At 40.3% G+C, this 144,179-nt stretch overlaps 1 protein-coding gene and 1 pseudogene across 1 annotated transcript; one reads left to right on the plus strand and one right to left on the minus strand.

The window, feature by feature from the left end:
- Positions 1-27,009: 27,009 nt before the first annotated feature.
- Positions 27,010-84,832, minus strand: LOC132650866 (zinc finger protein 160-like; the record flags this gene model as incomplete). Its single annotated transcript, XM_060376198.1, has 3 exons — positions 27,010-27,120; positions 29,827-30,299; positions 83,710-84,832. Coding segments are annotated over 3 exons (1,707 nt in total), but the record flags the coding sequence as incomplete, so codon positions are not given.
- LOC110542811 (small ribosomal subunit protein uS2-like) lies at positions 58,203-59,071 on the plus strand (annotated as a pseudogene).
- Positions 84,833-144,179: the final 59,347 nt, after the last annotated feature.

The raw sequence follows: 144,179 nt of genomic DNA on the forward strand, positions 1-144,179 counted from the left end.
CTAAATGTTAGGAAACTGTGTGGGCTTGGAGGTTTAGGATGGAGTACCTATTGCCCAGCATTCTGTTCTAGGTTAACTCAAGAGATCCCTGTGTCTGTGTGGTGATTTGGTTGCACAGCTGTTTAAGATTAACAGCATGCATTACTAAAAGATAATTAATAGTAAATTTTAACAGCAACTTACAAGAAATGACACCCAACTAATCTAAGTATCCCAATTCTTTAAATCATACTTTATCATAACTTTGTGGGGGTAATAAGCTCCCAGTGATGAAACCCAAACTTAAAACCTAAAAACTCCCAGGTCAATTACTGTCTCTTTAAGAAAGACTCTTAAACCCGCCGAGGAGCACAAGATAGCAAAGGAACATATATATCTATACAGATAGATAGATAGATAGATAGATAGATAGATAGATAGATAGATATGTTCAAATACATATATATATATATATATGTATTTTAACAGGCTAGTGAAGGCACATGCCTTTCCTCCCAACACAAAGTAAAAAGAAAAAAGCAAGTCTCTGAGTTCTGGATCAAGCTAATTTACATAATAAAAGCCAAGATGGCAACTCCAGCTGTTTAGCCACTTGCAGGGATACTCTAAGATTCAAAATGACAAAATTTTCTTTTAGGTTGCTATATAAATTCTTTTTGTCTAAATAATAGATGTTATGTCCTTACTGCTCTAAAGGTTGGATTCACATATATTTTAGGTTTATGTAAAGAGAGATAATGTCACACTGCTCTAGAAACTGCCTTATCCTTTTAAATGTGAAACATTTTCACAGGGAAAATGCTGGCCATGCCTATGTAAAAAAGACACAGGAGGCTTAAACATGGCAAAATACATGCCATCTTAGTTTAGTCAGAAACACTCAAAAATTATATTCATATGTTGAAAAAACAAAACTGTCCATCCCATATCAAAATGGGCAAGCCAAAGAATAGCACAAACCAATGTCAAAACCCAGGTACAAGATGCTTGGGATATACTTAAATGCTAAGGGTAAGAGAGTTTATATGTTTAATGCTAAGAAAGTTTATATAAAGTGTGGCTCTAAAGGCTTAACTGTCCACTCTGTATAAAAAAGGGGCAAGCCAAAAAATAGCCATGATCAATGTAAAGCCCAGGTACAAGAAGCCTAGGGTATGCTTAAATGCTAAAGGTAAGAGGGAGGTTATATAAAGTTTGACTATAAAGGCATAACTACCCATTCCATAAAAAAAGGATAGGACACATAGCTAAATATAAAAAATGCTTTACATAGTTATATATAAAAATCTAGGGATAATCCTCTAAACAGGTACAAGATACTTACAGTATGCTTATATTCAAAATTAGAAAGGAGTTTATATAAAGTTTACTTAACCATGCATTTTCTATTGATCAAGACAACCAGCTTGTGTCTCTAATGGGAGGCTTTTCTAGGGAAATAGGTAGCAGCTTGGTTTAATACAACAGGCACGCAAGAGACCCAAAAGCTATTTTAACTTATCCAACCTTCTTTTGATTTCAACAGGATAATGACTCTATGTTCAATAATAATGGTAATTTATATTACTCTGATCCCTTTACACGGGAACAACTCTAAAACTAACTGAGAGATTAAAAAAATTGTCTCTACCCAGAACTTCAACAATACTTGGCCAATAAATCCTTGCCTAAAATGTCCTTAAAATATATTATGCTAATCTTTTAATTTGCATAGATAGAATTGGCTTACAGTTTAGTTGCATCCTACACATCTCATACATTTATAATTTTAGAACTCTATAATGCTTGTGAGAAATTATATGTTTGCAGAATAAAAGAACTGGACACCAGAGATGCTAGATCAAACCTAACAGAATCATTCTTCAGCATGCTGAGACATTGACACATCTGTTCCAGCATCTTGCATGTTCCAGCATTTTGTTTGTTCCTGGCTCAACTGCTTCAACTGCTGTATCTCATCAAAGCCTGCTCCCAAAAGAAAGTTGAAGAAAGCTACTAATCTTAATTGGTCCAGTATTTTAGACTGTTCCAAAGAGGACTTTTATTAAGCCTGAAATTTCTCAACATTCAAAGACTGGACCTCAAATGTTATTGTTTGCTTAATTAACCATTTTTTCCCAATTTTACTTGGGCTGCTTACAGGATTTCTACATGTCCAAAATGTCAGCTAGAAGAAATCCATGAGAACAACATCCAACTTTCCTTAAAGGGGTTGGGTATGTTTTTGGTTGTTTGCTATCGCTATGAAATTTTATTGTAATTGGGAGATGTTTATCATTATTAATGGTCATATTCAGAATGAAACAAGGTTATACTCAGGGATTTCTGTTTTTTTCCTTTTTCTATCTTTCTTTCTTATATAAGGAGAAAGGGGGTTAAAAAGAAAATAGTATACAGGGATATCATATAGTAGTAAGACCAAAGGTCGATTATTGAATCTACTCAACTTAGGGTTTTATTTGTTATTCTCAAGCAAGGTTAATTTAACTCTGGTATAGGAATTTGCATACTGATAGAAAAATAAGTATTTTTGATACATTGGTATAAGCTTTAGTATATTGATACAAATTCAAAGTAACTTCCAATACTTTTAAACTGCTATGAAAAACTGGTTAGGATACTGGGCAATGCAAGTTAATTGCTAGTTATTTAACTCATATTTTTTTTTATTTTTTATTTTTTTTTATCAGTTACATTTTATTAACTCTGTATCCCAGCCATGTCCCGATCCCTCATTCCCACCCAGTCCCTCCCTCCCTCCCTCATCTCCACCGTGCCCCTTTCCAAGTCCACTGATAGGGGGGACCTCCTCCCCATTCATCTGATCCTGTTTTATCAGGTATCTTCAGGACTGGCTGCAAAGCCCTCCTCTGTGGCCTAACAGGACTGCTCCTCCCTTCGGGGGTGGGGAGACCAAAGAGCCAGTCATTGAGTTCCTGTTAGAAATAGTCCCTGTTCCCCTCACTTTGGGAAACCAATTGGTTACTGAGCTACCACAGGCTACATCTGAGTGGAGGTTCTAGGTTATATCCATACATGGTCCTTGGTTGAATGTCAGTCTTAGAAAAGACCCTGTGCCCAGATATATTTGGTCCTTGTGGAGCTCCTATCTTTTCCCCATCAGACTAACTCCCCTTCTTTCTTATGATTCCCTGTACTCTGCCAAAGGTTTGGTCATGAGTCTTTGCTTTGAAAACACTGCTAGTTAGAGTCTTTCAGATGCGCTCAGTAGACTCCTGTCATACGTTCAATGCACATCCCATCTGTCTTTCTAAATGAGGATTGATCATCTTACCCCATGTCTGCTCAATTGATTATCTTTTTTAGGTGTATAGATTTCATTATGTTTATCATATCTTATAGGTCTATATAAGTGAGTATATCCCATGTTTGTCTTTCTCCTTCTGGGATATTTCACTCAGAATGATCTTTTCTAGATCCCACCATTTGCCTGCAAATTTCATGATTTCCTCCTTTTTGATTGCTGAGTAGTATTCCATTGTATAAAAATACCACAATTTCTGTACCCATTCCAGCGTTGATGGACATCTGGGTTGTTTCCAGGTTCTGGCTATTACAAATAGAGCTGCTATAAACATGATTGAGCAAGTGTCCTTTTTGTGTACTTGAAAAAACTTTGGGTATATACCTAGCAGTGGTATAGCTGGGTCTGGAGGAAGCACTATTCCTATTTGTCTTAGAAAGCGCCAGATAGCTTTCCAGAGTGGTTGTACCAGTTTACATTCCCACCAGCAGTGGAGGAGGGTTCCCCTTTCTCCACAACCTCTCCAGCATGTGTTATCGCTTGAGTTTTTCATCTTGGCCATTCTGATGGGTGTAAGGTGATATCTCAGGGTCGTTTTGATTTGCATTTCCCTGATGGCTAATGAGGATGAGCATTTCTTTAAGTGTTTTTCTGCCATTCGATATTCCTCTGTCGAGAATTCTCTGTTTAGCTCTGTTCCCCATTTTTTAATTGGATTACTTGGATTGCTGCTTTTCAGCTTCTTTAGTTCTTTGTATATACTGGATATTAGTCCTCTGTCAGATAAAGGGTCAGTGAAGATTCTTTCCCAATCTGTAGGCAGTCGTTTTGTTTTGATGATGGTATCCTTTGCTTTACAGAAACTTTTCAGTTTCATGAGGTCCCATTTATTGATTGTTGCTCTTAGAGCCTGTGCTGTTGGTGTTCTGTTCAGGAAGTTGTCTCCTGTGCCAATGAGTTCTAGGCTGTTCCCCACTTTTTTTTCCAATTGATTTAGGGTATCTGGTTTTATGTTGAGGTCATTGATCCACTTCGACTTTAGTTTTGTGCAGGGTGATAAATATGGATCTATTTTCATTTTTCTGCATGTAGACATCCAGTTGGTCCAGCACCATTTGTTGAAGATGCTGTCTTTTTTCCATTGAATGGAATTGGCTTCTTTGTCGAATAACGAGTATTCATAGGTGTGTGGATTTAGTTCTGGGTCTTCTATGCGGTTCCATTGATCCTCCTTTCTGTTTCTATGCCAATACCATGCAGTTTTTATTACTGTTGCCCTGTAGTACAGCTTGAGATCAGGAATGGAGATACCTCCAGACAATCTGTTGTTGTACAGGATCGTTTTGGAGATTCTGGGTTTTTTGTTTCTCCATATGAAGCTGAGAATCTTTTTTTCAAGGTCTGTAAAGAATTGAGTTGGTATTTTGATGGGAATTGCATTGAATCTGTAGATTGCTGTTGGCAGTATGGCCATTTTCACAATGTTAATCCTACCAATCCATGAGCACGGGAGATCTTTCCATCTTCTGATATCTTCTTCGATTTCTTTCTTCAGAGACTTGAAGTTTTTCTCAAACAGGTCTTTCACTTGCTTGGTTAGAGTCACACCAGGGTACTTTATGTTATCAGTGGCTATTGTGAAGGGTGTTGTTTCCCTAATTTCTTTCTCAGCCTTTTTGTCTTTGGTATATAGGAGGGCTTCTGATTTTTTTGAGTTGATTTTGTATCCTGCCACTTTGCTGAAGGTGTTTATCAGCTGAAGGAGTTCTCTGGTTGAATTTTTGGGGTCGCTCATGTATACTAGCATATCATCTGCAAATAGTGACACTTTGACCTCTTCCTTTCCGATTTGTATCCCCTTGATCTCCTTTAGTTGTCTTATTGCTCTGGCTAGGACTTCAAGTACTATGTTGAAGAGATATGGGGACAATGGACAGCCTTGTCTTGTCCCTGATTTCAGTGGGATTGATTTAAGTTTCTCTCCATTGAGTTTGATGTTAGCTATAGGCTTGCTATATATTGCCTTTACTATGTTTAGGTATGTGCCTTGTATCCCTGATCTGTCCAAGACTTTAAACATGAATGGGTGTTGGACTTTGTCAAATGCTTTTTCGGCGTCTAAGGAGATGATCATGTGGTTTTTCTCCTTCAGTTTGATTATGTAGTGTATTACATTGATGGATTTCCGTATGTTGAACCACCCTTGCATGCCTGGGATGAAGCCTACTTGGTCATGGTGGATGATATCTTTGATGTGTTCTTGGATTCGGTTTGCAAGTATTTTATTGAGTATTTTTGCGTCAATGTTCATAAGAGAGATAGGCCTAAAGTTCTCTTTTTTTTGTTGGGTCTTTGTGTGGTTTAGGTATTAAGGTGACTGTGGCTTCATAGAATGAGTTTGGTAGTGTTCCTTCTGTTTCTATTTTGTGGAATAGCTTGAGGAGAATTGGAGTTAGCACTTCTTTGAAGGTCTTGTAGAATTCTGCGCTGAAGCCATCTGGTCCAGGGCTTTTTTTGAAGGGGAGACTGTTAATGACTGCCTCGATTTCCTTGGGAGATATAGGGCTATTCAGTCTTTCTACCTGATCTTGACTTAGTTTTGGTAGATGGAATCTTTCAAGAAAATTATCCATTTCATTTAGATTCTCAAATTTTGTGTCATATAGGCTTTTGTAGTATGACCTAATAATTGTTTGGATTTCCTCAATGTCTGTGGTTATGTCCCCATTTTCATTTCTGATTTTGCTGATCTGGATAGTTTCTCTCTGCTTTTCAGTTAGTTTGGCTAAGGGTTTGTCTATTTTGTTGATTTTCTCAAAGAACCAGCTTTTTGTTTCATTGATTCTTTGGATAGTTTTATTTGTTTCTAGTTGATTGATTTCAGCCCTTAGTTTGATTATTTCCAGCCGTCTGCTCCTCTTGGGTGTATCTGCTTCTTTTTTTTCTAGGGTTTTCAGTTGGGCCATTAAGTTGTTTGTATGTGATGTTACGAATTTCTTCTTGCAGGCACTTAGTGCTATAAATTTTCCTCTGAGCACTGCTTTCAATGTGTCCCATACATTTGGGTATGTTGTGCCTTCCTTTTCATTGAATTCTAGGAAGTCTTTAATTTCCTTCTTTATTTCATCCTTAACCCAGCTGTCATTGAGTAGTAAGTTGTTCAGTTTCCATGTGCGTGTCGGCTTTTTGTTGTTTCTGTTGTTGTTGAGGTCGAGCTTTAGTCCATGGTGGTCAGATAGTATACAAGGGATTATTTCAATCCTTTTGTATCTGTTGAGGCTTGCTTTGTGGCCCACTATATGGTCTATTTTGGAAAAGGTTCTATGCGGTGCTGAAAAGAAGGTGTACTCTTTTGAGTTTGGGTGAAATGATCTGTAGATGTCTATTAGGTCCATTTGATTTAGGGATTCTGTGAGTGCTTTTATTTCCCTATTTGGTGTCTGTCTAGTTGATCTGTCCCTTGGTGAGAGTGGAGTGTTGAAGTCTCCCACTATTAAGGTATTAGGACCAATGTATGATTTAAGTTTTACTAATGTTTCATTTACGAATGTTGGTGCTCTTGTATTTGGGGCATAGATATTCAAGATTGTAATGTCCTCTTGGTGGATTTTTCCTTTGATGAGAATATAGTGGCCCTCCTTATCTTTTTTGATTAACTTGGGTTGAAAGTCTATTTTCTTAGATATTAGGATGGCTACTCCAGCTTGTTTTCTAGAACCGTTTGCTTGAAAAACTGTTTTCCAGCCCTTTACTCTGAGGTAGTGTTTGTCTTTGTTGCATAGGTGTGTTTCTTGGATGCAACAGAATGTTGGATCCTGTTTCCTTAACCAATCTGTTAGCCTGTGTCTTTTTATTGGTGAGTTGAGTCCATTGATATTGATAGATAATAGTGACCAATGCATGTTAGTTCCTTTTGTAATGGAGTCGATGATCTAACCCTGTTTCATTGCTTGTTTTCTTTTCATTTTTGTTGGGACATTATCTGTATGCCCTGTTTTCTTGGGTGAATTTGTTTTCATTGGATTGGAGTTTTCCTTCTAGTATCTTCTGTAGGGATGGTTTGCTGTGTAGATATTGTGTAAATTTAGTTTTGTCATGGAATATTTTGTTTTCTCCATCTATGTTGATTGAAAGCTTTGCAGGGTATAGTAGTCTGGGTTGACATTTGTGATCTCTTAGAGTCTCCATGATACTTGCCCAGACCCTTCTGGCTTTCATAGTTTCTGATGAGAAGTCCGGCATGATTCTGATAGGTCTACCTTCATATGTTACTTGGCCTTTTTCCCTTGCTGCTTTTAATATCTTTTCTTTGTTCTGTAAATTTAGTGTTTTGACTATGATGTGACGTGATGTGTTTCTTTTCTGGTCTAGTCTATTTGGAGTTCTGTAGGCCTCTTGTATATTTATGGTCATCTCTTTCTTTAAGTTGGGAAAATTTTCTTCTATGATTTTCTTGAAAATATTTTCTGGACCTTGGAGTCTGGAGTCTTCTTTTTCATGAATTTCTATTATTCTTAGATTTTGTCTTTTCATAGCATCCTTGATTTCTTGGATATTTTGTGATTGGAACTTTTCTGATTTTACTTTTTATTTGAGAGAAGTATCCATTTCTGCAAGTGTGTCTTCAGCTCCAGAGATTCTCTCTTCCATCTCTTGTATTCTGTTGGTGATGCTTACTTTTGTGGTTCCTGATCTTTTTTCCAAGTTCTCCAGCTCAAGGGTTTTCTCATTTTGTGTTTTCTTTATTGATTCTAATTCTGTTTTCATGCCTTGCACCATTTCTTTCATGTGTTTGAATTTGGATTCCTGTCTCTCTACGATGGCCTCTATTTCTTTTTTCATTTCCTTCTTATATGCCACTAATTTTTCCTCTACTTGTGTATCTATTTGTTTGGCTATGTTTGCCTGTGTTTCTTTAAGGATATTGTCTATTTCTTCTTTCTTTGCCTCCAATTGACTGGCCATCTCTTTGAAAGACTTGTTCATTTCCTCCTTATGAGCCTCAAATAATTGGGCAAGCATGGCTTTAAAATCATTTTCCTGTGCTTCTGCTGAATTGGTGTATCCATCGATTTTGGGGTTTGCTGGTGAAGTCATGATGTCCTGATTTATGTTGGAAGTGTTCTTTCGCCTAACTCTGGTCATTGGCTTATCTGAAACCTTCCCTGTTTGTTTTTGGATTCTGCAGATCAGACTGGTGCTGTCTCTCTCTGGTGTCTGGAGAGTTCTTCAGGAAGCTGAGCACTCACAGCATGTGCTGAGGACTAGCTGTACCTGTGGGAGGAAAGTACGCAGGCGCAAACGGGGCAAATGCAAGCGTGTGTGTGCGAGCGCGCGCGTGTGTGTCTGTGTGTGTAAGTGTGCGTGGATGAGTTTCTCGAGGGACAGAGTGATGGCTAATGTTGAACCCTTGAGTGTGTGGGAGGGGCTCTGCACTGTATATGTCGCAGGCGCTAATGATGATCACAGCGCAATTTCTGGCATTAACTGTCTTAGCTCCTCAATCAGGCCCACAGGGCAGGAACTTCAATGTCCCTAGTACCCCTCTGTTTCCCAAAGTGGGTATGTGGGTGGGAGGGGGGTTCGATGCCTGGCTTCTGATTTAGAAGGACCCAGGATCTGGGGAACTGCAGATTCTCAAGGGTGCACTCACAGGCAGGTCTCTTGGCCGAGATCGTGGTATCCGGGGCTCTCTGCTCTCTGGTTTGGCCCTGCTTCTTTGATGTGTTCCGCCAGTTCTGTGCTGCTGTCACTGCCAGGTTCTGAGGTCTTGCTGCAGCTGGAGATTTCAGGGTGGTCACTTCAGCAGGGATGGGGTAACCCTGTTCTCTGGTTTGGCCCTGGTTAGTCTTAAACTGGAGGGCTGTGGTGCCCCGCCAGTTCAGTACTGCTCTGCTGCCACGTCCCGCTGTAACTGGAGACTGGCTTGCTAGTCCCAATGCTTTCTGGGAAGTCCTGGGATCTCTTCGTTGTGCTCTCCAAGCTTGGGAGGCCCAGTGCCTGGTGTGTCCAGGTTGTATGACGTTTCTGCCTGGTTTTTCGGTGAGTATATAGCGTATTCTCTGTCACTGTGGGATTGGGCAGGCCGTACCGTCAGTGATGGTGATCCTGCGGAGCTAGTATGGTGTCTAGCAGATTTGCGCCCTGGGAGGATGGTGCAGCCGCTGCGCGAATCTGGGACTCTGGGGCACTTACTGCTGGCTTTTGTCTGCCGCTAAAGTGCTTGGGGCTCCGTCTCAGTGGTTGTATACCCCAGGCAGTTAGGTCTGCACTGAGAAAGATGAGTCCGCTGTGCCTCTGTGCCGAGGAGGAAGGAGGTCTGGGGGAAGGGAGTGCAGCAAGAACAAAGGATCTTTTCTCTCCTTCCCCAAGCAAGTCTCCGGGTGACCGGAGGCCAAAGTTCTCACCTCCTGCGATGTTCTCTGGTGTTCAGAAAGCCTCGCTGTGGTTTTCCTGGGTTGGGGGTCCTTCCATTCTCCAAGTCAGAAGATCAGGTATCCCACAGCTCAGAAACTGTGTGTGCTAGTCGCCATCTTGGCTCCGCCCTCTCCCTGCTGGTCTCTGTTGTACACTGACTGGATAAACTAACATTTGTTTTCTAACCACCTTTGTTTGGTTTTCTTTACTATTATATTTCATATCTGCCTGAGTATTTTCTTTACTTGGTGTTCTAAACTCTTCTTTTAAGGTCTGTACACATATTTCACACCTATCTCTCTGTTGTTTGTTTTATTCAATAATCTCTTGAATGTCTTGTTTTTATGCTTTGTTTCTAACTTTTATTTTTTTCTTTATATTGTTCTAGTTGTTCTTTGTGTTTTCCAGTATCTTTTATAAAACCTCTGCCCTCTTTTCCTATTGTTTATCATGTTCTGTAAATTTTTATATCTCTTGTTTTATGTCCTGTTTCCAACCATCCTTTTTTTTCTTCATATTGTTCTACTTGATCTTTGTGTTGTTCCAGTATCTTTTCTAAAGGCTTTGCCTTTGAGAAGACATAAAAGGCTAAATCAATTTTTAAAGTTAAATTGAGGAATATGAATGTAACCATAGTCATAATTTCTAAACTTTCCTTTATTTCTGTCTTAAAACCGTAGAAGAAGTTATCAGCAAAGCTCAATGAAGTCTGTTTTAATGTTTCTCTCATCCTGTTAGATTATAGTGGCAACCAATTTTGTTCAGTCTCAGGTCTGCTCACAGTAGGCTGTCTTTTGCTTTGAGGCTTATTTGAGAGTCTCTTTTAAAGAGCCAGTAATTTTTCTGGGAGTTTTTAGGTTTAAAGTTTGGGTTGTATTGCTGGGAGTTTATTCCTCTCCCCCACCAAATTATATTAAAGTAGGATTTAAATGGTGTGGATACTTAGATTAGATGGGTGCCATTTGTTGTCAGCTATTAATATTCACTATTGATAAATCTTTTAGTTAAGCAGTGGTTATTCCTAAACAGCTGTATAACCCAATCACTACACAGAGAATAGGATTTATTTAATTAACCTAGAGCACAATGCTGGCCAACAGTTACTCCATCCTAAACCTCCAAGCCCACAGAGTTTCCTACCATTCAGATTCACCCATCATACTTGCTTTTTGTGATATTTTAGTTCCAGTTAATTTCTGCATGTGGTTCCAAGACCTCTCCTGCAGATTCTCCTCCTCTCCTCTCCTGCCTCCTACCTCTTCCTCCCACTCTGGACCAGGATGTCTCACCCTGTCCTCTCCATTGCTCAGTATTGGGGCTGGTTGTTTTAATTGACAATATAGAGAACAAATGGTGGCATGTTTATGCAAACTTGAGACAGGTGATGGTTAGAAAAAGCATTACAATGCAATACCTGGATTGAAACCAGATAGTGGAGGAGAACATTTGAATGAACAAAGGTAAATTGTATACATTCCAAAAAAGAACATTATACCAATATAATCCCTTGTATCATATTAGAACAACATGGTATAAAACTAGACCTCAATAGTAAGAAAAAATAGCAAACATCCTGCGTATGCATGGAAACTGAACTCTACTCAATGACAGCTGGATTATGGAAGAAATAAACTAATTAGACTTTCTAGAATTTAACAAAAACGAAGGCACAACTTCCCCAAACTAATGAGACATAATGAAAGTAATTCTAAGAGGAAAGTTCATAGAACTAAGTGCCTTCATAAAGAAATCTGAGGCATCTCAAATCAACATAACAACACATGTGAAAGACTTAGTCAAAAGGAAGCAGACATACACAAGAAGAGTACATGGCTAGAAATAATCAAACTTTAGCAGAAATCAATAAATTAGAAACAAAGAAAACAACTCAAAGAATAAACAAAAGCAAGAACTACTTCTTGGAGAAAATGACAAAGATAGACAAACCTTTAGCCTAACTAACTAAAACACATGGGAGACACTATACAAATCAGCAAAATCAGAAAATAAAAGGGGGTATAATTACAGACATAGAGGAAATTCAAAGAATCATTACGTTTTACCTTAAAAGTCTATATGCCACAAAATTTGAAAATCTAAATGAAATGGAATATTTTCTTAATAGGTTCCACTTATGAAAGTTGAATCAGGTAACTAATTAATAGATCTATATGCCCTAATGAAATAGAAGCATTCATCAAAATTCTCCCTGCCAAACAAAGCCCAGAGCCTGATGGTTTCAGTGCAGATTTTACCAGACCTTCAAATAAGAGGTAATGCCAATACTCTTCAAACTATTTCACAAAAAAAAAAAAGATGCAACATTACCAAACTCATTCTATAAGGCCACATTCACCTTGATACCTAAACCTAACAAAAGCTAACTACAAGGCAGGGATACACTAAGAAAGATAATTTCAGAACATTCCCTCTTATGAATATTGAAACAAAAATACTCAATAAAATACTCACAAAATGAATCTAAGGAAACATCAAAGATCTCATCTACCATGACCAAGTGGCTTCATCCTAGGCATGCAGGGGAGATACAATATATAGAAAACCATCAGTGTAATCCACCACATAAACAAACTGAAAAAGAAAAAAACACATGATCATCTCAATAGATGCTGAAAAGTATTTAATAAATTCCAAGCCCAATTAATGTTAAAGTCTTGGAGATATCAGACATAAAAGGCACATGCCTAAAGACAGCAAAGATAATATACAACAAGCCTATAGCAAACATCAATCTAAATGGAAAGCAATTTAAATCAATCCCACTGAAATCAGACACAAGTCAAATTTGGTCACTCTCTCCTTTCTCTTCAATATAGTACTGGAAATTCCAGCTAGAGCAGTAAAACAACTAAAGGAAATCAAGGGTATACAAAGCAGAAAGGAAGAAGTCAAAGTATCACTATTCACAGATGATATGATAGTATACTTGAGTCACCCTAAAAATTCTACCGGAGAACTACTACAGCTGATAAACACCTTCAGCAAAATGGCTAGATACAAAGTTACTAAAAAATATCTGAAGCCCTCTTGTATACAAAAGACAAAAGGGCTGAGAAAGAAATTAGGAAAAAAAACCAACCGTGCAATAGCCACAAATAACAGAAAGTGCACTGGTGTGACTAACCAAGCAAGTGAAAAATCTGTATAAAAGACTTCAAGTCTTTGAATAAAGAAATTGAAGAAGATATCATAAGATGGAACGATCTCCCATACTCATGGATCAGTAGGAATAACTGCAAAATGACCACTCTAACAAAAGAAATGTAGAGATTCAATGCAATTCCCATCAAAATACCAACACAATTCTTTAAAGACCTTGAAAGAACAATTCTCAACATCACATAAAAACACAAAAAAGCCAGAATAGTTAAAATAATCCAGTGGTCAGGCCACCCTCAAGGCCATTCCTGTAAGAACTGCCCTGAAGTGCAGCTGTGGTTCACGATGGCCCTCTACATCAAAATGTCACTGGCACCGCAGAAGAACCAAATTTTCATTTAAATACATATTTCAGTCCAGTTACTGAGGAAAACTGTAAAGTGTAGCTGTAAAGGCTTGGGTGGATGGATCTACTTTTTCAGATATGGCTGTTGTGAACTCTCAACACAAAGAGAAATATTTTAAATCCAAATTTGGCATCCAAATAAACACAGTCAGTGTCAAATACATAATTTAAAATATCTTCTGAATAATGTCTTTATATATTGACCATACATTGGATTATATTTTGGTAATATCGAGATATTGAGTTAAATAAAATGTACCCGAATCTTCTCTAAAAAAAAAAAAAAAAAAAAAAAAAAAAAAAAAAAAAAAAAACTTCTGGAGGTATCTCCATCCTGGATCTCAAGCTGTACTACAGAGAAACAGTAAAAAAGGTGTGGTATTGGCATAGAAACATACTGGTGGATCAGTGGAATTGAATCAAAGACCCAGAAATAAACCCACACAACTACAAAACCTGATTTTTGACAATGAAGCCAAAACCATTCAATGGAAAAAAGAACATCTTCAACCAGTGGTGCTGGTCTAACTGGATGTCCACACATAGAAAGATACAAATAGATCCATACTTATCACCCTGCACCAAAGTAAATTCCTTGTGGATCAAATACCTCAACATAAAACTAACATTCTTAATCTGTTATTTAAAAAAATGAGGAAGAGGCTTGAACACATTTGCACAGGAGACAACTTCCTGAACAGAACACCAGCAGCACAGGCTCTAAGATCAACAATCAATAAATGGGATCTCATGAAACTGAAAATCTTCCGTAAAGAAAAGGACACTGACAGCAGAACAAAAGGATGGCTTACAGACTGGGAAAGGGTCTTCTCCAACTCTACATCTGACAGAAGGCTAATATCCAGAATATATAAAGAACCCAACAAATCAAATAATCCAATTTAAAATAGGGTTTAAGGCTAAACAGAAATTCTCAACAGAGGAATATTGAATGGTGTAGAAACACTTAAAAATGCTCAACATCCTGAAAAATCTGAGAAATGAAAATCAAAACGACTTTGAGACTCCACCTCACACCCATCAGAATGGCTAAGATCAAAAACTCAAGGGACAACACATGCTGGAGAAGATGTGCAGAAAGGAGAACCCTCCTCCATTGCTGGTGAGAATCTAAACTTGTACAGCTGCTTTGGAAATCAGTCTGGTGCTTTCTCAGAAAACTGGGAATACTGCTATCCCAAGACTCAGCTAAACAACTCTTAGGAATATATCAGAAAGTTGCTCAACCATACAAGGACATTTGCTCAAATATGACAATAACAGTTTTATTCATAATAGCCAGAATCTGGAATCAAACTAGATGTCACTCAGTGGGGGAATGGATACAGAAATTGTGGTAGATTTACACAAGGAAATATTACTGAGCTATTAAAAACAAGAAAATCATGAAATTTGCAGTCAAATGGATGGAACTAAAAAACATCACCCTGTGTTATGTATTCCAGAAGCAGAAATACATCTTTGGTATATATTCACTTATAAGTGGACATTACCCATACAATATAGATTGGACATACTAAAGTCTAAAGACTTTTTAAAGCTAAAGTACAAGGAGGAACATAGGGAAGATGCTTAATTCTCATTCAGGAAAAAAAACAGGATAGATGCCAGAACACATAGAAGAGAGAGAACAGGATAGGAGCCTTCCACGGATGTACACTAAGTGACTCCACTCAACAGGTGATTGAAGCAGATGCAGAGACCCACAGCAAAATTTTGTATAGAGCACAAAAAGCCTTATTAAAGAAGTGGGAGATAGAAGGACCTAAAGGGGACAGGAGTCACACAAGGAGACCAACAAATCCAAAAATTCTGGGTCCTGGGGCCCTCCAGAGACTGATGCATCAACCAAAGGGCATGAGAGGACTTAGAATCCCTGCTAAGATATAGCCCATAGACAGCTCCGTCTCCATATGGGATCCCTAGTAAGGGGAGAAGAGACAGTCTCTGAACACGGCTGCCTGCTTCTTGATAACTTCTCCCTGGTGGGACCACCTAGTCAACCCACAGATGAATAGAATACAGGGAGTCTTAAAGAAACCTGACAGGATATGGTCTGATAGGACCTTCCCTATCAGAGGACTACAGGAGAAGGAGAGGAGAGGAGGAGAGAGGGATGGTGGGACCTAGAGGAGATGAGGGAGGGGGGCTACAATTGGGATACAGAGTGAATAAATTGTAAAAATTAATGATAAACAAGGGTGACAAAATAAAGCATAAATAAGACACAATTGACTGAGGAACACACTAAAAAATACTCACCATCTTTAAAAATAGATCTAGCTAGAAAAAAATAACTTAGGCAACCAATACCTCAAATGACAAATAATGTAGGTTTAGTGTCCTTCTTGGCACTATAGTAAAAGAGAATGTGATAGGATGCACACATTATCATTGGAAATCTTTCTTCATGGACTGAACATGGAATGACTTGTAGGAGTTGAGATGTTAATTTACTTTCTCCCCACAGATCAGCAGGAATGTATCCCTTGCTGAATTCAAGAGTACCCAAACCTTGAGAGAAACCAGTGCCTGCCCATGGCAGTGACCTTCCTGTCCTTTGAGGATCCTCTCAGCTTGATCCTGGCCTGCATGTCTCTGTGCTTATCTGTCAGCACAGCTGTCGTTTTGGGGATCTTTCTCAAGCATCATTACTCACCTATCATTAAGTCCAATAACTGTACTATAATAAAATACATTAGTGTCTTCAAATGAAATTATTTACTTCTACTTTATTAAGTTTATATAAAATGTATATCTAACCATAAATATAAGAGCCCTTCATTTAAGCAATGTTATATAAATACACTCTAATTTAGAATAGAAACTACTTCTGAAAACATATTTTAGTAAGTTATGCATGTTACTTTTTAATTTGTGGACAATATAAATATTCAAATTTTAATTACATAATAGTAATTGTGATAAATAATACAGGTACTATATATTTTCCCTTAGTATTTTATTTTTCTCGAGGAAACAGGAATTAAGTTGACAGCTGACATCTGTTGGACAGGCAAAAATATGCATCTCTGGCAAAGGGTGCTTGCAAAATTCTACATCCACAGTGGAAATCAGTGTGCAGAATTCTCAAAATGATAAAACTAAATGTACCATATAAGCCACTAATAACTTTCCTTGAAATACAAACAATGGACTTAACCTACTCCATCAAAAATATTTTTTCAACCATGCTTGTTGCTATTCTACTCAAAATAAGTACAAATTGGGAACACATAAATATTCTTCAACTGATAGATAACTGAAATGGTATGTACATAAATAAGTAGAAATATAAACGATGATATTGTTTTAGGTAACTCAGATCCAGAAAACAGAAATCACATGCCCTGTCTACTCTAAACCATGTAGCTCTAGATCTTTAGTTGTGAATATTCAACAAACCATGAAAGAAAAGAGAGAGTGTGGTGAAAGACTGGGGACCATCCCCAGCAGTTGATAGTTTCCAGAGAGGAGGGAAGGATGAGGTGGGGCAGAAATGAATCAGGCATGGTTGTCCAAAGAAACTTAGAGTCTTGACTGACTGGCATTCAGAGTACTTCCTTATTTAGACAGATTTCAATAATAAAAGATAGATTCACATTGTTCTAAAGCATAGATGATATCCTTTTTGTTCCCAGACAGGAGTTTTAACTGTCTCTTGGTCATAAATTTAGTCATCATTGATAAACCTTATCTTTTTACTATCATTATTCTTCATCAATCCCATAACCTGACATTTTTTAGAATCTGGAGGCATATTTGCCACAGCCTTAAAGCCCAATCTCAGGTTGGACACATTCTCAGATTCAATGGCAAAGAAAGAAAATCTTCAAGCCAGCCTTTGCATATTGCTTTGTCCCAAGAAGTATATTATCAAATTTTAATGGACAGCCTTAAGAAAAACCATTTACACCAAAGCAGCAACAGTTATTATTAAATTCCTGGCATAATGCATTGTCTATACCTCATGTCTTTGTAGAATTTACTTATGTGCTAAATCTAAGTATTCTATGATTATTTTGGTCATACTACACCACAGTGATACTGTGAAAGCTGATATTTGTAGGAAAAGGAGGTCCTAATACCTCACTTTAAAAATTATTTTTATAAAACATTCTTTGTCCATCATTATAGACCCTAGTGTAAGGTGAAGATGTCTCCAGCAATTCATTTACATCTTTATCTAATCATTGAGGGCATACCATATGTAACTCCTAATCTTATATGCCAAGTAATCATCTGAGGATACAGCAGTACAAGGTATTTAATCTCAAACACTATCAACTCTCCTAGCTCTAGAAACTTTGTTTGCCTTTTTAAGAGTATGTTGTTCTGGTTATTTTCTTCTTGAGGAAGCACAGGGGTAGATTTTGCAAGACTCTCTTGGAGCTGAAGTCTCATAAGGATTTTTCTGCCATTTTTATGTGAGTTACAACTTCCCTGAGGAATACATTCATGTAGAGCCAGATAATTGATATTTCCCCTAAAAATGAGAGAAGCAGTATGTTCAGGATTTTTCTGGGGAAGCTTAGAAGCAGTACTCCAGCGTGAAGGCATAAATGATTCATTAAAAAAATTCCCATTGCTCCAATGGCCCCAGGTTGTACATGTATTGAAAGCCCTCTAAGCATGTAGCAAGTGGAGATTAAGAGCACACCTGAAAGATAACATGAAGGCTATTTTAACATGCAGCTCAGCTATGCTTGATCTTTGTCAAATAGCTGTGCTGACTTCAAGACTTTAACTGTATATAAACTTTGGTGCGGTTTTAATCCATTTGGAGGTGACTTTTGAGTGAAAATAAGCATCTATTTCCATGTTTCTACATATAGGCATCTAGTTTGGTCAGCATCATTGGTGAAGATTTTATGTTTTTCCAGTGTGTATTTCTATTTTTGTTATAGTACTAGTGTATTTACATAATCAAATATTACTCAGACATTTAAATAATCAAATCATGAAACCTGAAGGTAAATGCACATTTGCAGGTAACTGAGAGTAAGAGAGCCTAGACCCCAAAAGAGAAATAGGGTATGTATTTGTTTTACATATATATTAGTTGCAAGATATATGATATGCAAGCAACTGAACATAATACTGCAGGGGATACATACAGATTAAGAACTGGAGGTTAGGGGAGCCAGAGATTTCTCCATAGGAATGAGAAATAAAATACTTGGTACAAATGGAAGGTGGGCTAAAAAGATAGAATTGAAGGGGATTGGGAAAGGCAGAGGGCAATGAAAAGGTAACATGAAAAAAGACGGGTAAAATTAAGGGTCATTTATTTGGTACAGTGGAAACCTAATGCAATAGAAACTTTGAAGCCAATATAAATGAAATCACCACACAAGGAGAAAGTCCCAACTGGAAATCTCTTGGCACTAAATTAAGCATCCAGTACTGGTAATAGTTTATATTTAACTGAGGTATTGGCCAAAGTAGTGTGATTGTAATGCCAAAACAATACAGGCTTTTGCCAAGACTATAGGCTGCTCTCCATAAATTGACTGAAATGCAGTATTTCTGGAGACAACACTTACACCTACATGGAACATAGATAAATACAGATTGTGCCTACATAGAACCTTCACACTTACATTCTAGCAACTTTGATATGGGAAGTACACTGCAGCTACAAGAGGAGAAATATAAACACTAACCCAGCTACCAAACTTTTGAACTTTAACAATGTTCTACCTGTAAGACATATTAGTGTGAGTTGTAGGAGTAAATACCAATCTATAGTTTGACTTAAGGCCCACTTCATATGATGCAATCCACACCTGACACCGGATTAATGATCAAGAAAAATAAATTACATACCCCAAGGTTCTAGGAAAAAAGCAAATACTACATTCTACTAAAAGTAATAAAATGACCATTGACACCATTCTGCTATACTCATAGACCAGTATCTTGTTCAGCCATCAAAAAAATGTCATCCTGCATCTGATGGAGACAAATTCAGAGACCCATAGAGAAAATAGACAGTAAGTGAGAGACCTCAGAATATGCCCTCCAGGCTCGTCAGTAATTCAGCCAGAAGAGTGTAAGAGCCAGAAAGGAAAGAGGATATCGAAGAACAAAGCACTATAAATTAAGAGGACTGAGGAATAGATAAACTGTGAGAGACTGAGGCAGCTTGCACTAGGCCTTTAGTGTTCTGTCCCTAGCCCTATCTCTAATTGATAAGTGCTTGCAAATGAAAATGTAGTTTTCTCCAAGGGACACTCATTTTATCCAAGGGACTACTCTTAATTGTATTTTTAAGAGTACATTCCAATAGGTAGATGGCCAAAAATTTCCCTCACTGGCAAGTTTGGATTATCATGTCCTAGAATTCTGGCATGCATTTAAAATTTTTTTTTTATCATAGTTCTCATTTTAATTTGCTGAAGATTTTTTTTCTGTTTTTAAAGCTACATGTCCTCTGTGTGTATTCAAGTCTTGTGTGGTGATTTCATTTATATTGGCTTCTTATATATATATTTTAGAAAGTTTCTATTGCATTAGGTTTCCACTATAACAAACAAATAACCCTTAATTTTACCTGTCTTTCCTCATGTTACCTTTTCATTGCCCTCTTCCTTTCTTTCCCAATCCCGTTCAATTCTATCTTTTTAGCCCACCTTCTATTGTTTCAAGTTTAATATTTTATGAGATTCCTGCATATATGAACAAGTCTGCATCATTTCCCAACTTGGGCTCTTTTTCTTTTTTTTTTCCTACTCAGATGTGTTTGCTTTTGTCTTTTTGCTATTTTATTTTCTTATTATACATTATACCCCTCCTTTTTTAATATGAGGGTGATTTTAGACATGATAGAATGGGAGATGGGAAAGAGTTGTCAAGATTAGAGGAAGGGAAAACTTTAATCCGGATGAATATATGAGTAAAGTGACTATTTTTTAAAAAAAAAGGAGAAAGGGAGGATGAAAAGAAAGAAAAAGAAGAAGGAGGAGTTAGAGAAAGAAGAGAAGCAGGAGGAGTAGAAGGATGAGAAGATGAAGAAGAAGAAGAAGAAGAAGAAGAACAACAACAACAACAACAACAATTGTGTCCAAAGAAATGTTAAATAGCCATGCACAAAAGATCCAGAAAATTTAAAAAGTGCAAAAAAGTAATTTATGAATAATAGAAATATAAAAAGAAGAAAAACTCACATCAAATTCCTAGAAAATATTTTCAGCAAAATAATAGAAGGATGTATCCTTAACCTGATGAAGAAGGGGTAGCCTATGAAAGTACAAAACGTATATAGAACAACAATTAAAGTGTACTGAAAAGAAATTGTGCTCAGCATATAAAATCAAAACATTAAATGTAAAGAAAAGTATATTAAACAAAGAAGGGATAGTAAAAGTTGAAAATAGTAAATTGCATTTAAGTCAGGCTCTTTAGAATAACTCCTGATCTCTCAAGAGAGATTCTAAACCTAGAATGGCTGAGTCAGATTATATATAATCTTTGAGGGACCCTTATTCCTATATCCAGTAAACTTTCAATAATAAATGAGGAATAAAGACATATTGCATAATAAAATCAAATATGAGCAGTATCTCTGTAAAACTTCACTACAGAAGCCAATCAATGAAATACTCCAATCTAAAGTGTTAACCACACCCAAGACAACACAAAGAATGAATAATCCCAAGCATCAAAGCAGAAGGCAAAAACCCCACACTATAACTACAAAATAAAGGGAAATAATAAACATTGCTCATTGAAATCTCTCAACTTGGATGTTCACTTCTCCAATAGAAAGACAGGAACTAACAGAATGGACTAGACAACAATGTCCATTCTTCTGCTGCATTTACTGAACACTCTTTATCATCCAGGTTGGACAGCATCTCTGTGTAAAAGGATGGAAGGAGACAGTAGAAGAAAGTGGACCAAAAAAGAAGTTTAGTGGAACTTTATTTTATAATGTTCACACAAACAAATACTAAAATTCTTGAGTCAATTTAAAAGAGAGTATGTACTGTATGCACTGAATGAGGAGTTCCACCATTATCCATATGAAAACAACAGATGACTTGGGCAGGTCCAGCACACATCTACACTCATGTTTACTGAAGCAAATCTTACCATGTGCTAAGATAGAATGGACTTGATTGTCCTGAATCACATGAGTGCAAAATATAATATTATTCAATTTTTTATTCATGGAAAACATGCACATTTGTTTTTTGAGAATTTTTAATATAATCACATTATTTCTCATTTTTCTGCCCTTCCTACAAAATCTCTCATATACCCCTCTTTTGGCTTTTTCAATTTCAAGTCTTGGGGTGGCAATAACTGCTATTACATGTATCATGCATGTGTGTGCATGTGTGTATGTGTATGTGAGAGAGTGAGAGAGAACATTTAACATTTCAAGAAGGGCAATCATTTTATTTTGAAATTGTGGATTAACTCAAAATGTATCATCAAAAGTTATGACCTGAGCTAGACACAGAAATCAAACATTGTTTGACATCAGTCCTAATTGGGCCAAAAGCAGTCAGTCCTCTGAAATAAGAACTGAATAGTCAGTATTAGAGCCTGATCATCAGGGTGTAGTGGCATGACTTGTCAAAGAACACATTCAGTGACAAGAGGAATAAATAAAGAAATACTTCAGCGTGCATGCATAAGAGCTATTAATAATAGCTTACATTGTTTACTTGAGAAATATTCTGTGTATATTTTTTAAATCTCAATGACCAAATGTTATAATTACTGTGTAAGAGATATTAATCTATTTATATATTATTTATTCTTCCATCAATTTTCCTTCCATTTTCACCCTCCTGAGTTTTGAGTAATCATCCTTTGCTCTTTTGAAAATTCAAGCCACTTTTTCATAAACTATTTTTACAGACTTAAAATATCAAAATTTGATTTTTAAAATATTTTATAATATTATAATAATAGGAATATATAACAAACCACTGAATTTTATCAAAGATATTTATTACATATAGTATTATAGGAAAAAGGAAAATGTGTAGAGATAAAATATAATTCTTTCTGGTTATTTTTAAGAGACAGTTGCCTGAGTCCAGCCATCTCAGGAAAAAAAAATATTTTTAATGATTATTACAATTTACTCTGTTTTCTGGCTGTAAGCCCCTCCCTCATCTTCAAGCAGTTACAACCTACCTCCCTCTTCTACACCTATGCCGTCTCTCCTATTCCACTAATAGGGGAAGTCCTACTTCCCTAGTATATTATGCTAGCCTATCTTTTCAAGTCTTACAAAGAATGACTGCACCTTCTTCCTCCTTGCAGTCCTGGCAAGGCTGCACCTTCCAGTAGTAGGTGATCAAGGAGCCTTCCACTGAATTCATGTCAGAGAGAGCCCCTGTTTCCCTTAATAGGAAACTCACTTGGAAACTGAGATACTTATGAGCTACATCTGAGCAGGGGTTCTAGGTGTTCTTCATGCATGGTCCTTGGTTGGAACAGGACCCCCTGGGCCCATATTTTTTTTGGCTCAATTGGCCTCCTTGTGGAGGACCTCTCCCATCCAGGCCTTTTTAGCTCCTGAATCTTCCATATTAATCCATGCTTTCTGCACAAAATTTGGCTATGAGTCTAACCATTTGCTTCAATACCCTGCTATGTAGATTCTTTCAGAGGCCCTCTGTGGTAGGTTCCTGCCCTGTTCCCTATTTTCCCCCATTATCGATGTCTATCCCATTTGCCCTTCTGAATGGGGATTAAGCATCTTCCTTAGGGTACTTCCTGTTGTTTAGATCCTTTAGGACTATAGATTTTAGTATTTTAATCCTATATTGTATGACTAATATCCACATATAAGTGAGTATATACCATGAGCATCTTTCTGCTTCTGGATACCTCACTCAGAGTGATCTTTTCTAGTTGCATCCATTTACCTGCTGATTTCCTTGTTTTTAATTGCTGAATAGTATTGCATTGTATAAATGTGCCACTATTTCTGTTTCCATTCCTCGGTTTGGGGGCATCTAAGTTGTTTCCAGATTCTGGATATTGTCAATAAAGCTGTTATGAGTAGAGTTGAGCAAATGTCCTTGTTGTATGGTTGAAAATCTTCTGAATATATGCCCACAGTTGGTATAACTGAATATTCTGTACCACTATTCATAATTTTCTGAGAAAGCACCAGATTGATTTCCAAAGTGGTTGTACAAGTTTATATTCCCACCAGCAATAGAGGAGGGTTCACTTTTCTCCATAGAAGTCCAGCTTGTGTTGCAGATGATGTGATAGTATATATATGAATATCCCTAAAACTTCAAGGGAACTTCTACAGCTGATAAACATCTTCAGCAAAATGACTGGATACAAAATTAAATTAAAAAAAAACTGAAGCCCTCCTGTATACAAAAGACAAATGGGCTCAGAAAGAAATTAGGGAAACAAAACCCTTTCACAAAAGCCACAAATAACATAAAGTACCTTGGTGTGACTCTAATCAAGCAAGTGAACAACTTGTATGAAAAAAAAAAGAACTTCAAAGAAGATATCAGAAGATTGCCCATACTACAGAATTGGAGGATTAACATAGTAAAAATGGCCACTCTACCAAAAGAAATCTAAAGACTCAATGCAATTCCAATCAAAATACCAGCACAACTCATTACAGACCTTGAAAGAACAATTCTCAATTTCATATAAAAAACAAAACAAAACAAAACAAAAAAACAGAATTGATTTTAAAAGAATGCCTGTAAAGTAAAAGATTTTCTGGGGGTTTCTTCATCCGAGATCTCAAGTAGTACTATAGCGCAACAGTAATAAAAAATGGCATGGTACTGGCACCTGTACTTTAAATCTTAAAGGGGTGTGCATCTACTCATTAATCATTTTTATTAAATCATATCAAGAAGCTAAGGGGAAAAACAAATATAGGGGAATCAAATGCTGTCTCAGTTTTAGACCCAGTTTGAAGGTCTAATGCTTCCTTGGGCTATTGTTTCACCTCATCAACCTTAAAACATCCATGGCTTTACTATTAATAGTGTACTTTTCTTAACTTTAAATTGTTCTCTAAGATTTTTTACATCAGAGCCATTAGCAAAAACATCTTCCCTGACCTTGTTAAACAATCTATTTTTCCAAATTCTTTCTAAGTATAATGGTCATTGCTAACCATCTACATCTATGGCTCCTTTCAAGGGCACTAGTTAATTCATTAATCTGCTCCAGTAAACATGTGAAAGGAGATCAAGCATTGTTAATTTTAAATGCCAGTGATATTGCCCAGTGATGGGCTAGAAGCCTCCTTAGAGTTTTCATACAACTCATGTTATGAGGTATATGGGCATCATAAGGGCAACAAGCAGAGATATACTACATGAGAGCACAAAGTCCTCAGGAAAATCAGTTCTTGGGATTATGCTTCTCCAAGACAAACTCATCATGCCTATGCTCACAGGGAGCCACATTCTATGAGTTCTACAGCTGTTTTACTGTTGCTCCTGCATGGCTCTTGACAGGAACAGGTAGCCAAAATAGTTTGCCTATGGATGAGTGAGGGGGGAGTGAGGTTAGCTCAGGCCCTAGGAAGGAGAATTCAGGGTATTTCATGGGCTGTGCTAACCTGGAGGACCAGATAACATGGATAGACTGAAGGATTGCTGGGAGAAAATGGCAGGTAGTTTTGACTTGAGATGTTAACTATGAAACTCTGGCATTAGTTGCAGGTTCAAATCCTACTTCTATGGTAACATAATCTTCAGAGAGAGAAGCATGTTCTCCATTGGATAATGATTACCAAGTGAGCCCACAGGGAAGAAAGGTGGCAAAGACAAAGATTCTGTTTTTCTTTTCTTTGTATATATCTTCTTTCTTTTCTTTGAAGGAGGGTGGTTACCCAAACTGGACTCAAATTTTTGCTCTTTTGTTTTGTTTTTCTTACTATTTTTTATTTTATTAATTGTTTTTATTTTTCACAATTTATTCATTATATATGCTGATTGAAGGTCACTCTGTCAACTCCTACTTGTCCGACCCTCCCTCCATCTTCCCCCATCCCCTTTCCCTAGTCCACCCAAAAAGGAGTTCCTTTCCTCTGCCATCCACCAATACATTATCAGAACACTACTAAGCTATTAAAGACAAAGATAAAATTTCTGCGCTTATTTATTTTCCATAGGCCACTGTACTCACCTTAGAAGATTTCATACTATGAAGCTTACCTACAACCTTACAGTGAACTAAACACTAAGTATAACTCATTTTAAAGAGTCCCACTCCAAGACACTGTTTGATTGACCATCTCACATCCAGAAACATGTGAAATTTGAAATGCTATGAAGTCTGAAACATTTTATCACAGGCATTTCAAAGAATGTGGTTCTCTTGCTGCCTGTAGGGCTGTTTCCCACCAGCCCAGGAAGGCATGAGGGGAAGAAGATGAGTAGTATAAAGCTTGGAAAGCCCGCAAGCATAACAGTGGTCAGCCACTCTGGGAACCACCTCAGAAAGTAAGTTCAACTTTAATTCCAGAAAACAAAAAACAGAGGCTTATATCCCTTGGGGAGTGCCTGGGATGCTCCAAGCATAGGTGTAGATAATTGTTTAATGCGAGGCAATTCAAGGATGCCTGATTTGCATTAAACAGCACACTCCTATTATATGAATAAGAACAAGGACACAGAACCAAATTATCCTATATTTGAAGGAAGGGGAGAGTTATCAGCGATCTGTGCCAAAGGCCATCTATAAAATTTGATTGGTGGTGTCATTGTCTAAATCTAATCCAGAAACAGAGTCATACATGGAAAAGAAAGCCTCCTCCCTCATATCTCAAAATTCAGTGTGGGTTGTGATGTTTTTCAATAGAACCCCTGGAACAATAGGTATGTGTACACAAAGAAACTTCTACAGGCTACCACTATTGTGTTACTATCAGAGAACTTCCTGGCTGGTGTTACTTCACCATTCCCTACATATTCATCCACTGGACTCAAAGTTTCTTGTGTAAAGTGAGGCAACTGAAAATAGTAAATGTTGAGAATCAGGATTATCAATAAGTCTTCTGTAAACAACTTATTATATAATACTGTTGCATGTAATTGATATTCATCATTCATTGTATTCTTTTTAAAAATAAGTTTATTTACTTTAAATTCCAATTGTAGTCCCCCACCCTTCTCTCCCCCCTGTACTACCCTCCATTCCTATTGCCCCTATTCCCTTTCCCCTTCAGAAAAGTGAGGTCATTTCCATTGAGCTAGTTTTTCAGTTCTGTTGGATCTCAGTGGACCAAAGAACACAAAGACCTTTCCACATTGCTTATACTCACAGAATCCCTCTCCAGTAAGGATACTTTTATGATGACGATGACTCTAGATTTGTGTAAGGCCTCACCATTTTAACACATTCATAAGTTTTCTTGCCAGTATGAATCCTTTCAAGATGATGAAGATTATAATGTGGAATGGTTTCACCATGTTTAAAAGCACTCACAGGCTTTCTATCCATTAGGATTTCTTTCCTGAGTGTGAAGATGATTCTGAAGTCCAAAAGTTTTTTTACATTGGTTACAGTCAGACAGCTTCTTTCCAGTATGTGTTCTTTTATGTATTAGGAGATGTTATGTACAAAGGCTTTGCCACATACTTATATTCATGTGGTTTCCCTGCAGAATGTGTTGTTGTCTTAGGAGATTACTGTTACATGCAAAGGCTTTATCACACTAATTAACCTCAGAAGGCTTCTCTCCAGTGTGTGTTTTTTTCATGTTTTCGAGACTACTCTGTTGTGCAAGGGCTTTATCATGTTGAGTATATTTATAAGGTTTCTTTCCAGTATGTGTTCTTTTATGCCGTATGAGAGTACTGTTTTCTGCAAAGGCTTTACCACACTGGTTACATTCATAAGGTTTCTCTCCAGTGTGTGTTCTTTTTTTTTTTTTTTTTTCAATGCAGTTTATTCAGGAACATTGAACAATCCTCGGACCCCGGGGAAAGCCAGCCCACAGCTTAAATAGCCTCTGGGTAGCCAACCCAGGCGTGCCACGGGGGCAATGCAGATAGGTCCACATATATGGAAGCAAGCCAGATCCTCGGCCTTAGCCAAATGTGGAGTTGTTCGTGACAGAGAGCACTCACCATCGGGAAGGTGGAAGGCAGAAACCAGCTCCATCTTTAAGGCATAGCATTCCGCAGCTCTCTACAGTTCCCCCTTTTTGTTTTAGACGCATCAGGCAAGAGTAGAGGTCTGATCTCTGATATTAGAAATAAATTGGGACTTTGTACAGATGTTCATTTAGGTGTCATCCACCCAAAGAGCATCAGACCCGTCCGATACCTTTTTCTCAGAGGCGGGACCTGGGGCATCAACCCGCATGCAATCAGACATGCTCTTCTCTGGGTCCAAAGCGGCTGACCCTGAGTGCAGTGCTTAGCCTCGCATCCTGAGCGTATCATTTTAGCTTTTTATGGTATCCAACCATGCTTGGGGAGAATGTCCTGCTTCAATGGCTGTAAAGGCCTGAATGATCATGGCTGCATCACACTGTTGTGAGACTCTAATCTTGCATATATACCACAGGCAAACCAAGGAGACCAACACCAGAAGGCCTGCTAACTCTCCCATGCCTGCCCATTCCTTCAGATGATTCATGGCTGCAGCAATCCATGTTGATAATCCTCTGGCTAGTCCTGCGTCCACTCCGGTAGAATTTACTGTGACAATGGCCACTCTCAGCTGCTCCATCGTAGTATCGAATTCTCCAGTCCAATTACCTAAAATATAGCTCGACAATTGTTTAGACAGATTTGCAGCACAGGAAAAATTCTCATGTTGTATGCTAGTGACACAAAGTCCAGCATACTTTCATTGACAGCCAGGTTGAGCGATTTGCCATAGGGTATCAATTTGCTCCTGCAAGAGGTCAATCCTCTGATTGAACACCATCAAGCTTCCTTTTAGTTGAGCATTAATTCCTTTATGTACAACTAAGGCATGAGCTACATTGGCTAAATGATTATTCAGGGTTTGAGCAGTCTGCCCAGTATGACTCATGGCTAATGCCCTGGTGGTAGCTCCAACAGCCGTCAATGAGATGGTAGTAACAATGGTGGCTGTAGTTCCAAGATCCCTTTTCTGTCTGAAGAGAGTCATAGCGTGAGGGGCATCAATGGGCATAGGCACCCAGTGATGCATGCGAGTAACCAGGGCATACCTAACTTTACTAGCATTCCAGCATTGGGCAAAAAAGCAAGTATCATTACCACAATTACTTGGCTCTATCTGGCTAATAATGAATAAAAATGGGGGATATAGACAAACAGGTGTGGGCTTATAGGAAATATTATGAGAAGCCTTAACCCCTCGTTGGAACATCCTGCGTCAGTTCTAGAACTAGCAGTGGTGGTGTCCGAGGTCTGAGTAGGTTCAGGAGACCATTGCCCCCAGGGGCGAGACGTGCTCCATGCCAATTGACTAACTCCATGTTTTCCTCCAATTTTGAAAGTCATTTAAGGTTCTTAAATTACTTTTTTCCCTTTTTTCTTAAATTTTTCATGAATTACACTTTATTCATTCTGCATCCCCCCATAAGCCCCTCCCTCCTCCCATCCCAATCCCACCCTCCCTCCTCCCTCTGCTTGCATGCCACTCCCCAAGTCCACTAATAGGGGAGGTTCTCCTCTCCTTTCTGATCTTAGTCTGTCAGTTCACATCAAAAGTGGCTGCATTGTCCTCTACTATGGCCTGGTAAGGCTGCTCCCCCCCAGAGGGAAGTGATCAAAGAGCAGGCCAATCAGATTATGTCAGAGGCAGTCCCTCTTCACATTACTATGTAACCCAATTGGACTCTGAACTGCCCTGGGCTACATCTGTGCAGGGGTTCTAGTTTATCTCCATGAATAGTCCTTGGTTGGAGTATGAGTCTCTGGGAAGTTCCCTATGTTCAAATTTTCTTGTTCTGTTGCTCTCCTTGTGGAGACCCTGTCCTCTCCAGCTCTTACTATTTCCCAGTTCTTACCTAAAATTCCGTTCACTCTGCCCAACAGTTGCCCACCAGGCTCAGCATCTGCTTTGATAGTCTGAAGGGCAGAGGCTTTCAGAGGCCCTCTGTGGTAGGTTCCTAGGTTGTTTCCTGTTTTCTTCTTCTTCTGATGTCCATCCTCTTTGCCTTTCTGGATGGGGTTTGGACGTTTTAGTTAGGGTCCTCTCTCTTGCTTAGTTTCTTTAGATGCACAGGTTTTAGTGGGTTTGTCCTATGTTGTATGTCTATATGAGTGAGTATATACCATGTGTGTCTTTTTGCTTCTGAGACAACTCACTCAGGATGATCCTTTCCAGATCCCACCATTTACCTGCAAATTTCATGATTTCCTTATTTTTCATTGCTGAGTAATATTCCATTGTGTAGATGTACCACAATTTCTGCATCCATTCTTCAGTTGAGGGGCATCTGGGTTGTTTCCAGCTTCTGGCTATTACAAATAAAGCTGCTACAAACATGGTTGAGCAAATGTCCTTTTTGTGTACTTGAGCCTCTTTTGGATATATGCCCAGGAGTGGTATGGCTGGATCTTGAGGAAGCGCTATTCCTAGTTGTCTGAGAAAGCGCCAGATTGATTTCCAGAGTGTGTGTTCTTTTATGCCGTATGAGATGACTGTTTTGTGCAAAGGCTTTACCACACTGGTTACATTCATAAGGTTTCTCTCCAGTGTGTTTTCTTTTATGCCTTAGGAGATTATTCTTCTTTGCAAAGGCTTTACCACACTGGTTACATTCATAAGGTTTCTCTCCAGTGTGTGTTCTTTTATGGCTTAAGAGAGTACTGTTTTGTGCAAAGGTTTTACCACACTGGTTACATTCATAAGGTTTCTCTCCAGTGTGTGTTCTTCTATGGTTTATGAGATGCCTGTTTTTTGCAAAGGCTTTACCACATTGATTACATTTGTAAGGCTTCTCTCCTGTGTGTGTTCTTTTATGCTGTATGAGATCAGTGGTATAGGGGAAGGCTTTACCACAGAGAGTGCATTTAGAAGGTTTCTCTCCAGTATGACTGCTTTCATGCCTGCAAAGATAATTGGAACATGTGAAAGATTTACCACAGTCATTGCATTACACTTATAAATATATTTATCTATATGAGTTTTGTAATTCAGTGTACTGGCAAAGAAGAATAAAATTTTAAAGTTTTATCACTTTATTTACTTTCATGGTTTTTCCCTTCATTATGGGTATTTTTGAAGATCCCTGTGATGGTAAGATCATTTGTTATGTGATTCACTATTACGGCATCATTTTTTTATAACAGGTTTTCTCATATATATGAAGAGTATTGTAAGAATTCAGAGTTTTACCACAGCAGGCCTTTTCACAAATTTTTGTACTGTATGAATGACACTTCATTTACAAAGTGAGCCAGGACAAGCAGAAGAAGTTCCAAATTCCTAGTATTCATAGGTATTTTCAGCAGTATGACTTTGCTGATGAATTCTCAGTGAAGTTGCAAAACCAATTAACAGTAACCATTTATCACATTCAGCAAATCTGCTCAAATTGGGGACTTCTACAAAATCAACTGTTCTTGGAGAAAGACAGGTACACTGCTTCTTTCAATATCTCTATACTCATGTGTCTTAGAAACATTGTGACATATGATATACCTATTTAAATTACAAGAATAATAAAAGATTCCCACATTGAATTAACACAGTTTGTTTTTGTTCATCATAGACATGTCATATATGGATTAAAGTTTCTCCACAACAATATTCTTGACTCTCATAAGCTGCTCCTCTCACTAAACTTTACAATGTTACTGCATGAATATGAGTAACACTAGTTGTACTATGAAATATTTGCTTACCGGAAGGTTTTGGACACATACTGATCACCTATTCAATGGGTATACCTCTTACAATATCTGACTAGATAGAATGAGACTAAACAGATTGGTAATTCAACTCAGTAGCTGTAATGTCTATATGATGTAAAGGGCATTTTCTGTTACAACATTATATTATTTTCTTCTATCTTAGGGGAGTGCCTTGCAAACACAAATCAGATACCTGACATTGAGGTACATGGAATTGTGAGATTTTAATGAACATCAGTACACTTAAAAGCAGTGCTTTTTTTGCACTGTTGCTTTTCTTTAAAACCTCCAGGACACAGCTATGCTGGTACATTCCTTTAATCCCAGCATTTGTGGAGACAGAAGCAGGCAGATCTGTGTGATTTTGAGAGCACACTGGTCTAACAAGCAAGTCTAAGTTAAGCCACAGCTACACAGAAAAAAACTATTTCAATAACAGAAAATAAAAAGCAGCCAACAAAGAAACAAAAACCAAACTTTCAGGACACATTAAAATTTCTTAAGATTTATATCTGTATGAGTGTGCACATAAAGTTACCTTTTATTACATGTAGAGCTTTGAAAATGTTCTTCAATGGTATGGTCTTCCCAATTGTAGCCTAAAATAGAGTACTAGAAAATATATATTACTGGAAATATCATGTTATTATTAAAGCAAAACTTAAATCACTATCTTCTATGACCCTTAGAACTATGCCTGATTTATTCACCTCATTCTTCCTCATTCTCAATTGGAATTATAGAAAAGGATCAATAACAAAGTAAGACTTGTCTCCTTATTTTAAAAGTGAAAGAAAATTTGCTGTCTTACCTATAGCAGTGAGGTTTTTACAGGTCTCTAGCATCACATCTTTGTAGAGTTGTTTCTGTGATGGTTCCAGCAAAGCCCATTCTTCTTGGCTGAATTTCACATGCACATCATTGAAGGTCACTGAATTCTAAAATATGCCATGCATTTGTACAACAGAAAGAGTGGCAATAATATAAATTTATACTTCATTGGCAATAGAATCATATAATTCTAGTGCTGCTTCCATTTATTTTCTGCCACAGAAGTGCCAGTGTTAGATAGTTGGGTTCTGTGCATCATGTGAAGGAGGGGAGAAGAAAAAGCCTAAAGGTTAGATCATAAGGAAAACCAAAGGCGTGCTTTGGAAACCTGTGTTAAAGGAGTTTCATTAGTTTGTAAGGCATGAATATGAATTAGACATTAGTTGGGTTCTTGAGTGATCTATGAATCATCTTCAGTTACTTGAGCAAGTAGGTCAGAACCCTGTCATGAGACAGATGGAAGGAAAAAACACAGTCATCGTATTTTATCTAGCAACAAATGAGATGTGGATATCAGGGAACAGTGAAAAGACGGGTGGTGTCAGTCAAAAGACAACATGGTACTAAATATCATGTTTTCACCAGGGCTTAGAGATGTGGCATATCAGTATATGAAAAGGGGGGCTCATATATTTGTGGAAGGGAAAGTGGACTACAGTGAATAGATGGATAAAAATAATGTGAGTGGCAATCAACAATAATCATAGCTGATAACATCATATTTCTGATTAACCAAACAAAAGAAAAGGCATACAACACACAATTATTCTTTGATCATTGTTTTGTACACTTTCCTTTCTAAATCATGTATAGTCTATAGTTTAAAATAAAGACTAAAACTTTTCTATTAAAAAATAAGTGTTAATGTTATCACTAAGTCACTTTAGAAGAAAACTCAATAATGAGGTTTAACTGTGTCATATCTGAACTTTTTGAATAGGATATAGCTTTGGAGTAGACATGCCAATTAGTGTGGACAAAGACAATCAGAAAAGAGAGTGAAATAGAAAGAGAGAGACAGAGACATACAGAGAGAAATTAAGAGATGGACAGTACTAAGTACACATCAGAGAAATTTATGAACAGTTACTAATGACAAAAAATGATGGACAAGCTGGCTGTATTCTGTCATGCCTTAAATTACATCACTCAGGAGGTAGAGGCAGGTGTATCTTATTGAATTGGATGCCAGCATGATCTATGCAAAGAGTTCCAGGACAGCGAGACCTATATAGTAAGACAGAGCTTCCCCTAAAAGTCAATCAAACAAACACAAAAGATTGAAATAACTGAGAAGTCTTTACTGAAGCTTCTACAAGGAATTATACATTCACTCCAGTTGTATTCATTTTCCAGAAATCTGCACTGCCCTAGCTCAAACTGCAACTTTAATAAGATCTTGCTATAAGGGAATGCATGCTTAAACAGCTAAAAATAGAAAGATGAAAATATTAGCAATGTAAATAATGATCATAAGTAAGCAACATAAGGCAGGAGGGATGGCTCAGCAGTGAGGAGCTCTTGCTGCTCTTGCAAGTAATTGGTCTCAATTGTCAGTGTTTAACTGGGACCCACTACTATCAATTGCTATAAGTTCATGAGTTCTGAACACATCTTTGGACTACTGTGATAATCAGGCACACAAGAGGTTCATATTCATGCATGCAATCAAAATACTCATATTCAGTAAAAATTAAAAACAGATCCCAGATTGCAGAGCTGATTGCATACTGTGACTAATCAGCAGGGTAGCAGAGACTGCACAGTGACAAATAGTTGGAAATGTTGGCCCCCAAACACCATTGACTGTGTTTACCAGGTGATAAGAAACCCAATGATGAGAAAAAAAAATGGGTTCAACCTCAGAGCTCCCAGCTAATCCCTGGAAAATTTCCTGGGCTGTTTAGGCAGGAGTAAGGTTTTCAAGCAAATAGACCCAAGAGGCATGTCCTGATCACCTTTCCCGGCTGAACTGTGCACTCCAGGGCACCAGAGACTGGGATCCCCAGTCTTGAGAAAACCCCACAGGGAAGGAAGCAAGTGGGGCTGACCTCAGGTCACCCAGTCTATCCCTGGAAAAGGTCCTGTAGACTTGTGGGTGTACAGCAGCCAGACCTGAGTGGGGTTCCAGCTGCCAGCTCTGCACACCTGACTCTCTGTCACAGACAGAACTGTGTGCCCCAGGGCACTAGAGTCTGGGTTTCTCTGTTGGAAGAAAATCCCACAAAGAGGGAAACAGCAGGTCCCAGCTTAGAGCACTCAGATGACCCCCACCACCACTACCACCACCACAAACAGGAATGTTCTCAGGAAAAGTTCTCAGGTTCCTGCCAGTCACCAGCTTGGAGCAACAACACACAAGCGAGTGCCTACACACTCTACACGCCCCCCGAACAGTATAGACTGGGTCTTCCTGTAGGGAGAAAACCCAAAGTTGGGGGAAAATATCTGGCCCTACCTCAGGGCCAGAAACTTTTCTAGCTCCAGAATTTCTGGTTATCCACAGGCTCCAGACTCTAGCTTCCTGCTGTACACATGAGAGTGGTGCTCACCTGCCACTGATTACCACTTGGGTACTGGGGCACAGAGCTCCAAACTCAGACCTACAGAAGCCTGGGTTCCCCAAGATTAACCCCCAGATACAGCTCCAAAGGACAACCAGTTTTCCCTAACTAAACTGACTAAACCACAAGGCAACCAGGTTACAGCAGCAGCTCACTAAATTTACAGCAAGAAACCCAGCAGCAGGGCAGCTGTCTCCAGGACTTCTCTGGATGAGAGGATAGTCCCCTTTACTAACAAAGGCCACAATTACTATTCAGGTCTGCATGCCTGTGGTGAGCTGTGGCAATTCCTGAAAATCACCTGACATTCAGTGACCATACCCAAAAAGCTGAGGAGGTCTCCTTTGGGAAAAATCATCTTCCTGCCAAGGGGATTTGACCCACAACAGGATTCCAGGAAGTAACAGAAACAAACACCCAATACCTAAGATAGCCAAATGGGTAGAGGCCAGTATAAAGGCTCAACCAACAAAAGACAGAGCAATGTGGCATCTCCAGAACCCAGTTATCCAGGAGCAAGCAGCCCTGGATACCCCAGTGTAAATGAAATTCAAGAAGATGACCTTACATCTGTGCTTATGAACAGGAAAATAGAGGAAACAAATACACTGCGTAAAGATCTAGAGGAAGATAAAGTCAAACATATTATTTCCATCTGCAAAGAAATGGAAGAAGATAAAGTCAAACAGATTATGGACATCCAAAAAGAAATACAGGAAGTTGCAGGCAAACAATTGTGTCCTTTAGAGAGGAAACATTTAAATCACTGAAAGAAGTTAAAGAAACAGATGATTGTTCAAACAGCTGAAGGAATTGAAGGAGAATACAGTCAGCAAGGTGAAGGAAATCAATAAAAAGGCTCAAGATATGATGATAGAATTGGAAAAATTAAAGAAAACACAAATGGAGGAAATTGTGGAGAGAAAGAAGTTAGGAAAGAAAACAGGAACTACAGAGGTAAACATATCCAATATACTCTGAGAGATGGAAGAAAGAATCTCAGGTGTGAAAGACACAATGGAAGAAATCAATCTATCCATCAAAGAAAATGTTAAATCTAAAAAAAATTTTGACAGAGACCATCCAAGAAATCCAAGACAACATGAAAAGACAAAACCTAAGAAAAATAAGAATAGAGGAAAAAGAAGATTCCCTCCTCCAAGACCCAGAAAATATTTTCAGCAAAATCATAGAAGAAAATTTCCCCAACTTAAAATAGAGGCCTGTAAGAATACAAGAGACCTACAGAACACCCAATAAATTAGACCATAAAAGAAAATCCTCCCACCACATAATAAACAGTAAGTATACAGAACAAAGAAAAACTACTAAAAGCTTCAAGGGAAAAAGGCCTAGTAACACATAATGGCAAACCTATCAGAATCACACCTGACTTCTCAACAGAGACTATGAACGCCAGAAGTGTCTGACCAGTTATCATGCAGAACCTAAGAGAACATAGATGTCCGCCCAGGCTACTATACCCAGAAAAAGTCTCAGTCATTATAATGGAGCAAACAATATATTTAATAACAAAAACAAATTTAAACAATACCTACCCACAAATCCATAGGTACAGAAGCTCCTAGAAAGAAAACTATCACCCAGGAAAGCTAACTACATTCAGGAAAAGACAGGGAATAAATAATGTCATTACAGGAAAACTAAAAGTAACCAAGCACACAAACACAGTATCACAACCAATATCAAAATAAAAGGAACTAACAGCCACTGCAGGTTAATTTCCCTCAACATCAAGTCACTTAACTCTCCAATAAAGACACAGACTAACAGAATGGATACGTAAACAAGACCCAACAATCTGTTGGATACGAGAAACGAAACACATATTAAGTCACAAACGTAGACATTACATAAGAGTAAAGAGCTGGAAGGGTCCAAGAAAATGGACCTAAGAAACAAGCAGGAGTAGCCATTCTAATATCAAATAAAATATATTTTCAACCAAAATTAATCAAAAGACATGAGGAAGGTCATTTCATACTCATCAAAGGAAAATTCTGCCAAGAAGAAATCACAGTTCTGAACATCTATGCCTCAAATACAAAGGTACCCACGATTGTAAAAGAAACATTAATAAAACCTAAACCACACACAGATCCCCATACATTATTAGTGGAGGCTTCAACACCCTACTCTCAACAAAGTATAGGTCAACAAAACAGAAATTAAAAAAATATATATATCTCTAACAGAGGTCATGAATCAAATGGACCTAACAGACATCTACAGAACCTTACACCCAAACACAAAAGAATTTACTGCTCAGCACCTCATGGAACCTTCTCCAAAATAGACCATATCGTTGGTCACAAAGTGAGCCTCAACAGATACAAAAAGATTGAAATAATCCCTTGTATCCTATCTAATTACCATGGACTAAAGCTGGACCTCAACAACAACAGAAATAGTAAAAAGCCTACACACACATGGAAACTGAACAACTCACTACTAAACGACAGCTGGGTAAGGGAAGAAATAAAGAAAGAAATTAATCTTTCTAGAATTCAATGAAAATGAAGACACAAACATATGGGACATGATGAAAACAGTACTAAGAGGAAAGTTCTTAGCACGAACTGTCTTCAAGAAGAAATTTGTAACATCTCATATAATCAACTTAATGATTAATAATTATTAATTAACTTAATAATCAACCTAAAAGCCCTAGAAAAAAAGAAGCAGACACAGCAAAAAGGAATAGACACCTGGAAATAATCAAACTCAGGAGTGAAATCAGTAAATTAGAAACAAATAAAACATTTCAAAGAATCAATATAACCAAGAGCTGGTTCTTTGAGAAAATCAAGAAGATAGACAAACCCTTAGCCAAACTAATGAAAAGGCAGAGAGACACTATCCAAATTAACAAAATCAGAAATGAAAACAGGGACAAAACCAAAGACACTGAGGAAATCCAAACAATCGTTAGGATTTACTTCAAAAGTCTTTATGCCACACAATTTGAAAATCTAAATGAAATGGACAATTTTCTTGGTTGACTCAACTTACCAAGGCTGAATCAAGACCAGGTAAATCAATAAAATATTTCTGTATCCACTAAGGAAATAGAAACATTCATCAAATGTTTCCAATCCACAAAAAGCTCAGGGCCAGATGGTTTCAGTGAAGAATTCTACCAGACCTTCAAATAAGAGGTAACTCCAGCTCTCTTCAATATATTCCACAAAATAGAAACAAAAGGAACACTACCAAACTCATTCACTGAAGCCACAGTCACCTTGTAACCTAAACCTCACAAATACACAACCATGAAAGATAATTTCAGGCCAATCTCCCTTATAAACATTGATGCAAAAATACTCAACAAAATACTTTGGAAACCCAATACAAGAACACATCAAATATATCATCCACTATGACCATATAGGCTTCATGCCAGGTATGCTGGGGTGGTTCAATATACAAAAATCCATCAATGTAATCTACATTGAAAAAATTGAAAGAAAAAACATGATAATCTCCTTAGATGCTGAAAAAGCATTTGAAAAAATCCAGCATCCATTCATGTTTAAAGTCTTGGAGAGATCAGGGATACAAGGCACATAACTAAACATAGTAAAGGCAATATACAGCAAGCCTATAGCCAATATCAAGCTAAATGGAGAGAAACTTAAATCAATCCCACTGAAATCAGGGACAAGACAAGGCTGCCCACTCTCTCCATATCTCTTCAACATAGTTCTGGAAGTCCTTGCTAGAGCACTTAGACAGTTGAAAGAGATCAAGGGGATACAAATTGGAAAGGAAGAAGTCAAATTACCACTATTTGCAGATGATATGATAGTATACTCGAGTAACTCCAAAAATTCTACTAGAGAACTCCTACAGGTGATAAACACCTTTGGCAAAGGGGCTGGATACAAAATTAACTCAGAAAAATCAGTAGCCCTCCTGTATACAAAAGACAAAAGAGCTGAGAAAGAATTTAGGGAACCAACCCCCTTCACAATAGCCCCAAAGGACATAAAATATCTTGGTGTGACCATAACCAAGCAAGTCAAAGACTTGCATGAAAAAAAATTTCAAGTCTTTGAAGAAAGAATTAGAAGATTTCAGAAGATGGAACTATCTTCCATGTTCATAGTTTGGCAGGATTAACATAGTAAAATTGGACATCTTACCAAAAGCAATCAACAGATTCAATGCAATTTCCATCAAAATACCAAGAGAATACTTTGCAGACCTTGATAGAAGATTTCTCAACTTCATATGGGATACAAGGAAAGCAGTCCTTAGAGGAGTGTTAACAGCACTAAAGGCCTTCGTAAGCTATTGGAGACATCCCATACAAGCAACTTAATGGCACACCTAAAAGCCCTAGGAAAAAAGAAGCAGGCACACCCAGCAGGAGTAGACCACTAGGAAAAACCAAACTCAGGACTGAAATCAGTAAATTAGAAACAAAGATAATAATTCAAAGGATCAAAGAAACCAAGAGGTAGTTCTTTGAGAAAATCAAAAACACAGACAAACTCTTAGCCAAACTAAATAAATGGCAGAAAGATACTATCCAAATCCACAAAGTCTGAAAGAAAGATCTAACAGACACTGAGAAAATCCAAAGAACCATTAACTCTTATGTCAAAAGCCTATATGACACAAAATTTGAAAATCTACAATTCTCTTTAGATTCCACTTACCAAAGTTGAATCAATTCAGGTAAAGATATTAAATAGTCTTATAGTGCTTAAGACAATAGAGGCAGACACCAAAATACTCCCAACCAAAAAATTCCAAGGGCCAGATCATTTCAGAGCAGAATTCTACAAGACCTTCAAAGGAGAGCAAATACTGATATTCTCCAAATTATTCCACAAAATAGAAATGTATGCAACATGAACAAATTCCTTTTGTAAGACCACAGTCACCTTGATGAATCCTCAAAGCTCCCCAAAAAGAAAGAGAATTTCAGACCAATCTCTTTTATGAACAATGATGTAAAAATACTCAATAAAATACTCGCAAATCAAATCCAAGAACATATCAAATATATCATCCACCATAACCAAGTAATCTTCATCCCAGGCATGCAGGGGTGGTTAAGTCTATGGAATCCATCAATGTAATCCACCATATAAACACATTGAAAAAAAAAAACACAACAACACAGGACCAGTTTCTTAGATGCTGAAAAAGCATTTGACAACATACAACAGTTATTCTTGTTTACAGTCCTGGAGAGACCAGGGACAAAGGCACATATCTAAAAATAGTAAAGACAGTATACAGAAATCCTATAGCTAACATCAAACTAAATGAAAAGAAGGTTAAATCAATTCTACTGGACTCAAGGACAAGACAAGGCTACACACTCTCTCCAAATCTCTTCAATATAGTACTCAAAGTCCTATCTAGGGCAATAAGACAACTAACAGAGATCAAGGGGACACAAATTGATAAGGAAAAAGTCAAATATCACTATTCACAGATATGACAGTATACAAAAATGACCCCAAAAATTCTACTGTAGGAAATGCCTACAGTTGAAAAACACTTCAGCAAAGTAGCTGGATATAAAGTTAACTAAAAAACAAAAATCAGTAGCACTCTTGTATACAAAAGACAAATGGACTGAGAAAGAATTAGGAAAATAACACAGTTTACAATAGCCAGGAAAAAAAAATCCAACATAATATATCTTGATGTTATCCTCACAAGCCATTGAAAAACCTATATGAAAAAAAAAAACTTCAAGTCTCTGAAGAAAGAAATTGAAAAAGATACCAGAAGATAGAAATATCTCTCATGCTCATGGATCAGTAGGATCAACATAACAAAAATTGCCATGGTACCAAAAACAATATACAGATTCAATGATATTCCTATCAAAATATCAAAACAATTCCTTAAGGAACTCGAGAAAAACAATTCTCAGTTTTATATGGAAAAATAAAAAAGACAGAATAGCTAAAACAATCCTGTACAATAGCAGATCTTCAGTAGGTATCACCATTCTTCATCTCAAGCTCTACTATAAATGAATAGTAATAAAAACTGCACAGTACTGGAATAAAGACAGAATGGTGGATCAATGGAATTGAAGTGAAGATCCATAAATAAACCCACACACCTATGGACACTTGATTTTCGTCAAAGAATCCAAAACCATGCAATGGAAAAAGGACAGCATCTTCAACAAATGGTGCAGGTCTAACTGGAAGTCCACATGTGGAAAAATAAAAGTAGATCCGTATTTATCACCCTGCAGTAAACTAAAGTTCAAGTTGATCAAAGACTTTCAACATAAAACCAGATATTCAAAATCTGTTAGAAGAAAAAGTGGGAAAGAGCCTTGATGTCATTGGCATAGAGGATAACTTATTATACAGAATACCAAGAGCACTGGCTCCAAAATCAACAATTAATAAATAGGATCTCATGAAATGAAAAGATTCTATGAAGCAAAGAACTTTGTCAATAGAACAAAATGACAACCTACAGCCTGAGAAAGACATTCTCCAACCCTACAAACAACAGAGAGCTCTCTAAAGAGCTCTATAAATAACAAACAAAATATATAAAGAGCGCTATAAATTAAACTCCAACAAACCAAATAATGCACTTTCAAACTGGGGTACAGAACTAAACAGAGAATTCTCTACAGAGGAATATCAAATAGTGGAAAACACTTAAATAAATGCTCAATATCCATAGTCATCATGGAAATGCAAATCAAAACTACACTGACATTCCATCTTAAACCCATCATGGCTAAGAAAAAAACCTGAAATGACAGCATGTGCTAGTTAGAATGTGAAGAAAGAGGAACACTCCTCCATTGCTGGTGGGAGTGCAACTTATACAACCACTTTAGGAATCAATCTGATACTTTCTCAGACAATTGGAAATAGTATTACTTCAAGACCCAGCTATACCATTCCTGGGCATATAACAAAAAGATGCTCCACCATTTAACAAAGACATTTGTTCAACTATGTTTATAGCATCTATATTCATAATAGCCAGAATTGTGAAACAACCTACATGTCTCTCAACTGAACAATGGTGACAGAAATTGTGGTATATTTACATAATGCAATGCTACTCATGTATTTAAAATAGGAAACCATGAATTTTCAGGCAAGTGGATAGAATTACAAATGATCATCCTAAGTGAGGTAACCCTGAAGCAGAAAGACATGCATGGTATATAATCTTTTGTAAGTGGATAATAGCCAGAATACAGGATAAATGTACTACAATCCACAGACCTAAAGGAGCTAAATTAAAAGGAGGACCCTATGAAGGATGCTCAATTCTCATTCAAAAGGGCAAATAGAATCGACACCAGAAGTGACTAAAGAGAGGGAACAGAGTGAGTGCTTAACATACATGTCCTCTGAAAGTCTCTACCCAGCAGGGGATCAAAGCAGATGCTAAGACTCACAGCCAAACATTTAGCAGAGCACAGGGGGGTCATAGGAAAGTCTTGGGGGATAGAAAGACCCATAGCTGACAGGACCTCCATAAGAAGACCAACAAGGACAACAAATCTGGGGCCACTGGGACTTGCAGAGATTGATGGACCCACCAAAGACCATTCATGAAGAGGAACCAGACCTCTGCTCAGATGTAGCTGATAGGCATCTCAGTCTCCATGTTCGATCCATAGTAAGGGGAGAAGGTGCTGGCTTTGACATGGACTCTGTTGTCTGCTATTTGATCATTTCTCCTTGGTGGAGGGGGCATTGCTACGCCACAGAGGAAGAGGATGCAGGAAGTCCTAGTGAGACTTGATAGGCTGGGATCAGATGGTAGGAGAGGAGGGTTCCCTGTATCTGAGATATAGGAAGTGGGATAAGGAGGAAAGAAGAATGGATGGTGAGACAAGGAAGAGTCAAGGGAGAAGATTACAATTGGAATGTTAAGTGGAGAAATTATTTTTTAATTTAATTAATTTATTTATTACAACGTGTTCACTTTGTATCCTTGCCATAGCCCCCTCCATCATCTCCTCCCAGTCCCACCCACCCTCCTTCTTCTGCCCCTATGCCCTTTCTCTAGTCTCCCAATTGTGGAGGAATTCCTTCCCTTCTAGCTTATCAGGTCTCATCAAGGATGGCTGCATCATCTTCCTCTGTGGCCTTGCAAGGCTGCACCACCCAGGAGGAGGTGATCAAAGACTCAAGTTCATGTCAGAGAATTAAAAAAAACAAATTTAAATTAAAAATAAATTAAATGTGAATAAAACAAACAAATAAAATTAAAAAAAAAAAAACAAATACAACAGGTAAGAAGAGTGTCACACACCTACTATTCGATGACTCGGAAAGCTCAGATCGTGTTAGTGTCATGAGTAAATGGCATCCTAAGAATTTAAATATACTCCCTGTCAAATTTCAAATGGAAGATGTTGATGAAGATCAACACACTAACCTATGCTTACATACAAAACAAAAGAAAATAAATACCTAAAACTCTATATTCCATGCTCAGCACTCAATGATGGTGATGTTGATGCCAGGCATGTTGGCCTAGATTTAAGCCCAACACTTAACTGGAGTTAGAGTTGTAAGTTCAAAACTAGCCTGGTCTACATACAAACTTTCAGGAAACATCCAGGAACTCTGGGACATTATGACAACACAAAACATGCTGATAATCAGATTAGAAGAAGAAGGATGAGATCAAACGTCCAGAAGATATTTTCAACAAAATCATACAAGAAAAATTTCTTAACCTAAAGAAGAAGATGTCTATGAAGGCACAAGAAGCATACAAAACACCAAAGAGACTGGACCAGAAAAGAAAGTCCTCTTAGCACAGAATAATCAAAATACAAAACATGCAGAACAAAGAAAGAATATGAAAAGCTGCAACTGAAAACAAAAAAAAACAAACCAAACTAACCAACAAATCAGACAAACAAACAAACAAAAAAAAAACAAGCAAAAAAGAAAAAGGCAAATCTATTGGAATTAATCCTGTATTCCTGTATTCTCAGTTAAAATGCTAGAAGTTGAACAGCTTAGACAGAGTGCTTCTGACTCTAAAACCTACAGAAGCCAAGACAAATTATTAACCATGCCCAGAAAGTTTCAATCAGCAAATGAAGAAAATAAGATGTTTCATGATAAGGTCAAATTTAAACAATATGTATCTATAAATATAGCCCAACACAGGGTGCTAAAACCACCACCACCACCACCACCATCAAAATACCAGGATTTACAATCACTGTTTTTTGATATCTCTTAATACCATTGACCCAAATTCAGCAATAAAAAGACACAGGCTCACAAAAATGGATGATAAAACAAAATCCACCCTTCTTCTAAATACATCAAACACAGCTTCACATCAAGAAAGACATTATCTCAAGGAAAAGATATTCCAAATAAATGAATTAGAGTATCAAGCTTGTAAAGCGATTTTAATATCTAACAAAACAGACTTCAAAAACAACTAATCAAAAGATGGTAAAGGACATGACATATATTTAAAAAAAAAAAAAACTCCAGCAATATAACATTTCAATACTTAACATCTGTGCCCCAAACATAAGAGCAACCAAGTTATAAAAGAAACCCTTCTGCAGATTACATCACTTCCTGGCCCTCATAAACTGATAGGGGAAGACTTCAATATATCACTCTCACCAATGGACAGGTCCTCCTGACCAAACTGAACAGAGAAATGGTCCAGATAACTAACATCAAAACACTACCCAAGTGTTGTTTACAGAACATCCACCTAAGCAAAAAGATTGTTCTCTCTTCTCAGCAACACATATATTGTTCTCCAAAATTGATGATATACTTGAACAGTGGAAGTCTCTAAAGATATAAGAAACTTGCAATAACCTCCTGCATCCTATCAGACCACAAAGGTTTAAAACATCACATCACCAATAACAAAATCAATAGACAGCTTACAAACTCATAGAAATTGAACAACACTCCATTGAATAAAAAATGGATCCAAACTGAAATAAAGAAAGAAATTATAGACTTTCTAGAAGTCAATGAAATGAAAACACAACATATCAAAAGTCATAGTACACAATGGAATTGTTGACCAGAAGACAGTTCATACCACTAAGTACATTTAGAAAAAATAAACAGAAATATCTCTTAGTAGCAACTTAACAGCACACCTAAATACTCTAAAAAAAAAAGAAGTAAACAAACCAAAAAGGAGTAGACAGTGAGAAATTACTGAACTGTGTCTTCACTGGTAAAACCGAATGTTTCCACAAGAAAAGAAAGGTGGATTCAATCAAAATTGATAATGATTAGATTTGAATAGTAGAGATCTCCTGAATAAGCAGAGGTAACTAACTGTTCTTCAGACAGTGTGGTCATTCAGTCCAAACTAACTTAATAAAGACTAGTGTTTTCTTCTTAAATGAAAAAGGATACTTTTGTTGTTTCATATTAAAAACAGTTAAGAGGTTTAAAATGTTTGAAGTAAGTTCAAAGGTATAAACTTGTTTGAGTTGGTATAATTTGGAGTGAATATAACATATTTGAGCAGCGTGGTGATAAACCATGCATTTAATCCTAGCAGAGACAAGCAATTCTCTATTAATTAGTTGTTTTCTAAATTCAGGAGTTACAATGACAGGGTGTTGGTGGTTCATAGCCTTAATCCCAGCGTTTGGGAGGCACGTGCCTTTTATATAACACCTGGGAGGCAGAGGTAGGCACATAGGATTTACAGTGATTTTATTCAAAAGCTGCTTGTAATAGGCAGGCAGAAAATCAAAGTGAATGCCCTTTATTATCTAGAAATAAATACACTTTAAGGTATATTTGTAAACTTTCAAAGATTTTTTAAACTTTAATTGAGATATGCTTTTTCTATTAAAAAAAAAACATTTTGCCCTATAAAAGATATAACATGCCTGAAAAGGTACGACCCTCACCCCTGAATTAGGGATGGGGCAGGGTTTTGATTTAATCTTTTCAGGAGAATAAAATCATCCAACTAAAGTATATGGAGATCTCTGGACACATGAACCTTCTGAAGAAAATGACAGATCACAAAAAAAATGTCAAAAGAGAAGGAGTAAACTGGCCAACTGATATCACTCACCTTCATGTTGTCTCTTCTGCCTTCTACAGACATAAATGCAAATTGTCTTTATGTGATTGCTAAAGAACAATCCAAAATCTTTATCTCATATCAGAAAAGCCACCTGGTAAGAAACAGAGGAAAACAGAAAAATAAGGGATGATTCTATTGTCACAGATCTCATAATCTTCTGGCATGATGTGACTTCTGTACTTACCACAAACTTCAATAATCAAGAATGTGTACAGTGTTTGTGAAAGAATGTGGGGGTGAGAGAAAAAGCCAAAAAATAAGACTAAAATATAGCCAAGTTTACATGAAAAGATGTAAGTAAACCCTAGCATGAAAAATTTGCACTGGGCCAGAGATACCTTTGATTTTATAATTAATACAAATTAAATAAACACGTATTTCACAACTGCTACAAGCAAACACAAAGTGACACCTAAACTGTTATATTTCTGACCCTCCATCTACTACTAACCTCCTTTCCAGAGAGCCTTTTTGCTCTGGAAGTGGAAAATGGAGTTGATCATAAAGATAAGCTATGGCTTGCAGTCCCTCATATCCCCTTGTAGATTCAGGCACAGCCCAGCCCTTGTGGACACTCACACACAAAAAAATTTTGGAGAATAATTTAGTTTCTGTTTCCTACTGCATGAATTATGTCACAAGAAGTGAAATATGCCCTATCCACTTATTTAAAACCAGGCACCCCTGACAAAATTCTGCATCTCAGAAATTCCTTTTATACCCTGGAATTGAATTTCGCTAAACCACGCCATTGTGGCCGGTGGAAGTTGAAAGGTTAAAAAAAAGTAATCAAATATTGCTGAAAGATGACCACCACCACCTCTTTTCTTCCAGTTTCAAAACAATTTGTAAAATTTGTTACACAAAGATGTATGTGGAATACAACATTCATCATTTCTAGAAATGAAACCTTCAGTTTTCCAATCTGTCCACTGCAAAACCAATGCCTGATATTTCTACTGCCCAGGCCACAAAATCCTCACTTCTCTGGACAATCAACTCTCAGGAAGGATCAGAGGCCACGGGTCTCTGACAAGATCACCACACAGAGACAAATAGAACTACAGCCTGAACCACAGTCTGAACCACAGTCTGAACCACAGTCCATCTCGGCCAAAGCAGATCAGGCTGTGATAGCTCAGCAGCCTGCTCTTCCTGACCTGGAGACAATGGCCCCACACTCAGCATGACATGGCCTCTGGTCTCACCCACAGCTATTTAGAGCTACATCAGAGGAAAATCCCAGAACAAACCCATAAACTACCTCCCACTGTTGCTCCTGCCTGCTAGGCCTGCCCAGAGTACATCACTAGCTTGAACAATAGAGCTGAGTCTCAGGGGAGTAGTAGATCCTCTACCAGTGGATCAAAGATCAAATGATGCAGATAGCAGAGGCATTCTAGCTTTGCCCTAACCCCTATGGGCACACAGAATGCTAATGTTGTTATAAAAGAATGAAAATCCCAATTGTTCTCTTTTAAAACTTGCTAGCACAGAGAGGCAGAGAAAGCGCCCATCTGACCCTGCTACTCACCTCACCTCCAAGAGTAAAAAGCCCCAAAAGCTCACCAGTTCAGATGACAGCTCAGGGGAGATAGACCAAAGGAACCCTAGGCCAAAGGCTTGCTAGCTCAAAGCTCAAAAAGCCCAAAATCTACCATGCTAAAACTCCTTCCACTTTTACACTCTGTCTTAAATACATTTCAGCTGAAAGTTTCACTTTCTCTTTAATCCCTGTCAGCTGGTTTCTTGCTTTGCCTCTTGATCTAGGGTGAACATCATTTCATCCGGTGCACAGAGAGATTTTTGAATTAAAGGTATGTTCTAGGGCTGATGGAACCATAACATAATCACCGGTTTACAATAAATTGTAAGTTTTTGGAATTAAGGTTTGTGTTAGGGCTCACCCACACCAAACAAAGCACAGGTTTTTACAGTTCACAATCTAAGGGATCACACTGGCATCAAATATCCTGCAACATCCTCATATTGGAAATGTTTTAAAATACAATCTTCCACTTTTCCAGGGCACCTGCTCATCTTCCAAAATACAGGTCATTTATATTGCACATTCCATTACACGATCAGTGTCTAGTGCAATCGTCTCTACCTCATAGTTGGGAAGTCCTTCAGCCAAACTTCTGTCAAAGCCAAACAGTAACAACCATTAAAGAAACAAATGGCCATGAATTTGAAAGCAAGGAGTAGTTAATGGGAGCTCAATGAAAATGAGAAATAAAACAAAAAGAATATGGCTGTACCTAGGAATGTCGGAGTAGAAAGTTTATTATAGATAGACTAGAGAACATAGTCAGACACAGGAAAATCTGGGATAATCTAGAGTTGACATAACCCTGAGCTTTGTGAGATGAGAGGAGAGAGGGAAGTGGAGAGCCAGAACAAAGGGCCAGGAGGATAAATGATAAATGAAAAAGACCAGGTAACCAAAACAGTTGGAATATATAAGCATGGAGGAGGGCAGCTCAACTCCTGGGCTAGAGATCTGTGTTTGACACCCATACCTTGTAACAGGTAAGGACTGAGGGATACTGGAAGAACCTGACAGCAAAATCTGCATTGATTGTTAAGTAGCCACCTTAACCATTCATCCCAGCATTTGAGAGGTATAAGTAGAGAGGAATGAGAAGGTTGAAATGATTTCATTATAATCGCAAAAATTATTTTTAAAAGTTGAAAATGGCCTTATGGTCCAATATTCCTCAGGTACTTCAAGTGTGTATTAGAGCACACAAAGTATTACTCACACCTTTTCTATCAGGTTGTTCATTTTCAATGGGGGGGGAGGAAACATGCCTGTTAGTCACTACCACAGCAGTTTATCCAGAACTTCTGTGTTGTTTGAACTCGTGCAACTATAGAAATTTGCTTCCCAGAAACAACTTCAGCAACTAATCCATATTCTTGATTCCCTTTGTGTATGACTCCCCCCAAATGTACAGTTTTCACTTTTATTGACCATCTAACATTGATTATCTGACTCATTACTATCTTCCCTCCTCCCCTCCCTTTCTGTGTTGTGACTATACCAGCTTCAAAGTAGGTCAGTGAACTCAATTCTTACACAGGTCCCTCTTTATTTGTAATTGCTCACCTCCAAAAAATTTATCAGAGTGCTCAGTGGACATTCATTCACTGGTTTCTTTTACTTCACACTCACCAGTCAAGGTCCACCTAAAAAGAGCTGCAGGACAATGTTCTAGGCACTGGGCAGTAGGGATAGCATTCAGTGCTCAAAGAAAGTCTCGATTACATAACATGTGAAAGGTTGATCTACAGGAGACATTGCTTTAAGCAAAAACAAATATCAAACCACTAGAGAAAAAAATGAATGAAATTCTTAATGACTGGGGATTATCAGAGAATATTAACTAATAGGAGACTAGGGCAGTGATGCATCAACAAAATAAAATTTAATAATGCCAACACCTGACTTTTAAGAAAAGATTTATTTATTACGTATACAATGTTCTGTGTGCATCTACACCTGCATGCCAGAAGAGGGCACCAGATCTCATTATAGATGGTTGTGTGCCACCATGTAGTTGCTGAGAATTGAACTCATGACCTCTGGAAGAGCAGCCAGTGCTCTTAACCTCAGAGTTGAAAAACCGCATAGGTATACTTACTTTGAAAAGGAATAGGCCATTCTGTGCTAGAGGGAAATCCATTAATAAGATGCTGTTTGACCTTACTCCTGTGTACAATGTTAGCTGCTGAGACCTGTAACCTGACAGACACAGATTTAGCTAATAGCTTCTGTCTCAAATTTGAACTGACATAACATAACAGTATCAATGAGGATTGTACATATGGGCATAGGACAGTCCCTTAATTTGGCATTAAATATTCACTGGATCAAGCTACCTGAACCAAATTGTACACCCACCAATGTGATCTGTTTTCATTTATGAATTAATAAATACGTGTTAGGAAATTACAAGTAAAAAACCTCCCCCTGCCTCAATTCAGTCCTTCTTCATAATGCTACCCCCTCCAGCCTACTGCCTTAAACTTTATTCTGAACAAGCAGGGAGTGGGGGGGTGTACTTTAGTCCCAGCACTTTGGAGACAGAAGTAGGTGGACTCCATGAGTTCCAGGCCAGCCTGGTCTACAAAGTGAGTCCAGGATAGCCAGGATTACATAGAGAGACCCAGTGTCAAAAACAAATACAACAAAAACCATAAAACAACACCAACAACAAAACACTCTAGTCTGTGATCTAGCTATTTCTTATCCTGTTTTCCCCTGCAGTGTACATAATAACTGTTTCTCCTATTCTGGTCTGAACACAGAAGCTCCACATGGAAATCCTTTTCCTGTTATGAAATGGAGAGTTCATTAAATGACATATGAGTAATTTTAAAACTGTGATGTGGTACAGCCCTTTAACTAAAGAATTTAGGAAATTTCATGAAGAAGAAACATGGTCAATGCCTTGAGGAAAGACAAACTGGGATCAAGGTGACCTGCATCACACTAGTTTGTCTCAGAAACATTTTTCTATGAGGCTGAAGATTCAACTGTTCTAGAATTAATATGCCTTTCCAAAAAGAAATGACTGCACACACAATTTAAAGGTAATAAAGAAAATTCCCTTTAATGACAGCATACTTTCAGCTCTGGATAATGCTCGAAAGGAGCCAGGTGAGAACAGACTTTACATTCCACATACCCTGTCACCCTAAGTCACTTTCAGATTCAGGCCCCAGGTTATGTTTGGAACAATTTAAATGTGGATTGGAGACTAAGTGGTCTAGCCACTTAGAGAGATGATTTACTCAGGGAGATTTACACACCAAAAAATATACCCAGAATTATTTCTTAAGAAAAACCAGAAGTTCCCTCCTCAGTGACAATGTCCTAAATGGAATACCTCAGAGAATGAGAAAGATAGGAAGAGTAGGTCAAAAAGATAAAAGCTGCAGTGGGAGGTCTGCTATTTTTTACAACATCTCAAATCATTTAATTTACCAATGAAGACTCTGGATCTTAATGATAGGATGAAAGCCAGGTAGCTCAGAGAGGCAGACAAAGCACCCAGTTGACAGTCTCAGGCCTAGGTCCCAGGATGAATCCCTTTCTCACAGGCCATCTAAAACAACCTCCTCATGACTAAATTTCCTCACTTCCCCTTCCAGGGTCTCTCTATTCTTCCTCCCAACTCCTTCTTACCCTCTATATTTTTTCTTAATATTCCTATGTTCACTTCTTGTCAACTGGATTTATACTCTGCATCTTGGCCTATGGTTGACTTCATTCAATTCTGCTTACAATATTGGAACAGAAAGCTCTTGGATTAAAGGTGTTTGTTATGGCTCAAACACACCACAACTATTTTTTTCAGTAAATAACACAATCTTTGGGTTCACAGTGAGCAAATATCCTGCAACAGAGGTCTTTTACAAGCTATGTCTCATGCCAAGTAATCTTATTAGAAAGAAGAGCATTCGATATACTTGCAGGGAAAAAAATAGAATGGGAAAAAAAGAATGAAATGACTTCTGTGAAGTCAACACAAACTATCACACAATGGGATAAACTCAGGAGGAGTCTAGTACAACAATGCTGTATGAAGGGAGCACAGGGTATCTCAAGAACAATACTGACCAAGCCTACAATGGCTTTGGGACTGAAAACTATAGCTCTATGGCTGGGAAGAGTTGGATTGCCAGGTTCTAAAGCACTGCCTTCCTAAAGACCCTGGTCCTTGGACCATTACCAGGTCTCACAAGTGATACTTGCTTTAGAGAAAGACATCTGTGTTGTTCTCTGTACATTGGGACCTTATGGAAAGTTCTCAAGGCCCTAGGCTGGCTCTATCAAACTTGTTGTTGGGTTTGGAGAGATCTATGTCATTCTCCATACATGAGGGCCTCAGATAAATGTTGGTTGATCAGGCCAACCATCAACACATCAGAGTTTTTCCTTTGCAAAGAGTTGTCACCCTGTGTAACCCTGGTGACCCTTATGGGGCAGAACTATGCATTTCTCAAGTAGAAAACTGGAACTTTATGGGACACCAGGCCTTAATATTGGTTGTGACCCTGTAATGTTCCCTTGAGCAGATTGTTAGAAGCCTATTATTTGATTTGAGGATGCATCTTGTGGCTGGTTTTAAATCAGTTTCCCATTTGCTGTGGTTTGTAGCCACATTTCTGGATAATCCTGGTGAGCAAACATGTATGTTCCAGGATCCTAATCTCTAACAGCCCTGGTAGCATACTACTTATCTGTGGAGTGTTTTACAGGTAAATTCTAACTAAATTCCTCAGCTAAATTCTAACTGGTGCCACTAGTTTGTCAGTAATGGTAAATCCTTTACATCATCTATTCTACTCTTCTATATCTCAGCTTAATATTGGTCAGAAGATTATCTATCCAAGGAAAAGCCTGAGGATAACCAAAAGAATGGGAAGCTATCTTATCTCAGGGTTGGGCATTTGTTCTGAGTAGCCCAGCTACCTTATAATAGAACATTCAATGCCACAGAAAATACCTACCATTCCTGAAGCCTATATGATATCTCGGTCATTGTTAATTATGTTAGTTAGCCAATCACCTTGTAAAAAGCTTGCCCTTGCTGAATGTCACCCAATCCTATAACTGTTAAACTAGAACTTCCTGGTACTTCCTCAAACCCAAATCAGAACCCTGCCATGTAGCTGCTTGGGGCTCTCCTCTCTGATTTACTGTGTTGGTGATGGTGGACAGACCGAGCTAAATCCCAAATAAAGTTCTTTGCTCTTGCATATGTCATCTGGCTCTTGATGATCTTTGGGGACCCTAAGATCTGGGCATAACATTTGGGGGATCATACCTGATCCCCAAGACCCACAAGCACCACTAGAACATAGAGGTGAACACCAGCTGGTAAGGGAGCACTTTGTCCATGTCTGTCTGTGTCTGTTTGTCTGTGTCTGTCTCTGTGTTTCTCTAATTTGTGTTTTTGGGCCTTGAGGCAAAATTTGTATGGTCAGAAAGGTTGGAGCCAATGCTCTGGAGAGCTGTGTACTTCCAGAACCCCTCAAAGGGGAGCATCTGTAAAGGAAATTGAGCACCCAGTTTTCTGTGATCTCTGGATCTCAGAGGGTAAGAATGTGCCCCTATCTGTAAAGGGTGGTAGAGAACCCAGTTTTCTATGATATCTAGATCTTTGGATAAGAACAAGGCAGGTAGACCCTGCAGCACAGATTCTCTGATGCCTGACTTTCAGTTTTTCCACTGCACTATTGGTGAGATCTGTTGTCTGGTTCTGGGTGTTTTCTACTGCACAGACAGTGAGACCTGGCTGTTGTGTCATTTTGTTTGACTGTCCTTTCTGTCGCTGCCTGATTTTGTTACTGGGACTCACTACGGACACAGGACAGAATCCTTATATCCCCCTAGACTTGATTCTTTCCCATTTCAGGGAGGCTTGAACCATGCTCCACAGGCTACAGTGACAATGGCAAGGAGGTGCCAAGGGATGTATGCAGTATACGGAGCTCCAAGCTTGGCAACTCTGCCACTGGTCTCTGGTCTATGGTCTGGCAGAACTTGGCCACTGCTCTGGCAGAGCTTGGCTGCTGCTCTGGTAGAGAGCAACAGGTATGCTGCTGCTCCAGTCTCTGGTCTGGCTGAATGCAGGTAGTCATTCCAAACTCTGGTGTAGTTGGGTGGAGACTGATTTTGGGGTGGGCCACCACTAATGGAACAGGATAGAGGGCCCATAGAGAGACAGGCCACTGTTCTCAGTTTTGGTATTTTCTTCTTCTTCCATTCTCTTTGTTTTCATGCCCTGTATCAGGTACATTCTTTTCTTGTGTTGTTCTTTTGTGATTTTGTTTGCTTGTGATGTTTTCAGTGGGCACATGACCAAACATCTGTGCTCCATGGTGACTTTGCCTGCCCCATGCTCCCAGCAGTACAAGCTGGGACCCCTCTGGTTGCCAGTGGGAGCACACATTTCCACATTGTTGGCTGGAAAGGCTCAGTTGGAGAGGGGTCTGTGTGCAGAAAATCCTGCTAGGCTGGACCTTGTTGCCTCCTTGTATCCTCTCTGAGGAAAGTCGATGACCTGAGGTTAGATCTGGCTTGGAACAATGATTGTCAAATATGCTCATAGCCAAAATGTAATGTGATAATTACTACTGTTATTATTTGGTTAGGGTCCCCTGTAGCCCAGCCTGGCCTGAAACTAAACAGCTATAAGATGACCTTGAATTTATGATCCTTCTTCTCCACCTCTTATCAACTGAGCTACACCCCCAATCCCTCAAACTTCTTGTATTGAACCATAGGTGGCTCCAACAAGGAAGTGGACCAAACCTGAAAGGAAAAGGCTTGGCTTCACTGAGCTCCTGGGTCTGTGCCAGTGTACTGGCACTGTGCCAAGAATACCTACCTGGCACATGGTTTATTAGCCTGAATGCACTTATGAAATTGTCACCTGAGAACTAAGCCAATTCTTTTTATTTTTATTTTTTATTTATACAGTGTTCTGCCTGCATGTGTGACAGCAGGCCAGAAGAGGGCACCAGATTTCATTATAGATGGTTATGAGCCACCATGTGGTTGCTGGGATTGAACTCAAGACCTTTGGAAGAGCAGTCATTGCTTTTTAACCTCTGAGCTATCTCTGCAACCCAGCCAATTCTTTAGGAGAGGTCTCAGACTGGCAACTACAAGAATTTTGTTAGAAAATCTTAGAAAGCACATGTATGATTGTGGTTTGCTTAGGTGGGGATGTAATACCAGGATCACACGGCCCTCAGAGACCATTAGGAGATGACATGATGCAAGAGCAAGCTAGCTTTATTACAAGAGTGATTGAACTCGGGCCCAAGTCTCACTAACACAGCAGTAGAGAACTGGGAACTTGAACCCTGAGTGAGCAGGGTTTTTAAAGTGAAAGACTCTAAGAAGGTGGGTTTCCATAACAGCAAGGAGGGAGATACATGTTTCCATGAGAGAAAGCAGGGGGATTCATGCCTTGATGTTACAGAATTGGGTAGAAGCCATAGGGGAGAGGTGACCGTTTACATTTCCCTGGGAGATTGTCTCTATTTTTTACTAAACATTTATTCTGTCATATTTCCTGGTCGCCATTGCTTGGAGAGCTAACTTTGCATTCTGCCAGGTGCACATTCTCTGATATTTCCTGGTACCTGAGTTCAGCTCCTGGTCAAGATGGTGCCTTATTTCAAAATGGAGTCACACAGGCCAACTTAAACTCCTCAGGGAACTTCTGTCAATGTGTTCTCCAAAATGCAAAAGGACTTAAGTGAAGGGTGCAGTGGAGGGTGGGGAGAGGGATAGATGAGGAATTCACCACGTCTGGGTATCTACTCCTCTCCCCAGAAAATGAGTTGATTTACTTAATCACTAGTGCAAGAAATAATAGCTAGAATGTATTTTAAGTTCAAGGTCTAAAAGTGAGGCTGCAGGGGTCCTTTTGGCAATGCTTTTGCAGCATTGCATCCATTCACTTGCAAGGTTTGTAAATTCACCCTGAGCAATGAAGGAAAGGAATGGGAGGAAAGTGAAGGGGAGGAGAGGGTAGGGAAATGGAGGGGGAGGGAAGGAACATGTTCAAAATCTTCCTGGCAAGAAAATGAAAAGGAAAAAAAATCCTGCTTAATGAATTTCCACCTTTTGTGTGTTCAGGAATTCTTAAGTTGTGTTTATGTGTACATCCTTTCATCATATTTACATATATGATGAAAAAGCTTGCTGAATAATGATGTTTCAATGTCTTCCTTACATTTCAACTGAACTATTTTTGGGCCCTAAATCTAGACCCAATTCTTATCAATAGTTGGAGGTTTTGCCTGTTTTGAATGTGTTGTTTGATTTTCCTCGTTAATAGTGTGTCCAAAGTCCATTACACCAGGGTCATCATACTTGGGTCTCTAGAAAATTAGTGAAAAACAATAAACAGTACTTATAATGTTAGTGACTAAAATGAAAGTAACTGAATGCATTGTACAAGGATCTCAGATGATATTTTCACACAGGTCATTTTATGATGAAATCTTTTCATGAGGAACAAAATGCCTGTTAAGCTTAGGGTTTGTTTACAGCATGCTCTTAAAAACAAGGTTCAAGATGCATCCTGAAGTCATAACATCTAATGATGTACAGAGAGGACACAATCAGCTTTGTGGATATGGTCTCCTAGGGATAAGTATGGCAGGATGCAAAGCCCAGGACATTTTCTGAGGACCTGACCTCTCATAAAACCTAATGAAAATATAGACTCTTTGCAGAAAATGAACATGTACATAAAACCAATTATGTATAAAACATGTATACAACGAATGTCAGGAGAAGGACCAGGATAAAACTAACAGAAAATAAGTAGCACTGTTGTTGTACCTGTAATTTCTACTTATCTGGAAGGCAGAGACAGGAAGACTGTTAATCCCTGTATTTAAGGCAGAGCATCTGCATAAAGAAAAGCAATGCTTTGCTTCTTCTGTTCCTTTTTTACCTCTTCCTCTTCCTCTTCTTTCTTTACCTCATATATGTGAAGGAAATGTTCTACCCCCAAGCTATATTTCTAGCTTCTGTACAAAACAGACAGATACACATAGTCTTTGCATATGATAAAGCCAGATGCTAAAACTCACTAAAGCTTAAAGAAAGTAACTTGTTATGGGATAAATGAAAGAGAACACAGAGAAGGCAACAGACATAGAGGCTGTCCTACTAACAGCAGAAACAGAGGAAAGATAAAAAATATTTTAGGAGAAGTTTATTACAGATGGCATAATGGCTGGCATTAAGAAATAAAGTGCTCTGTGTTCCCATCCTCTAGGTGGGAATTTTGTACTACTATCAGATTATGAAAACTTTGTTAATAGCATTTACTGTTTAAAATGTTATTTGTCCTTCTGCAGATAGTTACTGTTTGTGAATTAGGTACTCAGTACTGTGCTAAGTCCTGAACACACAAAAATGAATCATACAAACATCATTTTTTCTCTATAAGTTTACAGTCTTGTGGCGTAATCCACTAAAAACAAACCTATAGACCATGAATAGAAATGTGTATATCATTATAAATTACACTGTGAAACCTAAAGAAAAGCAATAGGTACCTAACACCCCAAAAGGAATAAAGCATATACATATTCAAAGGCCTAGAGGTGAGAAAATTTTAGTTCAGTAGGGGAAATGAAAGAAGGTGAATTTGCTTGAAATATACTAGGGAAGAAGAAAGGAACAATAATAATGATGATGATGATTAAAGAGGAAGCCAGAGGGGCTGAAGAGATGGCCTAGTGATGACAAATACTTTCTGTGGGGCTGCAGAGATGGTTCAGAGGTTAAGAGCTCTGGCTGCTCTTCCAGAGGTCCTGACTTCAATTCCCAGCAACCACATGGTGGCTCACAACCATCTATAATGAAATATAGTGCCCTCTTCCGGCATGCAGTTGTACATGCAAACACAACATTGTATACGTAATAAATAATAAGTCTTAAAACAAAACAAAACAAAACATTCTCTGCTTTTTTTTTTGCCAAGTTTCTAGCATGTCCATGGTGGCTGTTAATCTTCTGTAGTTCCTGTTTTAGGGAATCTGATGCCATATGACCTCCTGAGATATTAGGCACACATGTGGTACACTTATATTCATAAAAGTAAAATACTCTTATCACTCATCTATGCAAAAGGTAAAAATATGCCACTTCAAAAAAGGGAGGTCAGTGGGCATAGTGGCACACACCGAATCTCTGTGTGTTTGAGACCATCCTTGTCTACAGCGTAAGTCCAGACCAGCCAAAGCTACATAGGGAAACCCTGTCTTAGAAAGCAAAACAAAAACAACAACAAAATAAAGCAAAACAAAACAAAAACAAACAAGTTCATAAAGCAAGTGTGGTGACACATGCCTGTAAATGGAGCATTAGGAAGTTCAGGAATGAAGGTTAATCTGGACTATATGAAACTCTGTCTCAAAAACAAAACAACAGCAACAACAACAAAATTGCACAATAATCTGAGTGTCTGGGATGCTTTGGGACGTTCAAATCTTTTATCTTAATTCTTTGCTACATAGGAAGCTATTAAGGAGTGTGGTTGTTTGAATGAAAGTGACCCCTACAGTCTCATATGTTTGAAAATATGGTTCCGTGTTGGTGGAGCTGTTTTGGAAAAATTAGGAAGTGTGATCTTGTTGAAGAGGTATGTCACTGTGGGTGCACTTTGAGGTTTTAAAATCCCACACCATTCTCAGTTAGCTCTTTTCCTCATACTTGTAGTTCAGGATGTACACTCTCGACCACTGCTCTCTCTGGTGCTCTGGCTGCCATTCCTGTCTGCCACTATGGTCCCTACCATGATGATCATGGACTTACCCTCAGAAACTCTAGGTACCCAACCAACTGTTTCTTCTATAAGCAGCCATGGTCATGATATCTTAGCATAGTGATAGAAAAGTAACTAAGATAAGGGGTTTAAAAACAGGAGAGAAATGATTTGATGTACACTTATCTCAAAGATCCTTTTGTCCTGTAAAATTAATAGTAAGAGTTCAGAAATTTAAACACACACACACACACACACACACACTTCTCTGTGCTGCCCAGAAATGGGTCCATATGGCGTTGTTCTTGATTCCCAGCGTAACTTAAAGGAGAAACTTATACAATGTCCTGAACCCTTCATGTCCTGCAGATGAAGGAGGAGGATATCCTCTAATTCCTCACAGCAGAAACCCCCTTAGGTGGCACCAACCTTGACTTTCAGATGGAGCAATACATCTGCAAAAGGAAGAGTGATGGTATCTACATCATAAACCTGAAAAGAACTTGGAAAAAGCTATTGTTTGCAGCTAGAGCTATTATTACCATTGAGAACACTGCTGATGTCAGTGTCATCTCATCCACGAACACTGGTGAGCAAGCTGTGCTGAAGTTTACCACTGTCATTTTAGCAATTCCAGTTGCTGCCACGTTCACACCTGGGACCTTCATTAACCAGATGCAAGCGTCTTTCAGGGAGCCACGGCTTCTAGTGGTGGCTGATCTCAGATCTGACCAGCAGCCCCTCACAGAGGCTGCTTAAGTCAACATGCCCACCATTGCTCAGTGCAACACAGATTCTCTTTTTCTTATGTGGACATTGCCATCCATGGAACAACAAGGGAGTTCACTCAGTGGGACTAATGTGGTGGATGCTGGCCCAGGAAGTACTCCTCATGCATGGCACTACCTCCTGTGAGCTGTCATGGGAGGTTATGCTTGATCTTTACTTCTACATAGACCCAGAGGAGACTGAGAAAGAGGGGCAGGCTGCTGCTGAGAAGGCCATGACCAAGGAGGCATTCCAGAGTGAATGGACTGCACCAGCTTCTGCCCAAGGTGGAAGACTGGCCTGAGGGTATGCAGGTGCCCTCGGAACCCATCCAGCAGTTCCCATCTGAAGACTGGAATGGCCAGCCAGACACTGAGGACTGGTCATCAGCTCCCACAGCATAGGCCACTGATTGGGTTCGAGCCACCACTAAGTGGTCCTGAGCTCCTTTGCAGAAACCTGTGCAAAAGGAAAAGGTGGAAGGAAAATAAAGTTCCTAAAAGCTGAAAATACGCACACACACACACACACAGACACACACACACACATTTTATAAACAATAGTTTTGAGTGTTAGGTGTAATGGTACACTTCTGTAATCCTGGCTCTCAGGAGGGTGGGGCAAGATGGTGAGCTTGGGCTATGTAGTGAGATCATCTCAACAATAATGACAAGACTAGAACAACCAGAAATTGTTTTGAGGCTGGGGCATGTAGCTCAGTGGTAAATCATGTGCTAAGCATGCACAAGGTGGTTCTAGATTCCGTTGTCATCTCCAGAATACCAAACAACAAAAGCAGAATATTGGGGCTGGAGAGATGGCTTGGAGGCTAATAGAACTGGCTGTCCTTCCAGAGGACCTGAGTTCAATTCCTGGCAACCACATGGTGGTTCCCAACTACCTATACTGGGATCTGGCATGCAGGTGTATATGCATGTAGAGAACTCATAGACATAAAAAAAAGAAAAAAAATGAAAAAAAAAAAATACGGGCCAGAGAGATGGCTCAGAGTTAAAAACTCTAGCTACTTTTCTAAAGGTCCTGAGTTCAATTCCCAGCAACCACACCCCTTTCTCCACTCCAGCATGCACACACACTGCACCAACAGAGTCAGCATTGTAGAAACACACACTGTTCAAGTGCTAGGGATTTGCACTTAGAGGAGCCCACCTTTGTTCTAATGTTCTGCTAAAGCTTTTGAAATCTTTAACTTTTGAACAAGGGATCCTTCACTTTTGTTTTGCACTGGACTCTGCAAATTATGTAGCCAAGGCTTGTTTCCCAAACATTCAATCTATATAAGAACATCCTGCAAAGCCTCTCAGTACCACTGTGACCACTGCAGTCCCAGGTACTTTGAAAAAAAATGTCAAGACACAATGGCCTAAGACACAGTCTGTCAGCCATCTCTGGATTTCTCTTTCCTGTACCCCAAACATAGTTCAAACTGAAAATGTGTGCTTGGTACACAAACTTTTTTCTCAAAACAGGGCTTTTCTGTGTAGAACAGGCTGGCCCTGAACTCAGAGCGACCCACCTGCCTCTGCTTCTCTGAGTGCTGGGCTCACAGATGTGTGCCACTGCTCCAGGCTTACAGACTTAATTTTAAGACTAGGTCAATATCTTGCTTTTTGTCTTTAGGTTTTCTATATAAGGGTTTGGTAAAGTGCTTGCCTTGCATCCATGAAACCTCGTGTTTTGTACACACCTGTAATCCCAATAAGGAGGTGCAGTCAGGGGCATCAGAAGTTCAACATCATCTTAATGTGCTTGGCATTTTTGAGGCTAGCCTGAGATACATAAAACATGATCTTAAAAAAATAAGTTTTACATATAAAAAGCCATTTTTTACACACATGGAACCAATGAACAGGGAAAAGGGTAAGGAAGGTATTATAAACTATCAAGATAGTAGATGACAATGATGTGAGTGTGAAGTGGACATGTGGGAAGTAGGAGCAACAGGACTGAATGATGAATGTAGGGTTGAGAGAAAGGCCAGTATTAAGGGTGGCAATCATTAAGATTCTTGCTTAGGCAACTGAGTGGTCTGAGATGTGGTGATGTAACAGGAAAATTTCCAACACATCTCTCAGTCTCCTTTGTTATGGGTTGGGAGAAGGTATAATGGGGGTGGGAATCCCACAATAATAATTTTAAAAGTCACACACAGTCATGTAGTGTCCCTCCCCTTCTGGTAGTTTCAGAGAACACAAGGGCAGTTACAGTGGGCCAACTCTGACTTTATAAAGAAGGACTTTCTTAAAGGGCTGGCTGTTAAGCTGTGGAATGGGCTGTCTCTAGAGGAAGTGAGATTACTCTTTACTGAAAAAAAGTGGAGAAAGAGCTCCCTGGGACATGACTGGGAAAATGTCTACAGGAGGTGTGGTGGGAGGTTTTGTTTGCTTGAATTTTTTTGAAAACCAACCTACTCTTCATCACTTATGATGACTCCTCCATTTGACTAGGAACCATTTACAAAGGAGGTTCTGACTTAAAGGACCCCCTCAGTTTCAATTTTTGTAGCATGGCCTGGCCTAACCCACTCAGACCCCTGCTGAAAAAGTCTGCCCTGTCACTAGGAATATAGCTTAATGGTAGAAGGCTTCCTAGCATGTATGAGACCATAAGTTTAATCACCAGCACTGAACTGGGAAGGGAAACACCCATAAAAGCGAACTAGTCAGTCAGAGCAGCTGAGCTCATGACTCTGAGTTCACAGCTCTAGTCACTAGCTTTCTGCTAGTCATTGGCAGAGGGTGTATGTGTTGCACTAAGTACACTGGCATCTACTATATACAAAATGTTAAGGATCAAACCCCTCAGCGAATGATGTCCTCACAAAGATAAACCACCAGTTTAAACCACCAGTTCTGAAAACTTCAGTCTTAATTTGGGTTCATATTCAACTACTAAAACTTCATGATTAAGAGGTGACAAAGTAAACTCATCCAAGTGTTGTGCTGCCAAATCTGAAAACATTAGTAGTGGATATTTTGGAAACAGGGACTGTCTCTGACATGAAATGATTGGCCTGCTCTTTGATCACCTTCCCCTGAGGGGGGAGCAGCTTAACCAGGCCACAGAGGAAGACAATGCAGCCAGGCTTGATGAGACCTGATAGACTAGGATCAGAAGGAAGGGGAGGAAAACCACCCATATCAGTGGACTGGCGGAGGGGCATGGGTGGAGAAGGGGGAGGGTGGGTGGAATTGGGAGGGGAGGAAGAAGGGAGCTACAGAGGGGATACATAGTGAATAAATTGTAACTAATGAAAATTAAAAAAATAAAAATATAGAAATAAAAATTAAACTCAATCGACTAGGATAATCTCTTGACTGGACAAAGAGCCCCATGAATTTATTCGATTGCACTTTTGTAGGAGAGCAACTTGGAAGTTAACACCTGCTTCAGCTACCAGAGCTTTGAAACAAAAAAGCAGTGAAAGTCAGGTGGGTGGGGCTGGGGGGGAGGATACAGGGCCATTTCAGGAGGATCCCTGGGATGCCCTGATGCCCTGTTCCTAGGAGGAACCCAACTCTCTTGGGCACTCAGAGGAAAGCCCAAGGTGAACGCTCCCAGCCCAGGAATCCCAGATTGGGATTGGGAGAGATTGAGGGATGGGGCTATGGCTGGGATGCAAAGTAAATAACCTGTGATTAATATAAAAAATAAAATTTATTATAAAAAAGATATAGTCTTACCTGTTATTGGTACATGAATTCCATCATTTTTGCCGTCTTAGGTTGAAAAATTTTTAGAGAGATCTTACCTATCTTAGACTACCAATCTCCACTTGGGTTTAATCTTATGCATAACAAGGTTACCGTAGAGCTGGGAAAGCTCTTTTATTTCAGGGTAATTCCAGTTTTACACTTGCAAGGAATTTTAGCTACCAGCTCTGCAGCCTTGCAGCCCTGCAGCCCCTTGTTTCAGGAGGTGCTTAGGTTCCGTTTTGCTGATTGTTAGTCGTTGGTAGTACTAGAGTACCGGTGTTCTACTTATCTCTTTATTATTTATCCATCCCTAAGAATTTGTTTAAGAAAAGGGATCCTTCACATTTTTTTTCTCACTACTGCCTAATTGAGGTCACTTAAGAGAATTGTTTTCAGGTCGGTGAGATGGCTCATCAGATAAAGTCTCTTGCTGGGCGAGCCTGGAGACCTCAGTTTGATCCCTGATTTCATGAAAAGGTGGAAGGCAAGAAGTGATTGCACAGAGTTGTCTTCTGACCTTCCTATGTGTTCCCTAATATGCAAGCTTTACCAGTCATGAACACACACACACACACACACACACACACACACACACACACTGAAAAAGAAGACATTGTGCTGAATTTAGAGAATCTTCTTGCTGCTCCAAAATGTCACGTCATTTCACTTGTCAGTCTCTTACAAACATAGTCTTACCCAGACTGCCAGTGTGGAGAATCAGTTTTGTTTTTAATCTTGTTCAGTTTTTAGTTACATTGTTCTTCCACCTACAACAATTTTATTTAGTTGTTTTTGTTTTTGTTTTGAGACAAATTTGCTCTACAGAGCCCTGGCTATCCTGGGCTTCCCTAAGTAGACCAGGCTGGTCTTGAAACTACAGAGATCCTCCTTCCTTGACTTTCAAGTGCAGGGATCAAACTGAGGTCTCCAGGGTCGCCCAGTAAGAATCCCAGAAACCATAAGTGCCTCTGAAGATTGCGCAAGTCTTTTCCTCCTCCACCTCGGTGGCACGTTTCTAAAATCCCCATCTGCACAACATAAACAGAAAACATGCAGCAAAAAGCCTCTGCGGTCCAAATTCCAAGCTTCCAGCCGAGGGCCGGAGAACCTCATCCATGCTGCCAGTGGCAAGCAGGCAGCAGAGAAGAGCAAACTTTCCAAGTGACCCCGTGCCCCTCCGTGCCCTTCTCAGCCCACTGCAAAAGGGAGAGAGGAGGAAGGAAAGAACCCTGATAGAGGAAAATAAAGAATAGGGGAGGAGGGCGTTGAAGCAGAGGCCCGGCCTCTTAAGAGCTCAGCCTCGGTGGTGAGGCGGCACTCAGGCGCCCAGTTCCCAAGCAGCGGGTCCAACAGTCCTCGGAGGAAACCAAAGGCCCACCCCTCTCAGATGGGGAGGGGAAGGGGCTGGCGCAAGGCATGGCGCAGGCGCAGTGTGCGCCTCCATTGTCCAGCATGACAGAAGCGCCATTGCTATGGCTACAGACGCTGAAGGGAAAACGCTGAGCTCCTCCAGGACCTGGTGGATGGCGGCGGCGAGGGATGGCGACGGGAACCCTCTTCCCGGGCGCGTTGGCGGCGGTCGTGGCTCGGCTAGTGGACTACTGCAGCGTGGTAGGCTGAGACCAGAAGCCAGGTAAGGGTGTGGGGCGGGCCCCACCTGGGCTCTACCTTCGCTCCCCTGGGCTCCGCCTCTCTCCGCCCCAGGCTCCTCCTCCGCCCCGGGCTCCGCCTCTGCCCCCGGGCTCCTTTCCCTCCCCCCCCGCCCCTGGGCTCCGCCTTCGTGCCGGGGCTCCTTCTCCCCCGGCTCCGCTTCCGCCTCCTCTGGGCTCCGCCTCCGACCCCCATCCCGGGCTCCGTCTCCGCCCCCAGACTCCGCCTCTGCCCCTCCAGACTACGCCTCCTTCCCTGGGCTCCGCCTCTGTTCTCTCCGTGCTCCGCCTCTGTCCCAGGGCTCCGCCTCTACCCTGGGCTCCATCCCCCGCCCCGGGCTCAGCCTCTGCCGCAGGCTCCGCCCCCAGGTTCAGCCTCTGCCTCCTCGGGCTCCGCCTTCATGCCCTCCGAGTTCTGCCTCCGCCCCGGACTCCTCCTTCTGCCCCAGGGCTCTGTCACCGGCCAGCTCCAGTTTCTGCCTCCATCTCCCGGGCTCCGCCTCTGCCCCCACTAGGCTCTGGCTCTGCTTCTCCTGACTCCACCTCCCTCCTCCCCCGGGCTCCACCTCCGCCCCCGGGCTCCTCCCCATCCCCGCTCCGAGCTCCGCCTCCGCACTCGGGCTCGGCCTCCCTCTCCTGGGCTCCGCCCCAGCCCGCGGGCTCCACCCCCGCCTCCGCCTCTGGACTCTGCCTCTGCCCCCAGCCGCCATCCAGTGGGCTAGGTGGTGCTGGGCCTGGCATCGCCGCTGGGAGGTGGGGAGGAGAGAGGATTGCGTCCCGCGGTGGAGAAGCAGCGGGTCCACGGGTGTCGGCCATAGTGGAGCGGTTGAGACTGGCTGGCTGCGGGCGTGTGTGAGGGACTCGCAGGATGGCGGTTACGGGGCGAGACCGCGGCGTTGCAGCCGGGGGCTTGCGGGCTGGGCGGGTCGGGAGAGCCTGCCCGCATTCAGATAAAAGCTTCTGTGCAGGCTGTTGGTACCCAGGACAGCGCCCTCGTGCTGCCAGGGTTGGGAGGGCGGGAGCACACTGTGAGGAATTTCTAGGATACACTTGTATCCTAGGATACATCCTGAGTAAGAGTGATGCTGGGGCCAGTCCTGGAAAGGAAGCGCAGAGAGTCCTGTGCTGCCTCCCGCCTGCCCTGGGGGTTGGGGTGAAGGAGCTTGGACATCCCGCTGGAAAGAATGTCTGGTACTTGGAAAAGCCACAGGATCCGTGCACATTTCTAGGAATATTGTTTCGGTACTTATGTGCTTACATTCCAGAAGACAGCCAGGCAAACACTGCAGGTTCTCTCTCTCTCTCTCTCTCTCTCTCTCTCTCTCTCTCTCTCTCTCTCTCTCAGCTTTCACATGATTTGATTGTTCTCTTTATTCATCAGAGAATTCTTCATAAGGAACATTTTGGCAGATACACTGTTGTTTATACTTTGATGGACTTGCACAACCAGGAGTGTACAGGGTTCACACAGGCTTATTTTATTATTTTTATCTCTTTTTGTTGTTATGTATAGAGAAACAGGATGTAATTACAAGGTTACTGTAGAGTTGGGAAAGTACTTTTATTTCAGGGTAATTCCAGTTTTACACTTGCAAGGAATTTTAGCTACCAGCCCTGCAGCCCTTTGCCTCTGGAGGTGCTTAGGTTGTGTTTTGCTGATTGTTAGTCGTTGATAGCACTAGGGTATCCCTAAGAATTTGTTTAAGAGAAGGGGTTCTTCCCAAATTTTTCTCACTACTGCCTAATTGAGATCACTTAAGAGAACCGCTTGCAGGTCGATGAGATGGCTCAGCAGATAAAAGCTCTTGCTGGGCAAGCCTAGAGACCTGAGTTCCATCCCTGAATTTATGAAAAGGTAGAAGGCAAGAAGTGATTGCACAGAGTTGTCTTCTGACAATTTCCTATGTGTTCCCTAGTATGCAAGCTTCTTAAGCGCTGTCATGAACACACACACACACACACACACACAAACACAAAATGAAGACATTGGACTATATTTAGAGAATCTTCTTGATGCTTCAAAATGTCATGTCATTTCACTTGTCAGTCTCTTACAGATATAGTCTTACCCAGACTGCCAGTGTGGAGAATCAGTTTTGTTTTTAATCTTGTTCAGTTTTTAGTTACATTGTTCTTCCACCTACAACAATTTTATTTAGTTGTTTTTGTTGTTGTTTTGAGACAAATTCTCTTTATAGAGCTCTGGCTGTCCTGGGCTTCCCTATGTAGACCAGGCTGGTCTTGAACCTACAGAGATCATCCTCCCGCTGCCTTCCAAATGCTGGGATTAAAACCATGCCCAGCCTCCCCCACAACAATTTTGAAAAAAAATAAAAAAGTTCCAAGTATGGTACACAGTTAATTGCTGTTTTACTTTGGACATTTTGAAAGGAAGCTGCTGACCTGATGCCCTGTCACTCAGAATGGTTTAGTGTCAACTTTTTACAAAGAACGTTATCCTAAATAATGACAGTGCAGTTATCAAAATAGTTCATGTTGACATGGTATTTAATTTAGATTTTGTTGACTATGTTATTACTCAAACATATGTCAAAGGAAGATGGTATATTTAAGTGTTACATTGTATCTTTATGTCTTTAGTCTTTTTCAATATGGAACATTTCCCTCATCTTTTTCATGATCTTGTCACTTTTGATGACTATGGTTCAGTTATATTTTTTCTTCATTAATTTATTTTGTTGTTCAATTTACATCCCACTCACAACCCCACTCCCTCCTCTTCTCCTCTGTTCCACCCTCCCACCCACTTTCCCTATAACCCCATAACCAACCCACCCTGGGAAATCAAGTTTCATCAGGAGTAAGTACATTCTCTTTCACTAAGGCAAGGCAAGGCAGCCCTGCTAGGGAAATGGAATCCAGAAGGGGTCAACAGAGTCCAAGGCAGAGACATTCCCTGCTTTTGTAGTTAAGAAACCCGCTTGAGGACAAGCAGCTTGAGGATAAGAAACCCCATCAGTTTCATATGTATAGGGGGGCTACGACTAGTCCAGGCATGTTATTTTGTTGGTGGTTCAGTCTCTATGAGGCCCCACTGTCCCAGGGGAGCTAGCTGTGTAGTTCTTGTGGTGTCCTACCCCTCCTACTCCTCAATCATTCCTCTGACTTTTCCACAAGACTCCCTGAGTTCTGCCTAATTATTTGGCTGTGAGTCTCTGCATCTGCTTTCGCTATCTGCTGGATGAAGCCTCTCAGATGACAGATAATGCTGGTCTCCTGTCTACAAGTATAGCAGAGTAGTATTAATAGTCTCAGAAGTTGGGTCTCTCCCATGGGTTGGGTCTGAAGTTCTGCCAGTCCTTGGTTGGCCATTTCCTCAATTTCTCTTCCATCATTTATCCCTGCAAATCTTGTAGGGGTACAAATTTGCATCTAAGGTTTTGTGCATTGGTTAGTGTCCCCCTTCATATTCTGGCTACAGGATGTATCTACTTCAGTCTTAATATCCCTGCTGTTAGGAGTCTCAGCCAGGGTCACCCCCATATCTTCCCAGGTGCCTCCAAAATTCCAGGTCTTCCTCTGGTCTCAGAGATGCTCCAACACCATTTTCCCTCTCCCCCAGCCATCTCACCCCCTGCCCCCTTTACCCAAACCTGATCCCCTCTCTTGTTGCTCTCTTCACCCCCCCTCCCACCCACTTCCTCTCTCCCTCCACTTCCCATGTCTGTGATGTCTATTTTATTTCCCCTTCTTAGTGGGATTCAAGGATCCTCTCTTCAACCCTCCATGTTACTTAGTTTATTTGGGTCTGTGGGTTGTACCATGGTTATCCTGTACTATATGGCTAATATCCCAGGTTAGTTATTTTTGTAGACTCTCTCTCAGCTCTCTGTGTTGTCATGGATAAATATATAAACTTGGACAAGGTTATCACACCAGTGTAACACACTGTGTCCTGTCAGATGTTACATACTTTAACTTTAATTACTTGTAATCAGTGTCTGTCAGGCTTTTCTACTACAGAGTTAATACCCTGGACTCACATGACACTGTCTTGGTCCTCATCAGAATGTTAATGCATTTGCCATACACTTACATCAATATGGATTTATGTGCCTTCTGTAGTGGACTGTACTGTTATTGTTTTGTTTTAGCTGTGGGGGTTTCTATGACAAATGATTTATAAACAAAGACTTTATTTTTCACAGTTGTCAACTCTGGAAAGTCTAATGTTACAATATGAAGTCTACTTGGGGGCATGCTTGTCTACAGTCCTGTTTTCACTTTAATCTAAGTGGCCTAAAGGGCCACATGATTTTATAGGTTATGAACCTATTTATCTATTTATAAGGACTTCACCCCCAAGACCTGAGTACTTCCCAAAGATATCATGCAGTTCTGTTACTTTGTGTCTTAGGACTTCAACATAGGAATTTTGGGAGGACATAGATATTCTAACCATTCATTTTGATGTTTAAATTGTTTTGTCATTTGACCAAGAGCTCAAATATCCAGCTTCTGTGTCTACTGGAAAAGATCATACTGAGTGAGTTTTCTCAGAAGCAGAAAGAGACACTGGGTATATACTCATAAGTGGATATTAGTCATATAATATAGGATAAACATATTAAAATCTGTATACCTAAGGAAGCTTATCAAGAAGGAGGACTCTGGCTAAAATGTTCAGTCTCTATTCAGAAAGGCAAAGAAGGTGGATATTGGAGGAGGGATAAAACAGGCAACAGGACAGAAGCCTACCACAGAGGGGCTCTGAAAGGCTCTACCCTACAGGGTATCAAGGCAGATGCTGAGACTCATAGCCAAACTTTGGGCAGAATGCAAGGAATCTTATGAAAGAAGTGAGAGATAGTAAGACCTGGAGAGAACAGGAGCTCCACAACGAGAGCAACAGATCCAAAAAGTCTGGAAAGAGGGGTGTTTTCTGAGACTGATACTCCAGCCAAGGACCACACATGGAGATGGCCTGGAACCCCTGCATGGAGGTAGCCCATGGCAGTTCAGTGTCCAAGTGGGTTCCATAGTAATGAGGACAGGGATTGTCTCTGACAGGAACTGACTGGCCTGCTCTTTGATCAGCTCATCCTGAGGGGCAAGCAGATTTCCCAGGCCACAGAGGAAGACAATGAAGCCACTCCTGATGAGAATTGATAGACTAGGGTCAGAGGGAAGGGGAGGAGGACCTCTCTTATCAGTGGACTGAGGGTGGGGCATGGGTGGGGAAGAGGGAGAGAGGGTGTGGTTGAGAAGGGAGAAGAGAGTGAGCTACAGGGGGGATACAAAATGAATAAATGTTAATTAATAAAATTAATTATTAAAAAGGAATTTTTATTATTTATACAGGGTTCTGCCTGCATGTATGCCTGCAGGCCTGAAAAGAGTAGCAGATCTCATTATAGATGGTTGTAAGCTACCATGTGATTACTGGAAATTAAACTCAGGACCTTTAACCTCATAGCAATCTCTCTAGTCCCTTTTGTGTCTTTTTAACATGTCCCATTTCCATCATTCTTTGAGTATCATTACTTTTTGATCTAAGGTACTTCTGGCACACATGCACACCCATTTCTTCTCCTTTGTTGTGTTAATCCTCTGACATAGGGCCACTTACACAATAGGCCAAGTGCAGCCCTGTAATCAACTATTCCTCTAGGGATCCCTGCTTTCTCCCAGTAGAGGCTAATTTCTCATCACTAGCATCATTATTACTGTTGGGTTACAAGTATCCCCAAGTTCTCTTCATGTGGAGCTAGAGGATATATTTATCCATATTTTCACATATATCTATATTTCTGTCTCTGAACATTGAAAACTGTGAACTATTTCAGTACTTCTAACTTCAGCCCAGAAATCTAGCATTTGCATTTTTGATGTTGTAATGGTCTTCTCAAACATTGAGAAATCAGGCTTTGCACACATGCACACACACACACACACAAACACACACACACACACAAACACACACACACACACACACACATCTTGTTTATTTTTTGCTGTTCTTTATAATGACTTGTTTTCTCTCCCTACTGAGGCTATTTCTTCATTTCATATCCTCCTCTCTTACTTCCAGCCCTGTTGGCACTAAGAACCCATGTTATGATGCCACCACACAGGGTTCCCCAACTTGCTTGTGGTCTGATGTGCTTGGGGTTAAGATGGTTTCTGTGGACACACTTCCCATTCTGCTAATCCTCTGACCTCCCACTTAGGCATCTTCACTCTCACTCCCTTTGTATCATAATGTTCCAGGCCAGTTTGTTCCTCCAGATTTGACCCACAGTCTCTTATAAAATGTGTTTGGCTTTGGCCATTCTCTGACCACATGGACTCTTCCATTTCCCGAAGCTTGCTTGAGATTTTGTAGTTCCCACCTCTATCCTGTGGCTAATGTGACTACTTTTCTTCCACAGTGAACAAAGGGAAGATTTCTTTGTTTTGTTTTTAATGAAACTCTGAATGCTGCATAAATTATAATCTGAAGTAGAAAATGTATACTTTTTTTACATTTTTGTGTAATTTATGTAGTTTATTCAAGCATAATTTATGTGTGAAAAAAATAGGAAAACAGTTCAGTGGTTTTAAGCAATTGTATACACTAGTATAATCACTACCACAATCAATATATAGAACACTTTCTTCCCTATAAAAGTCCTCTTATAAAGCTGGGCATGGTAGTGCATGCCTGTAATCCCAGCACTCAGGGATGCAGAGGCAATTGAATCTCTGTGAATTCGGGGCCAGCCTGGTTTTCAAAGAGATGATAGCCAAGGCTACACAGAAATATCCGGTCTTGAAAAACAAAACTGCTCTTATGCTCTTTTGCAATCTGTTTTCTCCTTAGCCACTGGTTGCAGATCTGCTTTCTGTCTGTATGATTTTGTTGTTTGCAGAGTGGCATATAAATCGAATCAGTTTTTTTTTTTTTTTAATGTTTGGCTTATTTTCCACTTAGATTCATACACTGATACCTATCCATTTTGTATAATTGTACCGTCGCACTTTTCCCCTTTCCCTTTGTTGCTGAGTATTGAACTCAGGGACTCACTCATGCTTAGCATGTACTCTATCACTAAGCTATACTAATTGCTGTCCCTTCCCTTCCATTCCCTTCCCTGCCCTCCCCTCCCTCCCCTCCCCGCCTCTCCCTTTCCCTCCTTCAGTACTCTTAATCCCTAACCTATCTCCAGCTCTCTTTAAATTTTTAACAGATATAATCATGTGATTATGTCTGGATTAGTTGAATATAAATGAAATGAAGAATACAATGTTTCAAAAGTGTTCTAAGGAGGTAATGGTGTGTATTCCCAACTTTTCTTTAGCTGAGACTGGAGAACAGCTGGGTGGTGCTTGCTCAGGCTTTTAATCCCAGAGTTTGGGAGGCGAGGCAGTAGCATTTGGATCTCTGCATTAAAAGCCAGCATGGACTATAGATCTGGTTTCAGGACAGTCAGGAAACTGCCACAGAGAACCCCAATCAAAGAAAGCAAGCAAGCAAGCAAGCAAAGGACTGGAAATATAGCAGCCATCTTGGGTAGGAGTAAAAGAGCAAAGAGCTAGAAAGATTCTGGATAACTAATGAATGACAGTAGGGTTGTCATAGGAGATCTAGATAGCTGCTTTGTGTTTTGTTTTTCTTTGTTTTTAACATGATAAATAATAACATTACATGTTTAAAGCACTATAAATCTGAGTTTTCAGTTTCATGCTGGCAAAACAAGTAGAAGGTGACAGGATGGGTTATCAGGATCCAGGGACATAGATAGTGAAGGAATGTTTTTCAGTGTCATGTGTAACCAATTGAGGGCATCATTGAGAGAAGCAGTTATTGAAGAACTTTGTGGTTGAATGTACAGATGATCTACTTATATGCAATGTACAGATAAGGAGGAGACTGTAAAGTCTCCCTCCTCCCTGTGACCTCCTATTTTTTTTTTCCTTCACAGTATTTAACTCTATCATTGAATGGCAAATCATGAACTGCAAGTTTACTCTAGTGCATGATGTACTCTTTGAGAATTTATACAGGGTTTTTTCCTTTTTTCTTTTTCTTTTTGTCTTTTGGTGTTTCTTTTTTTTTTCATTAAGACAGGGTTACTCCTTGTAACCCTGTCTATGGTGGAACTTTCTCTGTAAATCGAGACTGTTCTCAAACTCAAAGATCTGCCTGTCTCTGCCTCCTGAGCCTCGGATTAAAGGCGTGTGCCATTGCTGCCTGGCATATAGAATCATTTTTAGCTCTGGATTTTCTTAGTTGATTGTTGTTTTATTAAACAAATTGCAGAATATTGATAGAAGAAATGATAAGAATTGGAGTTAAACACCCCCCCATGTGAGAAATCTTATTGTGATAGGTATGAATATATGTTTGGAAAACTTTGAAAGTATTTTATTAAAACTTAAAAAGACCAGCTCCATGTACTAGTGTGGTCTGGCTTTTTTCTTTCTTTCCTTCTTTCCTTCCTTCCTTCCTTCCTTCCTTCCTTCCTTCCTTCCTTCCTTCCTTCCTTTTTTTCTTTTGAGACAGGATCTCTGTAGCCTAGTCTGCCCTGTAATTCAATAGGCAGTGCCACCAGGACTTGCAAACTTTACATTTTAAGAGGAAAATACAAATGAAGTAATTTTTTGAGACAGGGTTTCTCTGTGTAGCTTTGGCTGTCCTGGACTCACTTTGTAGACCAGGCTTGCCTAGAACTCACAGATATCTGCCTGCCTCCGCCTACCTGATTTGCTAAAATTATGGGCTTGCACCAAGATGCCCAGCTTCTGATCTTTATTTTTTTAATGTTTTATCTCCCTCTCTTCCAGTTTATTTTATTTTCACTTTTTGTATTTCCGAATTTTAGATACGGTTTCTCTGTGTAGTCCTGATTGTCCTGGAACTCAGGTCTGCTGGCTTCTGCCTCCTGAATTCTGGAATTAAAGGCCATCACCACCAGGCTTAATTCCATTTCTTAAATAATGTATTACATAATAGTTACAAGTTAGTTTTCAAGCATTGGGGCTGCTATAACAAAGTATCATAAATTTGGGGGCTTAAAACAACAGGTGGTTATTCTTGCATAATTTTGGTGGGTGGCCTTGAAATTCAGGTGTCAGGAAATAACCTCCTTTGAAGACTTCTTGGAAGAATATTCATCTCTTCTAGTTTCTGGTGGTTCCCAGTGTTCTGTCATTTATGCCACCATAATTCTATTTTTGATCCTCTCTTCATATGGTCTTCTTTGTTTGAATCGTTTTTTTTTTCTTTCTTTCATAAAAATAATTTCTTTGTTTAGCCTGGTGGTACATGTCTATAATCCCAGATCTTTGAATGGCAGATGCCTGAAGATGGCAAGTTCCAGGCTTTTGTGAATTCCAGAATGAGTTCAAGGCCTGACTGGGCAACTTAATCTCAAAACAAAAATTAAAAATGGGAAAATGGCTGTGGCCATAGCTCAGTAGTGAAGCACCTGTCTAGTGAGGCCCCAGGTTCAGTTCTCAGTTCTGGACGTTGTAGAGTATTAGGAGGCCTTGTTTTGCCCTCTTCTTTCCTTTCCTTTTTTCTTTTCCTCCTTTCTTCCCTTCTTTTTTTCCCCTGTATAAGGGATTGTACCTAGAAAACACACAGTTTTTTCTTTCTTTTCCCTCCCTCTCTTTTCTCTCCCCCCTTCTTACCCTCCTACCTCACTGAGTTATATCTCCAGCTCTGTGTTTTTTTGAATAGCCGTACACTATTATGATGGCTAACTCAGGTTGACTCACCTGAGGGGAAGGAATCTAAACTAAAGAATTGCTTCCATCAGATTGGCGGGGTGGGGGGTACAGGCATTTTTTAAAATTGCTAATTGATGTAAGAAGGCCCAGTCCATTGTGGATGTACCATTCCTGCAGGTGGGCCTGGGCTGTATAAAAAAGGTAACTGAGCAAGCCAATGAGTGTTGTTCTTTCATGGTTTCTGCCTCAGTCCCTGCTTAGAGTTTTTGCCCTGTCTTCCCTCAATGGATTATAAGCCAGAGATACCCTTTCCAAAGTTGCTTTGATCAGTGTTTATCATAGCATCATAGAAACAAACCAGGACAAATGTTAAACCATAGAAAAGCAGTGAATAAAGTTCCATAAGTAAAGCAGGTTTTAGTTTCATAAGGTGTACATTCTACCTTAGGAAAGGAAAGCACAGAACTTAATCTAATATTTAGTATTTAAAAAAAATGGAATAATTTTTCTCTGTATTCTGTAAGTAAAATTAGAAGAAATAGGTATCATGTCCACCAGAATTAGCTTTCAGGAAGCTGTAAACACTGTGTTTTAGTGTTGAAGTCTAGGGAATCACTGCTAAAGACTTTCAAAGCCTTGTCATTCCTTTTCAGCTACAAGTACTAATCAGATAACACCTTGGGAAAATGTGGCTTTACTGGAAAACAGGTTAATGCCTTTGATTGCAGACTGGTGGCCTAGTCTCCTTTTTTTTCTCTCTTAACAAGTTGTATGACCTGTTCACTGTTTTACTTGTGATAATGAGGTTTGAAGCTATTGAAGCTATTAGGTATTCATAATCTTTGGAGATGAATACAAATTTCACAATGCTTTTTTTACATTACTGTTTATTGTCATGTATTACAATTTATTCAAATTGTACTGTGTCTGTGTCCCCCTCCCTCATATCCATCCAACCACACCCTCCTTCCCTCTTCTGCTCCTAAGCCCCTCCCCTAGCCTACTGATAGGAAAGGTCCTACTCCCTTTCTATTTGACCGTAGCCTATCACGATGTTTTATACAAGTATTCCTCCTATTGTTGCACACATATTATTAGAGTTATCTAGCCTTCTCTCTAACATCTATCATCTGTTTATCATCTATATCATATATTTATTATACACACAGGAACACACACATAAGGTTGTAAAAATGTTATTTCTTCCAAAAACATGTGTTTCAAAAATTGATCAAAAAGAGTGATTTAAAGTCAAAAGTTTGAAGGAAATGAAATGCATGTGCCACTTTGTCAGTTATGGCCAGAGGCTTGGGATGTTGACATCACAGTGGTTTCTCCTCCTGACTACTACAGAATGTTTGCACTTCAGTGGTTTGTATACAGACTGCTGTAGCCATTTTTGGTTAGCACCAGTAAAGAAAAGGATAATTTCATGATCAATGAGAGTTTCTCTATTCCAGGGTTCACTGTGAAGCTATTTTAATATGACTATTATTATTCTCTTGATAGACTAGTGGTTTCAGGAAGTGTTCCGTCTTGATTTCTCTAGAACATGTGAACTAATTCTTAACATTTGCTTCATGACAACTACTCCTGTTAGAAATAATCAATACCAATACTCCCCCAAAAAGAGAGTTTTCAGGTCAGAGAGGTATGCTCTGAGCTATACAAGAGAATGATATCTATGTATCTTCAAAACTATCAGCCTAAGTTATGAGAGATTATTTTCTGTTTCATCTAGTTGTTTTACCCACTATGCCAACAAAGATTTGTTGGAAACTGGTCAGATTTCAGTCCAAAGTCCAACAACATTCTGGTTTTAAACATTTATTTGTCAGTATTTTAACACTGATTCAGCTAGATAGAAATGACTTTACAGACATACACATTTAATTTCAAGTTCATCATAAAACCTACTTGACAATATTTTATAAAATACCTTTATATTATTGCCTCTCTTTGACTCTTCTATTCACAGGTATCTTTAATCCTCCCCAAGTGAAAACTGTGGCTTTTCAGTACATATTCCTTGACTGGTGTAACATGATTTAGGCATAGTAATATTCACTTAATAAAATATGTACTTTAAATATTCAAACTTTTTAAGCAGGGACAGAAAAGAGACCAGCAAAATAATAGCCACTCCATTATTACAGGGGATGTTTTTATTATGGGCTAGAGAGGGAAAATGTTCAGAGGCACCTGGAAGAGTTCAGAGCAGAAAGTAAAAGAAGCAGACTTGATATGACCAAGACTACCTAGAAGAGAATAGAGACTATTACGAGAAAAATAGAAATAGCTTACACAGAGACAAACTGTGCTAAATGCATAGGCTGAACCTAGGTCCCTCTACACATATGTAGCAGATGTGCAGGTTACTCAACATGTGGGTCCCCTTACAATTGGACTGAGAGCTTTCTTTGACTCCTTTGCTTGCCCTTACTTTTGTTTCCCTTAGCGGTGCTGTCTTGCCTGTCCTTAGTGAGATAGGATGTTCTTAGTCCTGCCTGATGTGATGGGTGGGTTGGTACATTTAGGGTGTCTCTCTGAAGAGAAATAAGGAATGGGAGAGGGGAGAATGATTGTGGGACTCTGAGGAGAGAAGGGAGGGGCCTATGATGAAGATATAAAATTAATAAATTAATTAGTGGAAAAACGATGGGGTATTTCTAGAATATTTAGGAGATTCAGATAGTGCAAAGAGAGATGAGGATGTTTGGGAAGGGACAGGAATCTAGATGTGCATTTTGAGATGTGTAACAAGTACATTTACTTTCACTTCAGGTAACCTGGAGGCCTTCATGGGTGTTCGTATCCAATAGGAGCCACAGGTCAATAGAGATCCTCAGGTCCCTTTTGTTGGAGCAAGGAAAATGGTTACTTTGATGGACAAGAAGTATTTCACAAATTTTTGCTGAACGCTGTTTTTTTTTGTATGTTTGCTTTTTGTGGCTTATTTGGTTCTAATCGCCAGAATTCCTTTGATAATGCATGTTGAGCAGGTCTAGGACTAGCATTTCTGCATATTTGCACTCCCTGGGACCTAACTAGTTTCAACTATTAGGAAGGCCTGATTACCTTCATCACACCTATTCATGTCTTTTTAAATAGTAATGGGTTTACTTATGACATACCATTACATAGATTTCCTTCTGATATGTTTTTGTTTCTAATATTAAAATGTTATTTTTTAAAATAATTTTTATTTTTTATATTAATTACATGTTGTTTACTTTGTATCCCAGCTCTAGTCCCCTCCCTCATTCCCTCCCAATCCTACCCTCCCTCCTTCATCTCCTCTTTGCCCCTCTCTAAGTCCACTGATTGAGGAGGTCTTTCTCCCCTTCCCTCTGACCCTATCTTATCAGGTCTCACCAGGACTGGCTGCAAGTCCTCCTCTGTGGCCTAGCAAGGCTGCTCATCCCTCAGGGGTTGTGGGGGGAGGTCAAAGACTCTGCCACTGAGTTCATATCAGACACAGTCCCTGTTTTCCTTACTAGGGTACCCACTTGGATGCTGAGCTGCCATGGTCTATGACTGAGCAGGGGTTCTAGGTTATATCCATGCATGGTTTTTGGTTGGAGAATCAAGTTTCAGAAAAGACCCCTGTGCCCAGATATATTTGGTCCTTGTGGCACTCCCATTCTCTCCAGGTCTTACTAACTCCCCCTTCTTTCATATGATTCCCTACACTCTGCTCAAAGCTTGGTTATGGCCTCAATGTCCTTCATAGCATGAATGGATACAGAAACTGTTAACATTTACACGATGGAATACTACTCAGCAATTAAAAACAAGGCAATTGTGAAATTTGCAGGCAAATGGTGGAATATAGAAAAGATCATCCTGAGTGACGTATCCCAGCAGCAGAAAGACACGCACAGTAAATACTCATAAGTGGCTACTAGACCTATAAGATAGGATAAACATACTAAAATCTGCATACCTAAAGAAGCTAAACAGGAAGAGGTTCTGGAGTAAGATGATCAGTCCTCACTTAGCAAGACAAATGGGATGGACATGTTAAGTAGGAGAAAACAAGAAACAGGACAGGAGCCTATCAGAGAGGGCCTTGGAAAGACTCTACCTAGCAGTGTATCAAAGCAGATGCTGAGGCACATAACCAAATGTCATAATTTGAATATCACTATTTTTCAGCAGAATATATTAATGAGGAACTTTACAGTCTGGTGGAATTTTGTTATCTTAATTAGAACTGTATAATGACATGTATTAATGAAATTGAACACTTTGCAAGAGCTAAAAATTTTTACTGTTACCAAAATACAATCATTTTAAAGACAGGCATTCTAATTTTGAATAATTTGCCCATGATTATTATATATTTAATGTATACTGCATATTTTATTATGAAATTGATAGAGTATCTCTTCAGTTAAAATTCTTTGTGGCTCTAGGATTAATACATAAAATTTACTATATATTAATAAGCATGTGCAGTCCTCTCCACTTTTCGAAACTTTCTGACTTCTCTGTGCATGAAACTTTCTGACTATATCTCAGTACAGTGCATTTATCTTTAAAATCTGCTGTGATTTTTGCATGTCTTATACTCTAAGGTTCTTAATGATTTTGAATGCTGCCTTTTTTCACATAGACCTTTAACAGTTTAAAAGAATTAGGAATTAATAACCTTTGGAGATGAATATAAAATTCATGATGCTTTTTTACATTATTGTTTATTATTATCATTTATTAAAATTTATTCAAATTGGACTGTGGCTGTGCCCCCCACCCTCATCTCCATCTGCTCACATCCTCCTTCCCTCTTCTGTGCCTAAGCCCCTCCCATAGTCCACTGATAGGCAAGGTCCTATTCCCCTTCTATTTGACCCTAGCCTATCACGATGTTTTATACAAGTATCCTTCCTACTGTTGCACACATATTATTACAGTTATCTAGCCATCTATCTCACATCTATCATCTATCATCTTTGTCATATGTCTATTACACACACATATTGTTGTGAAAATCTGTCATTTCTTCCAGAGAAACGTGGTTCAAAAATTGTTCAAAAACAATGTTTTAAATCAAAAGTAATGTAATAAAAATGGGGACAGAGCTAAACAGAATTTTCTGTAGAGGAATATCTCTGAGAAACACTTAAAAATGCTCAATGCACTTAGTTATCAGACAGATGCAAATCAAAATGACCCTGAGATTTCACCTTACACCCATCAGAATGGCTAAGATCAAAAGCTCAAAAGACTATTCAGGCTTGTGGTCATCCTCAGCTACAGACCGAGATTTAGGGCAGCCAGGGTATATGAGATCCCACCTCAAGAAAGAAAAAAAAAGAGTGAACTAGTGTGCAGTGATGAACAGAGAAAGTAGCAGAAGATTTGATGGACTTGGCAGTAGGGTTAGCAGGAGCTGAAGCAGGTAGATGTGCACAGCAGCTTGGCAGGCACAGTGAGGGGTCTTAGGCATAATAGTAGTCTCCAGTGCAGGGCGAGCTCATGCTGTGTCCACCTGTCCATCTCTCTCTGTCTTTCATTCTCAGTTTTTAAATAGATTTATTTTATTTATCTGTGTGCATGTGGGTATACATGCCTGACAAAGGCTAGAAGAGGGTAAGAGATGCCCAAAAGCTAGAGGTCATTGTGAGCCACCTGATATAGTGGCTGGGAGCCCAACCCAGCCCTCTGCAAGAGCAACATGTGTCTTAACTACTGAGCCATCTCTTCAGCCCAGTTCTCTGGGTTTTGGTGGTACAAAAAGTTGGAAACATGAAGCCCAAGTTGGTCTGGAACTCATCATCCTCCCTCAGCTTCTTGTCCTCTAATTACAAGTCTGCACCTTCATGCCTGCCAGTCTTTTCTTAAATGGTTTCAGGTCCTCATTTTGTGTTCCAGGCCACAGACTGCAGATAACAGTGAACCTGACTTTAGCCCTGTGTCCCTGAGGGTGTACAGACAGTGTTTCCCCTGTTGTTAGAGTGAGGCTAGGGTAGAACTACCACCCTGCTAGAGCTTTAAGAATCATGCTGGGACTCCTTTTAAAAATTTGTACTTCATCAGGGCCTTTCCCCTTAACAAAAGGAAAAGCGAATAATTAATTACTGTTTTGTCTAGGGCTGATCCTGTGGATCCCAGGCTTCTGTAGATCTGAGGTTGGAGCTCTATGCCCCAGTACCCAAGTGGTAATCATCAGCAGGTGAGTGCAGCAGTCATGCATGCAGCAGGAGGCTAGATCCTGGAGCCTGTGGGAACCCATAAACTTTTCCTGAACTGGATGTCCTGAGTTTGGAACTGGTGTTTCCCCCACCGTATGGCTTCCTCCCAACAGGGTGACCCAGTCTGTCCTCTTTTGGGGTCCACAGTTCAGTCTAGAATGTTGAGTAGAGCACGCAGAAGCAGGTAAGTGGATCTATGCTGGTGACTGGGTATCAGAAGGAACCCAAAAACTTTTGCTGAGAACTTTTTGGGGGAGTGTGGGAGAATTCCATTGGATGCCCTGAGGTTGGACTTGATGTTTCCTTCATCATGGGGTTTCCTTCCAACAGGGAAACCTGGTCCCTGGTGCTTTGGTGCCCACAGTTCTGTGTGGAACAGTGATTTTGGTGTAGAAGGAGCTCTCTGGGATGAGTACCTTCTAGAGCCCAGACCTTTTTCAGGGATTTTCTGGGTGACCTGAGGTCAGTTCTGATTGCTTCCTACTCCATTGGGTTTTCTCTAGACTGGAAATCCCAATCTCTTGTGTTGTTGGGCCCACTGTACAGTCTGGGATGGTGACCAGAGCACACAGTTATATGGCTCTGGGCTGGTGATCTATTGCCTGCAGGGACCCAGGAACTCTTCCATGGGTTAGCTGGGTGACCTGAGAAAAGACCCGATTCCTTCACACTCCATGGGGTTTGTTTTTAACTTGGAAACACAATTGCTATTGTTTTAGGGTACAGAGTTTGGTCTGTTGCTTGCTGTGTAGTCACTGCTATACTGCTCTGTAGATACTGTACTCTTGGTACCACCATCTTTGATTCTCCTTTCTTTTATTAAACATTTTTTTAATTTTTCTTTTCTTTTTTATTTTATTTTATTAATTACAGTTTATTCACTTGTATCCGAGCTCTAGCTCCTCCAGCATCCCCTCTCAATCTCACACTCCTTCCTCTTGTTCTTCTATGTCTGTCCCCCAGTCCAATGATAGGGGAGGACTTCCTCCCTTTCCATCTGACTATAGTCAATCAGGTCTCATCAAGACTGGCTTCTTTGTCTTTCTCTGTGAACTGGCAGGATTGTTCTCTGCTCAGGTGGAGGAGATCCAAGAACTAGCCCATGAGTTCATGTCAGAGATGGTCCCTGGTCCTATTATTAGGGAACCCTCTTGGATACAGAGCTGCCTTGGACTATTTCTGTGCAGGGGTTCTAATTTATCTCCATGAATGGTCCTTGTTTGAAGTATCAGTCTCAGAAAAGACCCCTGTGCCCAGATTTTTGGTTCGGTTTTTCTCCTTGTGGCGCTCCTGTTCCCTCCAGATATTTCTATCTCCCCTTTCTTTCATAACATTCCCTGCACTCTGTAGAATATTTGGCTATGAATCTCAGCATATGTTTTGATACCCTGCTGGGTAGAGTCTTTCAGTGGACCTCTGTGATAGACTCCTGTTACATTATCAGACAATTAGGAATAGTGCTACCTCAATATCCAGCTATACCACTCTTAGACATATATCCAAAAATGCTCAAGTATTCAACAAAGATACTTGCTCAACCACGTTCATACCAGCTTTACTTGTAATAGCCAGAAGCCGGAATCAACCCAGATGTCCCTCAGTTGAGGAATGGATACAGAAATTGTGGTACATTTACACAATGGAATACTACTCAGCAATTAAAAACAAAGAAATCATGAAATTTTGTGGCAAATGGTGGAATCTAAAAGTGATCATCCTGAGTAAGGTATCCCAGAAGCATAAAGACACATATGGTACATACTTACATATAAGTGGATATTAGACACATAATATAGGATGATCATACTAAAATCTATAGACCTAAGGAAGCTAATCAATAAGGAAGACCATGGTAAGTTGCTTAATCTTTTCTTTCTTTATAACTGTTTTTTTTTTAAAAGGGGCGGTTACTCAGACTGGACTCAAATTTTTGCTCTCTGGTTTTGTTTTTCTAATTCTTTTTTTTTTCTTTTATTAATTATTTTTAATTTTTCACAATTTATTCATTATATATCCTGGCTGAAGGCCTCTCCCTCAACTTCTACTGGTCCCATCCTTCCTCTTCCCTCTATCCTCTTCCCATAGTCCACTCAAAAGGTGAGTTTCCCTCCTCTGCCATCCACCCATGACTTATCTCAATACTACTCAGCTATTAAAACAAGGAAATAATATTCTGCTCTTATTTCTTCTCCACGCGCCACTCTGTTCATGTCAGAAGATTCCATTCCCTGAAGCTTGCCTGCAACCTTACTGTGAAATAAACACTAAGTTTAACTCATTTTACAGAGTCCCACTCACAAGACAATATTTAATTGACCATCTCACATCCAGAAACATGTGAAATATGAAATGCTATGAAGTCTGAAACATTTGATCACAAGCATTTCAAAGAACTTGGTTCTCCTTCTTTCTAGAGAGCTGTTTCCTACCAGCCCAGGAAGGCAGAAAGGGCAGAAGATGAGGTTTAAAGCTTGCAAGGCCCACAAACATAACAATGATCAGACACTCTGGGAACCACCTCAGAAAATAAGTTCAACTTTAACTCCAGAAAACAGAGGCTATATAACCCTTGGGAAATGACTGGGATGCTGCATGGTTAGGTGTATATAATCATTTAAAACTATGTACTTCAAGAATGCTGGATTTGCATTAAATAGCACATTCGTATCGTATGAACAAGAGCACAGATTCTAATCATCCTATATTTAAACGAAGGAGAGAGTTAGCAGGGATCACTGTCAAAAGCCATCTATCAATTTTGGTTGGTTTTATCTATGTCTAAAGACACTCATGCAGAGAAAACTCACCTTTGCCATTGTTACACAACTAGGTTAACAGCGGGGTCATACATGGAAGAGAAAGCCTCCTCCCTCACATCTCAAAATTCAGTCTGGGTTGTGATGGTTTCCAATAGAACCCCTGGAACAATAGGTATGTGTACACAAACTTCTACAGGCTACCACTGTTGTGTTACTCTCAGAGAATTTCCTGGCTGGTGTTAGTTCACCATTCCCTACCTATTCATCCACTGGACTGAACTTTTCTTGTCTAAAGTGAGGCAATTGAAAACAGTAAATGTTGAGAATCAGATTTATCAATAAGTCTTCCCTAAACACATTTTATAATACTTTTGCATGTAATTGATATTTACCATTCATGGTATTCTTTAAAAAAATAAGTTTATTTACTTTACATTCCAATCATAATCCCCCTCCCTTCTCTCCCCTATTACTACCCTCCACTCCTATTGTCTCTATTCCCTTTCCCCTTTCCCTTCAGAAAAGGAAGGTCATTTCCATTGAGCTAGTTTTTCAGTTCTGTTGGATCTCAGTGGACCAAAGAACACAAAAGCCTTTCCATATTGCTTATAATCAAAGAATTCCTCTCCAGTAAGGATACTTTTATGATGATGATGACTCTAGATTTGTGCAAGGCCTCACCATTTTAACACATTCAAAAGTTCTCTCCAGTATGAATCCTTTCATGATGATGAAGATTATACAAATATGGAATGGTTTCACCATGTTAAAAGCACTGTCCATTAGGATTTCTTTCATGAGTGTGAGGATGATTCTGAAGTGCAAAAGTTTTTTCACATTGGTTAAAGTCAGATAGCTTCTTTCCAGTATGTTTTCTTTTATGTATTAGGAGATGTTATGTGCAAAGGCTTTGCCACACAGTTAATTCATATGGTTTCCCTCCAGAATGTGTTGTTGTCTTAGGAGATGACTGTTATATGCAAAGGTTTTATCACACTAATTATCCTCACCAGGCTTCTCTCCACTGTGCTTCTTTCATGTTTCTGGAGACAGCTGTGCAAAGGCTTTATCATATTTGGTATATTCATAAGGTTTCTTTCCAGTATGTGTTCTTTTATGGCTTATGAGATTATTGTTGCGTGCAAAGGCTTTACCACACTCTTTACATTCATAAGGTTTCTCCCCAGTGTGTGTTCTTTTATGGCTTATGAGATGACTGTTTTGTGCAAAGGCTTTACCACAGTGGTTACATTCATAAGTTTTCTCTCCAGTGTGTGTTCTTTCATGGCTTATGAGATGACTGTTTTTTGCAAAAGCTTTACCACACTGGTTACACTCATAAGGTTTCTCCCCAGTGTGTGTTCTTTTATGGCTTATGAGATTAGTGTTTTGTGCAAAGGCTTTGCCACACTCATTACATTCATATGGTTTCTCTCCAGTGTGTGTTCTTTTATGGCTTATGAGATGACTGTTTTCTGCAAAGGCTTTACCACACTGGTTACACTCATAAGGTTTCTCCCCAGTGTGTGTTCTTTTATGGCTTATGAGATTAGTGTTTTGTGCAAAGGCTTTGCCACACTCATTACATTCATATGGTTTCTCTCCAGTGTGTGTTCTTTTATGGCTTATGAGATGACTGTTTTCTGCAAAGGCTTTACCACACTGGTTACACTCATAAGGTTTCTCCCCAGTGTGTGTTCTTTTATGGCTTATGAGATTAGTGTTTTGTGCAAAGGCTTTGTCACACTCATTACATTCATATGGTTTCTCTCCAGTGTGTGTTCTTTTATGGCTTATGAGATGACTGTTTTCTGCAAAGGCTTTACCACACTGGTTACACTCATAAGGTTTCTCTCCAGTGTGTGTTCTTTTATGGCTTATGAGATTACGGTTTTTTGCAAAGGCTTTTCCACACTCATTACATTCATATGGTTTCTCTCCAGTGTGTGTTCTTTTATGGCTTATGAGATGACTGTTTTCTGCAAAGGCTTTACCACACTGGTTACATTCATAAGGTTTCTCTCCAGTATGTGTTCTTTTATGCTGTATGAGCTGACTGTTTTTTGTAAAGGCTTTACCACATTGATTACATTTGTAAGGCTTCTCTCCAGTGTGTCTTCTTTCATGGCTTATGAGAACAGTGGTATGGTGGAAAGATTTACCACATACAGTGCGTTTAAAAGGTTTCTCTCCAGTACGACTGCTTTCATGCCTGCAAAGATAATTGGCACATGTGAAATACTGACCACAGTCATTTGATTACACTAATAAATATATTTATCTATATGAATCAATTTTATAATTTGGTCTAATGATAAAGAAGAATCAAAACTTAAACTTTTATCATTTTATTTACATTCATGGCATTCCCCTTCATTATGGGTATTTTTGAAATCTCTGTGATGGTAAGAGCATTTATTATGTGGTTCACTTTTATAGCATCATTTTTCTATAAGACGTTTTCTCGTGTATATGAAGAGTATTGTAAGAATTCAGAGTTTTACCAAAGCAATCCCATTCACAAATTTTTGTACGGTATGAATGACACTTCATTTACAAAGTGAGCCAGGACAAGCAGAAGAAGTTCCAAATTTCTAGTATCCATAGGTATTTTCAGCAGTATGATTTTGCTGATGAATTCTCAGTGAAGTTGCAAAACCAATTAAATGTTACCTTTTATCACATTCAGAAAATCTACTCAAAGTGGGGACTCTTACAAAATTAATTATTCTTGGAGAAACACAGATTCACTGCTTCTTTCAATATTTCTATGCTCATGTGTCTTATAAACATTGTGACATATGATATACCAATTTAAATTACAAGAATAATAAAAGATCCCCACATTGAATTAACCCATTTTTTTGTTGTTGTTCATCATAGACATGTCATATAGGGATTAAGGTTTCTCCACAATTATATTCTTGACTCTCATAAGCTGCTCCTTTCACTAAACTTTCCAGTGTTACTACATGAATATGTGTAACACTGGTTGTACTATGAAGTATCTGCTCATAAGAAGGTTTTGAAACATACTGATCACCTATTCAATGTGTATACCTCTACCAATATCTGAGTAGATAGAATGAGACTAAACAGATTGGCAGTTTAACTCAGTAGCTATAATGTCTATATGATTTCAATGGTATTTTCTGTTACAACATTATTTTATTTTCTTCTATCTTAGGGGAGTGCCTTGCAAACACAAATCAGATACCTGTGAGATTTTAATGATCATCAGTACACTTAAAGCAATGCTCTTTTTACACTGTTGCTTTTCTTTAAAACCTCCAGGACACAGCCAGGTGTGCTGATACATTCCTTTAATCCCAGCATTTGTGGAGGCAGAAGCAGGCAGATCTGTGTGATTTTGAGATCACATTGTTCTAACAAGCAAGTCTAAGTCAAGCCACAGCTACACAGAAAAAAGAAAAACTATTTCAAAAACAGAAAATAAAAAGCAGCCAACAAACAAGCAAAAAAAAAAAAAACCAAACTTCCAGGACACATTAAAATTTCTTAAGATCCATATCTATATCAGTGTGCACATAAAGTTACCTTTTATTACTTGTAGAACTTTGAAAATGTTCTTCAATGGTATGGTCTTCCAAATTGTAGCCTAAAATAGAGTACCAGAAAATATATATGACTGGAAATATCATATTATTATTAAAGCAAAACTTAAATCACTATCTTCTATGACCCTTAGAAAAATGCCTGATTTATTCACCTCATTCCTCCTCATTCTCAATTGGAATCATAGAAAAGGATCAATAACAAAGTAAGACTTGTCTCCTTATTTTAAAAGTGAAAGAAAATTTGCTGTCTTACCTATAGCAGTGAGGTTTTTACAGGTCTCTAGCATCACATCATTGTAGAGTTGTTTCTGTGATGGTTCCAGCAAAGCCCACTCTTCTTGGCTGAATTTCACATGCACATCATTGAAGGTCACTGAATTCTAAAATATGCCATGCATTTGTACAACAGAAAGAGTAGCAACAATATAAATTTATACTTCATTGGCAATAGAATCATATAATTCTAGTGCTGCTTCCATTTATTTTCTGACACAGAAGTGCTAGTGTTAGATAGTTGGGTGCTGTGCATCAGGTGAACAAGGGGAGAAGAAAAAGCTTAAAGGTTAGATTGTAAGGAAAACCAAAGGCATGCTTTGGAAACCTTTGTTAAAGGCGTTTCATTAGTTTGTAAGGCATGAATATGAATTAGACATTAGTTGGGTTCTTGAGTGATGTATGAATCATCTTTAGTTACTTGGGCAAGTAGATCAGGACCCTGTCATGAGACAGGTGGAAGGAAAAAAAACACAGTCATCATATTTTATCTAGTAACAAATGAGATGTGGCTATCAGGTGACAGTGAACACATGGGTGTTGTCAGTCAAAAGACAACATGGAACTGGATATCATGTTTTGACCAGGGATCAGAGATTTGGCATACAAGTAAATGAAAATGAGGGCTCATATATTTGTGGAAGGGAAATTGTACTACAGTGAATAGATGGATAAAAATAATGTGAGTGGCAAGCAACAATAATCATAGCTTATAACATCATATTTCTGAGTTCCCAGACAAAAGAAAAGGCATAGAACACATGATTATTCTTTGATCATTGTTTTGCATATTTTCCTTTCTAAATCATGTATAGTCTATAGTTTAAAATAAAGATTAAAACTTTTCTATTAAAAAATAAGTGTGAATGTTATCACTAAGTCATTTTAGTGGAAAACGGAATAACAAAGTTTAACTGTGTCATATCTGAATAGGATAGAGGTTTGAAATAGTCATGGCAATTAATGTGGACAAAGACAAACAGAAAGAAGAGAGCAAAATAGTAAGAGAGAGACAGAGACATACAGAGAGAAATTAATAGATGAACAGTACTAAGTACACATCAGAGAAATTTATGAACAGATACTAACTACAAAAAAATGATGGACAAGCTGGGTATATTCTGTCATGCCTTTAATTCCATCACTCAGGAGGCAGACACAGGTATATCTTATTGAATTGGATGCCAGCATGATCTATACAAAGAGTTCTAGGACAGCCAGACCTATATAGTAAGACAGAGTCTCCCCTTTAAGTCAATAAAACAAACATAAAAGAAGGAAAGTACTGAGAGGTGTTTACTGAAGCTTCTACAAGGAATTATACATTCACTCCAGTTGTGTATTCAATTTCCAGAAATCTACAATGCCCTAGCTTAAACTGTAACTTTAATAAGATCTTACTAAAAGGAATGCATGTTTAAAAAGCTAAAAATAGAAAGATGAAAATATTAGCAATGTAAATGATGATATATGTAAGCAACATAAGGCAGGAGAGATGGCTCAGCAGTGAGGAGCTCTTGCTGCTCTTGCAAATAATTGGTCTGAAATGTCAGTGTTTAACTGGAACCCACTATTATCAACTGATATAAGTTCATGAGTTCTGAACACATCTTTGGACTACTGTGATGATCAGGCACACAAGAGGTTCATATTCATGACTACAATCAAAACACTCATATTCAGTAAAAATTAAAAACAGATTCCAGATGGCAGGGCTGATTGCATACTGATCAGCGGGGTAACAGAGACTGCACAGTGACAAATTGTTGGAACTGTTGGCCCCCAAACACCATTGACTGTGTTTACCAGGTGATAAGAAACCCAATGATGAGAAAAACAATTGGGTTCAACCTCAGAGCACCCAGCTAATCCCTGAAAAATTTCCTGGGCTGTTTTGGCAGGAATAAGGTTTTCAAGGAAATAGACCCAAGAAGTGTGTCCTGATCACCTTCCCAGGCTGAACTGTGCACCCCAGAGCATCAGAGACTGGGAGTCCTACTCTCAAGAAAAACCCACAGGGAAGGAAGCAAGTGGGACTGACTGAATGTCATCCAGTCTATCCATGGAAAAGGTCCTGTAGACTTACAGGTGCACAGCAGCCAGCCCTGAGTGGGACTTCAGCCGCCAGACCCACGTAACCAACTCTCCATCACAGACAGAACTATGTACCCCAGGGCACTAAAGGATGGGTTTTCCTGTAGAAAGAAAACCCCACAGGGAGGGAAACAGCAGGTCCCAGCTTAGAGTACTCAGCTGACCCTCCCACCACCACTACCACCACCACTACCACGACCACATATGGGAATATTATCAGAAAAATTTTCCAGGTTCCTGTCCAGTCACCAGCTTGGAGCCACCATTCGCAAGCAAGTGCCTATGCACTCTACACCCCCCCCCCCAACAGTACAGACTGGGTCTTTCTGTTGGGAGAAAACCCAAAGGTGGGGGAAATATCTGGCCCTACTTCAGAACACCTAGCTCCAGAAAAGTTCTGGTTATCTACAGGCTCCAGACTCTAGCCTCCTGCTGTACACATGAGAGTGGTGCTCACCTGCCACTGATTACCACCTGGGTAATCACAGAGCTCCAAACTCAGACCTACAGAAGCCTGGGTTCCCTGAGATCAACCCCCAGATACTGCTCCAAGGGACAACCAGTTATCGCTAACTAAACTGACCAAACCATGGGGTACCCAGATTATAGCTGCAGCTCACTAAACTTACAGCAAGAAACCCAGCAGCAGGGCAGCTGTCTTTAGAACTTCTTTGGGTGAGAGGATAGCCCCCTTTACTAACAAAGGCAACAATTACTACTCAGGTCTGTACACCTGAGATGAGCTGTGGCAATTCCTGAAAAACACCTGCCATTCAGTGACCATACCTAAAAAGCGGAGGAGAGCTCCTTTGGGAAAAAATCATCTTCCTGCCAAGGGGATTTGACCCACCACAGGATTCCAGGAAGTACCAGAAACTAACACCCAACACCTGAGATATCCCAATGGGTAGAGGCCAGTGTAAAAGCTCAACCAACAAAAGACAAAGCAATATGGCATCTCCAGAACCCAGTTATTCAGGAGCAAGCAGCCCTGGATACCCCAGTATAAAGACAATTTCAGGCCAATCTCTCTTATGAACATTGATGCAAAAATACTCAACAAAATACTTTGCAAACCCAATACAAAAACACATCAAAGATATCATCCAGTACAACCAAGTAGGCTTCAGGCCAGGTATGCAGGGGTGGTTCAATATACAAAAATCTATCGATATGATCCACTATATTAACAAAATGAAAGAAAAATAAACACATGATAATCTTAGTTGCTGAAAAATCATTTGAAAAAAATCCAGCATCCATTCATGTTTAAAGTATTGGAGAGATCAGGGATACAGGGCATATACCTAAACATAGTAAAGGCAATATACAACAATCCTATAGCCAACATCAAGCTAAACGGAGAGAAACTTAAAGCAATCCCACCGAATTCAGGGACAAGGCAAGGCTGCCCCCCATATCTCTTCAACATAGTTCTAGAGGTCCTTGCTAGAGTACTAAGACAATTAAAGAAGATCAAGGGGATACAAATGGAAAAGGAAGAAGTCAAAGTATCACTATTTGCAGATGGTATGATAGCATACATGAGTGACCCCCAAAATTCTACCAGGGAACCCCTAAAACTGACAAACACCTTCAGCAATGTGGCTGTATACAAAATCAACTCAAAAATAAGTAGCCCTCCTGTATACAAAAGAGAAAAGTGCGGAGAAAGAAATTAGGGAAACAACACCCTTCACAATAGTCAAAAAGGACATAAAGTACCTTGGTGTGACCCTAACCAAGCAAGTCAAAGACTTGTATGAAAAAAATTCAAGTCTCTAAAGAAAGAAATAGAAGAAGATATCAGAAGGTGGAAAGATCTCTCACGCTCATGGCTTGGCAGGATTAACATAGTAAAAATGGTCCTCTTACCAAATGCAATCTACAGATTTAATGTAATTCCCATCAAATTACAAACACAAATCTTTACAGAACTTGAAAGAAAAATTACCAACTTCATATGAAATAACAAGAAACCCAGAATTGCTAAAACAATCTTCCACAATAAAAGATCTTCTGGAGGTATCTCCATCCCTGATCTCAAGCTGTACTATAGAACAACAGTTATAAAAACTGCATTGTACTGGCATAGAAACAGAATGGTGGATCAATGGAATTGAACAGAAGACCCGGAAATAAACCCACAACCTTATGGACACCTGATATTTTACAAAGATGCCAAAACTATACAATGGAAAAAGATAGCATTTTCACCAAAATGTGCTGGTCTAAATGGATGTCTACATGTAGGAAAATGCAAATAGATCCATATTTATCACTCTGCACAAAACTAAAGTTCAGATGGATCAAAGACCTCAGTATAAAACCAGACATACTAACCCTCTTAGAAGAAAAAGTGAGGAAGGGCCTTGAACTCATTGGAACAGGAGACAACTTCCTGAACAGAACTTTAACAGTACAGGCTCTAAGAGCAACAATCAATAAATGGGACCTCAGGAAACTCAAAAACTTCTATGAGTCAAAGGAAACTGTTATCAAAACAAAATGACTGCCTGCAGATTGGGAAAGGATCTTCACCAACCCTATATCTGACAGAAGGTTAATATCCAGTATTTATAAAGATTTCAAGAAGTTAAACACCAACAAATCAAGCAACCCAAATTAAAAAATGGGGTACAGATCTAAACAGAGAATTCTCAATAGAGGAATATAGAATGGCAGAGAAACACTTAAAGACATGTTCAACATTCTTAGTCATCAGGGAAATGCAAATCAAAACCACCCTGAGATTTCACCTTACACCCATCAAAATGACTAAGACAAATAACTCAAGTGAAAACCCATGCTGGATAGGATTTGGTGAAAGGGGAACCCTCCTTCATTGCTGGTGGGAATGTAAACTTATACAACCACTTTGCAAATCAACCTGACACTTTCTTAGAGAATTAGGAATAGCGCCACCTCAAGATCCAGCTATACCACTCCTAAGCATATATCCAAAAGGCGCTCAAGTATACAAAAAGGACATCTGCTCAACTATGTTTGTAATAGCTTTATTTGTAATAGCCAGAAGCTGGAAACAGCACAGATGCCCCTCAGTTGAGGAATGGATACAGAAATTGTGGTATATCTATACAATGGAATATTACTCAGCAATGAAAAACAAGGAAAATGTGAAATTTGCAGGTAAATGGTGGGAAGTGGAAAAGATCATCCTGAGTGAGGTACCCCAGAAGCAGAAAGACTCACAGGGTATATACTCACTCATAAGTGGATATAGTATATAAAATATACGATAAAGATACTAAAATCTGTACACCTAAGGAAGTTAATCAGGAAGGAGTATGCTGGCTAAGATGCTCAAACCCCATGCAGAAAGGCAAAGAGGATGGACATCAGATGAGGGAGAATACAGTGACAGGACAGGAGCCTACCACAGAGGGCCTTTGAAAGGCCCTACCCTGCAGGGTGTCAAGGCAGATGCTGAGACTCATAGCCAAACTTTGGGCAGAGTGCAGGGAATCTTATGGAAGAACTGGGAGATAGTAAACCTGGAGAGGACAGGAGCTCCACAAGGACAGTAACAGTTCCAAAAATTCTGGGCACAGGGATCTTTTTTGATACGCCAGCCAAGGACCACTCATGGAGATGGCCTGAAACCTCTGCACAAAAGGTAGCCTATGGCAGGTCAGTATTCAAGTGGGCTTCATAGTAATGGGGACAGGGACTCTCTCTGACAGGAACTCATTGGCCTGCTCTTTGTTCTTCTCCCATTGAGGGGGGATCAGCCTTGCCAGGCCACAGAAGAAGACAATGCTGCCACTCCTAATGAGACCTGATAGACTAGGATCAGAGTGAAGGGGAAGAGGACCACCATTATCAATGAACTGGGAAAGGGACAGGGGTGGGAAAGATGGAGGGAGGGTTCAGGAGAGGAGGAAGGAAAGAGGTACAGGAGTGATACAAAGTGAATAAATTGTTATTAATAAAAATGTAAAAAGAACACAATAAAATGTTGAAAGATTTTTTAAAAACTATGCTGTTACATATATTTGCAAACTATGAAAATATTGCCTGATAACATCATTGCTCCTAAATAAAAATAAATAAATAAATAAATAGATAAATAAATAAATAAAAATGAGGAAGGATACTTCATACTCATCAAAGGAAAATTCCACCAAGATGGCATCTGTATTCTGAGCAACAATGCCCCAAATACAAGGACACCCACATTTGTAAAAGAAACATTAATAAAACTTAAAGAACATATCAATCACCGTACATTAATAGTGGGAGAGGTCAACATGTCCCTATCATCAAGGGACAGAGCAATGGAAAAGGACTTAAACTGAGAGATAATGACACAAATTGATGTCATGAATCAAATGAACCTAACAGATATCTAGAGAATTTTTTTTAACCCAAACAGAAAAGAATCTATCTTCTTTCAGCCCCTCATGGACCCTTCTCCAAAACTGAACATACAGTAGGTCACAAACCAGGTCTCAACAGATACAATAAGATTGAAATAATATCTTGTATCCTATCAAACCATGATGGACTAAAGATGGACCTCAACAATAACAGAAATAACAAAAAGCCTACACACACATGGGAACTGAAAAACTCTCTACTTAATGAAATCTAGGTCAGGGAAGAAATAAAGAAAGAACTTCCTACAATTCAATGAAAATGAAGGTACATCATACCCAAACTGCAATGAAAGAAGTACTAAGAGGACTTTTAATAGCACTAAAGGCCTTCATAAGCTATTGGATACATTCCATTCAAGCAACTGAATGGCACACTTGCAAGCCCTATAATAAAGAAGCAAACACACTCAACAGGGGTAGACTAGTAGAACTAACCAAACTCAGGGCTGAAATCAATAAATTAGAAACAAAGAGAATAATTCAAAGAATCAACAAAACCAAGAGCTAGTTCGTTGAGAAAATCAAATACATAGACAAACTCTTAGTCAAACTAAGTAAATGGCAGAAAGACACTATCCAAATCAACAGTCTGAAAGGAAGAGACAGAGAGATAACAGACACTGAGAAAATCCAAAGAACCATTAGATCTTATGTCAAAAGACTATATGCCGCAAAATTTAAAAATCTAAATAAAATATACAATTCTCTTGTTAGATTCCACTTACCAAAGTTGAATCAAAATCAGGTAAAGATATGAAATAGTCTTTTACTGCCTAAGCGAATAGAAGCAGCCATCTAAATTCTTGTAACCAAAAAAAGCCAAGAGTGAGATGATTTCAGAGCAGAATTCTACAAGACCTTCAAAGAAGAGTCAATATCGATATTCTTCAAATTATTCCACAAAATAGAAATGGACGCAACATGACCAAACTCCTTTTGTAAGACCACAGTCACCTTGATATATCCTGAAAGACACCCAAAAAGAAAGAGAACTTCAGACCAATCTCTTTTATGAACAATGATGCAAAAGTACTGGATAAAATAATCGCAAACCAAATCCAAGAACATATCAAAGATATCATCGACCATTACCAAGTAGGCTTCATCCCAGGCATGCAGGGATAGTTCAATATAGGGAATCTTAATCCGTCATATGAACAAATTGAAAAAAAAGGATCATTTCCTTAGATGCTGAAAAATCATTTGACAATATCCAAGTTATTCTTGTTTAAAGTCTTGGAGAGACTGGGGACAGAGGCACAAATCTAAAAATAGTAAAGACAATATACAGCAATACTATAGCTAACATCAAACTAAATGGAAAGAAAGTTAAATCAATTCCACTGAACTCAGGGACAAGACAAGGCCACACACTCTCTCCAAATCTCGTCATTACAGTACTCAAAGTCCTATCTAGGGCAATAAGACAACTAAAGGAGATCAAGGGGATACAAATTGATAAGGAAGAAGTCAAAGTATTGCTATTAACATATATGACTGTATATAAAAGTGACCCCAAATATTCTACTGAAGGGAACTCCTACAGTTGAAAAACACTTTATCAAAGTGGTTGGATATAAAGTTAACTCAAAAAAATCAGTAGCACTCCTGGATGCAAAAGACAAATGGACTGAGAATTAGGAGAAAAACACCCTTCACAATAGGCAGGAACAAAAAACCATAATGTATCTTGGAGTTATCCTCAACAAGCAAGTGAAAAACCTGCATGGAAAAAAAAAATCTTTAAGCCTCTGAAGAAAGAAATTGAAAAAGATACCAGAAAATAGAAATATCTCTCATGCTCATGGATCAGTAAGATCAACATAGTAAAAATTGCCATCGTACCAAAAACAATCTACAGATTCAATGATATTCCCACCAAAATATCAAAACAATTCAATAAGGAACTTGAAAGAACAATTCTCAGCTTCATATGAAAAAATAAAAAAAGCCAGAATAGCTAAAACAATCCTGTACAATAGGAGATCTTCAGTAGGTATCACCATTCTTCATCTCAAGCTCTATCATAAATCAATAGTAATAAAAACTGCATGATACTTTAATAAAAACAATCAGTGGATCAATGGAATTGAAGTGAAGACCCATAAATAAACCCACACACCTATGGCCACATGATTTTTGACAAAGAAGCCAAAACCATGCAATGGAAAAAGGACAGCATCTTCAACAAATGGTGCTGGTCTAAACTGAAGTTTACATGTGGAAAAATGAAAATAGATCCATATTTATCACCCCACTAAACTGCAGTCCAAGTTGTTCAAAGACCTCAACATAAAACCAGATACACTAAATCTGTTAGAAAAAAAAAGTGGGAAAGACATTGGCATAGAAGGTAACTTCCTCAACAGAACACCTAGAACACTTGCTCTAAGATCAAGAATTAATGAATAGGATCTCATGAAACAAAAAGCTTCTATGGAGCAAAGAACTCTGTAAATAGAACAAAATGACAGCCTACAGCCTGCAAAAGATCTTCACCAACCCTTCATACAACAGAGAGGGATAATAAACAAGAATATAAAGAGTTCACAAAATTAAACTCCAGAAATCCAAATAATCCACTTTAAAACTGGGGTACAGAACTAAACAGAGAATTCTCCACAGAGGAATATCAAATGGTGGACATTAAATGCTCAATATCTGTAGTCATCATGGAAATGCAAATGGCATTCCATCTTAAACCCATCATGGCTAAGATCAAAACCTGAAGTGACAGCAAGCTAGTGAGAATGTGAAGAAAGAGGAACACTCCTCCATTGCTATGGGAGTGCAAACTTATACAACCATTTTAGAAATTAATCTGATGCTTTCTCAGACAATTGAAAATAGTGTTACTTAAAGACACAGCTTTACCATTCCTGGATATATATCAAAAAGATGCTCCACCATTCAACAAAGATATTCGGTCAACTATGTTCATAGCATCTATATTCATAATAGCCAGAATACGGAAACAAACTACATGTCTCTCAAACGAACCATTGTTTTCCAGAAATTGTGGTACATTTACCCAATGGAATGCTACTATGGTATTTTTAAAAAAAAGGAAACCATGAAATTTTCAGACAAGTGGATGGAACTAGAAATGATCATCCTAAGTGAGTTATTCCAAAACCAGAAAGGCATGCATGGTATATTCTCATTCATAACTAGATAATGGCCATAATATGGGATAAACATACTACAATCCACAGATCTAAAGGAGCTAAATAAAAAGGAGGACCCTATGGAGAATGGTCAGTTCTTATTCAAAAGGGCAAATAGAATTGACACCAGAAGTGACTGAGGAGAGGGAACAGGATGAGAGCCTAACATACATATCCTCCAAAAAATTCTACCCAGCACGGGTTCAATGAAGATGCTAAGACCCACAGCCAAAGTTTGGGTAGAGCACAAAGAATCATAGGAAAGAGTAGGGAGGATAGAATGTAGAAAGACCCAGAGCTGTCAGGACCTCCATAAGAAGACCAACAAGGACAACAAATCTGGGCCCATGGGGACTTGCAGAGATTGATGCACCCACCAAAGGCCATTGATGAAGAGGAACCAGACCTCTGCTCAGATGTAGCTGATAGGCATCTCATTCTCAGGTGGGATCCATATTAAGAAGAGTAGGGGCTGGCTCTGACATGGACTCTGTTGCCTGCTCTTTGATCACTTTTCCCTGGTAGAGGGGGCATTGCCACACCACAAAGGAAGAGAATGCAGGTAGTCCTAGTGAGCCTTGATAGTCTGGGGTCAGATGGTAGGAGATGAGGGCTCCCCTTATCTGAGAAATTAGAAATGGGATAAGGGTGAAAGAGGAACAGAGGGGTGAAACCAGGAAGAGACAAAGGAGGGGGGTAAAATTGGGATGTTAAGTGGATACATTATTTTTTTTTTCATGATTTCCTTGTTTTTATTTTTATTTTTATCAGTTACATTTTATTAACTCTGTATCCCAGCCGTGTCCCGATCCCTCATTCCCTCCCAGTCCCTCCCTCCCTCCCTCCCTCATCTCCACCGTGCCCCTTTCCAAGTCCACTGATGGGGGGGACCTCCTCCCCATTCATCTGATCCTGTTTTATCAGGTATCTTCAGGACTGGCTGCAAAGCCCTCCTCTGTGGCCTAACAGGACTGCTCCTCCCTTCGGGGGTGGGGAGACCAAAGAGCCAGTCATCGAGTTCCTGTTAGAAATAGTCCCTGTTCCCCTCACTTTGGGAAACCAATTGGTTACTGAGCTACCACAGGCTACATCTGAGTGGAGGTTCTAGGTTATATCCATACATGGTCCTTGGTTGAATGTCAGTCTCAGAAAAGACCCTGTGCCCAGATATATTTGGTCCTTGTGGAGCTCCTATCCTTTCCCCATCAGACTAACTCCCCTTCTTTCTTATGATTCCCTGTACTCTGCCAAAGGTTTGGTCATGAGTCTTTGCTTTGAAAACACTGCTAGTTAGAGTCTTTCGGATGCGCTCAGTAGACTCCTGTCGTACGTTCAATGCACATCCCATCTGTCTTTCTAAACGAGGATTGATCATCTTACCCCATGTCCGCTCAATTGATTATCTTTTTTAGGTGTATAGATTTCATTATGTTTATCATATCTTATAGGTCTATATAAGTGAGTATATCCCATGTTTGTCTTTCTCCTTCTGGGATATTTCACTCAGAATGATCTTTTCTAGATCCCACCATTTGCCTGCAAATTTCATGATTTCCTCCTTTTTGATTGCTGAGTAGTATTCCATTGTATAAAAATACCACAATTTCTGTACCCATTCCACCATTGATGGACATCTGGGTTGTTTCCAGGTTCTGGCTATTACAAATAGAGCTGCTATAAACATGGTTGAGCAAGTGTCCTTTTTGTGTACTTGAACAAACTTTGGGTATATACCTAGCAGTGGTATAGCTGGGTCTGGAGGAAGCACTATTATTTTTAAATTTTATTTATTTATTTATCACAATTTATTCACTTTGTATACCCACTGTAGCCCTCTCCATCGTCTCCTCCTAGTCCCACCCACTCTCCTTCTTCTCCTCCTATGCCCTTTCCATAGTCTCCTGATAGTTGTTTCCTTCTGTTTGACCCTAGCTTTTCAGGTCTCATCAAGGATGACTGCACCATATTCTGTGGCCTCACAAGGCTACACCCCCCAGCAGGAGGTGTTCAAAGAGTCGAGTTCATGTCAGAGAATAAATTATAGAAAAACACATTTATATTAAAACAAATTAAGTGTGAATAAAATAAATAAATAAAGTCTAAAAAAACAAATACAACAGGTAGAAAGAATGTCACACACCTGCAATTCAATAACTCAGAAAGCTCAGACACTGTTAGTGTCACGAATACATGCCATCCTAAGAAATTAAATATACTCTCTTCCAAATTTCAAATGCCGGATATGGATGAAGATCAGCACAACAACCTATGCTTACATGTACAAAACAAAACAAAACAAAATTAAAAAAAAACAAAACCCAAAATGCTACATTCCAGACTCAGCAGATAATGTTGATATTCATGTTGACGCCAGGCATGTTGAACTATATTTAAGCACAACACTAGACTGGAGTTAGATCTGTAAGTTCAAAACCTTTTTGGTCTACATAACAACTTTCAGGACAGCCAAGGCTACAAAGAAACTTTTTCTTCAGTGTCAAAGATAGAAACATGATCTTCTCTGGGAGCTTTTTTGATTCAATCAAATAAGTTCTGACCAAATTCACTATAGGATTATTGTCATCCCATGATGAAAATGTAGGCTAACTTCAATGATCCTAAAATTCTGCAATAGCTCATACACTGTTCAAATTTTCACAGTCTCTTCTGACACACAAGAGAATTTTTTGGGTGCCACATCTTGTAACATCAGAAGCAAGTTACATCATTTCAACATAGATGCACAGAATACCCCTTTCCCATTCTTGTAGAGAGGAATGTGTACATATTTAGGGAAGAGTAGACCAAGGAAAGAAGATCAGCAAGGAAAACAACAAAGCCTGATGCTGTTTGAAAAGGCTTAGATGGTCCTATCTCTGAAACATCTCATACATTCCCAAGATTGCTTACTTCCACTCCCTATATGTAGCACTTTCTGTTAGGTATCTCATAACTTAGGCACCTCAACATCTTGTACTGTCAAGACACAACTCAGGCTTTACCCTCACTGCTTCATGCAATGAACAGTTACAGTATCTTCCCTGGGGAACTGACTCTGCCAAACACAGATGGCTGTCACAGTGTTGAACTGAAAACACAAAGGAAGAATCTATTATCTTAAATTTTGCATTTTTCTTGTTTCCAGAATGTGCATAACATGAGTGAGACTGTCAAGTTGGATTTTAAGTTGGGATGGACAAAATGGGATGGATCGTGCCACACTTGGAACACATTTGGAGCAGGTTTTATATGAAGTTCTTTCCTGGTATTAGGAATCACTTAGACTACCTCTTTGATTAACAGAAGAATTATCAGGAGGGAGTGTTAATTTAAGGACACAAACTTAGGCTTCAAATCCAGACCTAGGACATTCTCTTTGATGATGATCTCCTTAAAAATTCCTGTCTCTGTTTCAGCATGTGACTGCCATCTGAAACTACCTAGTGATGCTTTTCTCTACAAACCAAAGACTACATTTATTTCTGGTCCACTTGACTCTTTCTTCCACTGTGGTCCTGAAGGTCTCATTAATAATAACCATTCAACAGATTCAATGTTCTTCCTAAGAAATCCAGCCCATGCAGGGGGTGCATGTGTTCTGGTAGGTTGTATGTCACCTGATACCATCAGCCTTCCATCATGGCCTCTGAGATTCATCATTTATTCCCATCTGGGCTTGCTCACTGGCCCACTGGGCCTAGGCCTCACTGGGTCTGTGTCTCACAAGGCCTATGTCTTGGTTGCAAGCCAACCAGGCATGGATTTTTACTTGAATCTCTGAGGTGAAAGTCCTTAGAGCAAGGCACAGCAGCTTATCCAAGAATGGTAACACTTTGGTATTGCCATAGGCTCTGGAATACCAAAGTTTCCACTACCACTGGTGATTTCATTTCAAAAGAGCTAGCTACCTGTAATAGTCAATAGAAAATTCTTTCCCCACCCCCATCTAGTGAAAATGGGTGTTTCCCTAAACTGTTCTAGTGTCCCTGAGAGAAATGGAGCCACTGTTCTCCATCTGAAAGCTGAGCTCCAGGCCTCCGCTGAATGGAGAATGACAGAATGAAGCACATTCTAGAAATATGGAAATATTATCAATAAAGAAAGCAAAAACAAGCTGGCCATGGTGGTGCACACCTGTGATCCCAGAACTTGGGTAGGTAGAGGCAGAGTGACTTTGAGGCTAGCCTGGTCTACAAAGCAAGGCAAGGACAGCATATGCTACACAGAAAATCCCAGGCTCAAAAATCCAAAAGAAAATTATTTTTTAAATGCAGAAATTTAGGGAATCCTGGAGTTCCCTATCACAAAACATCCAGGAATTCTGAGACATTATGAAAAGACAAAACATGTTGATAATCAGATTAACAGAAGGATGAGATCAAGGGTCCAGAAGATATTTTTAACAAAATCATACAAGAAAAATTTCTTCACCTAAAGAAGATGTCTATCAAGGCACAAGAAGCATACAAAAATACCGAAGACCCTGGACCAGAAAAGAAAGTCCTCTTACCAGAGAATAATAAAAACGCTAAATATACAGAACAAATAAAGTATATTAAAAGCTGTAATAGAAAAAAAAATCAAACAGGCCACACTAACCAATAAAACAGACAAACCAAAACAAACAAAAACCAACCAAGAAATAAACAAAGGCAGATCTATTGGAATTAATCCTGTGTTCTCAGTAAAGATGCTAGAGGTTGAAGGACATAGACAGTGTGCTTCTGACTCTAAAAAACTACAGAAGCCAAGAAAAATTACTAACTATGCCCAGAACCTTTCAATCATCAAATGGAGAAAATACGATGTTGCATGTTAAGGTCAAATTTAAACAATATGTATCTATAAATACAGCCCCACACAAGGTGCTAAAACCACCACCACTTTCACCACCAAAATACCAAGATTAACAATCACTGTTCATTGATATCTCTTAATACCATTGACCCAAATTCACCAACAAAAAGACACAGGCTCACAAAATGGATGATAAAACAGAATCCACCCTTCTAAATACATCAAACACAGCTTCACATCAAGATTGATATTATCTCAAGGTAAAGTGTTGGAAAAGATATTCCAAATAAATGGACTAGAGTATCAAGCTCGTATAGCAATTTTAATATCTAACAAAACAGACTTCAAAAACAACTAATCAAAAGATGGCAAAGGACATGGCATATTAAAAAAAAAAACATCCAGCAGTATAATATTTCAATACTTAACATCGATGTCCCAAACATAAGAGCACCCAAGTTATAAAAGAAACTCTTCTGTAGGTTGCATCACAGCCTAGTCCTCTTAAACTGACAGGTGAAGACTTCAATATATCACTCTCACCAATGAACAGGTTCTCCTGACCAAACTGAACAGAGAAATGCTCCAGCTAACTAACATAAAAAAACTAAATATACCCAAATGATGTTTACAGCAATCCACCCAAGCACAAAAGACTGTTCCCTCTTCTCAGCAGCTCATATATTGTTCTCCAAAATTGATGATATACTTGAAGAGTGGAAGTCTCAAAAGATATAAGAAACTTGCAATAACCTCCTGCATCCTATCAGACCACTAAGGTTTAAAGCAGCAAATCACCAATAACAAAAACAATAGAAAGCTTACAAACTCATAGAAATTGAAAAACTCTCTACTGAATAAAAAAAATGGATCAAAACTGAAATAAAGAAAGAAATTAAAGACTTTCTAGAAGTCAGTGAAATGAATACACAACATATCAAAACTCATAGTACGAAATGGAAGTGTTGACCAGAAGACAGTTTATAGCACTAAGTACATTCAGAAAAAATAATCAGAAAGATCTCTTAGTAGCATCTTAACATCACACCTAAATACTCTAGAACAAAAAGAAACAAACATAACTAAAAGGAGTAGACAGTGAGAAACTACTGAACTGTGTCTTCACTGGTAAAACTGAATGTTTATACAGGAAAAGAAAGGTGGATCCTATCAAAATTGATAATGATTAGATTTGAATAGTAGAGATCTTCTGAATAAGCAGAGGTAACTCTTCATCAGAGAGCTTGATCATTGAGTCCAAACAAACTTATAAAGACAAGTGATTTCTTCTTAAATAAAAAGGATACTTTTGTTGTTTCATATTAAAAACAGTTAAGAGGTTTAAAATATTTGAAGTAAATTCAAAGGTATAAACTTGTTTGAGTCGGAATAATTTGGAGTGAATATAACATATTTGAGCAGCGTGGTGATAGACCATGCATTTAAGTCCAGCAGAGACAAGCAGTTCTCTATTAATTAATTGTTTTCTAAATTCAGGAGTTACAATTACAGGGTGTTGGTGGTTTATAGCATAGCCCTAATCCCAGCATTTGGGAGACACATGCCTTTTACATACCACCTGGGAGGCAGAGGCAGGCACATAGGATTTACATTGATTCCACTTAAAAGCTACTTGTAAAAGACAGGCTGAAAATCAAAGTAAATGTCCTTTGTTATCTAGAAATAAATAGAGTTGAAGGTATATTTGTAAACTTTCAAAGATTTTTGTAACTTAGATTGAGAGATTATACTTTTTCTATTTCCAAAAACCATTTTGCCCTATAAAAGATATAACTGCCTGAAAAGTAACTATCCTCACCCCAGAATTAGGTATGGGGCAGGGTTTTGATATAATATTTTCAGGAGAATAAAAACATCCAAATAAAGAATGTGGAGTCCACTGGAAACATGAAACTTCTAAAGAAAAAGGACAGATCACCAAAAGATTATGCCCAAAGAAAAGGAGTAAACTGGCCAAGTGGTATCACCCACCTTCATGTTGTCTCCTCTGCCTTCTACAGACATAAGTGCAAATTGCCGTTATATGCTTGTTAAAGGACAACACAAAATCTGTATCTCATATCAGAAAAGCCACCTGGTAAGAAACAGAGAAAAACAGAAAAAATAAGTGACAATTCTATTGCCACTAATCTCATAATCTTCTGGCATGATGTGACTTCTATACTTAGCACAAACATCAACAGTCAAGAATGCACAGATTTTGTGAAAGAGTGAGGGGATAAGAGAAAAAGCCAAAAACATAAGCCTAAAATATAGCCAAGTTTACATGAAAAGGCCTAAGGAAACTCTAACATGAAAAATGTGCACTGGATCAGAGATAACTTTGATTTTTTTTAATTTAATACAAATTAAATAAACACAGATTTCACAACTCCTACAAGACAAACTCAAAGTGATACCTTTAAACTGCTATATTTATGACCCTCCTGCTACTGCTAATCTCCTTTCCAGAGAATCCTTTTTCTCTGGAAGTCTCTTGGAAAATGGAGACCATAATAAAGATGGGCTATGGCTTGCAGTCCCTCATGTTCCCTTGTGGGTTCAAGCATAGCCCTGCCCTCACCAACACTCACACACAAAACAATGTTGGAGAATAATTTAATATCTGTTTCTTGCTGCATGGATTATTTCACAAGATGTGGAATCTTCCGTTTCCACTTATCTAAATCCAGGCACACCTGACACTGACAAAATTTTGCATCTCAAAAAATCCTTTTGAACCCAGGAATTGAATTTCTCTGAATCACACCATTGTGCCCGTTGGTAGTTGAAAGGTAAAAAATAAATTAAAAAAAAGTAAGCAATTATTGCTTAATGATGACCACTACCACTTTTTTTTTACCAGTTTCAAAACTATTTGTAAAATTTGTTACACAAAACCATGTGTGGAATATAACATGCAGCATTTCTAGAAATGAGACCTTCAGTTTTCCAATCTATCTATCTAAAGCACAGCAAAAGCAATGCCTGGGTGTGCACACTAGATAGTGATACTATAAGCACCACAATTTTCTACTGCCCAAGACACAGGGTCCCTTCTCCTTGGACAGTCAACACTCAAGAAGGGTCAGAGGACAAGTATCTCTGCTGAAGTCACCACATGGAAAACAACAGAATCAGACTCTGAACCACAGCCCATCTTGGTCAAAGCAGAATAGGCTGTGATAGCTTAGCAGACTTGCTCTGCCTGGCCTGGGAACAATGGCCCCTCACTCACCATGGCATGGGATCTGGTCTCATTCACCACTCCCTACAGCTACATCAGAGGTCAATCCCAGAACAAACCCACAAGCTACCTCCCACTGTTGTTCCTGACTGCTAGGCCCATGCAGACTCCCTCATTAGCTTGGACAATACAGCTGAGTCTCAGGACAGTAGTAGCTCTTCTACCAGTGGATCAAAGATAAAATGATGCAGATAGCAGAGGTATTCTAGCTTTGCCCCAACCCCTAGGGGCACACAGAACCCTAGTGTTGTTATAAAAGAATGAAAATCCCAATTGTTTGATTTTACCAATACAGACCCAGGAGCTAGGTACTGGGGAGAAAACTTGCTAATTCAGAAAGGCAGATAAAGCACACATCTGACCTTGCTACTCACCTCACATCTAAGAGGAAAAAGCTCCGAAAGCTCACCAGCTCAGATGACAGCTCAGGGGGGATAGGCCAAAAGAACCCAAGGCCATAGGCTTTCTAGCTCAAAGCTCAAAAAGCCCAAAAGCTACCAAGCTAAAACTCTTTCCACTGTTGCACTCTGTCTTAAATACATTTCAGCTGAAACTTCCAATTACTCTTTAATCACTGTCAGCTGGTTTCTTGCTTTGCCTCTTGAGCTAGGGTTAACATTATTTCATCCTGTGCACAGAGAGCTTTGAAATTAAAGGTATGTTCCAGGGCTGATGGAATCATACCATAATCACCTTTTTAGAATAAACAGAAAATTCTTGGAATTAAGGTTTGTGTTAGGGCTCAACCATACCGAACAAAGCGCAGGATTTTACAGTTCACAATCTAAGGGATCACACTGGGATCAAATATCCTGCAACACCCTCATCTTGGAAATGATTTAAAATTCAATATTTCACTTTCCCAGGGCACCTGTTCATTTCCCAAGATACAGGTAATTTATGTTACACACTCAGTGTCCAGTGAATTCATGTCTACCTCATAGTTAGGATGTCCTTTAGTGAAGCTTCAGTCAAAGCCAAAGAGTAACAACCATTAAGGAAACAAATGGCCATGAATTTGAAAGAAAGGAGTAGTTAATAGGAGCTCAATGAAAATGAGATATAAAACAAAAAGGATATGGCTGTTCCTAGGTATGTTGGAGTAGAAAGTTTATTATAGATAGAGAACACAGTCAAACACAGGGAATTCTGGGACAGTCTAGAGTTGACATGATGCTGAGCCATGTGAAACGAGAGGAGAGAGGAAAGTGGAGAGCCAGAACAAAGGGCCAGGAGGATAAATGATAAATGAAAAATACCAGGTAACCAAAACGTTTAGAATACATAAGGTGAACAGCTGGGAGGTCAGCTCAACTCCGGGGCTAGAGAACTGTGTTTGACACCCATACCTTGTAACAGGTAAGGGCTGAGGGATGCTGGGAGAACCTGACAGCCACATCTGCTTTGATTGTTAAGTAGCCACCTTAATGATTCATCCCAGCATTTGAGAAGTAAGAGTAGAGAGGAATGAGAAGGTTAAAAAAATTTCATTATAACCTCAAAAATTATTTTTAAAAGTTGAAAATGGCTTTATGGTCCAATATTCTTCAGGAAATTCAAGAATATATTAGAGCACACACAGTATTACTCACACCTTTTCTCTGAGGTTGTGCATTTTCAAATGGGGGGAGAGGAAAGCATTCCTGTTAGGCACTACCACACCACTTTGTCCAGATCATCTGTGTTTTTGAACTAGTGCAACTGTAGAAATTTGCTTTCCAGAAACAAGTTTAGCAACTAATCCATATTCTTGATTCTCTTTGTGTATGAATCCCATCCCTAAGTGTACACTTTTCACTTTTAGTGACCATCTAAAATTGATTACCTGACTCATTGCCATCTTCCATCCTATCCCTCCCTTTCTGTGTTGTGACAACACCAGCTTCAAAGTAGGTAAGTGAACTCAATTCTTACACAGGTCCCTCTTTATTGTAATCACCCACCTCCAAACAAACAAACAAACAAAACCCAGGGAGGTCAGTGGACACTCATTCACTGATCTCTCTTACTTCACACTGACCAGTCAGGGCCCACCTGAAAAGAGTTGCAGGATTATGTTCTAGGCACTGGGCAGTAGAGGTAGCATTCAGTGTTTAAATAAAGTGTAAACTACATAACATGTGAAAGACTGATCTATAGGAGACATTGCTTTAAACAAAACAAAAATCAAAGCACTAGAGAAAAAGGAATAAAATTCTTAATGACTGAGGATTATCAGAGAATATTAATAGGAGACTAGAGCAATGATGCATCAACAAAATTAAATTTAATAATACCAACAACTGACTTTTTTAAAGATTTATTTATTTAGTATATATACAGTGTTCTGCATGCATGTACACTTGTACGCCAAAAGAACTCATTATAAATGGTTGTGAGCCACCATGTGGTTGCTGGAAATTGAACTCATGACCTCTGGAAGAGTATCCAGTGCTCTTAACCTCTTAGTTAAAAAAACACATAGGCATACTGACTTTGAAAAACACAGGCCATTTTCTTGTAGAGGGAAATCCATTTATAAGATACTGTTTGATGTTGTGCTTGTGTACAATAGTAGCTGCTGGGACCTGTAACCTGACAGACACAGCTCTAGCCAATAGCCTGTGTCTCAAATTTGAACTGACAGAACTGTGTCAATGAGGATTTTACATATGGGCATAGGACAGTCTCTTAATTTGAAATTCAATGTTTACTGGATCAAGGTACCTGACCCAAATTGTACACCCACAAATCTGGTCTGCTTTCATTTGCATTCATGAATTAATAAATACAGGTTGGGAATTTACAAGTTAAAAAGACATCACCCTGGAACATTTCTAGACAATCCTGGTGAGCAAACATGTGTATCTCAGGATCCTATTCTCTAGCAGGCCTGGTTAGCATACTACTTATAAGTGGATTGTAAGATTATAAGTCTTCCCTCAGCTAAATTCTAACTGGTGCCACTAGTTTCTCAGCAATAGGAAATACTTTACATCATCAGTTCTACTCTTCTATATGACAGCTTGATATTGGAGTGCTCTCTGACACAGGACATATCATTTACAACCCCCACAAAATCCAAATAGATCGTTTAGAACTTAGAGAACCTACCTGACACCCCCAAAGATCAACAGGAACTAGGACTAAAAAAGGTCACCTAAAGGTCACCAGAATAGTGACTCTACCATAAGGTCACCCGGAACTAGGTCATGGGTCACCATTTCCCAAAACAAGGTCATAAGATTCCCTACCCAAGGAACAGCCTGAGGATAACCACAAGGATAGGAAGGTATCTTATCTCAAAGTGAAGCATTTGTCCTGAGCAACCCACCAACCTTGTAGTAGAACATTCAATGACACAGAAAATACCTAACATTTCTGAGGCCAAGAGATAGCTCTCTCAATATTAGTTATGTTAGCTAGCCAATCACTTTGTAAAAAGCTTGCCCTTGCTGAATGTCACCCAATCCTGTAACTGTTAAACTGGAACTTCCTGGTCCTTCCTAAAACCCAAGTCAAAACCCTGCCATGCAGCTGTTCAGGGCTCTCAACTCTGATCCACTATGTTGGTGATGATGGAGAGACCCAGCTTAAACCCAGATAAAACTCTTTGCTCTTGCATATGTGGTCTGGCTCCTGGTGATCTTTGGTGACCCTAAGATCTGGCCATAACTTATGGGTTCTCATATTGGATCCTCAAGTCTCCCAGGCACATGTTGCTGAACAATAGCCAGTAAGTGAGCACTCTGTCTGTCTGTGTATTTCTCTGTGTTTCTCTAGTTTCCTTTTTAGGGCCTTGGGGCAAAATGTGTAATCTGTGTGGTCAGAAAGGTTAGAGCTGATGCTTTGGATAGCTGAGGGCCTGAGGGGGGCTGGAAGACTTTCCAGACACCCCTAAAAGGGGCAAATCTGTAAAAGGAGTTGAGCACTGAGATTTTTGTGATCTCTGGACCTCAGAGAGGATGAATGTGTCCCTATCTGTAAAGTGTGGTAAAGTACCAAGTTTTCTGTGATCTCTAGATCGTTGGACAAGGACAATGCAGGTATCTCCTGCAGCAGAGATTCTCTGATATCCTACTTTCATTTTTTCCGCTGCAGGAGTGGTGGAATCTGCTGTCTGGCCCTGTGTATTTTTCTGCTGCACAAGCAATGGGATCTAGCTGTTTGTGTCTTGTTTAACTGTTTTGTCCCTTGTGGCCAATTTTTTTTTGTCCTGGAACTGACTGAGGACATGGGACAGAATCCTTCTATCCCTCTAGACTTGATTCTTTCCCATTTCAGGGAAGCTGAGCCGTGCTCCACAGGTTCCAGTAAGAGGTTCGAGGAGGTGCCAAAGGATGGATACAGTATGTGGAGCCCCAGGCTTGGCAACTCTGCCAATGTTCTCTGGTTTCTGGTCTGGCAGAGCTTAGCCATTACTCTGGCCTGGGGTCTGGCAGATCTTGGCCCCTGCTCTGGACTCTGATCTGGCCAAGATTTGCTGCTGCTGTGGTCTCTGGTCTGGCAGAGTTTGGCTGGTGTTTGGACTCTGATCTGGTAGAGATCAACAGATATTTTACTGCTTCATTCTCTGGTCTGGCTGAATGCAGGACACCATTCCAAACTCTGGTGTACTTGGGTGGATCCTGATTTCGGGGTAGGTCACCACTCATGGAACAGGATAGAGGGCACATAGAGAGACAGGCCACTGTTTTGAGTTTTGGTATTTTCTTCTTCCATTTTCTTTGCACGCATTGTACCCAGTACATTTTTTCTTGTGTTGTTCTTTTGCAGTTTTGTTTCCTTGTGATGGTCTCAGTGGGCTGGTGACAAAACAGTTGTGATCCATGGTGACTTTGCCTGCCCCATGCTGCCAGCGCTACAAGCTGGGGCACCTCTGGTCTCCTGTGGGAGCACACATTTCCACATGGTTGGCTGGCTGGGAAATCTCAGTTGGAGAGGGATGGGTGTGCAGAAAATCCTGTTGGGCTGGACCTCGTTGCCTCCTTGCTTCTTCTCTGAGGAAAGTTGGTGATCTGAGGTTATCGCTGGCTTGGAACAATGACTGCCAAATAATGCTTTTACCTGAAACGTATTATAGTTATTACTATTATTATTACGTGGTTAGGGTCCCCTGTAGCCCAGCCTGGCCTTATACTAAACAGCTTGAATTTCTGATCCATCTGCTCCACCTCTTATCAAGTGAGTTACACTCCCAATCTCACAAACTTCTTTTTTTGAGCCATAGGTGGCTTCAACAAGGAAGTGAACCGAACTCAAATAAGAAAGGCTTGGCTCCACTGAGCTCCTGGGTCTGAGCCTGTGTCCTGGCAATGTGCCAAGAATACCCACCTGAGCAAGAATACCCACCTGAGCACCTTGGCACATAGCTTATTAGCCGGGGTGCTCTTCCCTGCGTTGGCACTTAAGAGATTGTTGCTTGAGAATCAAGCCATTTTTTTTTTAGGCAAGGTCCCAACTAGAAGAATTTTGTTAGAAAATCTTAGATAGCATATGTATGATTGTGGTTTGCATGGGTGGAGAACCTTTGTCAATGTTCTCCCCAAAGTGCTAAAGAACATAAGAGGGGGATAGATGATTAATTAAACATGTCTGGGTATCTCCCCTTCCCCCTGAAAATGAGTTCCTTTACTTAATCACCAATGCAAGAAAAAAAATAGTTAGAATGCATTTGGGGTTGAAGGTCTAGACATGAGTCAGCAGTATCTTTTGGGCAATGCTTTCACAGAACTGCATCCATTCAAGAGCAATGTTTGTAAGTTCACACTGAGCAAGGAAGAAATGGAAGGGGAGGGGATGGGAGGAACATGTTCAAAAATTTCCTGGCAAGAAAACAAGATGGAAAAAAAATTCCTACTTAATTAAGTTCTACCTTTTGTGTGTATGTCCAAGAATTCTTAAGTTGTGTTTATGTGTACATCCTTTCATCATATTTACATGCATATTTATACACTAAATGCTTGCTGAATAATGGTGTTTTAATGTCTTCCTCACATTTCAACTGAATTGTTTTTGGGCCCTAAATCTAAACCTAATTCTTATCAACATTTGGTGGTTTTGCTTGTTTTGAATGTGTGGATTTATTTTCTTGGTTAATAGTGTGTACACAGTCCCTTACACGAGGGTTGTCATACTTGGGTTTCTAAAAACAGTAATGGAAAACAGTAAGAATTACTAATAGTGTTAATGACCAAAATGAAAGTAACCCAGTACTTTGTATAATATTCTCAGATGCTCTTTTCAGACAAGACATTTTATGATTTTTTTTTTCATGAGGCACAAAATGCCTGTTAAGCTTAGGTCATGTTTACAACATTTTGTTGAAAACAAGGTTCAAGATGCATCCTGAAGTCATAACATCAAATGATATACAAAGAGGACATAATCAGCTTTGGAGATATGGTCTCCCAGGGATAGTTATGGCAGGGTGCAAAACTCAGGACATTTTCTGAGGATCTAACCTCCCATAAAACCTAATGAAAGCATAGATTCTTCCCAGAAAATGAACATGTACATAAAACCAACTATGTATATAGCAGGTACACAGTGAATGTCAGGAGAGGGACCAGGTTAAAAACTAACACCAAATGAGTATCACTGTTGCTGTATCTGGAATTTCTATCTTGTTTGGAAGGCAGAGACAGAAAGACTGTTAACACCTGTATTTAAGGCAGAGCATCTGCATAAAGAAAAGCAATGCTTTGTTTCTCCTGTTCCTTTTCTTTCTCCTCCTCTTCCTCCTCCTTTTTTATTTCGTATTTGTGGAACAAATGTTCTGAGCTGTATTCCTAGGTTCTATACAAAACAGGTAGATACAGATAGTCTTTGCATATGATAAAGCCAAATGCTAAACCTCACTAGAGCTTAAAGGAAGTAATTTGCTATGGGATAATTGAAAGAGAACACAGAGAAGGCAATAGGCATGGAGGAGGCTATCCTACAGCAGTAACAGAACAAGATAAAAAGACTTCAGGAGAAGTTTATTACAGGTGATACAATGGCTGGCGTTAACAAATAAAATGTTACATGTTCCCATGCTCTAGGTAGGAATTCTTTATTACTATCAGATTATGAAGACTTTCTTAAAGGCATTTACTGTTTAAAAGATTATTTGTCCTTCCACAAATAGTTATTGTTTGTGAATTAGGTACCCAATACTGTGCTAAGTCCTGAACAAAAAATGATTCATGCAAACACTATTCTTTTTCTATAAGCTTACAGTCTTGTGGGGTAATCCACCATAGACCATGCATAAAAATATATACATCACTATAAAATCCACTATGAAAGCAAAAGAAAAGCAAGGGTGACCTTAAAGAAAAAATTAATAATAGTAATAATAATAATAATAATTAAAAAGGAAGTCAGAGGGGTTGAAGACATGGTTTAGTGATGAAAAATACTTTCTCTGGGGCTGGAGAGATGGCTTAGAGGTTAAAAAAATTGGCTGCTCTTCCAGAGGTCATGAGTTCAATTCCCAGGAACCACATAGTGGCTCACAACCGCCTATAATGAAATCTGGTGCCTTCTTCTGTCATGCAGTTGTACATGCAAGCATAACATTGTATACATAATAATAAAATTTAAAACAAAACATTCTCTCCTTTTTTCTTAGAGTTCGTAGCATGTACATGGTGGCTGACCATCTTCTGTAGCTCCTGTTTTAGGGAATTTGATGCCATATGACCTCCTGTAATATCAGGCACTCATGTGGTATGCTGATATACGTGCAAGTAAAATACTCTTATTATTCATCTATGCAAAAGATAAAAATACCTCCCTCAGGAAAAAAAAAGGAGGTCAGACACACAGGATCTCTGTGAGTTCGAGGCCATCCTGGTGTACAGAGCCAAAGATACACAGAGAAACCCTGTCTTGAAAAGCAAAACAAAACAACAAAAACAAACAAACAAGATCATAAATCAAGTGTGGTGACACATGCCTGTAAATGAAGCATCAGGAAGGTCAGGAATGAAGGTCAACCTGGACTATTTGAAACTGTCTCAAAAACAAAACAGCAGCAACAACAACAAAACATCACAAGAATCTGAGTGCCTGGGATGCTTTTGGACATTGACATTTTTTAACTTATTTCCTGGCTACATAGGAAGCAATTGAGGAGTGTAGTTGTTTGAATGAAAATGACCCCTAAAGTCTCATATGTTTGAAAATATGGTCCCCCCATTGGTGGAAAAATTAGGAAGTGTGATCTTGTTGAAGAGGTGTGTCACTGTGGGTGGGCTTTGAGGTTTTTAAATCCCACACCGTTCTCAGTTAGCTCTTTGCCTCATACTTGTAGATCAGGATGTAGGCTCACAGCCACTGTTCTCTCTGGTGCTCTGCCTGCCATTCCTGTCTGCCACTATGGTCCCTGCCGTGATGGTCATGGACTTACCCTCTGAAACTCTAGGTACCCAACCATTTCTTCTGTAAGCAGCCTTGGTCATGGTATCTTAGCACAGTGATAGAAAAGTAGCTAAGACAAGGGGTTTGAAAACAGGAGAGAAATGCTTTGATGTACACTTATCTCAAAGATCTTTGTGTCCTGTAAAATTAACAGTAAGAATTCAGGAATTTCAAGCCTCAGAGAACCCCAACCCAGAAGGCCTAGCCCTCTCGGGTGGGGCGGGGGAGGGGCTTTCATGAGGTGCAGCTCAGGCGCAGTGCACGCATCCATTGTCAAGAGTGACCAAAGCGCCATTGCTATGGCTATGTAAGCCTAAGGGAAAACGCTGAGCTCTTCCTGGGCCTGGTGGGCGGCAGCGGCGGCGAGGGCAGCGTCGGGAACCCTCTTCCCGGGCACAGTGGCGGCTGTCATGGCTCGGCTAGTGGACTACTTCATCGTGGTAGGCTGAGACCAGGAGAAGCCAAGTAAGGCTGTGGGGTGGGGGCCGCCTGAGCTCTGCCTCCGCCCACGGGCTCCAAGTCCCTCTGGCCCCGGGCTCCGCCTCCTCCCCAGACTCCACCTCTGCCCCACCCAGGACTCCGGCTCCGCCTCCTTCCTTCCCTGGGCTCCGCCCCCGCCTCCGGGCTCCGCCTCCCTCCTTTGCCTGGCCGCTGTACAGTGGGCTCTGCGGAGCCTGGCATCGCGGCTGGGCGGTTGCAAGGCGAGAGGGTTGGGTCCCCTGGTGGAGGCACAGCGGGTCCACGGGTATAAGCCATCAGGTTGCAGGCGAGCCTGTCTGGCTGTGGGCATGTGTGAGGGACCCGCAGGACAGCGGTGGCATGGCAAGGCCGGGGCGGTGCAGCTGGGGACTGGGCGGGTCGGGAGAGCGTGCCAGAATCCTGCCAAGAGCTTCTGTGGTGGCTGCTGGTACCCGGGACTGCGCCCTCTGGCCGCAGGGGTTGGTTGGGAGGGCAGGAGCACACTGTGTGGAGCTCCTAGGGAAACACTTGGGCCCTGCAGCCTGAGGAAGAGTGATGCTGGGGCCAGTCCTCCAGGAAAGGATATGCAGAGTCCAGTGCTGCCTCCAGACTACCCTGGGGCTCATGGGGTGGGGGAGCTTGGACATCCGGGTCGAAAGGAAGCAGGGTACTTGGAAAGGCTACAGGATCCGTGCACATTTCTAGGAACATTTTTCAGGACATATGTGCTGGCATTCCAGAATGAATTGACTCTTTTTAAGTAAAGACAGCCACTGCAGGTGCTCTCTTTCACTTAGCTTCCATGTGATTTTATTATTCTCTTAATTCGTCAGAGAATTCTTCATAAAGAACAGTTTGGCAGATACACTGCTGTTTATGCTTTGATGGACTTGCACAACCAGGAGTATACATGGTTCACACAGGCTTATTTTCCTATTTGTATTTCTTTGGGTTGCTATGTGTAGATAATCAGGATGTAATAACAAGGTTACTGTAGAGCTGGGAAAGCTCTTTTCTTTCAGGATTATTCCAGTTTTACACTTGCAAGGAATTTTAGCTACCAGCCCAGCAGCCCCTTGTCTCAGGAGGTGCTTGGTTGTGTTTGGATGATTGTTAGTCGTAGCACTAGTGTACTAATGTTCTACTAATCTCTTTTTTATTATTTATTCATCCCTAAGAAATCGTTTTTTTTTTTCTCTTCACATTTTTTTCTCACTATTACCTAATTGAGGTGATTTGAGAGAATAGCTTGCAGGTTGGTAGGATGGCTTAGCAGATAAAGGCTCTTGTTGGGCAACCCTGGAGAACTGAGTTTGATCCCTGAATTCCTGAAAAGGTGGAAAGGCAAAAATGATTGCACAGAGTTGTCATCTGACCTTCCCATGTGCTCACTAGTATTCATCCTTTACCCACATCATGAACATTCCCCTCTCCCCCCCACACATATACACAATAAAAAAAGAAGACTGTGGGCTGTATTTAGAGAATCTTCTTGCTGCTCCAAAATGTCATGTCATTTCACTTTTCAGTCTCTTGCAGACATAATCTTACTCAGACTGCCAGTGTGGAGAATCAGCTTTGTTTTTAATCTTGTTCAGTTTTCAGTTACATTGTTCTTTTCCTTACAACAATTTTATTTAGTTTGGCTTTTTGACACAAATTCTCTCTACAGAGACCTGATTGTCCTGGGCTTCCCTATGTAGACCAGGCTGGCCTTGAACTTACAGAGATCTGCCTTCCTCAGCCTCCCAAGTGCTGGAGTTAAAGACCACGCACAACTTCTCCCAAACAATTTTGAAACAATAACAAACTTGAAGATAGTTGCAGGTATGTACAGTTAATTGCTGTTTTACTTTGCACATTTTGAGAGGAAGCTGCTGACCTTATGCCCTGTCACTCAGAATGGTTTAGTGTTGTTTTTATAAAAACAAGAACTTTGTCTTACATAATGACAGTGCAGTTATCAAAACTGATAATTCACGCTGACACAGTATTGCATTTAATTTGGGTTTTGTTGACTATCTTATTACTCACATAATTGTCGAGGAAGTTGGTACATTAAGTGTTGTATTGTTTACTTATCTCTTTAGTCTCTTTCATGATCCTGTCACTTTTGATGACTGTGGGTCAATTGTATTTTGTCTTCATTAATTTATTTATTTGTTCATTTTACATCTCACTCACAACCCCACTCCCTCCTTTCCTCCCAGTCCCGCCCTCATCCCACTCACCCATTTTCCCCAGGTAGCTCCCAACCAACCCTCCCTGGCACAACAGGTTACATCAAGATTAAATACTTCCTCTTTCACTGAGGCAAGGGAAATGGGATCAAGAGGGAGGCAACAGAGTCCAAGTCATAGTCCGACCCTGCTATAGTTGTTAGGGGACCCACTTGAGGACAAGCAGCCCATCAGTTTCATATGTGGAGGGGACCTAGGACTAGTACAGACATGTTCTTTTGTTTGTGGTTCAGTCTCTATGAGTCCCCATGGTCCCAGGTGAGCTGGCTATGTAGGTCTTGTGGTGTCCTATCCCTCAAGCTCCCTCAATCCTTCCTTTAATTTTTCCACAAGACTCCCTGATTTTTGCCAATGTTTGTTTGGCTGTGGGTCTTTGCAATTGTTTCCATAATCTGTTGGATGAAGCCTCTCAGATGATAGTTATGCTAGTCCCCTGTCTACAAGCATAGCAGAGTATTATTAATAGTGTCAGAAGTTGAGTCTTTCCCATGGGTTGGGTCACAAGTTGTGCCAGTCATTGGTTGGCCATTTCCTCATTCTCTGCCATCTTTTATCCCTGAATATCTTGTAAGTGGACAAATTTGAGTGAGAGTTTTCTGAGTTGGTTCGTGTCCCCCTCCCTCTTCTGGCTACAGGATGTATCTACTTCAGTTTCAATATCCCTGCTGCTAGAAGTCTCAGCCAAGGTCACCCTCAGATCTTCCCAGGCACCTCCAAAATTCCAGGTCTTCATCTTGTCTCAGAGATGCCTCAACACCAATTTCCCTTCTCTCCTAGCCCTCTCACCTCCATTCTCAGTTTACCCACACCTGATCCCCCTCCTGATCCTCTCTTCACCTCCGTCTCCCACCCACTTCCTCTCTTGATCCGCTTCCCCAAGTCTGTCCCCTTCTTAGTGGGATTCAATAATCCTCTCTTCAACCCTCCATGTTACTTAGTTTATTTAAGTCTGTGGGTTGTACCATGGTTATCCTGTACTATATGGCTAATATCTCAGGTTGGTTATTTTTGTAGACTCTCTCTAAGCTCTCTGTGTTCTCATGGATCAATGCATAAACATGGACAAGGTCCTCACAAAAGTGTAACACACTGTGTCCTGTCAGGTGGTACATACTTTCACTTTGATTACTTGTAATCAGTGTTTTCCAGGCTTTTCTACTACTCAGTTAATATGCTGCACCCCCATGAGTACCTTGACACTCTGTGTCTTGGTCCTCATCAGAATGTTAATGCATTTGCCATACACTTACATCAATATGGATTCATGATTTATGTGCCTTCTGTAGTGGAATGGACTATGACTTTATTTTAGTCTGCTGGGGCTAAGTGACAAATGACTTATAAACAAAGGCTTTACTTTTCACGGTTGTGAACTCTGGAAAGTCTAAAGTTAAATTATAAGGTCTAGTTGGGGGCATGCTTGTCTACAGTCCTGTTCTCACTTTAACCTCAGTGGCCTAAAGGGCCACATGATTTTATAGGATCTCTTCAATAAGGTTATGAACATATTTATAAGGGCTTCACCTCCAAGACCTTAGTACCTCCCAAAGATCTCATGCAGTTCTGTTACTTTATGTCTCAGGACTTCAACATAGGAATTTTGGGAGGACATAGATATGCAGATCATTTTGATGTTTAAATTGTTTTGTCATTTGACCAATGAGAGCTTACATATCCCGCTTCTGTCTTTTTTCCCATTTTTATATTAATTTTTATTAATTACACTTTATTTACTTTGAATCCCTCCATGCCCCCTCCCTCCTCCTCACCTAATCACATTCTCCCTTCTCCTTCTCCAAACATGTGCCTCCCCAAGTCCTATGATAGGGAAGGTCCTCCTCTCCCTCCCCCGATCATTGTCTATCAGGGCTCATCAGGAATAGCTTCACTGTCTTCCTCTGTGGTCTGGTAAGGTTTCTTTCCCCTCAGGGGGAGGTGATCACGGAGCAGGCCAATCAGTTCATGTCAGAGACAGTTCCAGTACCCATTACAATGGAACCCACTTGGACACTGAATTGCCATGGGCAACATCTGTGCAGGTTTCTAGTTTATCTCCATAAATGGTCCTTGGTTGGAGTATCAGTCTCAGAAAAGACCCCTGTGCCCCAATTCTTTTTGGTTCTCTTGTTCTCCTTGTGGAGAACCTGACCTCTCCAGGTCTTATTATTTCCTAATTCTTTCATGAAGTGCTCTGCACTCTGACAAAAATTTGGCTACAATTCTCAGGATCTTCTCTGATACCCTGCAGGGTAGAGCCTTCCAGATTCCCTCTGTGGTAGGCTTCTGTCTTGTTCCCTGTTTTCTCCCTTTTCTGATGCCCATCTTCTTTGCCTTTCTGAATAAGGATTCAGCATCTTAGCCAGAGTCCTCCTCCTTCGTAAGTTTCTTTAGTTGTACAGATTTTAGTATGTTTATCCTATATTATATATCTAATATTCACTTATGATTGAGTATACACCCTGAGTGTCTTTCTGCTTCTGGGATACCTCACTCAGGTTGATTTTATTCCAGTTCCCACCATTTGCCTGCAATTTTCATGATTTCCTTGTTTTTTTTTTTATTGCTGAGTAATATTCCATTATGTAAATGTACCACAATTTTTTGTATCCATTCCTCAGTTGAGGGGCATCTGGGTTATGTCCAACTTCTGACTATTACAAATAAAGCTGTTACAAACAAGGTTGGACAAATGTCTTTGTTGTATACTTGAGCATCCTTTGGATACATGCTTAAGAGTGGTATAGCTGAATCTTGAGAAAGCACTATTCCTAATTGTCTGAGAAAGTGCCAGATTGATTTCCAAAGTGATTGTACAAGTTTACATTCCCACCAGGAGTGGAGGAGGGTTCCTCTTTCTCAACATCCTCTTCAGCATGTATTGTCACTTGAGCCTTAGATCTTAGCTATTCTGATGGATGTAATGTGAAACCTCAGGGTTGTTTTGATTTGCATTCCCCTGATGACTAAGGGCATTGAGCATTTCTTTAAGTGTTTCTCTTCCATTCCTCCATTGAGAATTTTCTGTTTAACTCTGTAGCCCATTCTTTAATTGGATTACTTGATTTGTTGCTGTTTAACTTCTTGAGTTCTCTATATATTCTGGATATTAACCCTCTTGTCAGATATAGCTTTCTACCCCTGTGCAAATGGAATTTCCACATTGCTTCTGATTTTCATTGTTGCCACGGTTCTCTTGATATGAATAAATGTAACAAAAGTCTTTGTTGGAACCAGTCAGCTAATATTAGAAAAAAATCCATAATAAGAGATATAGTCTAACTTTTTGGAATCATTTGGAGACAGTATATATTTACATAACCATGGATGTTTTAGAACTCAATCTGTGGAGCTGGGCATGGTGACACACACCTGTAATCCCAGCACCCAGGGAGCAAGAGGCAGGCAGATCTCTGTGAATTTAAGACCAGATTGGTCTACAAAGTGAGTCCAGGACAGCTGAGGATACACAAGCAAATTTCCCCTTCAAAAACAAACCCACAAACAAACAAACAAACAAACAAAAAACCCAAAGGAACAAACAAACCAAAGAATTCACTCTGTGTACCATGCTGACCTCAAACTCAGAGAGAGTGGCCTGCCTCTGACTCCCAGTCTAGAATGACAGGGATATACTTCTGAGCCAAGCTGAGATATGTTTTCAAAATGACCTATTGTTGAATCCAGGAATGAAAGGATCAAATGAGATGTACAGAGGAACCATTATTCTTTCAATAAACAGTAATAATTCTTCAAATTCTTTAGTTATTTATACTTACAAATCATTTATGATGTTGTCAGTAAGTGAGTTCTTTCCTTTGCTTTGTTAATTTCATCCATTTAAACATGTTTGAGTGTGTTTGCGTGTATACACACCTATGCAATGGTGTGTATGTGCCAGCAAGAGGACAACTTATTGCTGTTTATTACCTACATCCCCTATGTGAGTTCCAAAAATGGAAACCCAAGGAGTCTTTTAGCCAGTGAACACACTCGCCCTTATTTGGGTTTAAATTTTTTTATGTATGCGCTGGTGTATGAGTATGCATACACAACAGCCCAAGTATAGAAATATTAGAAAAATCTGTAGGATTAATATGGGCTACCCAGAGACTGAGCTCAAATCATCATGCATAACCACAACCAACTTTAGCCACGGAGACAATTTTCTGACATTCACTTGTAGTTCTGAAAAAAGGGTTATGAACAAATCTTTACTCCTGAGAATGAATTAACACATTCCAAAACACAAAAGCAGTAAATAATTTTCATTTGCAAACAGTATTTATTCAAATTATTTCATTTTCTCCCATCCTTAGGTGACAATATATTTATACTCAGAATATAAAACAATATTTTACTGATGTAAAGTTTCAACTAAGTTTATTTGAGTATCAATGAGCTTAATGGGGAATGTTTGTGGTTTTGCAAAACTGGCAACATGATCTTGACGATCATATAAGAGTGGTAAAAATAAAGCCCACAAAGCTTTCACACTCTCTTCATATCTCTGTCATGGCCTAAGAACCCATAGTCACATTACACACAAAAAAAACATGCTTTTTAAAAATAAATCTCATTGTTGTTACAATACCTAGCGCCTCTCGATAATTCTCTTAGAAGACAGTACTTCAAGATGATGTGCCTTATAGTAAATAAGGGAACATGAGGAGGCATGAAACTTCAAACAATACATGCATACATACATACATACATACATACATACAATTAAGCATTTTAACATTAATGTTGGTAAAAATACGTTGACAAAACAAAACACATTGGGGAAACATCTTGAAGGGTGGCACATGAGAATCAAGATTTAAATTGTAGCCATGACTAATTGGTGACATCCAAACAAAGCTTGAAAACAAATGTTTCAAATGAATTTGTGAAAACATGAAAATCAAAAGCACCACACTTTCTCAGAGACCCTTTCTTGAAGAGCCTGATCACACACTGTTTGATATTAATGAGGAATGGACTACATGGATGATCAGAATGCCATTCTATCCATTGCAGCAGAAAAATACCTATCACCAAATGGAAATGCATAAGAAGATGAACAACAGCCACAGAAAGAAGATCAGAATTACCTAATAAATATTTGTGAATGGATTTGATACACATACAGCAAACATCAAAACCTACTCCAATGTTTCAAAATACAGACCATAATCACAATTGGTGATATCCTAACATTACCATGTGAACATGGTAAATAATCTATTTCCTTCAAGGCTATGCTAAAAACAGATTTTAAAAGGTTTCTTTTCATGAAAATGAATATATCTATTATGCCCAAAGTCATTAAATCTTTTACATAAATAGAGTTGCTCTCTTCTATGAATTCTTTTCTACTTCTTGACATCAAGATGATATATAAAGGATTTATGATATTTACATTACTAGAGATATGGCTATGCAGTTAAGACAAGTTCATTTCCAGGATCTAGATTGGGGTTTTGAAAACTTCCTGTAATCCCTGGTTAAAGAAAATCAAATGGTCTGTTCTTCCTGTAGACCAGAATGCATAGTCACATAAACACACAAAGACATATTGTTATCACATAATGGAAATTAAAACAAATTCCTAAACTAATATGTTTACTCATGAATATTTTTCATGTGTAACCATTTATTCTGGAGCTCAGTTGTTGAGGTACCTACAGGTTTGTCTATAGAGTTTTTCTTCATCATGAATTCCTTCATATAACAGATATCAAACATGTAGGTTTGAAGTCAGAGAAATGAATCCTTCTCAGTTGGTGGTGTCATTTGGGAATGTTTAAGAAATGCAGCCCTGCTGATTTGTTACTTAGAAGTATGTTACTTGTGATGGGCTTGATAGCTTTCAACTGCATATCAATTGTAGTTCCCACACTCTACTTCATGCTGTAAGTTGATGATGTGAGCTCCAAGCTTCCTACTTTATCTACCCTGTGTGACACTTTTGATGTTCATTTCATAGTGATCCTATATCCCTCTGAAACCGGAATGCAAAGTAAACACTTTCGGAAGTTGCCTTAGATGTTGTGTTTTGTCGCAGAAAAGGCACTAATACACACCATAAATTTTGCAACTGAATGATTCTTTTAATGTAATTGAAGAGAATTGTAAAATCTAAAAGGGTCACCTCAATGTACAAATTCATAGTACTTTTGTCCATATGAGCTTACAATTGAAAACAAAACAAGGATGGATGTCATAATATATGAATACATTGTTGACACTTGTTAAAATCTCCGCACCCAATTAATCTTCCATAAATTAATGCAAGTTGGTTGGCCAAAGATCTTACTGTGGAGAGCTGAGAGAATGCAATCGCCATTACGAGATGGCACCGACATCCGGCCTCGGCCCTAGTGAACAAGTAATAGAGAGCATGTGCAAGTTGCGAAAGGGTGCAAAGTCACTGCCCAGCCTGGGGCGTAAGTGCACCAAGTCACTGCCCAGCCCGGGGCGTCACTGACCAGCCCAGGGCATCGTATGGGGCAATGAGCAAGCAGCCAAACAGTGGAGTACACGCCGCCATAGGGTGTATTTAAGAAGCACCATTCTGGGGCTTGGGGTCTTCCTCCTGTCATCGCTTGACTGCAATAAAGCTTGCTGCAGAAGGATCCTGTTGTCCATGTGCGTTCTTGCTGGCGAGACGACTACGTGGGTTGCAACAACTGGTGCCGAAACCCAGGACGCTGGGCAGCCTTTTATCGCCGGCCCTGAGGAGACCCCCCACTCTCAGGGAGGATTCAGAACTGCAGCACTAAGGTAAGTTCTGAGAGGTATGTTTGGTCTTGATTTGTCTCATCTTTCACCCCAGTTGGCAGGAGCACTTCTAGCTTTACCGTTTGTGGCTCTCATTCTCTTCCTTTTGGTTTCATTTTGTTTTCACAAATATTCATGTTAAACACCCTATTTCAGTGGGACACAGTTAGACGGATGTAGATAAGCTGCAGTGTCCCCTTTTTGGTGTGCCGTTGGGTACTGTTAGCCGGACGTAGATAAGCCGCGGTGCCCCTCCCTGTGTCATTTTCTCTCATAGATAAGGGAGCAACATGGGAGCTTCACATTCGGTGATCACGGCACTTCAGTCACTTTTAAAACAGCATGAACTAAAGCTTTCAAAAAGAACGTTGGAAGGATTTATTACGGAAAATGATCGCATCGCTCCCTGGTTTGTATGTTCAGGGTCGCTGACACTTGCTTCCTGGGATAAGCTAGAAGGTGATTTACGGAGGGAGGAAGAAAATGGAAAGCTAAAAATTGGAACTAGGTCATTGTGGATTTTAGTAAAATCTTGCTTAGAAGATGAGAAATGCCGCTCATCTGTGGCAGCTGGCCAAGGGGTGTTAGAGGAACTACAAGACAGCATGTCAGAAACAGAATGGGATAAAAGGTTAGGGGCCCTTAAAGAAAAAGAAAAAGACGTCTCTAAGAAAAAAGGCCCTTCTGTGGATGGTAAGTCCACAGACAGGATAGACAAGGGAAAGGACGCCCTGGGAGAGAAAGGTGAGAAGGGAAAGAAAAACCCAAAAAAGAAGCCTCTTTATCCGATAAAAGAATTGGAGGCTTTGGGGCTTGATAGTTCTGAATCTGAGGAGCTGAGTACCTCTGAGGAAGAGGACTTAGAGGAGGAAGCGGCTCACTATGAGGAAGAGAGGTACCACCCTGATGAGCAGCCCTTACCACCAAATCGAGAGCAAAAGAGGGGAGGAGCTGGAATTCGTGGGGCTTTCCCATTGACCCCTAGTGCTCCTCCACCTTATGTTGAAAGGCACTGTTTAGATTCCTTCTTTTTGAAAAGGGATAAAAAGAAGCTTTTACAGGCCTTCCCTGTAGAATATCCCCTTGTTAAAGAACTTGCTGAATCGGTTAACAAATATGGGGTAGATGCTAACTTTACAATCATGCAGCTTGAAAGACTTGCTAGCGTGGCCATGACTCAAATGATTGGCAAAGTACCATAAAAGCTGCTCTCCCTAATATGGGACAGTATTTAGAATGGAAAGCCTTGTGGTATGATGCTTCCCAAACTCAGGCAAGGGTCAATGCCTATGCAGAAGACAATCAGCGGCAATGGACCTTTGATTTGCTAACGGGGCAAGGCCAGTTTGTTCATAATCAGACAAATTATGACTGGGGAGCATATGGTCAGATCTCTGCTGCCACTATTAAGGCATGGAAAGCCCTTTCAAAGAAGGGCGAGGCCAATGGACACCTGACAAAGATTATACAAGGCCCTCAGGAGTCATTCTCAGAATTTGTGGCCAGAATGACAAAAGCAGCAGGTAGAATATTTAGAGATCCGGAGCGAGTTAGGCCAATGATAGAACAGCTGGTATATGAAAATGCTTCCCCAGAATGTAAGACAGTCATTACTCCTAGAAGGAACAAAGGGCTAACAGATTGGATAAAAGTTTGCCGAGGACTCGGAGGTCCGCTTACCAACGCCGGCCTGGCGGCAGCCATAATATAGACCAAGAACCGCCCAAGTTCTGGAAACAATAAAGTTTGTTTTAATTGTGGCAAAATGGGCCATTTTAAAAGAGATTGTCGTGTGTCTGCGCAAAAGAAAGTTCCTGGACTTTGCCCTAAGTGTAAAAAAGGCAATCACTGGGCTAATGAATGCCGTTCAGTTAGAGATATTCAGGGAAAGCTTATCCAGCATAACCCCCCCCAATGAGAGGGATGAAAATATTCCAAAAAATGGATTTCAGGGCCCCAAGTCTCAGGGCCCCAACAAATATGGGACACAGGCAGACAACAGGAGGGTTTATCCAGCTGCAAAGCAACAAGAGGATCAGGAGGCCTGGACCTCCGTTCCACCTCCCAATTCTTATTAATGCCACACATGGGGGTGCAACCTGTCCCAGTGGAGTTTGAAGGCCCCCTGCTTGAAGGAAGTATCAGTCTTATTTTAGGTCGCTCCTCTCTCACTTTAAAAGGACTTATGGTCCATCCTGGAATATTAGATCAGGATTTTACGGGACAGCTCCAGGTGCTTTGCTCCTGCCCCCAAGGCGTATTTTCTATTTCTCCTGGAGATAGGATTGCTCAATTAGTCTTTCTCCCAAGCCTTCATGACTGTTTTCCATCTACCAGGACACCAAGGGGCACAAAAGGACTCGGTTCCACAGGAACAGATTTTGCTCATTTGGTAGTTGATCTTAAAACTAGACCTACCCTACAACTGCAGATAGAAGGAAAAAGTTTTACTGGTATTTTGGACACTGGGGCTGATAAAAGCATCATCTCTTCCACCTGGTGGCCTAAGGCGTGGCCTGTTACACAATCATCCCACTCCTTACAAGGGTTGGGATATGAGGCCAGCCCTACAGTTAGTTCACGTTCTTTAATGTGGCAAGCACCGGAAGGTCAAACAGGAAGTTTCATACCATATGTTCTTCCTCTCCCTGTAAATCTCTGGGGAAGAGATATTTTGCAGGATTTAGGATTAGCATTGACCAATGAGTACTCTCAACAAGCGGTTGATATAATGAAAAGGATGGGTTATAAGGAAGGAAAAGGCCTTGGTAACCAGGAACAAGGGAGATTACACCCGATTTCACAGGAAAGTAATACAGGGAAACAAGGCCTGGATTTTCATTAGCTGCCATTGAGGGTTCCATGCCCATATCTTGGCTCACAGAGGAAGCTGTATGGGTTCCTCAATGGCCCCTTTCCTCTGAAAAGCTAGACGCCGCTACAAGGCTGGTTAAAGAACAGGTACAGCTTGGTCATTTGGAACCATCTACTTCCCCCTGGAATACACCTATTTTTGTTATAAAAAAGAAATCAGGAAAATGGAGGCTTCTCCATGATTTGAGGGCTATTAATGCACAGATGCGATTATTTGGAACAGTGCAACGAGGCTTGCCTCTGCTTTCAGCCCTGCCTAAGCAATGGAAAATTATAATAATAGACATCAAGGATTGTTTTTTCTCCATTTCATTGTGCCCACGAGACAGACAGAGATTTGCCTTTACCCTACCTGCTGTTAATCACCGTGAGCCAGACCAAAGATATCAGTGGATATTTCTACCTCAAGGCATGGCTAATATCCCCACCATGTGTCAATTGTATGTACAGATGGCTCTTGAACCAGTTAGACAGCAATTTCCTTCCTTGTTACTGATTCACTATATGGATGATATTCTCTTGTGCCATGAGGAGTTAGCCATCTTGCAAGATGTGTATCCTTCGTTGCAAAAAACCCTGCAACAATGGGGATTGCATATAGCCACTGAAAAGGTCCAAATTTCAGAAGTAGGTTCCTTTCTAGGGACTGTTATTTATCCAGAACGAATAGTTCCTCAGAAAATAGAAATTCGCAGGGATCATTTGCATACCTTAAATGATTTTCAAAAATTATTAGGTGATATAAATTGGCTTAGGCCATTTTTAAAGATTCCTTCTGCTGAATTAAAACCCCTATTTGATATTTTGGAAGGGGATGCTCATATTTCTTCACCCAGAGCCTTAACACCGGCTGCAAGCCGCGCCCTATAAGTGGTAGAAGACGCTTTACAAGATGCCCAATTAAAACCTGTAGATGAAACTAAGACCTTTGACCTGTGTGTCATTAAAACTAAACATTTACCAACTGCTGTATTATGGCAAGATGGACCCTTATTGTGGGTTCATCCCAATGCTTCTCCTGCAAAAATTATTGAATGGTATCCAGATGCAGTTGCTCAACTTGCACTTCGTGGGTTAAAAGCAGCCATTACATACTTTGGAAAGGAGCCAAAGTCCTTAATAGTGCCTCATACAGCTCATCAAGTTCAGGTATTGACTGCTACCCCTGATACTTGGGCGGTACTAGTTACCTCCTTTAGTGGTTTGATTGACAATCATTACCCTCGACACCCTGTTTTGCAATTTGCTTTAACTCAAGAGGTAGTCTTCCCGCATGTAACATCCCAGGAACCACTTCGGGATGGATTGGTAGTGTATACAGATGGATTCAAAACAGGAGTAGGAGCTTATGTAGTTAATAATAAAGTTGTTTCTAAACAATATCATGAAACCTCGCCCCAAATTGTGGAATGTCTAGTGGTATTAGAAGTTTTGGAAAAATTTTTGGGTCCTTTAAACATTGTTTCGGATTCCTGTTATGTGGTTAATGCAACAAAGATTTTGGAGGCTGCTGGGTTAATTAAAGCATCTAGCAAGCTTGCAAAAAATTTTTCAAAGGATTCAGTTTGCCTTAATTACCAGAAGATCCCCTGTTTTTATTACACATATTAGGGCTCATTCCGGTCTACTGGGGTCCATGTCCCATGGAAATGACCTGGCAGATCGAGCCACAAAGATGATTGCATTTGCCCTCCTTTCAAATTTAGAATTGGCTAAGGAGTTTCATAAAAAATTTCATGTTACAGCTGAGACATTGCATCATCGATTTGACATAACTAGAAAAGAAGCTAGAGATATTGTTACCCAATGTCAAAATTGCTGTCAGTTTTTACCTGTGCCTCATGTTGGGATTAATCCCAGAGGAATCCATCCGCTACAGATGTGGCAAATGGATGTTACTCACATTTCATCTTTTGGCAAACTACAATATTTACATGTTTCCATTGATACTTGCTCTGGAGTTATGTTTGCTTCTCCCCTGACTGGAGAAAAGGCAGCCCATGTTATTCAACATTGCTTGGAGGCATGGAGTGCCTGGGGAAAGCCCAAAATTCTAAAAACTGACAATGGGCCAGCCTATACTTCTCAAAAATTTGGACAGTTTTGTCATCAAATGGGAGTGACCCGCCTAACGGGTCTCCCATATAACCCTCAGGGACAAGGTATTATTGAACGTGCTCATGGCACTCTAAAATCCTACTTAATAAAACAAAAAGGGGGAGTCGAGGAGGCCCTGCCCTCAGTGCCACGAGTGACTGTTTCCTTGGCACTCTTTACTCTCAATTTTTTTAAATTTGGACAGTCAGGGCCACTCAATGGCTGATCGCCACTGCTTAGAGCCTGATAGGCCTAAGGAAATGGTCAAATGGAAGGATGTCTTGACTGGTCAGTGGAAGGGCCCGGATCCTATTTTAATAAGATCCAGGGGAGCTGTCTGTGTTTTCCCACAGGAAGAAAACAATCCATTCTGGGTACCGAAGCGCCTCACGCAAAAGCTCGCGGCAGCTGAAGATGATCCTCCAATGAATATACCTGCAACTAATTCCAGTTCTTGCTTGGATCCTTCTAAATCGAGTTCCTAGTATTGTGGGGGTACAACCTTGGGCCATTTTGTCTGCATTCCCAAAGCCTATGCCGGTCAGACATAATTCATGGACTTTCCCAAAATTCTTCTCGTCCAATAAAGATTTAGGCCTGCCTTATTTGCCTTATGATGAGACTGAGGCATCATTAGGGGAAAGCCATGACTTTCCAGAAGCTGGCTCCCTTTGCTTTCAAATCGAGGATTCCGTAGGAGATTGTGTTCGTCTTACCAAAAGGATTCTTGGGTCATTTGGCTATAAGGATTGGGATTGGGAAGTTATGTCCCAAAAGGAAAGGGATAGTAAGGACGCCATCGATATCTATTATACCTTTTTGCATAAGGTCACCTGGATAAATGGTTCCTTTTTAGGACCAAATTTTTTAGATAAAGTTAGACTTCTTCAACCTAGGGTGGCCCCTTCATGTACATGGGAGGAAGATGAGACCATCCCTCTATGGTCTGACTGCCAGTCGCGCTTTACTCGATGGGCTGACAAAAATAAAACCTTTTCCTTTTCCCCAAATATGTTGATGGATCCTACAAAAAGTATGGTAATGAAAAAGGGGCTCTTTATACAACATTGAGATATGGCCCCTTTTTATAAATGGATACTTTGTGGGATAAATGGAAGTTGTACGGACCTCAATCCTCTGGGATTCATTAGTGGTGGTACTGTAGGGAAATCGATCGCCATGGGCGCCATAAATGGTACTGCATTAAAAAAATGGTTATGGAAATGGTAAATGTGACAAGGCAGATTACCCATTGGAATAGAACCATTACAAATCAGACGACTTTTCCACCTAGTCCTGTCTGTGTTTATCCTCCTTTTTTATTTGTTTTGTCCAATAATTCTTTTAGAAATTGTACCAATGAGACATGCTGGATGTCTCAATGTTGGAAAGCCAGGCTTTACACTCGTGCCCTGGTTGTTAGAGTCCCGCAGTGGATCCCAATCCCTGTGAAGACTCCATCCACCCTCTCCCTGTTTAGACAGAAGAGAGATTTTGGCATCACCGCAGCCATTGTTACTGCCATCGCTGTCAGTGCAGCTGCTGCCACTGCAGCCGGCTTGGCAATGGCAAATTCAGTCCAAACAAGCACAATTGTAAATCAATTGTCAGCAGGTGTGGCTGAAGCCATGAACCTTCATGTATCTGCTAGCGCACAATTAAAAGGTGGATTGATGATTCTTAACCAGCGTCTGGATCTTATGGAAGAAAGAATAGATATTTTATTTCAATTGGCTCAATTAGGATGTGAGAGAAAAATAGGAGCACTCTGTATTACCAGTGTACAATATGAAAATCTTACCCGAGCTGCTAATTTGTCCAGGAAATTGTCCTTATATCTTACAGGAAACTGGTCAGAAGGATTTGAAGAAACGCTTGAAGAGCTAAGGGCGGCGGTGGTGACCATTAATTCTACTCCGGTGGATTTATCACTCACAGATGGCTTATTATCCTGGGTTTCTTCCGCCTTTTCTTATTTTAAGGAATGGGTGGGCATTGGAATGTTTGGTGCAGCCCTATGTTGTGGCTTAGTGTTCTTACTCTGGTTGGTCTGCAAGCTCAAAGCCCAACAACAACATGACAAGGACGTGATCGCGCAAGCACTTGTGGCCTTGGAACAAGGATCATCTCCCAAAATTTGGTTATCCATGTTAAAAAATTAAAACAGACTGTGACACTCAGTCGATGCACCTCAGGGGTTTTACCCATTGCACTGAGTCGATGAGTGATCCAAGTCACAATGTTGCCTTTGCCTAAGTGGCTGCGGTACCAAGATAGGAGAATGACAGCCCTTGCACTCCCTGGAATTTTATTCCATTGCACGGGAATGGGTGTCACCTCCATTTTTATTCTTCTCCCTTAGCCCCTGCACCCAGAGGACTTGTCTCCATTGCACCTGGTGGGGTAAGGGAGTAATCTAAAGCTCTTGATCACTTACTCCCCAAAGAAGGAGTTTGCTTGATCGAGCTTAGGGCTTTCTTGTGCCGCGCTTACAAGGCTTTGAGGCAGTTTCCATTTATTAAAACAAAAGGGGGAGATGTGAAGAGCCGAGAGAGTGCAATCGCCATTACGAGATGGCGCTGACACCCGGCCCTGGCCCTAATGAACAAACAATAGACCACGTCTACAAGTTGCAAAAGCGCGCCAAGCCACTGTCCAGCCTGGGGGCGTTAATGCCCAGTCCAGGGCGTCACACGGGGCAATGGGCAAGCAGCCAACCAGCGGAGTACACGCCGCCATAAGGTGTATTTAAGCAGCACCATTCTGGCGGTTATCGTCTTCCTCTATTCATCGTAATAAACGTTTACTGCAGAAGGATCCTAGTGTCTGCGTGTGCGTTCTTGCTGGCGAGAAGTTCACGCGGATCACAATTTTATAGTCATCTGATCAGTCATTGTGATAGACAGACGTATCAGACTATCGCTTGACTGAGAACTGGAGGACCCTCCAGTTTGAGAGGCTAGGGCCATGACGGTCCTCCTCTCATCAGTTTTCTGTCAGAAACGGCCACCCCCAGGCAGCCTCTCAATCAGAGTTCTGTGGTACCACCCGCAAGGGTGCCCTTGTCTAATTGCCTGCCTTGTTCTCTTTGTCTCTATCATTATTCCCTCTTTGACTTTCTTGATGGATGACTTTATTATGGGACAGACTGTGACTATACCCTTATTCAACCTTGATCATTTCTCGGGGGTGAGATATAGGGCACATAACCTTTCAGTTGAAGTTAAAAACGAGAAATGGCAAACTTTCTGTTCCTCAGAGTGGCCTATTTTTTAGGTTGGATGGCCACAGGAGGGCACCCTTCACCTTGACAAGATTCTTGCTGTCAAGTTTAAGACCCTCCAGATTCCAGGAGGCCCTCTGTCTAAGGATCAGTGTGCATATTGCAAGGAGAAAGGACATTGGATCAAGGATTGTCCTAAAAGAAAGAAAAAGCCAGAAAAACCGAATGCCCAAGCCCTGGAGACCCAGGTCCTAACCCTGGGTGATGACAGTGACTAGGGGGGACAGGGTTTGACCCCTCACCTGAGCCCAGGGAAACCCTTAACATGGACGGGAAGCCAGTCCACTTCTTGGTGGACACTGACTCCCAGCATTCTGTTCTGTTACAAGACTTTGAAGCTAAAAAAGAAGAAATCATGGGTCCAAGGAGCCACTGGATGTAAACAATACACATGGACTACCCGAAGAATGGTGGACCTTAGGGTGGACCGGGTATACCACTCATTCTTAGTTCTCCCGAAATGCCCATACCCGCTGTTAGGGTGAGATATCCTAACTAAGATAGGAGCCCATATCTATTTTAGACCAGATGGCTCACAGGTAACAGACAACAAAGGAGATCCCATTCATGTACTGACAACTCAACTGGAAGATGAATGCCGCCTTTCTGAAAAGGTGGTAAGTCCAGAAAAAGACATTGACTGGTGGCTACAGAGATTCCCAGGGCATGGGCTGAAACAGATGGCCTAGGAAAAGCAGAGAAACAGCTCCAGTTCCGATAGAGCTGAAGCCTCAGGCTACCCCAATCACGGTGCAACAATATCCAATGACTAAGAAAACCCATGAGGATCCACCCTCACAAACAGAGGTTCCTTGACCTAGGGGTTCTCAGAAGGTGCCATTCTGCCTGGAATACTCTATTGCTGCCAATTCAGAAGCCTGGATGCAATGATTATTGACCCCTACAGGACTTGAGGGAAGTTAACAAACAGGTCATGGACTTACACCCTTCTGTCCCCAACACATATAACCTGTTGAGTTCCCTTCCCCCTGACAGGGTTTGGTATATGGTCCTGGACCTTAAGGACACATTTTTTTTTTGTCTCCAACTCAGCCCTACCAGCCAAGACATTTTTGCTTTTGAATGGAAAGACCCAGACTCAGGGGTCTCAGGCCAGCTTACATGGACTCCACTTCCTCAAGGGTTTAAAAATTCTACTATATTTGATGAAGCCATACACTGGGACCTGGCACACTTCCGGGCCACCAATCCCCAGGTAACTTTTCCCCAATATGTGGATGACATTCTATTAGCTGCAATCTGTGAGTCAATTAATTCAACAGTAGATGGCTAAAAATGGAAAATCGAGGAATCTATCAGTGGCTTAGTCCATGAGGCTGGTTGGCGCAACTCACCTTCAAATACACTGAAATCCTCAAGAAGAAGGTTCTATAGTCAATGAAGAAATAGACTTGCTACCAAAGCAAAAGGGAACAGGAAAAGAGTAAAATATTCCTTCTTCCAAGTCCTTGTATAGGTTTCCAAGTCCTTGTATAGTAGAAGATGAGGCAAAGGTGAGTGGTTGGTTTTGCAGTGTGAAGATATGGATTAAAGGTGTGTTTTTCAGCCTTATAGATCCAGAAGAGAAGTAGAGAAGACTATTTCAAACAAGCAAGAGTACTTTACAATTGTGTCCTTAATTTGCGTGTTTTGCTTAATTCCATATGCAGTCAAGTTAAAAACCAAGACTCATGATCACACCTCTTTTCAGCTTGAAAGATAATCATATCTCCTCTTTACATTAACTTCCAAATGAAAAGAATAACCAGTTCATAGCAATGCCTAAAAATAATTTAATGACACAGAGTACAATAGCAGACAAATTACATATTTATCCTGATCATAATTGAAGCTAACATTATATAACTGTCCTTCAAAAACCGTCCAGGATAGAAGCAACAAAGTTCAGGTTAGAAACAACTCTCCACCGCCGCTGGGCCACACCACAACACCTCCCTCGTAGGGCAACCCACATTAAGCACAAGGATTCACCTCCCACCTTCTACGTGTGTGCAGGGTCCCTAGGTCCAGACCAAGCATGCTCCTTATTTGATGGCTCAGTCTCTGCAAGCCCCTTGGGGGCTGGGTCAGCTGTTTCTGTTGGTCTTCTTGTGAGGTTCCTCGCACCTCCAGGGCCTTCCATCTTTTCCACAACACTTACTCAGGATCTCTAGAACTCTGCACCTTTCTTAGGTGCAAGTCTGAGCATCTGTCCAAGCTCATTTCTGGCTGGAGTCTCTGAGACAATGGTCAGGTTAGGGTCCAGGCAACGGGGTTTTACAGTCCCAATTCTGGGCGTTCTCAATGCGGTCAAATATCGTCCAACAGAGCCTGATATTCTTCTTCCATGAGAGGAGCTTCGAGTGTTGGTTCAATCTGCTCCCATGGTACATCTGGGTCCAGAGCGGCTGGTCCCTGTTCCTCTTCCACTGTTCTCACCAGTTGCTCCAGGAAGAGCTGGACAGGGCAGGAGTCGCTGGATTCTGGGTAGGCCTCTATGAAGAAGGTGAGCTCGGGTCTTGACATCAAAGCTTCTGCACACTGGCCTCCTGCAGAACCCGGTGTCAACAAGCTGTCGCGGGAAGCCTCCTGCTCAATGCAACACGATGCTCCAGGAGCCCTTTCCGGGCCAGGAGAGGCAGGCAGGTCCTCACCTTTAGCTGTGCTGCCTCCAGCGCGGCCTTTCTGCCTGGCCTTTCTGTTCTGGAACCATATGTGGACGGTGTCCTCAGGCAAACCTGTGCTCAGGGCCAGTTGCACCCTCGTGGCATAGTCTGGGGATGGAGAGATCTCAAAAGCTTGCACTAGCATGCTGATCTGCGCTGGACTAAGCCGCGTTCGAGGCCTTCTCTGTTCTGAGGGCGGGCCTCTTGCTTGTTGTACCCTGGCGACCAGCTTTTCAGGAGGCTTCAAAGCTGGAGCCTGCGGTGGTCTGTTTTGAGGTCTTCCTCGACACACCAGTTCTATTTCTGCGGTTTTGAAACCACACGCGGATGCAGGACTCTGGAACCCCAAATTCCCTGGCCAGTTCCTGCCTGGTCCTGAAGCTCGGGTAAGGTGTCTTGGCGAAAACTGAGAGCAATACCTCCTTCTGCTTGGACTGCCAAACAGTCTTTCGACGCCGGGATGTCTTTGCCGTGCTGCAGCCACCCACATCTGCCATCCTGCTGAAGACACTTTGACAGGAGTTCTTCCTCTCCAGGACAACACCCAGGACAATGCAGGCTATGGCAAATACGTAAAGGGGCCCGCTGCTCCCCCTTATATATCGACCTGAGGCCCCACCCTCTCACTCGAGGCCTCCAATTACAGGCTAAACCGTGGAACGCCCTTTTGCTTCCAACCTGTGCAACCCTTCCTTCCTCCTGCGAATTTTCCCATACTCCACCCTAAAGCAGCCTTTCCAGAAACAGGTGGCCTTGTGTTCTACCCAAATCCCACTGCTTAGCTCACAGTACGCACCTGTGTTCGTCCACAAGGAGTTTGAGGGGAGAGTCTAAGGCACGGCTTCTGATGATCAGGCAAGGAGAAGATGCATAAGCCAAGAGCAGTCTTTGCCTACTTTAACAAGGTCATTCATTCAGCTCTGGCTGATGCTCAAGGAGGAACGTGGCTAGAACAGATCTTGCATTCTGCGTGTGCTTCTGCCTTAAGTTTCTTTCGGCTCCAGTCTCCCGGTGTATGATTTCAACAATCTAAATATGGTTAGGACTGTGCAAGTCTAAGCATTTGGGCAGAGAGAAGACTTATCCTGCAGAAAGACTCCTGGAATTATTTCTGAATTTCTCCTCCAGTGACAGGCCACAGAAGGTGTCAACTTCCCTCTTGGCCCCTCTGGTTCCACCTATTTAATCCACCGTACACTTTGTCCTACTGGAGAAATGTTACAGATTCCTAGAAACTGCGTATGAACCTCAGAAGCACACATTGTGGATCCCAAGACTTTTGGGAGAGGATACTGAAGTCATCTCCTGCATTTCAACTAACACTACTTGTTGCTGCCATTAATTTGCATCTCTGATCATTAGGCACTGTTTTTCAGAACACACAATTTCTGGGACTGCCAAATGCGCCTGTCCTTTTAATGATGCGGCTTTGCCCTAGATGGAGGAGAACAGTAACAGCTGAGCAATTCTACTCCTGCCTTATTTTTGCATCTCCTCTTTTACATGCACCATAATTTTAACTTTTTTCTTGCAGTCCCCATCGACAGTACCTGGGTGTACAATAGATCCTTTAGAAGTTATTCTGCTTCTTCCAGAGATCCTCTTTACCATCCCTGAATACACAGGTCCATAAACATCTGTATTTCCTTTGTGACATAGAACTCTTGCGGATAGGGTCAGAGGTTTATCTGCAGCCAGATGCAAAGCTGCGCTGCTGCATGCAGTGTTGTGTATCAAATCTGAAATCCTCAGTTGAGATTTTCCTACCTGCCTAGTACCTCATGGCTGCCTGATGGGAGACAGCTCGTATTGTTGCATGAGGGGCCTAAGCCTGACAGGCCCCTCTGTTGGTTTCCTGATGGCAAGAGGTTAGCCTGTATGTCCCTCTAGGAGCACTGATCTCTAGACCAGTGCTTTCCCTTTTCACAGCTGCCATGAAACCCCGGGAACCTTTGCATTCCCCTGGAGCCAGAATCTGCTTGTTCCCTTCTGTGAGTAAAGGGACCACTTGCCTCTGTGTTAACACACCTCCTATTTTGCATTCTAGAGATTTTAACCTCACAGTTTTTCGGTAAATTCCCGGATTCACCCAAAATAGCACACTGGGTGTTTTGAGAACTGGGAACTCTAGCTGTAGCTTGTCCTGTGAGGTTGACATGATGTTCCTGAGAGTCAATAGCAGTTGTCTCTCTTAATCAATCTTCTCTTGGGGCTGCTCCTCCTTTTCATGCTCTAAATATTCTCCTACATGTGGTATTTGCAGTATCATGTGCCAAGAATGGCATCAGTGCTTATCTGGTGTCAGTCTGGTACTGCCCTCTTTAGAGCTGAACCCAATCTCTGTATGAAGTTGCTGAACAGTCTTCTTTAGGGCCTTGAATTACCTTAGTGAATGATGCTGTTGTTTTGCACAGGCTCCTTAACAGATCTCTGCACTCTTAACACTGCAACATGACATTATTCAGTGACTTCATCATCAGAACGAATGAGGGACCACCTGGGAATGAGAAAAACAACTGTTATTATTTGAATTGAAGCCAGGTGCAGATAGCTCTTGAAGGGTGGGATGAACTGTTCTGAGAAACAACCAGCTGTAAAGTATAGAGCAAAAGTGATCTGATTTTCAGGCATAAAAATCCTGTGCTTTGCATGTTCAGGGTCATGTCCTGTCTTTGGAGGTGCGACCCTATCTCAACAGCAATAAAACCTTTTGCTATTGCATTGAGTTGTGGTCTGTGAGTGTTCCTGTGAAGGGCGCAATCCTGAGCTCCTGAGCAGTGAGACTCCAGGTCTTACATTTTGGTGCGTTGCCTAGAAAAGAGTGTGCCCTTCCTTAACCCTCAACTGGCTGGGCTCAGAGGTCGAGCTCTGAGCAGGTTAGTCTGATTTCTGGTATACCACTGTTTCTCTTTAGTCACCTATCTGGATATTTTTGGTCATCTGCTCAGTCCCTGAGATAGACAGACTTGTCAGAATATCGGTTGACTGGGAACTGGAGGACGTTCCAGATTCCATTTAGGGAGGCTAGGTCCTGATGGCCTTCCTCCTATCTGTTTCTCTTCATAGACAGCTGCCATGAGGCAGCCTCTCAATCAGAATTCTGTGGTACCACCCGTAATGGCATCCTTGTCTAACTGCCTGTCTTGTTCTCTTTGTCTCTATCATTGTTGCTTCTTTGACTTTCTTGATGGATGACTTTATTATGGGACAGGCAGTGACTATCATTTCTTGGAGGTGAGATAAAAGGCACATATTTGTTTGAATCTGTCCTATTCACCAGCCCACTTGGGATGATTGCCACAAACTCTTGCAGGCACTCTTAACTACTGAGGAACGAGACGGGTCCTCATTGGGACAAGAAAGACTGTGCTTCGAATGGACAGGAGGCCTTCCATCCTCCCTAATGAGATTCATGATGGCTTTCCCCTCACCCGCACCAACTGGGATTACAACACATCTGGAGGTAGGGAATGGCTGAAGGTCTACCGCCAGACTCTAATTGCGGGTCTCCATGGGGCCGCTTGAAATCCCACCGATTTGACGAAGGTAAGAGAGACGGTGGTTCCAGGTCTGGATGAATCTCCTGCAGCCTTTCTTGAATGGCTGATAGAGGCATACTTTCGGTTTACGCCCTATGACCCTATCTCAGATGAGCCTAAGCCAATGGTGACTATAACCTTTATATACCCATCAGCCAGAGATATTTGTAGAAAATTCCAGAAAATAGAGGGTTTACAGGACAAGACTTTGAAGGATTTAGTGCAGGTAGCAGAAAAGGTTTTCTACAGCCAGGAGATGGAAGAAGAGAAAGAGGAAAGAAAGCAGAAAGAGCAGGAAGGGAGAGAAAGAGAAAGGATAAGAGGCAAGACAGAAACTTGACTAAGATCCTGGCCACTGCAGTGCAGTCATAATGATAGGGAGAGAGTTCCTGGAAATCGGAGGGTCCCTCTGTCTAAGGATCAGTGTGCCTATATCAAGGAGAAAGGACACTGGATCCAGGATTGTCCCAAAAGGAAGATGAAGCCCTACACTTGGACCTGGCACACCTCCGGGCCACCGATTCCCAGGTAACTCATCTCCAATATGTGGATGATATACTATTATCAGCAGATTGTAAAGAAAGCTGTTTTGAGGCCACCGACCAGCTGTTGCAAGAGATGGGTGAGCTCAGCTACAGCGAAAAAGTCCCATCCTGCAGGAAACAGGTCAGTTATCTGGGATATATATTAAAAGAGGGAAAGAGATGGCCGTCGGAGGCTAGAAAAGAGACTGTATTTCATATTCCCCCTCCACGTACTACTGAACAACTGAGGGAAATTTTAGGTACAGCGGGGTTTTGCTGGCTGTGGATTCCAGGATTTGCCAACATGGCAGCCCTTCTGCATGCCCTTACAAAGGGCAATGACTCTTTCATCTGGGGAAAGGATGAACAAGCTGCATTTGGTAATATCAAACAAGCCTTAATATTGGCCCCAGCATTGGGACTCCCTGATGTAACCAAACCGTTCTATCTCTATGTGTGTGAGAATCAGGGAATGGCCAATGGGGTGCTAACACAGAAAATTGGACCCTGGAAGAGACCAATAGCCTATCTATCCAAAACTCTTGATTGAGTAGTGGCAAGATGGTCAACCTGCCTGTAAATAATAGGAGCAGTGTTGGCACTAGTAAAACATGCAGACAAACTGACTCTGGGACAGGACCTCACCATCTGTGCTCCTCATGCCCTTGAGAGTGACATAAGGCAGCCACCTGATTGCTGGCTCATGAATGCCCGAATGACACAATGCCAGGCCTTGCTCTTGAATAATGATAGAGTCATTTTTGCTCTGGCTACAAGGCTAAACCCTGTCACCATATTGCAGGATCCAGAAATCCAGCCCCTGGAGCATGATTTTTTGCAGGTTTTAGTAGAGGAACAGGGATTGCAAAAGGTATTGAAAGATCAGCCTCTGCCCAATGCCGAGGTAACATACTGTATGGATGGGAGCAGTGTTTTGAGAACAGGAAGAGAAAGGCAGGGGCAGCAGTAGCAGATGGACATAAGGTAATATGGGCCCAGACGTTGCCGGAGGGCACATCTGTTCAGTGAGCTGAATTGATTGCTTTAACCCAGGCATTATCTCTGGAAAAGGGCAAAAAGATAAACATCTACACTGATAGTTGGTACGCCTTACCAACAGCCCATGAGATCGGGGCCATCTATCAGCAGAGAGGCCTGCTAACATCAGCCAGTAAAGAGATAAAAAATAAAAACAAGGTTTTGGCTTTGCTTAATGCCTTGTTGCTGCTGGACAAGGTAAGCATTATTCATTGCCCAGGACATCAGAAGGGGACTTCCAGGGCAGCAAAGGGGAATAACATGGCCGATCAGGAGGCTAAAGCAGCTGCTAGAGGAAACTCTGTCCCAGTGGTACTAACTGCTGAACTGCCCAGAGAAGAATGAATAAACTACTCAGAAAGTGACTTAAAGTTAATATGGCAAAAAATGGGGATAATTGACACCGACATGGGGGCATGGATTAACTCCAAAGGTAAGATCATTCTACCACAGGAAGACGCTGAGAGATTAATAACTCGGATGTATAAATGGATTCACTTGAGGGCAAAGAAATTGGCTGCAGTTGCCCACCAATCCCAGTACCTAATACTAAACCTCACCACCTTGAGTGAGTGAGTGACTAGGGTTTGTGAACCTTGTCAGAGTGTAAACATAGGTGAGAGTTTCCAGAGCCCAGGGAAGCAGCTGAGAGGAACTGTGGCAGCCTTTTTGGAGTTAATGGCAAATTTGGAGTTAATGGCATCTGAGCAGTGGAACCCTGCCTCTTGGCTTTGGCTATTTTCCAAAGTCCAGTTTCTTATAAACTGACCTTGGTGGTCCTACAGCAGACTGCTCTGACCCTGAGAAACTGTGTGCAACCATAGTAACCAGACAGCAGGCTCTGTGTAACCTTGAGTGAGCTCTCCTATGTTCTGACCAAGTAAAGCTCCTACATGAGAAACTGCTTGTACTTTTTTGCCTACTTGTTAACCTGACGTCCATTAAATCGACACCTGGATCAGCATGTAGACTTGGTGTCCTTCTCTGTGTCACCCTCTCTCTCTCTCTCTCTCTCTCTCTCTCTCTCTCTCTCTCTCTCTCTCTCCCAGCCCTCTCTCAGGTGGTATTCAGGTGTCACTGCTGGCCTGTGACAAGGAACTAGACCTGGAATGCATTGGGAAGTAGATTTCACTGAAATTAAACCATCCAGGTACAGCAATAAATATCTCCTGGTTTTTGTGGACACTTTTTCAGGATGGATGGAAGCTTTTCCCACAAAGAAAGAAATCTCCCTGGTCATGGCCAAAAAGATTCTGGAAGACATTTTTCCTCGGTTTGGTATTCCAAAGGTAATTGGATCAGACAATGGGCTAACCTTTGTTGTTCAGGTAAGCCAGGAGGTGGCCAGGTTTCTCAGGCTTGATTGGAAGTTACATTGTGCTTATAGACATCAAAGTCCAGGACAGGTAGAGAGAATGAATAGAACTCGCAGAGACTCTCACCAAATTGACCATGGAGACTGATGCTTACTTGGCAGTGATCCTTCCATTGTCCCTCTTTAGAGCCAGAAATACTCCCTCCCTACTAGGCTTAACTCCCTTTGAACTACTATATAAGGTTCCTGCTCCCTTGACTCTTCTTGGGGACCCCATTGACATAACTAGTGGTAACCTCTTGTTGTACAACTGTACAACAAACTGTCCCAACAGGTAATTAGTGATGTACAATTGCTTTCGAGCACCATCAATGACCTCCAAGACCAGCTCAATTCCTTAGCAGAAGTAGTTCTCCAGACCTGGAGTGGATTAGACCTCCTTATGGCCGAAAAAGGAGGAATCTGCTTAACCCTACAGGAAAAATGCTGTTTTTACACTAATAAATCAGGCATTGTCAAAGGAAAGATTAAAACATTACAAAAAGATCTTGAAAAAAGGAGATGAGAATTAATAGAATCTCCCTTTTGAAATGGGTTTAATGGTCGGCTCCCCTATGTGCTTCTCTTACTGGGATCATTTGCTACCCTTTTGCTCCTTGTCACAATAGTACCCTGTATTGTTAACTGACTACTCGCCTTCTTTAGGGAATGTGTAAGTGTGGTTCAGGTCCTGATGCTCCAGAGGCAGTATCAACCTCTCTTTGAGGTTGATCCACAATTTTAGGGTTAAAATTGGAGCACAAAGAAAATGGGGAGATGAGAGCCCACCTGAGAATGAAAACAAGTCTAAAAGAAAAACAGCTGTGACTATTCCCATCCTTGAATTAAAGCCAGAGGCATATAGCTCTTAAATGGCAGGATGAACTGCTCCAAGATAGCCTTGAATTGAAGCCAGAAGCAGGCAGCTCTTGAAGGGCAGGGTGAGTTGTTTTGAGAAAAGTCACAAACAGCCAAAAACTGCAAACAACTAGCTGTAAACTATCTTCATGCTATTCTTGCTGACCAATCAATGTATAGAGCAAAAGTGGCCAGATTTTTAAGTATAAAAACCCTGTGGTTTGCATGCTCGGGGTCATCTCCTGCCTTAGGAGGGGTGACCCTATCATGATTGAAATAATAATAATAATCATAATAAAAAACTCTTGCTTTTGCATCGAGTTGTGGTCTCTGGGAATTCCCAAGAAGGGCACAATCGTGAACTCCTGAGCTGTGAAACCCTAGGTCTTAAAGGATAAATATAAAAGAAGTAAGTGGGTGAAATAACAGTAAATTTTTGAAGAGTTTTAAGCAATCATACTGTGAATTATCTACATGAAATCCCTATAATACATGTAAGTACATGCATGAATATAAACATGTTGCAACCTAAATACTTTTAATAATGCACATAGATAAGTATAGTTCAACACTGACCAAGGAAGCTTTTCTTTGAACCACAATCATGACTGAAAACCACAACCAATCACAAGGCAGAATTCTGGAGAACAGTCACATCTGATACATCTACAAAACAATTCCCAGATCTAAGACTCAGTGATCATGCATAATAGGAGGTAAAAAAAAATTATATAGGACAGAGGATGAGAGTATGTTCTGGTAATGTGTCTCCTAATAATACCAGAAGCTACACCCATAAGATGGACCAATACAAAAAAAATAAAGAAAAAGGGTCTTACCAATATACCTGTATAAAAACGAGCTGAAAATTAGAAATGCTAATAGATATGCAAAAGTGGTCTAGGAAGAAACCATTTTCCTTAATCCTATGCAAAAATCTGCAGGGAACTAATAAATGCTGAGAGTGTGAGAAAAAACTATTTCCAGGAAAGTGCATAAAATCAGTTAGTTATCCAATACCAAGCAATCAACCCTGAAAACATGCATGGAAGTAACATTATTAAACTAAGCAACTTATATTAAGAGCATAATACCATTTTGAAAAAAGAAGATGAATTTGAAAGAAAAATAGGAGAGGTCTGTGGGAAGGTTTGGAGGGAAGAAAAGAGAAGGCACAAAATGATGTATTTATTAAATTACCTTAAAATGAATTAAATATTAGCTCTTTAGGTCATGATTTTAAAATGCATCACTATTGAGTAGTATGCAAACATAAAACTTGCAGGTAGATAGATGGAACTAGAAAAAAAAATCATGTTAAATGAGGTAATCCCAGAGATCAGACCTCTACTCTTGCCTGATGCGTCTAAAACAAAAAGGGGGTACTGTAGAGAGCTGCGGAATGCTGTGCCTTAAAGATAGAGCTTGTTTCCGCCTTCCGCCTTCCTGATGGTGAGTGCTCTCTGTCACGAACAATTCCACATTTGGCTAAGGCTGAGGATCTGGCTTGCTTCCATGTATGTGGACCTATCTGCATTGCCCACGTAGCACGCTGGGGTTGGCTACCCAGAGGCTATTTAAGCTGTGGGCTGGCTTTCCCCAGGGTCAGATGATTGTTCAAGGTTCCTGAATAAACTGCATTGAAAAAAAATGAGGTAATCCAAACACAAACTTCACATAGTCCGTCTTCTATGTTTCCCAGCTCTAAACTGAATATGTGTGTACTCATATGTGAGTCCATATCCGGCAGTAATTGAAAAACCAAGAATGAAATAGTGACCATTTCCAAGGTGAGAATGGAAGTGTGTGGGGGCAGTAGGACGTAGAATGGTATAGAGATATGAAAGAGGAAATGCGAAAAAGATAAAGGGGTTAAAATAATTTCGGAGGTAAGAGAAAGAAATACAAAAGGGAAGATGGTAAAATAACAATAAGGATGTCTGAAAAAGTAATATGTAATAATACTAGTAACTATCTAAGATATGTACAATCCATGTAAGCTGTTGTATAAAACTAAAATTTAGTTTCAATGAAATTTTGCCATCTGTGATGACAATTGTCCATCTAACAAAAACTCCAACACCAGGCTTGAGAAGTCAACGTTTGAGCTATTGAGAAGGGTTTTCTAAGAGAATCCTCAAAAATTATATGCTACTACCTATCTGAACTGAAAACTACAGTCCATTTCCAGCCCGAAAAGATGCTGTTTGTTCGGTCTGAAATACCTGAAAATAACAGGATGCAGAATGAGAAACTAGAAAAATGAAGACGTGCCGAGCTAACTCTTAAACTTTGAATTTCAACTGCCAGCTTCTTGGAATATAACCTTATAGTTTTCCTCAAGTGCCTGCTTTTTCAACAGTACATAACACATTGAAGACATGGCATGTATGCTTGTGGGTGCTCGCGTTCCACTTAACATTCAGCACAGTCCTGTCCAAAAGCTCCAATACCCCATCCACCCTCTTAAGAGCTGTCCAGGCTTTAAATCTATCTACCGCATTTCAGCTCCGCTTCTAGCCACTCACGTTGTATTATATGTGTCTCATAGACAAAAAAAAAAATAAAAAATAAAAAAAAATAAAGAATTATCTATTTTATCTTGTACGACTGTGAACATCCTTACGACAGAGCACTGAACTCAGGATGAAATGTCCCAGACACGGAAATTCTTAAAGCCAAGCACTCCATAGCCAGGGAACTACTAATAATCCCAGAGTTCATTGTGCCGGCTGGGCTGGGAGCCTCTGTGAGAACTGCCTCAGAGCAAGGATTTCTGGGATTGTTTGTAGTAACATAGCCAGGTCTCACTGTATCGTCAACTTTGCCAATTCGCAGATGCAGAAATACAATTCCCAGAAGGCTGTGCGCACTGCTTATGCCCTCACAAGCCATCCTCCTCCTCCTTACTTAGCCTGGAGCTTTGTCAGGACCCAGAAGTATACCCCGAAAGCGCTTTCCCCGTCGTCACAAAGCACACAGCGTTTTCCCTGGTCCCTGGTGTTCTGTCAATGTCCCCGCCCTGTGCCCCTCGCAGTCTTCAGGATCAGGAGCCTTTCAAAGCCAGTTTGTGATGCCATCGCCCCGCCCCCTAGTACCGGAAGTAAACACACAGGGCTGCTGAAAGCCACTTGTGTGCGGGAAAAATGTACAGCGCTTTGAATTCTCCTGATCAGACACAGTCCAGCTGGTCCCTGGTCCCTGGAGAAGGGATCCTGGGGTCCCTGTCCCTTTTTAAAATTAATTTCGAGTCTCCCAGTCAGAGCAGGACTAGTCTTGGGAAGGCAATGACGCGCTCACATGGAAAATAAATCTTTTTTAAAAATTAAAAAAAAATAAAAAACTGGAGGCAGGAGAGATGGCTCAGAGGTTAACAACGCTGGCTGCTCTTCTAGAGGTTCTGAGTTCAATTCCCAGCAACCACATGGTGGCTCACAGCCAGCTGTAATGGGATCTGGTGCCCTCTTCTGGTGCACAGGCAGAATGCAGAATGAATGAATGAATGAATGAATACATGGATGGATGAATCTTAAAAAAAAAGCCGACCTTTGTCATCTCAACAGCCATCAGACACAGAGAATCCCTCTCTTACCAAGGTGCCAGGTTCCATCCCAGGGACCACACGGTGGCGCTCAAACCATCTGTCAAGGAATCTGGTGCCCTCTGGTGGAGCACACGTGTCACTTAATAACTAGCTTTATATATATGATGTTTTCATTTAATACTATGTATTTATTTCAATTTAATAAGAACAGACAAGGGCGTGTCTTGAGAGCAGGCTTCCCAGAGTCCTGTGGAGGCGGTACGCAGGAGGTCTCTGTGCTAGATCAAAGCAGGGCCTGGGGCCACCCAACCTGTGTCCATCCTCCAGTGCTCTCCCCAACCTGATGGTAAGATTCTGTTGCTGAGGACAACAC

This window comes from Meriones unguiculatus, assembly GCF_030254825.1.
Source record: "Meriones unguiculatus strain TT.TT164.6M chromosome 13 unlocalized genomic scaffold, Bangor_MerUng_6.1 Chr13_unordered_Scaffold_34, whole genome shotgun sequence".
NCBI lineage: Eukaryota > Metazoa > Chordata > Mammalia > Rodentia > Muridae > Meriones > Meriones unguiculatus.